The following is a 124,980-nucleotide window of genomic DNA, read 5'->3' on the forward strand; positions in this document are numbered from 1 at the left end:
GTTCCCATGGAGAACCAGAACTGGGCAGATAAGGGAAATCAATGGGGGTCTGGAAATGAAAAGGAAAAAGCAACTGAATGTATTACAGTATCGTGCTGATGTAGTCCATTCTTTCAGGACACATGTCTATCTTTCCTGTTTGTTGCTACTTCTCTCCTGAAGAGCAGAACACCTCTCTTTCAGGCAACTCACTCCAATTTAGATGATTTCTAAGGGCCTTTCGGCTCTAAAAAGCCCATGATCTGTGTATGACTCATTGGCACTGACACTTTTCCTTCAGGAGGAGGAGAAAAGAGATGCAGTTAAAAGCCCACAAAAATGTCAAAATGACTGAAGCTTTTGGATTCGGGTGGGAAATATGCGAGCCCCGGAGTTCTGGAAAGGTCTATCTCCACGAGACATTGTAGGAGATAAATGAAATAATGAAGATATTTATTGTTGAAAGACAAAAGCAAAACTGGGTAGCAAATAGACTGTCTAGCAGCATATGCCTCATTTGAAAAGTTTCAATGTTTTTTCAAGGTAGCTCCAGAAGCTGAAATTGGTGATTTCTTAATAACATGTTTTGAGTGTTTATCTTATTTGTTTGTGAGAAAGAGAGAAAGGCAAGCAGGGAAGGGGCCCTGAGAGGGAAAGAGAGAGAGAGAGAGAGAGAGAATCTTAAACAGGCTCTGTGCTGTCAGCACAGAGCCTGATGTGGGACTCAAACTCAGGAACCACGGGATCATGACCTGAACTGAAATCAAGAGTTGGAAGCTTAACTGAGCCACGCAGGCACCCTTCTTTATAACACATTTTGACCCTGCATTCAGTCCAGTTTAACCCAGTCGAGTGCTTTGTGAATACTTCTTACATGGCTGGTGATGGACGGAGTAGCAGTAAAGACCTATCAGCAATGATTTTCATTTTCTCTATTTTGATGCTTTGACATCTGGGCCCTTGCTGACCCAGGAGGACAGCCTCTCTCGGGGTTAGCTAATTCCCAGAGACAGCAAACAACCACAAGCACACCTTTCATATGCAAACTCACCAATCCATAGCCCACACCCCCAACTGCCTGTTTGATGTGCTCTCGCATTCCAGGCCATCCTCCACCTGCCCTAGTCACCAGGGCCAGGTACCAGGCAACTAGGGACACCCCCTATGCCCCAGAACTTGCTAGAATTATTCAAATTAAGCAATTCTAAACTTATTTCCATTTGCTTGCCCATTTATTCCCACAGAAACCACAAGAAAGCCATGTACCCCCATTTCCCACCACTTTCCTCTGCCTCCTCATTGGCCTTGGCATTTCCCCATGCGGCGTGGCACGCGTGCCCCCTCTTCTCGGACACCGGTGACCTTTCTTCATGAAAGTCATTGCCATGTCTGCATGTCTTGCCACACATGATTAGAACAAATCCCGGAGGCCAAAATCCAGGACACTGACCACCAGGCGGTGAAGGCAATGAGGAACAAGGAAGAGCTGGCTGAGAATAAAGGCATGGGCACTCCTGCGAGTGAAAAATACGGTAAATACCCTGCTGTTAAAGGACTCGGGTTGCAAAGCTCATCTCAAGAACCGTCTCAAAAATGACTGACCAAGCAAATTACCCAGCTCTTCTCATCCCAGACCTTCTCCGGGTTGCTGGAAGCTGTGGGAGTGCAAGGCTGGGCTCAACTTGGGGGTGGGGAGCCAGTCTCCACTGGGCTCACAGCGGGAGGGAAAGGGAAGGAGGCAAAGGGGTCCTCTGAGAACCCAGGAGCTCCCGCCCACAGCAGGACCCGGTTCTTTCCATTCCCACCCATGGGAAGCTAATTAGTGGGGAGCCGCGGAGACCTTCGCTGAGTCCCGCAGCTCTCTGCCCTGCAGTGGGCTCACTGGAGAAGGAGAGCATCCTACTTCCTCTGGAGGTGGTTCAGCTTTCTGCTCTCCAGACTACTGAGAATCCCTGCTAGATCTGCTCCTGGGCCGAATTCGCGTGAAGCAGAAGTCTGTGGCACAGGCCTTTGAAGCATTTTCTGTTTACTGGCGCCCTTTTGCTGGAATTTAAATTCTCCGGAGGAAATCAAGTTCCCATCTGAAGCAATTTGGTGACAGCGCGAGGTGTGTGTGTGATTCAGTGTAGTTCCTGAGGGTGTGGAGCTGTTCCCAGAGATGTGATAAATGTAGCATTCAGCCAGACAGGGCAGGTGCTCAATTTAGAACATGTAGGTGAATGGCTGATGTGACATCTTGCTGATACCTCTCAGATGCAAAGTTCCCCCAAGTAAGTAAAAGCCTTGGAAAATAACGTGAAATTGCCTTGACTGCACTCATACGCCAGGAGAATGTAAACGCTTTTTTTTTTTTTTTAACTAAAAAAAATACGTTTAAGGCTTTTGTTCCACCATAGAATGGAAACCGACAGGGCAGGGCAGGAGCACAGTGGTATCGGTGAAGCACGGCGTGCTATGCATTTGGTTATTGATGCAGTCAGAGACACAGAGGAAGTGAGAAAACGTATTCTTACATGATGTCTTAATGCAAAAGTAAAAAAAAATGAGTGATATTGAGCTGTCTGCTATGCAGCTGAGGGGAACTGAAATCAGAACTGCCATTATGAGCCTGGGTTGACTCAGATTCTCCCTTTCGATTTCTTCACAGTGAATAATTGTAGGCTGAATAGAAGGACATGTGGGAGTGCCTGGGTGGCTTAGTTGGTTAAGGGTCTGACTCTTGATCTCCGCTCAGGTCACGATCTCACGGTTTGTGAGATCGAGTCTTGCGTCAGGCTCTGCACTGATGGTGTGAAGACTGCTTGAGATCCTCTCTCTCTCCCTCTCTCTGCCCCTCTCCCACTCATGCTCACACTCTCGCGCTCGCTCTCAAAATAAATAAACTTAAAAAAAAAAAAAAAGACATCTGACTTTCCTGTGCTTTAGTTTTCCTGTCTCTGGAGAAGACTCAGAGGGACCTCTCCCACCAGCTCCAGGATGCTCATGTTTGTGAAGTGTTGACCTTTTTAGGGATAAGAGACTGTAATTACAGGATCATTCTCAGAGATGTTTGATGTATTATTATTAGCAGACGTGTTTAACGCGACCAGAAAAATACCACTCATTGGCGTCACTCATGCCAAGAATCTGGAAGTCAATTTCAAGGCAACGTCAGACAATTCAAAATATTTTTAAAACCACATTCCCGCTATGTGCCAGAGACTGGAAGGAGCTCAGAAGGCAGATATAAATTCTCTACCCTCAAGGAACCTCGAGGAGGAAATAGACATACAAACCAACAAATACTAAGTATCACAGGTAATGACTGTAGTAGCAGTAGGGTATGTCTCCAGAATGGGAACATAAAATTGTGACACCGGATTATTGTGATTCCTGAAAGGTGGAAGCTACCAATATGCAAATGAGTCACATGTGGACCAAGAGGCACTACTCCCCTGACGAAGCAAATCAGATTCCCTCAAAGTCCCTGGAATCCCCACATACCTGGCAGTTCTAAAAGCCTTCCCAAAGAGGGAAGGACAGGGAGATGCAAGTCGTATATAGAATTCACCAACTGTTGGATGTTGGATATGACTGAGACTGGCCAAGATGAAGTGAGCCCACAACAGCCTCTCTCTCACACAAACTGTAGCTAAAAACCAATGCAACATACCCCAACTCCTTAAGGAATCTGAAAAGTAAACAGGGGAAGGTAGGTTGGAGAGGAGAAACAAAAATTTAAGTAGTACCAGTAATGTGGTATCTGGGGTCGTTTTTCCTCTTTCATCACACGACTTTGACGGGATAGTGGCCCCTGTTATGGAATGTCACACAGGCAGACGTTAGAACCCTGAGAAAAAACTCCTTTCTTGACCATAGCAGGAAAAGCAGACCCCTGGGAGCTGGAAAGTATGGCACACATCAACTTTTTTCCTTTTTTCCCTCCTACCTCTAACACAAGAGTGGCCCCAGTCTGGAACTTCTTTGCAGTGCTATGGGCCTGAGCCTTAAAGCACTGAAGTAAAACTAGTTTCTCTTGTCAGAGGAATCTCGCAGAAGGGCTCCCAGTGCTCCAGAGTATAGTAGAAGTCCCCACTGTTGTTTTCTCTCTTTTTTTCCTCACCATTTTGCCCAGAATACGGCACCAGTCATATGGAATTGCGTGACAGCGTGGTTTGAATAAATTCTAAGAGGAACTCATTTTTACGGCCAGAAGAACCAGGAACAAGTGTTCCTGGGAGCCTGAGGGCATGAGGGAAATCTTGGAGAGGTCAGAACTAGAGAAGAGAAAGCTCCAATCCTGTGTACAAAACTAACACAAGGTCTGGGCTAGCGACGAGGCTGCATGTGCATGAAATAGACCCAAAAGCAACATGGCCACCACTTTGAGATCTGACCTGATGGTGAAATCACATTCCCACACGACTGGTGACCTGTGTTGTGTCTGACTAGGCTGATTAACTGCTAAAGCAAGCAAACAAAATCAACATTCTCTAGATTCATAACTGGAGAAAAAAAAATCCAATAATCGCCAGAGGATTTTGACAGGACCCAGAGTCTCACAACATCATATCAAATTGTTTAGAATATAATCTCAAGTTAGTTAGCAAAGAATCAGGAAAATGTGACCAGTTCTCAAGGGAAAACCTATCAACAGATGCCAATCCACTCCAAAATGGCAAAATGCATATTCTTTTAAAGTGCTTATATAGGCCACGTTCTGAGCCTTTAAATAAACCTTAGAATTTTTTAGATAATTGAAAGCATACCAAGTATGTTCACAATAACATGTATGATCATAACAAAACTAGAGAAAAAATAAAAACAGAAAGATATCTAGTATATATCCAAACATTTGGAAATTAAACAAGGCTGGTTATTTAGTGGAAAGAAGTTTCAAGGTAAATAAATTTTATTTTATTTTTTATTTTTTTTAACACATTTATTTTTGAGAGACAGAAAGAGACAGAGCACAGCGGGGCAGGGGCAGAAAGAGAGAGAGACACACACAGAATCTGAAGCAGGCTCTGAGCTGTCAGCACAGAGCTCGACGCGGGGCTCGAACTCACAAACCGTGAGATCATGACCTGAGCTGAAGTCAGACACTTAACCTACTGCACCATCCAGGCGCCCTGGTAAATAAAATATTTTAAAAGAATAACAATGAAAATGCAGCCATGACAAGGATAGGAAGCACTTAGAGGGAAAAAAAATAGCATGAAATGTCCGTATTAAAAAGAAAGTCTCAAATCAGTAACCTGAGCTTCCACATTAAGAAACTAGAAAGGAATCAACTAAACCCAAAATAAGTAGAATGGAGGAAATAATAAAGATAAGAGCAAAAATCAGTGAAAGAGAAACCAGAGAAGGGATAGAGAGAGGGAGAGAGGGACCAACAGCTAGCAGTATCAGGAATGAAAGAGTGGATGTCATTAGGAGGAGGAACACCAGGAGCCCCTTGTCCCTGGGGCACCTGGGACCCTGGGAGAAACTGGAGGTTCACTGGAGGAGATTATCAGGACCCCCGACCTCAGGTTGAAGAAACACACTCAAGGAGGGGCTACGGATAGTTACTGAGACCTAAAAACAGTGTCAGAATAATGAATGGGTAGAGCCAGGGTCTGGGGCCAGCTCAGAGGCCATGCAGGAGAAGCGTGGTGGCCAGAACTGTGTTGTAGCTAAACTCTCTGTCCTGTTCAGCCGAGCTCTTGAGGGAGTTCTAATATCTCTCATGACACCATGAGGTGTGACTGTTTACCAGCAAAGATTCCCTCAGGAGACGTGGAGACCGAGAGTCTCTGAGAAGCATGGCCTTCGGATTTGGCCGGAGCTGGGTTGGAGGCCAGGACAAAGTAAGCTTCTGTCACCCCTTTCTCTCAAAGGGGGGATCCTAGTGCAGCTAGGAGAGAAGGTGGCTGACACAATGCCCGGCAGATAGCGGGTGTTCACTGCACACCGGTTTCTTCTCACCTGCCTCGGAGGCCATGCTACCTGAGGCCGTTTGTCAGAATTGTCAGTTTGGGACAGAAAGCACCAAGTCCCAGCAGAACCCGGCAAAACCTGTGGCAGCCACTGTGGCCAGTCCCTTGAGGAGGATGAGATGCTGGAGTGGTGCTCCACAGAACAGCCTTGAAGTGGGGGGCCCTGAGCCTAAGAGACCATGGACTGGCGGGCGGCCCTGAATAGCCTGTTTGCAGGGGGAAGGGCCTCCCAGAGGAGGACACGGGCAGGGGTCCCTATGGGGCTGACTCTTTGTAGAGAGCTGACAGACCCCCAGGGGAGAAGACCTCCCAAGAGAAGGGGCCGGGAGGCAACAAGCTGAGCCTGATAACAGGGCCTTCCTTGCTGAAGGAAGTGGGGGTTCTGAGCTCAGGGTCCCAGACCCCTGTCCCAGCCCAGGCTCTGGGATGCACCTTTCCTACTGAGAGGAAAGACACTACTTTTTTTTGAATAGTAGTTTTGTCTTTAAATTCTAACATAGGGCATTCCCTGCTTGGCATTCTTCCAACAGCCAGTCACACAGAGCTGGTCCTTCAGTCCCCGCAGCCGATTGTCACAGGCCACAGCACAGCTTTGCTCTCTCGTCATCAGCGTGGGTGGCAGGCAGAGAGACTGTGCCTCCATCAGGAGTGGCTTCCCAAGCTGTGACAGCCCTGAAGACAGGGCACTCTGGTGACGGGCAGGGCATCTGCAGGCCTGCAGGGCACAGCAGCAGGCTGGTTCTTGCACACCAGTGACACACCTCCTGGAGAGTCCTAGAACTACCAGCGGGAGCTTATAGGTGGAGGAGGTGTGAAGGTCCTGCACGAGGTGGCCAGACAACCAGGGAGTGAAACTCAAATTGTCCTGGTAATTTGACCTCATTTTTCCCTGCCTGGTGGAGAAACCTTGGAAAGATAAGGCAAGAGTAGTAATGATCAGTAATTACCATCCGTTGAGCCACCGTCTTGGGCCAGAACTATGCTTAAATGTTCTAAACCTATTATTTACTCCTCATCACAACCCTGAAAGTCTCCCTCCTTCTTCCCCTCCTCCTCCTTCTTCCTTACTATGCAGAAATACCTTGATTAAAGGAAACTATGCAGAAATAAAAATTTGGAAATGAATCTTTTAACTGGGCTTTGATTTTACAGCAGGCAAAAAACCAAGCTGGTTCTCATTAAAAAAAAAAAAAAAAGATTTAATAAAGTCAATGCTCGATAAATATTTGTCGATTTAATTCATGAAACATATAAGTGTTAAATGAAAATACACATGCTCCCAAAATGAAAAAGATGACTTTCTTTTCTTTCTTTTTTTTTTTTTTTCCTAGCGCACAGTACCACAGCACTGCAGCTCCATTCTGGTGGAATTTTCTTTGATGTAAGTGGCGCCCCCTGCAGGACAGTCCCAGGACACTAGGTGAGGGCCGGCCACCCAGCAGCCCTGAGTTCATTACAAGTGAAAATGATTTTTGTATATCTTATGCTTTTTTTTTAACCAATCTCTTTGGAAGAAGCAGATGAAAATTTACAATTTTAACAGAGAATGTTTATTTTAGAACAGAGAAGCTAGATTAAAAGATCAGCTGGGGCCCAGAACACACATATTTTTCCTGTAGATCCAGCCAAATGTGAGACCAGGGACTGGGCGTAATTCATCTGAGCCAAGCAACTCTCTGCAGGCAGGTTGTATGGCACCCACCTACCTTTGCAACACTGCCTGCCTTCAAACGCAAACACAGCCAGCCAACTCCTCCGAGAAGGATGGGAGGGAAAGCCAAGCTTGGCAGCCGGCTTGGCACCTCTAAGTGCCAGAAGCCACCTGCACACAGCATGGTGTAGAGGAATAGCCATAGTGCCCTGGAGCCATTTCCTTCTAGAAACCAGTAGTGGTGGGGCTCACCTCCTGCAGGGAAGAGCTTTTGCAAGGGTGAGGTGGAAGGAGGAGGCCTAGACTGGGGAGGGCTTGGGCGGTACTTGGTTCTTCTCTGGTCCCCCAGGGCCCACTGCTGTCTGCTTAATACCGCACTGAATGGAATGCATGGATTCTAGCCCCAGCTCCACTGGGAGGTTTCTGAGTGATTCTGGGAAGTTACTTCTCTTGGAGCCTGCTGTACAACAAACCACTCCAAACTTAGTAGCAGGAAATGAAAATAAGCATTTATTATCTTTCGTTGTTTGGGTGTTGATAGGGCCCCACTAGGTAGTTTTGGGTCCTTCTGCAATTATCATTACACAGTGGCTGGGCTATAGTTCTCTCGAAGGCCTTTCCATTCACGTGTCTGCTGTCTGACCTGGGGAGACCTAAATGTCTGGGGCTTCTTGGACACCCCTCCCTGTCAGAGTGTGTTCCCTCCATGTGGACCCTCCAGCATGGTGGCTTCAGGGAAGGTGGACTTCTTACACAAAGGGATGAGTCCTAGGAGAGAGGCAAGTGGAAGTCAGTTGCCTTTCGTGACCCAGCCTCAGGTCACACAGTGACCTGTTCGCCACATTGTTTTTCTGAAGGCATTTGAAAGTCCTGCTCATGTTTCCAGGGGAGGGGACTATAAATCCCTCTTCTTGATGGGAAGAATGTCAAAGAATTTACAGAGGTGCTTTGAAACCTCCGCAGAGCCTCAGTTTCTCCATATGTTAAATGAAATAATAATATTTCTTGGGATAGATCTTTGGGTGGGGGAACGGGAGAATAAACGGGGCTAATGCAGATGAACTTGTGGCAAAAGTGAGAGCACTGTCCAAATGCAAGAGATGAACAATTAGAAAAAGCTGTGTGGTATTACTAATTTTCAAATTGGACTATATTATAATATTTCAAAGGCTAAAAAGCAAGCATAGTTTTCTCATTGACATTCTTCTCCTCAGTAAATAGATCATCTAAGCTGAAATAATTTCTCCCATAGGATCAACCACAAAGCCATTTTGAATGAAAGAGAAATATAGCCTGTAAGCATTTGTGCTTTCTCCTGAATTTGCCCTTGATCAAAATAAGGTTGCCCACCATTGCTATGCATCTTGTTAACCCCATTGCCAAGCTCAATGTCTTGCAAAAGCTGCTGCTGAGTGTGAATGTTTATAATGCAAAGAATTTAGGAGTGCCTGGGTGGCTCAGTCGGCTGAGCGTCCAACTTTGGTTCAGGTCATGATCACCTGGTTTGTGAGTTTGAGCCCTGCATCGGGCTCTGAGCTGTCAGCACAGCTGCTTTGGATTCTGTGTCTCCCTCTCTCTCTGCCCCTCTCCAACTTACGCTTGCTTTCTCTCTCTCTCTCTGTCAAAAATAAATAAACATGAAAAATATTTTAAAAAATGAATTGTCATTAGCCTATTTATCATGAAATACACTTATTATTTTTACTCTACCTATAGCAGTAAGATAAGAAAAAATTTTCCTTTGATGCAGGCAGGCTGGGTTCAAGGACCCAGGGGGTGTCCCACAGGACCAGCCAAGAGGGTCTTTGGCTTCCAGTAGGATAAAAATCCAACGCAAGCTGGAAAAAATGAAATCAGAGTTTATTGAATAGCATGAGTGACAAGACAGAGAACAGCAGACAGAGTGTCTGGGGGACTAGAAAGGAAAGGACATTTGAGTCTCACTTTTGCTTGGGGTTAGAGTTTTATACTGAAAAGGGGTCTCAGGTATGTGTTCCTCCAGGAATCCAGGGTAGGGTCCAATCAAAGGCAGATGTCAGGTGAACAATAGGTGTTACTCCGTAGGGTCACTGAGGCCAGCAGCAGCCCAGGTTTATTTGAAGAGCATGTCCTGGAACATGTTTGGGATCCAGCTCTTCTGAGATGTTATCAGGTGTTTGGGGCCCGGGACCAAAGTCAGAGAATGATTAACTTCCCTGCTTCCCCTTTGACGTGGGAACATAGCTTCTTTGGCTTATTCAGAAGCAAAATACAGAACGTGAGTAAACGGGGCCTGGCAGAAAAACAGCAGCAACGTGGCCATTCTAAAATGGAGTCTGTTCAGTTTTCCTACCTCACCTTCACCCATTTCAATTGTCATATGAATAACAATTCACTCACTTATTAGAACTCTTGGTTATAAGCATTTTTAAGAAATATGAGCAGGTTGGGGCGCCTGGGTGGCGCAGTCGGTTAAGCGTCCGACTTCAGCCAGGTCACGATCTCGCGGTCCGTGAGTTCGAGCCCCACGTCAGGCTCTGGGCTGATGGCTAGGAGCCTGGAGCCTGTTTCCGATTCTGTGTCTCCCTCTCTCTCTGCCCCTCCCCCGTTCATGCTCTGTCTCTCTCTGTCCCAAAAATAAATAAAAAACGTTGAAAAAAAAATTAAAAAAAAAATATATGAGCAGGCTTAACAGAAAAAGGAACTGGGTGCCTTAAGCGCTGTTCAGTGTTGTAATGTTAGAATATGACCGGCCCTCAGGCAGGGACAGCAAGCAGCTACTGGCAGGAAGCAGGGTTCTTCAGGATCCCTTCACTCATCCACTTTCACTCTCTCTGGCTCTCTCTCTCTCTGTGTGTCTCTCCCTGTCTTTCTCTCTCGTTCCCTCTCTCTCCCTCCCACCCCTGTTCTCATGCTGTCTGTTGCATTCCACTCTTTCCACAGATTGATTTTTTTCTACTTCTCAGCTGACATGACAAGCAGAAGGTGGCTGCTCCGTCATGTTCTATTTTGAGTCCTTCATTCAGCAGACTTGTCCAAACTAAATTAGACGAAATTCTCGGGAGAGATGATACGCTCGGCCCGGTGTGGGTCAGCGTCCGTTCATCTCGGGTGAAGGGACCAGTCCACAGTACAGCTGCAAGCTCCCAGGTGTTGGTGGGGGAGGGGAGGACTGGCGGGCAGGGACTAAGGGATGCACTTGGAAATGGAGGGACACTCCGGAGGGTAGCTACCGCCACTTATTTACTTACACATCTTCAGACGTAAGGGCAGGACTCTTTTATTCACTAGTTTCGTGTCTGTATCAAGCACGCTGCCCATCCCATAGTAAGTACTCAGTGCAGGCTGGATTTATGAATGACAGTTTTTACCATCACATTTAGTAAATAACAAAACCTTGGGTCATGGGGACAGCCTTTGAGAACCTTGTGATAATTAGCACATGAAATGGGACTGTCTCTTTTACGTCTACCTGGATCGTTTGAAATGTACCCAAAGGCGTGTGCTAATGTGTGAAAAGAAACTTTTCCAATATAATTTCTTCTTTTATTTATTTATTTATTTATTTAAAAAAAAATTTTTTTTTTCAACGTTTTTTATTTATTTTTGGGACAGAGAGAGACAGAGCATGACCGGGGGAGGGGCAGAGAGAGAGGGAGACACAGAATCGGAAACAGGCTCCAGGCTCCGGGCCATCGGCCCAGAGCCTGACGCGGGGCTCGAACTCACGGACCGCGAGATCGTGACCTGGCTGAAGTCGGACGCTTAACCGACTGCGCCACCCAGGCGCCCCCAATTTCTTCTTTTTAATGAAATGCATTTTTAGGTGGGATTCTTCCTGTTTGTAATTGGCATAATTACCATAAATTACCATAAATGGCATAAAGAAAAAGTGCATAGTGATCAAGGGGAGTCTTGAGGACGTAGTATTTGGATAGATAGATACTTTTTAGGCTTAGAGTCTAAATAATGCTAATATGGATTGAATACAAGCAATGGATGCGTTAGAGTCTGTGGGCTAGTGATCCACTAGGGCTTTACAAAATCTATTCATTTGAAATGAAAAAGAAAATGATCTGGAGGTGGATTACTGGGAAAAGATTGAAGGCGGGAAGAAAACATTGAGTGAAAATCTAGCATCCGAGCTAGCTCTTCTCGACGGGAATAAACATTATACACCAGTCTCATCTTAAAGCACCACAGGCTTTTGAGCAAAAAGGGACTTAGGGGAGCATATATTTTTTCCTTCTGCAGTAATATTAATTAACTTGACCAAAGTCACCTGGCTGACCTGAAGCGTCAAGGGACCCAAATGTCCAAGCATGCGGATGTCCTGGGAGAAGTGGCTCTTTCTTCCCCCCTGAGCCTGTCATTTGCTGTTTCAAGGGGGAGAATTCTCGGCCAGCAGTGATTTAATCTTATGCAATAAGTGCTGTGGCTTCTGGGACTTCTGTCCTGTAGTCTTGGCAGGCAGCAGGATGCCCTGAAGCTTATCTGTGCAGCTCAACTCCAACACTGTGATATTTGCTCTTTCTGCCAGCTGCTTTTCTTGCCCACTTTTCCAGAAAGGCACTAAGCTGGGAAGCCTGACACAAACTGCCGATGTCTAGTTTTATGCATCTTCCAGCTACCTTTTCCAACTCAGTCACATAAATATCTTTCCATTTAGGTCTATTCACCAGGCTGCTGCTTTCCAAAATGGTGGTGTTGCAACCCCCTGGGTGTTGCAATGGGTTGTCAGCAGTAGGGCAAATCATTGCTTACTAAAAATAGAGTCCCGAGGTCTGCAGAGGACTTGCTTTTCAATATATAAATTAAAGAGAACTCAAGTTAATCCCTGTGATGTGTCACACTCAGTCACCCTGAACATACTTTCTCATGAAAGCCCGTAATTGTTGGATGGGTATGCGTAGCCTTTATTTGCAAGGAAGCCATTTTTAGCTCACAACTCATGGTGTCTGTCTTTCATGAACGCTCCACCCACAAGATAGTACAGAGTTCAGGATCAGGCAGAGTGGCCCCATTACTCCTAACTATCTGTCTGACCTTGAGCCAGTCACAGCCTCTCTGTATTTTCCCTCTAGTAAGTTGGAGGGAATATGCACCTTGTTGGTTGCTGTGAGTATTAAATAGTGTGTATTAAAGACACAGAACAGTGCCCAGGACCTGGTAAAGGCTGGTTTTATAGCAGCTGTTACTATTTATTTCTGTGGGTATTTTCTGAGGGTTTTCCTTGATGTTTTACCAGTTGTTTTGGGCATAAAGAACAAATACATCATTACTGTGTTGAATAATGCCCACACATAAATATATAGGGTGCCTCCACCTGGATTTCTTTTGTTTTCAAGATACTTAAAATTCCATTGCCCTCTTCCTTGGCTAACACCAGAAATATGTCTTGGGCTTGGGTAGCTCCAGGAAAAACGAGATTTGGCACAAGTGCTGTTCTCCGAGATATTTCACGACTCTCTTCAGGGTCTCCTCATAATTGCACCTTGATTCATTTCTCCTTCCCTACAGCCATCCCTTTTCAGCTCTTCCTGTTTCTGCCTAGTCCGGGGAGCGTGGGAAGGAGGAGATTCCTGCTCAGGTTTTCCAAGCTGTGGCAAAGCTGGATCCGGGCCAGGGGGAGGAACAGGAGTCTAGGAGGCAAATCCCTGGCCTTCCAGGCTGAAGCTCCAAACTGTTTTCCAACCAATGCTGGGCACTTGTGCACTGTGGGTTAAGTTGGCATCTGTGACCTGACTGAAGTGTTGGAGAGGCCACAAGAGAGAGACTCAAATAGAGAGTGCTATGGACAAAGGTCTGTCTCTGATGTGTAAAAGCCACTTTTGAATTTGAAAGGAGTGACATCCTACATTCCTTGCTACCTCATTGTTTTTTCCTTTTACTGTATGGACCCTACATAAGATCAATTAATATACTGTATGCTAAAAGTCTATCATATAACCAAGGAATATGAACAAAGATCATTTCCTTTTCTCCTAAGGTTGTGGGTCTCTGCCTTACCGTTTTGCAGTCACCTGGGGAGCTTCTAAGAGGTACAGATGATTCCCTTCCTGACTTCATTGGTTTGGGTGAGGTCTGGACACTGGCATTTCTTAAAGGCTTCCGGGTAAGGTTAATGTTGCCAGAGCTCCCGAGACGAGACCTGGCAGACCTATGGTATTTGCTGAGCAGTTGTAGATTTCCCCAACCTTGTTCCCCCAACTTCAGGCTCCAAGAAAAGGGTCAGGTGACACCAAAGACATCTCCCTCAGTACTCAGAATCACACATCTGTGTAACCTTTTAAGTTTTATAAATAGTACGTGGTCTATTGTTATCTACCTTACTTTTTTCTTTTTTTCTTTTTTTTGGCAGTATTTTCAAGACCTGTTTCCAAGATCCTTCTTAAACTACTAAAGAAGAATTATTAGGGACACGCAAGAGCTATTTCTCCAAAATATGACTCAAAAAAAAAAAAAAAAGAATGAAGGATGAACTTTGTGAAAATGTATCTCTATTGCTTTTTTCACTTTTTTTCTACAGGCAAAATCTGCATACTTCTCCTGAATGTCTCCCTTACAAATGTACAGATTATTAAATACTAATAAGAAAGGAATTTGAGAAAAATGCTTATTCGTTTTAAAAAAAAAAATGCAAAATGGAAGCAAAATATTGAATAGGTGCTCGTGGTCTGTCAGGTCCCGAGACACCCCCCAGCGTTGGCCTGGGTGCTGGGCGTGTGCCGCCCAGACCCTCCCTTCAGGTCTGCAACCAGGGGTGTAGGTTGCTGAGGGCTTTGGGTCCCTCTTTAGGAACTGCTCTTGGGTGTGCACTTTCCATGGAGATGCCATGCTCAGATCTCTGCCCCTGCTCCTTGCAAGCAGCCAGCACCAACAATCAGTTGATGTGATATCAAAGGCTTGTGACCCTTGCCACAATTTGGGATGATTTTGAAGGGCCATCCTAGCTCCAGAGCTCCCTGTTGGATTGGCCAAAGCCTCTGTGGCAACCACATTGCGGCTCGATTTCTCTTCGCCCAATTGCACCTTCCTCACTCTCTTACAGGTTTTGTTCTTGAGAGCACCCCCCTCCTCCAACACACTGCCTGCATGCAGATTTTCATCTCAGAGTCTGCTTCCTGGGCCACGTGACCTACCACGCGGTTTCCTTCCAGGAACCCTATAGTCTGACGGAGAAGTTGGACAAATGAACAGGCAAATAGACTGTGTGGTAAGTAGTATGACAGAAGACAGTCTCGGTTACTGGCTGTAGAGCCCAGGGGAAGGGGGAGGAAAGTTCCTACAGGAACGGATTTCTAAGTGAGATATGAAGGATGAGTCAGCTGTCCTAGTGAAGTGTTAGGGGCAGGGTAGGCAGAAGTGGGGCAGTTCAAGAGAAGACCACACATGCAAGTCCAGGGGAATTGAGGGCACAGAGTATTGGGGCGATGTCAGAGACGAGGCTGGAGAAGAAAGAGCAGGGGGAGGGAACAGTATGTCACAGATCATGACGGCACATGACGGCAGCGTAGTAGATCATGTGGAGGAATTCGGGAGGGATGAATGATTTTTTTTTTTTTTTTTAAAGGAGCAACATTATCAAATTCTCATTTTGGAAACAGTTATCTGGAAGACGGATGGGCAAAAGAGAAGATGCAAAGTGACCGGTTAGGAGGTGCTGCCGAAGGCCATGGGAAAAATAATGGTGAGTCATGGCCATAAGGATGGAAAGAAAGGAGTTTATTTGGGAGACATTTATGAGACAGGATCAGTAGGTGTCTGTGATTGACAGGATGAAGAAAGTAAGAGAGAAGAAATAAGAATGACTCCCTGGAAAGGGGGATAGAGGGAGTCCTGGTGGATTTACTGAGATTAGGACACTAGAAGAGAAGCAGGTTTGGATTTGGGGGGTTAAGGTGCCAAAAAGACATGTCAGTGTGTCATCAACTGCTCAGTTGTGGATACGGGTCTGAGACTCAGAGAGGAGATCAAGGCTGGAGACAGAAATACCCATCAAAGAGACAGCAGTGAGAATGCCCAGGGAATGTATACAGAGTCAAAATGGGAGAAGCTCCTTTTTGAACCCGCGGGGACATCAACATTTAGTGAACAAGAGGAGCTTTCAAGGGAGATTGGAAAAGAACAGCCAAAGGGACACAACAACCAAGTGTGTGGGTCAGAGAAGTCAAAGGAAGGGTGTGGTCAGATGACAAGATGTGAACCTAGCAACAGGGAGGTTATTAGCAATCTCTGGGTGAGCAGTTCTGCAGAGGGTTGGAGGCAATGCCAGACTTCCGTGAGCTTGAGTGGGAAATGAAGAAGCAGAAATAGTAGGTCTAAGGAACTCTACCAGAATGTGTCTGAATGAGGCAAGGAGAGGGAAAGGGCCATTGCCTTAAAGAGTTGTTGGTTTGGAGGAAGGTTCTAATTAAAATAGGAGTCAATTGGGCAGGCTTAAGGCTATTTGAAGGCAGTCCAAACAGTGGAAAAGTGCCCAAGCGGTAGTTGGCAGAGGGAGGCACCAAGATGGTGGCATAAGATAGGAGAGGTTGGCTGTGTATGGAAAGCCCCATCCTCCTTAGGATGGAAGGAATGAGGATATTGGGTGAGTTTGTGGGTACATGGGAGAACAGGCAGACAACTCCTTCTGATAGTGGCCAGTTTCTCTGTAGTGTAGGAGGAAAGATCATTTTCTGGGAGTATGGGAATTGGTATGAGGGTAGCAGGTTTGAGAAACTAGTTGTCTTAGTTAACTCAGGCTGCTATGATAGAGCACCATAGCCTGGGGGTGGGGGGGGGGTTGCTGTAAACAACAGAAATTTCTATCTCACGGTTCAGAAGTGGGGAAGTCCAAGATCGAGGCATTGACAGATTTGGTGAGAATCTTTCCTGGTTCATAGATGCCCTTCTTTTTTTGCTGTGTCCTTATAAGAAGGAAGAGGTGGAGGAACTCTCTGAGTCTCTTTGATAAGGGCACTAATCCCATCCCGAGGGCCCTAATGATCTTCATGATCTAATCGACCCCGAAGACCCCGCCTTCAAACACCACCACCCTGGGGATTACATTTCAACACATGAATTTTGTAAAGACACAAATATTCAGTCCATACCACCAGCGAACATTTGCTACCGCTGCTCTGGAGAATGGGATCGGGGAACATGGAATGATTTCAGGCAGCACGTAGGGTTCAGCTGCTGATGGAAACTAAGGGTTCCCAGGGGTTACTTCCTTCCATGTTGTAGGATTTGTCCAGTGTTTCACAGCAGCACAGGTGCAGATCTGAAGTCGGACAGTGACGTTTTGCCAGGTTGGTGAGAGAGGAAGGCCATGCGGGGGAGAGGTGGGGATCTTGGCACAGAAAGCTGCAATAATGGGCCCTGACTGTCAGGATGGAATAACCAAGAGACTTAGAGGCATTGGAAGTGGGGTTGTTTGCATTATAAAATGCAGAGGCAAAGCCAGTTGGGGTGGTGACAAGGATCAGGGTGAGTCCATGAGAGTGGGTGGATGACACAGAGTGTGAGTGCAGGTCACCGGAGACAGGGATGTCAGGGAGCTGAGAGGCTGGGTGTTAGATGGGTGTGGAGGTCCCTCGGAGCACTGGGGAAGACTGAGCAGGCTGGGGCCAGGGCTTGAGGAAGTGCCCGTGCGGGACACAATGATGAAGGGCAAAGATGACTTGGAATTTTTGAGGAGCTCTCCAGGTGGCAGAAAGGAGCTCTGGGGAGAGACAGAGTGGCCTTGTGGGGGAATGAACCTATCACAGGAGAAGGGGGCCTCTGGAAAGAGCTGAGAGGTGGAGACTACTGAGAAGAACTGAGTGTGTCAGAGATGGATTGGTGGTCTCAGGGAGCACGAGGTAAGGTTGCATAGAGGCAACAGTTTAGGGGTGAGAGGAAAAATTGTGCAAGGCATCCAGGTGCTTACCCTGGAGAATGGAGACAGGAGACTGACTGTACAATGTGTAGGTTGGTCAGTTCCTTACCTGATCCATGTCTGGGGGCCTGGGAGCAGGTGAGGGGCTCAGGCTTCTGGCTGGGAGTCAGTAGAGGCCAGTCAGATGCAAGCGAGTCCTGGCCCAAATCTGAGCCTGGGGGTGGAATTCATTGCCTCCAAGTATTTCTTTTCTTTTCTTTCTTTTTTTAGTTTATTTTGAGAGAGAGAGGGAGAGAGAGAAAGAGAGAGAGAGAGAGACAGAGAGAGAGAGAGAGAGAGAGAACGAGTCAGGGAGGGCCAGAGGGAGAGGGAGAGAGAGAATCCCAAGCAGGCCCCGAGCTGTGCTGTCAGCGCAGAGCCTGTTGTGGGGCTCCATCTCACAAACCGTGAGATCGTGACCTGAGCGGACAAAATCAAGAGTTGGACGCTTAACCAACTGAGCCACCCAGGCGCCCCTGGCTCCCAGTATTTCTCAGGTCACGTGGGTGTGAGGGTCACTCGGCATCCCTCAAGCAGGAGCCTGCTCAGGTCTAGATAGATTTGTGGGGCTTTGAAGGCCAGGAGCCATGTTGAGACACCTTGGGCACGTGATGCTCCAATCATTACTTCATTGATTCATTCTTTAATCCATTTATTTATTCCTGAAACTTACATCAGCTGTTTCTTCCCTTCCTCGTTCCAAAAAGGATTTAAGATGTTCATACTAGCACCCACTGTATACCAGGCACATAGGGTTTCAGAAATACGCTGTTCCCCATCTGTAATGCCTTTTCCATGTTTCCTTCTGTTCAAAGTCCATTGTTCGAACAAGGCATAGACCAAGTTTCATCTCCTATCTGCAAACTCGTCCATCATGTCCTTCAGTACTTACACTCTGGATCACATTACTTTCCTGCATAACCATACTTTGTTCTAGCCTACCCTGCCTCTCTGACCAAGCTGCAAGCCCTTTGGGGATGAAGACTTAGTATCTGAATTTTTAATGTCCCTAACGTCTATTGAGGCACTAGGGACATAGTGAGCCCTCAGTGCGAGAGACTGCAGTTTGGAGAAACACGGACCTCTGCACTGGAGTGGCTCCTGGTGATGCACTATAACTAGGACTAATAATGCACTCCAGGCCTTTCTCAGGAACACCCATTTGAGCATGAACAGTTTAAATTACAAGGTCAGCTACCAGAGAGACGGAAGATAAAACTTAAAAAGCAATAAAGTAGCAATTTACATTTGTTCTCACCAGAGACTAAAGGAATACATTATAACACAGTGACAAGTTAATGTTGGAGCTTTGCTGGAAGTTGAATGTTACACAGATCTACTTTGTGGCACCCATTTTAAGTTTTTGGGAAGTGTTCTTGGATTTGCAGTTTCTTCTCTTGACAGGAGCTACTACTGAGAAATCTAGAACTTGCCAGAATCTAGAACTTGCCCCCAAGACACTTCTCCAATAAAGGGATCAAGTGACCTAGTCCAAGGAAATGAGAAATAGATGCCACAGTCAAGATTCTCCTTTTGCTTCATTCTGTGGGCAGGAGTGCGAGTGGGAGGAAATGCAGGAAATTTGGAAGTTTTAATGTTTTTATTTATTTATTTTTATTTTTGAGAGAGAGTGAGAGTGAGTACAAGTAGGGGTGGGGCAGAGAGAGAGAGAGAGAGAGAGAGAGACACAGAATCTGAAGCGGGCTCCAAGTCTGGAGCTGTCAGCACAGAGCCCAACTTGGGGCTTGAACCCACGATCTGTGAGATATGATCTGAGCCAAAGTTGGGCGCTCAGCCAACTGAGCCACCTAGACACCCGAAATTTGAAAGTGTTAAATGGGGTCTTTAAAATGCCAGTGTAGAGAAACAAGGAAATTGGTTCCTAACATAGTCTTCTCTTGACCAAATTTTGCTTTTCATCACCCATTTAACAATGTTTCCTTGGTTGCTTAACGTAGCTAAGCTTTATTTTGGTGCATTTACTTGCCTTCCTTTATGATTTTATGCTCACTTCCCCTCTTTAACCTCCTCTCTCTGTGCCCAAGGTTAAAAAAAATTTTTTTTTAATTAAAAGTTTATATTTCAAACGTCCAAAGCATAGCTTTTAGTGAGGGAAAGGATTGGGTTTGCACCCTGGGGACCAAACCCAATGAGTGGTTGTTCTGTTGGGTTTCTGTGTCTGTAATCTGTCTGCCTTGGCCCAGTATTTCTACAATGTCACATAAGGAAGTACCTTCCTGGTGCATCTGTAACTCTTGAAAAGCACATTAAAGGTGGCTACTAACTATAATGCTTAATCCATATTCATTATAATCTTGAATTGATTCACTGGATCATCTGTGCACAACACAGTTTTTAAAATGCAGCTTTCAGTTTGTCTTTTTTTTTTTTTTTTTTTAAAGCATCCACCACTGTGTGGCAGGCACTGGCCTAAAGATACAGATATGAATAAAATGCATTCCCGGCTCTTGTGAATGTCACAGCGATAAATGCACAATGAAATCTGGCATGTAACCTTCCATGACTGTTCTAGTTTGTTCCACCACCCATCTCGTGTGAAATATGCTTCTCGGGGTGGGGGGAGGTTGGGATGGGGGGAAGAGGGTCAAGAGGAGATGCCTATTATTTTATCCAGGCTTAATGACCCACCCATGGGCATCATTTGTAAAGCATGTGTGTGAAGCAGGAAAACTCAGGGGAGGTCAACTTCTCAGATAGTTGAGAAGCTTGAATCCCACCCAGTGTAGGACTGGTCCAGAGAGCACACAGCTGTCCTTGTTTTTCTGTGCTCTTCTCCCCTGCATCTTCATACCCATTGGAGACTGTCGGCCTTAGGCTCTGGGAGGACAGAGGACCTGCCATCCTCCTTACATACTGGCCACTGATTTGAACATTTATTGAGAAATTACTCTGATGGAAGTAAGTTATATACATTGTATTTAATTTTTACAAACTGAAGGGTAGATTTTTTATCACTCCCATTTTAGGGATGAGGAAACCAAAACTGAAGAAGGTCTAGTAAATTGGCCAAGGTCACAGGGCTGGCACACGTCAGAGCAAAGGCTGGTACCTGGGCCTAAAGTCACCATGTTTTTTTTGCCCAATACTCCATACTGCCCCTTGCTGGGATTCTTTACTTGGTCTCCAAACAAAGAAGAGCTCTCATCAGCACTGGTGGAGTTTATAAAAACCTACCGGGTGTGTCTTAAATATAGGTGTCTCTCTTTCGATTAAAAAAACTTCCACAGCCAGGTTCTGGGTTAGGCTCTGTGGGACAATATGAAATTGAATAGAAAAGATTGTCCTCTAGAAAGTTGAGACTGTGGGAGAGGGCTGCAACAAGGTGACTTTCAAGTGCACTACAGAACACAAGGTTTTGAATTATCATTTGATTATGTCATTTCCTGCATTCATTTACTCATTCATTCATTCAACAAGTATTTTCTCTGGTGAAATGGTACCAGTTAAAGGGATACAGTTCCTGAATCCAGCCTCCCATGTATAGGAGGAGACAGACAAGCAATCCAGTAGATGAAATACTGAACCTCGTTTTCCATGTGTTTTTCCAATCATTTAAACAAAAATCGGTCAATGAATTATTTGTATTACCTTTAACAGACATTGAGTTAGGTCCCCCTTTCTTTTCTTTTCTTTTCTTTTCTTTCTTTCGTTTATTTTTGAGAGAGTGCAAGGGAGGGGCAGAGAGAGGGGAGACAGAGGATCCAATGCAGGCTCTGCGCTGACAGCAGGGAGCCCAATGTGGGCCTTGAACTCACCAAACTCACCAACCATAAGATCATGACCTCAGCTGAAGTCAGATGCTCAATCAACTGAGCCACCCAGGCCCCCTGAGTTAGGTTTCTTTTAATCTAATCGGTAATGATTTAAAAATTAATCCAAGAGGGCAACACTGGATCCATCTGACACATTGTTTTAGAATTCAAGCATTCCCTGCTATCCTTTTGTTTTTTGAAAACTAGTGCCTAAAAATAGTTGTTCCCTGCGCCAATAAAAACAACAGCTGAAAATCCTAATTCACAAAATATAGAGTATGAGGGATTATCAATTAGCATGACTTTTTTTTCCCCTTACAAAAGAATTCATTGTCTCTTAAAAAGGCCTAACAGTGAATGTATGCATGTATTAACTTCCCTAATAAAGACATCGCTCAGTGGAGAAACTTCACGGTGAGGATCCATAGTCTATGAAGCCTCTGTAATTACAATACAGATAAATTATATGATTTACATGACTTACAAATGATATGATAACGATTTACAAAATTGGGACTTAAGGACAACTTTTTGGAACAAGCCCACTGGACACCGAAAGGAAGGGGACCTGCCAGTTAACCATACAGCTGTAGAGCTTTGTGCACAGAATTCAGGAGAGCGGTGGGGTGGAGGAGGAGGGATAACTGGGTTTTGCTTCGTTTTAATTCCTTTACTCCCGCATTCCGCTGCTACGTGAAAGAAAATACGTTCTTGACTAAAGTTTTGTCTTTTATCAGCAAATAAAGTTTCTCTAAGTCACAAGGTTGCAGCACTTGAAACTAACAGAACATACTTGTTGATAATCTTTCCTTCTCGGGCCGTTCAATTTTGTCACCTTCCAGCCTGGGCTCCCCCCCTGGTTTTCAGTTTACGGTTGTAACGTCAGGCACACACTTGTGCCTCGACGCTTATCACTCCCCCTGAGATACTTTGCTGCCATTTTAAGTCGAGTTGCACCGTTGGTCGCATCAGCGGAGGGAGGTGCACTGGGCAGCATTCCCAGATGCGAAGCCACACACTGTGGAGTCAGTGTGAAACCGCAGCTTGACTTTTATCCCCTAGCTTTCCAGCGGCGGGGCCACCGCGCCTGCAGAGCGCGTGCACAGCGCCCCCCTTGGTCGTTCCCGAGCGCTCCTCCCCCGCCCAGCCCACCCCCGCGACCAGCCGCCTGGGCCACGCGGGCTTCTTTGGGCTCCACGCGCACCCTTAATCGGGTCCGAAACTTCGCCAGAGGCTCCCGCCCCGAAAAGGCCCTTCCTTCTTCCCAACCACTCCCAGAGGGAGGGACAGCTGCTCCCGGAAGGAGAGCACCACCCTCGCCCCAACAGAGCCCGACGCGGGTCACCAGCAGGGCGGGGGTCCCGGGGCCGCGGCAGGGTCGGCTCCCCTTCCGCGCCGGAAGTCCGCGCGTGCGCGCGGGCCGGCCGGGAGCGCGCGTCCGGCGCGGAGAGGCGGAGGGGCGGCGGGGGCGGGGCCGCGGCCGCTCACAGGGTGTCCCCGCCCCCGCCCCCCGGCGTTCCGCGGTCGCCGTGACAACCGGAGCGGCAGCAACGGCGGCAGGAGCGCGAGTCCGGCGCCGCCTCCCGGCCGCACCGCCAAAGCAAGCAGCCGCCGCCCGGCCTTGCTGCTCTCCCCGCCTCCCGGCCCGCGGGGAGGGAACGGCCCGCCCTCCGCCCGCCTGCCCGCCGGAGAGTGAGCGGCGCCCGTGCCGCCCCGCCAGCCCGCCGTTCCCCGGCCGCCGTTCGGGCGCGCGCAGCGAGCGGGAGCGACTATGCCAAGATGGTCCTGCAGGCGCGGAACAAGCACCGGGAGGCGGCCCCCAAGCCGCCCCAGCCGCCCCGCGCTTCTCAGTCGCCGCTGAGGGGGGCGCCGGACCCCGGCGCCGGGGAGCCCGGGCCCGAGCGCGCGCCTCGGTCCCCCGGGCGCAAGGGCGCCGCGGGCAGGAAGGGGCCCCGCGCCGAGCCCGCCGCGCCGCCCGCCGGAGGCGGGCTCGGGGGGCGCCTGGCGGCCGGGCTGCGTGGGGCGCTGGGCCTGCGGCGCGCGGGGCGCGGCCGGACCTGGACCACGCTCCTGCTAGGTGAGCAGCCCCAAAGCGCGGGCGCCGCCGGGACGCGGAACTTTGAGGCGCGGGCCCCTCTCCCCCTCCCCTGTATTCCCCTCCCACTTCCGCGCCGCGGAGCCCCGCCGCCCTCTCCCCGTCAGTTTGCAGCCTTCTCCGACTTTTCCTGGGACGTCCTCACCTCCTCCTCCCCTCCCCCTCCTCCTTGCTCAGCCTTCCTCGCTCCCTTCCAGTCCGCACTCTGTCTCTGTTTAAAAAAAAAAAAAAAAAAAATGGCCCCGAGATCAACAGCTGCCCGGCCTGGCTGCGAACTGACAGGTCTGCGCTAACGAGACTTGGGCGCTGCTGATTGGCGCGGACCGGCCGCCTTCCCGTTATCTCGGCCCCTGCCCGGAGGATGGTTTGCTTTGGGTTGGAAGCGATTCCGTGCTGCTCAAAGTAGAAGCTCATTCCCTATCCTAGAAAGTTGCTAAACTTATAATTGAATTTTAGCCTGCTTTTTTTCTTCTTGGCCGCAGACACCGCCGGTGGCACTTTGTGATTCCCCGCAGCACGTCACTTTCCAGGTTGTGTTGTGTTTTGGGCACTGGAGCCTTAATCCTCTCTGCTGACCTGGGAACGTTTGGTGTGGAGGGCTCCCCTCCGTTCCCGCTACCATGCACCAAATGGGTGACATGCAGCGATGTGCTGAACAAATAAAGTTCAAACAGTCACAGGTTGTGGACAGACTTCAGGTTTTCTTTGTTTCCTGATTGACATTCTGATAAGGCAAATTATTAGCAGTTTGGATAATGGGCCTAATTTTTCCAAACCAGTGCTTGGAAAATGGAAAATGCTGTAACACCGCCTTTCCTATATAATACATTAATGGATTTTGGCTACTGCATTATTTAACTGTTGGTGATTTATTCTTTGTTATCCTTTCAAATTCCCTTAGTGACCCAAAAGAATTTGGATTTCAATATAGGTGAAGGAATAGGACACAACAATCAGCTTCCCCTGAGATAACATCCACCACCAGAAGAAGCCACTCAATCATAAAAAACCAGAGTCATCACCGTGTGTGTGTGTGTGTGTATGTGTGTGTGTGTGTGTTTGTGTGTGTGTTTTAATGGTCTCAGGTTGATATTGTTATTCGAGTACTTTTATATATTGTAGATTCAAGCCTCGAAAAAAATCAGTATTTTCAGTATATTCCTCCCCTTTTTAGTAGGGAGCTTGAAAAAAACCTTGCCAGTATGCAGGTTAGATAAGTTCACCTTGGGGAGGCAGCATGGTACAATGGATGAGAACAGGCTCCAAATCCTGTTCAGAGTGGTTAAGTTTGGTTTAAGTTTCAAGTTATTTCCTTTGTGAGCCCTTCCTGCTCTGTGACATGGGATTATCACCTGCCCTACTTACTCTGAAGAGTAGAACTAAAAGGGGTGGCTAATATGTGGGAAGGCACTTTGTGTCTAAAGCCTTTAACAAGTTTTAGTTGCTATTATAAAAGCACATGCATAATACTGACTTGAGATCTGGTGACAGAATGAAGTTGCGTTTTTGTCAAATGGCTAGTAGAAACATAAACCACTTTGTAGTGAAATATGGAATGACACCACTTCTTTTTTAGAGGTTACAGTAACAACCATAGAATAATATCTTGCCATTTTCTTTTCTTGTTATTGCATTTACTTTGAATCTCCTTTTATTGGATACCTTATATTTGGATTTCATGAGCATTGTATTTAATGTTTCTACCTAAATACAGTTTTGTATTAATAGAGCAGTGTGGCACTTTACCTGACTTACCCCTTTTGACATTGAAAAGAGGTACAGTGAAGGAGCTGTCCCTTATTTTTGGGTGTACTGGTCATCAGATGTATGGAGGTTGGATGATTTTCTGTCCCTGCTAACCACTTAAAAGAGGCCACGGGACAGCCTGAGAGGTGATTCTGGAGAATGGGATGTGGGTTGTTTGGTTCTTCCTCTGGCCCTGTTCCTTTGGATCCTGCAAGAAGGAGCAGAGTTTAGACATTTTTGAAAGCCTCCTCATTCCCTTCCTTCTTGCCCTTCACAGAATGAGTGAGAATTGAGCTGACACTGTACAGGTTTACAGTATGGGATTTTGCTATGACAAAAATGGTTCATTTATGTTTTGGGAAGAAATTTTACAACTTGAACCTCCCTGATAGAAGCATACATTTTTAAAAGTTAGAAACTGACTGGAGATTCTCAGTTCTGTTTCTTGCATCTCCTCCATGTATGCTAAGCACTGATGGACTCACTATGTACCATGGGGGCCCTTTCCACTGTTGGGCAGTGTTAATCACCGTTGCAAACATCTATTCAGCAAACATGTGTTTTTCTTTTTCTTTTTTGGATATAATTTACTATTTATTTAGTGGTAACAGTCATAAAAAGAAATATTTTTCAAATGTGTGTTTTTAGAAGTATCAGTCCAGTAGCTCCCTATATTAGCCAGGGGCACCAGTGGTATAGTAAGAAGAACCATGATGGTGTTTCTCCATCTTTTTTGACCATAACCCACAGTAGGCAATACAATTTACATTAAACCTGCTCACACTTCTGAAAGTGCAACCCAGTACATTTATGCACATTTCTGTCTGTTATTCTGTTTAGGTTTGTCAGTGTCCTGGCAGGAAACAGATTTAATAAATGGACTGTTTTCAAAAGTGAACAGTTTTGTGGAACCCACAGAGGGCATCGAAACACCCAGACTGTCAGGAGTGACAAAGTGCTACCATGTCTGGGCCTGATGGGGGAAGGGGAGCTTCATCAGGAGCTGAACCCAAGGAGAGCTGTGATGTGGGAGCAGGATCTCCCCCCAAGAGGAGTGACCCCATACTCTCCTCCAACCTACTTTCCCCACTCGTGCCTCTCACTGGCTTGCCAACTGGAACCCCTAGGGCAAGGGACCCAACTGTATCATTCTTTAGGGCTGGGAACTAGGCAGAGAAGGGAGGAGAATGGATTTAGATAGGCAAATGAAGTCTGACCAGCAAATATGTGCATATGCTTTAAAACAAGTGTCATGTTAACAATCTTACTTCTGTAATGTACTGTATACTCTGATTTTCTATTCTGTCCCTTTTAAAACAATGCCATTTATAAACTGTTGAGTTTTATGGTCTAGTGTATAACAGTAGAAAAACCTACAGTGAAAACATTGCCTTAGAAGAACTGTTTTCTGGTTTTTTTACCTATTTCAAACTAGTTGGGTACCTGAGCAAAGCACTTAGCTTCTCCGAGCCTCAGTTTGTAAGCACATGTAAAAATGGGAAGCCTGGACTAGACTGGTGGCTCTCAATCTTAGCAATACTGGACTAGAGTCATCTGGAAGCTTCAAGAAATCCTAATAGCCAGGCCACACATCTGACCAATTAAATCAAAATCTGGGGATGGGGTGAGGTAGAGGGAAATGTCAGTAATTTTTAAGTCCGATGTCCTGCCTCTCCATAGAAGCAGCTTGTCTAGCATCACGGGGCTGTTATTCCTACATGGCAGCAATCCCCTAGTACTAAGTGGTTCTCACCTCCCCTCTTTTAGGCGGGGACACAGACAGTCCAATTTGCCCACGTTTCTCCTAGTCTATTGTTTTCTCAAAACTGGGGCTGTGAGTTGCCATTCATCAACTGATATGGCTGTTATTTTAATTAGAGTTGAGAGAAGAGTGATGTGTTTCTTGTACCCATGTCTATTATCAGAAGAGGGAAGAAAAAAGCATAGTTGGAGAGGGCTGTGTGTTTCAAGGAGAAATGGAAGGGGTGCTATCCTTTGTGGAAGTGAATATACATGTTAAACATGCAAATACAGCATGCCTGTGGTGAAAGACTGCAAGGTAAGATGCCATTTACAAAACATAATAAATTTGTAACCTGAATATGGAAGAGAAAGATACTGAAAACTACTTTTTTCCCCCTTTCATCTGTCCTGCTTGGTTCGTTAACATACCTGCCTGGTTCCTAGGATCAGTGGCAACCGCACCCTTGCTGAAAGCTGGTTCTGTGTTGGCAAGGCCTCTCAACCACAACGTGATGACATGTTGGGTTGGATAATTCTTTGCTGGGGGGTGGGGAGGGGCTGCTGTCCTGTGGATGGTGGGATGTTCAGCAGCATCCCTGGCCTCTATTCGACGTCAGTAGCACGTCCCCCGTTGTGACAACCAAAATGTCTCCATATATTGGCAAATGTCCTTTGGGAAGCAAAAATGCTTTTGTTCTCCACAATTTATGGGAGTGTGAAAGCCCATATAATAGGAAAGAAATATGGCTTTTTAGGGGCAGAAGGGGTAAGAAAGTGGGTGGAGGCAGAAGATTGAGGCTAGGTGTTAGCCATAGGACTGGGTAGGAGGCAGTGTGGTGTGTTTGAAATAGCACAGGCATCTCAATACTGACCTGCATTTGAGTCTTGTTTCTACACTTAAAAGTTATAGATCCCTAAATATCTCTGACTCTTGCTTGGTTCATCTTTAAAATGGGGATTATATGAGGTGCCTGGGTGGCTTTGTCAGTTAAGCATCCAACTTCGGCTCAGGTCATGATCTCACAGTTCATGGGTTCCAGCCCTGTGTTGGGCTCCACACTGTCAGTGGGATTCTCTCTCTCTCTGCCCCTCCCCAACTCATGCTTTTTCAAAATGAATAAACTTAAAAATAAAAAATAAATAAAATGAGGATAAATGCCCCACACGGTTATGGTAAAGAATAAATAATATCTGTAATAGCAGCTCTATTCACATTTACCAATTACTGAATGCCTACTATAGCTGATGCTAGCTTTGGGGGATAAGAGGGAGGACAAGACAAGCTGGATGTAGCCCCTGTCTCCAAGGAACTCCATTCTAAAAGGGCCGGGAACAAATAAGAATAATAGTACATTGTAGTAAGTCCAGTGGAGGAAAGAAAAAGGGCTAAGATAGAAAAAACAGGAGAGACGCACTTTAGGGTCAGAAAAATTTTGGGGGAGTTGGCCTTAGAGGCAAGACCTGTGGGTGAGAAGATGCATACTGTCCGGATAAGAAGGGGCCTTGTGGATATGGCAGACGACATGTGCTGAGGTAGGCCAGAGCTTAGCCTGTTCAACATGAGAAGGCCACAAACCAGAGCTCCTTAAGGAGTTGGGGTTTTATTCCTAGCATGACGGGAAGCCACTGAGGAGTATTAAACAGGAGAGTAACGTGACTTAAATTTTATTTTGGGAAATCTACACTTGGGAAAATGGGCCGTGGAGCACAAGGGCAGAGCTGGGAGAAGCCAGTGGGGAGGCTCTGGCAGGACTCCGGCAAGAGAGTTGTTGGTCATGATGAAGGGGATAGATTTGAGATCTGCTTTGGAGAGAGAAATGTGAGGGTTTGCTGGTGAATTGGGCTTGGATTGAGGAAAAGGGAAGGGCTAGGAATAATTTCTCAGTTTTGGCTGCTGTAACTGGGGATATAGGGTGCATTCACTGAGATCGTGAAGACTAGGGGCATGGTGAGGGGCTGGGTTTGAGGGAAAAGATTGGAATTCTATCCTGGACGTGTTTCCATTGCAATATTTGTGAGATGTCCAAGTAGAAATGTCAAGCAGGCAGTGGGACATAAGAGAAGATGTCAGAATGGAAACAAAATAGGACATCACCTGCAAATGGGTGTTAATTCCCAAATTAATGGGAATTAATAGTAACACCTTTTACTGAAATGGGGTTTACTCTGTGCCAGACATAGTTCTCAGTGCTTTAGATAAACTCATTTATCTTAGACTCAATTCACTGCTAACTCAGGCCTGACCATGACACTGTGATTGCCATACCTGTTTTATCAGACAGGGGATCTGAGGCACACAGCTGTTAAATAACTTGCCCAAGACCATCTCTAGAATGTGGAAGGCTCAGGATTTGAATCCAGGCAATGTGGCTTCAGAGTTCAAGCTCTTAACTGCTCTGCTGTATTTCATCTTCTCCAGGGTGAGTATAGCAAAAGAAGAAATGAAGCCCCAGGACTCTGTTCAGAGAAATGGCAACATTTAATGCTCAATTAAGTGTTAGCTTTCTTGTTTCTTCCTTCAGGGGAAATAAATTAGAGAGGGATCATGCGTGGAGGTACGGGGACAGGAAGTGGAAAGAGAGCATATTAGGGTGGCATAAAGGGTGAGAAAAGCTGAGGAGCTGTGAGGCACAGGGACCACTGGCCATCTTAGTGGGATGGCTGTCAAGCAAACGCTTAGACACAACTGAGCATCAGCTCTAAGGATGTGTTAATACATAGATGTTGGGCCAGTACCTTTCCTTAGAAAGCCAGGGAATAAGATGGAAATTTGGGATTTAAAGGGTTTCTTCAATGTTTAAAACCAGTTTTTTCTTTCTGAAATAGACTCTGGTTAACTCTAAACAACATTCATAGTCACTTAAACATATTTTTTTTATTAAAATACACAATTGGAGGGGTTCTGAGTATGTTATATTTGTGTGTGCTCAAATTAACAAATGTGATGAGTTTAGATTGTGTAAGTATAAAGAGACATTACCAATATGTGATTGATTCTTGGCCCATAGTATGGCATCATTACTGAAAGCAGGTAAAATTTTATTATACACATATGCATATTTGCATGTTGATAAATTTGAACTGTGGCCATTTTTATAAGTTTTATATGCTTAGCCTGTTAGGCTGTATTAATGTGTCTTAAAATTTATGTTAATGAGATACTTACATTATCATAGAGACCTATAAGCCTATGTGCATGTTTCTAAGCAGGCCAGCTTTAGGCTGCGTACTTTGTATGTTTAGTTCTAAATTCTTGTGTCGTTAGTTTATCTTTTGCCATCGGATTGTACTTTACCCAAACCATCGGAACATTACTCTTCCAGGAAGGAGTCTGCTAGTTTTCTTTAGTTACCATTCTAATGAGTATTTGTCCTCAGAGTTAGTAAAAATTACATCTATTTCTAGGTCAGGACCTTTATGCTGCTGTTTAATTCTGTAAAAGGCAGTTTCATAGGAAAGATCAATTCTTCATGGATGATCTTTCACAATTCAAGAATCATTGAATAGGAATAAATTTAAAAGTGGAAGTATTGATTTGTAGAGTACATAAATCTACAACTGTTGTAACTTTTCTTTTTTGTTTTCATACTACTTTTTATTTTCTCAGCATTGTCCTTTTTCCTCCCTGAATACATTTAAATTAACAGCTCACATACACATCTTCACGTTTGTCTGGCATATTCCTTCATGTTTGACTTCCTTTCCAGAGTAACCGATTGTCAGGTATGTTTTTCACTACTGTCATTACACATGATCAACGCTTGAACAGCATTTTGTAATTTTAACCTCTTGCAGCAAATGTTAACATAATAACCTAGTCACCAAAATCACAGCAGTTCAGTGTGATTCATTGTACTAACTAAGGATGGGGTGATTTTATCTTCTAGTTTACAGTAGTACCAACTATATCTTAAACAAAGTTTATAAATTACTTGGCCAATTACTTTGACAAATTTTTAACTTGAGATTGTTGTAATTCAGAAGAGTGAGGCTTTAGTCATTATTTTTATACAACTCAACTCAAATTTGCCCAAAATGCTATTGCTCTGCGTTGAATTTGTCTATTAGTTCCTAACAGTAATCACTAGTTTTTTGTAATGCAGCTTTTCAGTGCTGCTATTGTCAAATCTCAGAATCTTTTCTCCACATTAAAAAATTTTTTTTTAATGTTTTATTTATTTTTGAGAGGGAGAGACAGTACAAGTGGGGGAGGGAGGGAGGGAGGGAGGGAGAGAGAGAGAGAGAGAGAGAGAGAGAGAGAGAGAGAGAGAGAGAATCCTAAGCAGGCTTCAGGCTCTCACCTGCCAGCACAGAGCCTGATGTGGAGCTCAAACTCGTGAACAGTGAGATCATGACCTGAGTCAAAGTCAGATACTTACCTGACTGAATCACCCAGGCGCCCCTCTCCACATTTTAATAATCATCATAAAGGACTTATATAACTGGCACAGTGCTACTGTTTTCCACCACATTTAAAGGTTTTTTTTTTAATAAGACCTCATTTCTCATTCTTTTGTCCTCTTTGATCTCCATGGAAATATCATAAGAAATCCAGACTGAAAGGTTGGTTACTGGAATTTTACATGTGAAGAAAGTAAAGTAGGCCAGGTGAATGGCCTGACATCATTAGTGAGTTCACAGGGGGAAGTTTGAGATTGAAGTTAAGGTTCCTTGGTTTGTTAAGCACATCTGTCAAATTGTAGGTTTCAGATCTATAGTTTAAGGCAGCTGTCAAAGATACATTAATGGGAAAATGACCTGATAACTCTTTTGGCAAGAACACTCCTTTGCTGGCTTCTGCTTATTTGGGGGAGTCACTCTATTCTATCCTTATGGTCAACCTGTTAGTTTCCATTTTGTTTGTGCTTAACTATTTTTGAAGATGATTAAATTGTGGATTATTTTTTATTGTGTTGGTTGGGTGTTTGGCATTAGTATAAAAACAGAGTAAAATAGTAATCAGTGGTATCGTGGTTTTCTTAACCATTTAAAGAATAAAGTACACTTTGTGATATCCAAGGGCAGTTTGCAGTTTGGGGGATGGAATCTATAATCTAAAGATTGGAATGGCTTATTGATTAATAAACTTGCTAAAATCTTTTGCTTCGTGTGATGGGTCTGGGTTTATATTGTGCACGTGTAGGTTTTCTTTCCCCCTCTAATGAAGAGATGCAGCATTTACACTTTTCACAGTAGGTTTACTAAAGTTTTAACAGTTTTTCTATGATTTCTCAGAAACATTAAATGGGCTAGCATATTATTTTGGGTCTGTATTTATTTAGCTACCTAAAACACTGAAATGCCTTTTTTCAATAAGGAGAAAGTTACTTTATGAAAATGATTAATGTAGGTAACTGTTTGAGTTAGAAATATTTCTATTCATATTATCTGAGAATAAGATTTTTAAAGGAAGTTAGAATTGATTGCTTTAAAAGCCCATATGCTGGGTAATTGTTCTATTAAGTATTCCCTACTTTAATATATGTATATATGTAAATATTTAAAGACGTGAACATTTATTTTGTATATTTCTCTGTTTAGAATAGCCTAATTATATTCTCTTTGAGGATGGTGATATATATTTTCTGTGCTCCGTTTTCATATATTCACCTTGAAATAAGCCTTTGTCCTTGATTTTTGTATTATTTCTAAAGCATCTCCTCCCACATTTGAATGCATTCTTTTGGTTAAATGTGCTTATTAAACATTTTCATGCCTGAGCTTCCAGTCACAAGGACATCAGTGGCCAGAGTCCCAAAATCCAGGCTTTTCCTCCAGGCCTTGGTGCATCCCAGTCATGTGACCTTGCACCTCATGGGAAAATAAGAGCCATATTTGACTCATAAGGACTCCTGGTTCTTTTCCCTTAATGTGTGAAAGTGTTTTGTAATCTGCAACTGATAAACAGATGTTAGACAGTGTCATTGTAATTAAGAGCCTTCTAATTTTTTCCTGTTGTAATGTACTGTTTTGCTCAATGCCAAATATATGCAGGAGACTCAAATGATCTAAAGTCAGCCTTGCAGCCATCATCACATAGATCACTGAATTCTAGATCTTACTAGTAGTGTCTTCAAATCATGCCTGAATTTTAAAGGGGTCCTGGTTCTTAAGACTGAGTATCTCTATTAATACATTGAGTGCATTCCTTTTTTTCTCCATTCAAAGAAGAAAACAATAAAAGGCCCAAACCTACAAAGACTTTTAGTTTGGGGAGCAGGAAGATGAAAACAAAAACAGAAAATAACCAGGGAAGCAACTTGGAGAATGTGAAGTCCGATGTATTAGTGGTAATTGTTGTGGCTATATGAGGTCATTAAGTGTGAGGAATAGAGATAACCAAGTAAAAACCACTTATTAACATCTGGGAAAAATGAGACTTAGACTAAATAACTTATAAGTCATATAAAATCCAGGGACTCTTTCTTTTTAGGAGTGACGTTCTTGCCAAGAGAGGTTAAAAAAAAGGATTTTATTTTCAATTTTAGTCTTTCCCTTTCTTAATCATTGTTTTCTGCTATCAGGATTTTGACAGTTTTTCTATCAGAGTATCATTTGAATTAATATTTGCCTTTTCCTAATAAAAATTGCTAGAAGTGTAGATTTCCAAGCCCCCCAAGTGAGAGAGATTGAATTAGGGTCTTTGAGAATGTAATCTTAACATGCCCCTCCTAGGTTAATGTTTTCAATCCTAGTTGCGTATTAGAATCAACCCCAGTGCCAAACCTAGCACATTCAAACCTCCCAGGTGACTCCACTGTGCTGTCAGTGTTGACACATGGTCCTTAAAAGTGTTTCCAAGTCATCTGAAGGATCTTGTTAAAATGTAGATTTGGAGCCGGGGTTCCGGGATGGGACCTGAGAGTCTGCATTTCTAGGGAGCTCTCACGTGATACAATTACTGCTGGAGGGCACTTGGAATACAGAGAACCATTTCTCAGGTTACATTTTGTGGACAACTACCTACACTCTGTTCCAGTCATTTTTGTGCCAGTGATAATTAGCCTTGACTATACATCAGAATCCCTTGTGAATTAAAAAAAAAAAGAATCCCTAGAGTTTCAGATTTAGGGGTTCTGGATTAATACTCAAGCATCTCCAGTTTTATTTAGTGCCAGGGATGATTCTAATGCAATCCCAGGGTTTAGACCACTGTGACTTTATATTACCGTATTAGGATAGATTCTCTGAAACTTTCTTTTATTTGGTGGCTCAGTGCTTTCCAACCTTTTTCATGTCATGGCACACGTAGAAAATGATAATATTTGTGTGGCGTGGGGTGGGTGAGTGCTCTCTTCAAAACCTGGAGGTTACGGGCCCCCCGGGACTCTGGTGCTGCCATCCTTAGCCGTCCAGGCCCCATTGGCTTTGTCAAACTCCTTTCCTGGTGTTCAGTGGAGCTCTGAGAGCCTGACACACTATACATATAGTGAGTGGGCCCTCAATGAATATTGTCTTGTTATTGCCATTATAATTTGTATTCTGTACTATGTATCAGTGATGGAACTTCTTTTTCATGTTCGAGCCCAGCCCACCTACAGCTTTACTGTAGCTGTCTTCTTTTCTGGCTGTCCACCAGAAATCCCTACCTAAGTTGTACTCATGTCCTGAGCCCTGTCCCTTCCTCCCACCCCCCTTTGATAGACCTTGCCCTGAGAAAGTCATTACTGATCTGCCTTCTCAGATTTTTTTACAGTTTGTAGACTTTGTGCCCTTTGCTTGAGTGCCTAATGTGTTCTCTCATTATTATATTGCGTGTGTACCTAAATCCTGTTTCTCAAAGATTTTATTTTTGATGTTGGATAATGTTTCTTTAAAAAAATTTTTTTATGTCTTTATTTTATTTTGAGAGAGAGACAGAGTGTGAGCAGGGAGAGGGGCAGAGAGAGAGGGAGACATAGAATCTGAAGCAGGCTCCAGGCTCTGAGCTGTCAGCACAGAGCCTGACATGGGGGCTCGAACTCACAGACTAAGATCATGACCTGAGCTGAAGTCAAATGCTTAACCCACTGAGCCACCCAGGTGCCCCTGATGTTAGATAATATTTCTTTAATGTTGTTGGTTTCTAGGAAAATGTGTTGTGCGTCTAGTAGGCATTTAGATACTTGTTGACTTTAAAGCACTTATAATTCTCAAAAATCTAGGTGCTAGAAAGAAGGCAGGAGCTGAGCTAATGGTATAACAACTGTTTTCTCTTTCTTAAACTGGATCCTACAAAATGTCTTTTCACTTGTTACTTGATTACACAGAAACTGGCCTCTGTTTCATTATAGGTACTATAGACTGAAAATACGATTTCTTCCAATATATTAATTTTATTGTAATATATAGACCTTCATGTAATGGGAACCCTTTGAACAGTTTGGAATGCTTAGATATTGTCTTTAGGTATTTAGGTTTTTATTTAATGGGGTGCATTCTTTAATTTCTCTTACATGGTGATCGTCATTTAACAGTTCAACACAGTGAGGTGCCAGGCGTCATGCTAGGACATGTAGATATTAAGAGGAATTAAACACAAGCTCAGCTTCAAGGCCTTTCCATTCTAGCAGAGGAAACTGGCGTGTGCATGACTAGCTATTTAGGTGCTGTAATAAAGGTATTTTAGCTAGGATGGCAGGACCAGCTTCACAAAATGCCACATTTGAATTCCTGTGATTTGAAGGATAAAGTAGGAGTTTACAGACAGAAGCAAAAGCATAGCATCATGAAACACTTGGTATTTTAGGGGACTGTTGCCCAGTGCAGCGCGCATGAAAGGCATGTGGTGGGAATCAAGTGAAAACAGACCAGAGTGTGGGCTCCATGGTTTGAGGTATTGGGAGTTATGAGACTTTTCAGACAAGGGGATGAGATGCTTAAACCTGTACATTTCGAAATTGACTTCATTCTCCAGGATGGATTGTTGATGTGGAACAAGGGGACAGACTATTTACTGGTGGCTTTACCTTCTGGAAAGAAACTTAAACTCTGAACAGACCCTTGAGAACAATAAGAATGATTAGTAAGGATTGAGTATAGAACTTGTCAAGGTTGATTTGGAAACCTTGTCCAATAGATTTAAGGGGAGCATCCTTAACCTTTTTTTATGTCATTTGTCACTTGAGGGTTAGGGAGGCTAAAACTCTTTAGAATGCTTTAAGTATGGATTAACCTCAATTTAGGAATAAATTGTATTAAATTTTGCAAGTCATTATGGTCTTAGAATACATTTTTCCATATAAATATTGTTACAAGATGAGGTCAGCAAATGCCCACAAATGGGAGAGGAGGCAGCTCCTTCCCAGTGGGAAGAAAGGGAGGTTTGGAATTAGAACCCCTGGCTCCAGGTGATTCTTGCCATTTATCAGCTATGTGCCTTTGGAGGAAATGGCCTCTTGAAGGCCTAGTTTTTCATTTGTAAAATAGGAATAAATACTCCCACTGCTGTGTGAGAATCAAATGAGACAGTTTGTGAAGGTAGCTCTGAGTTTTAAGTCAAATGCTAGTTACACGTAGTACACATGTAAGGGAAAATGTAACGTGGATGGGATAATATATTCATGATCAGAAATCTCTGTTGGCTGCAGGAGAGCCTCCTGCAGGTTAGCACAGGAGAGCAAAGGCAGAGGCAGCCCACCTTGGCTTCATGGTTCTTGCTCTCACACCTTGAGGAGGTGGAAAAGGAAAGGAAAGGACTGTGCATTAGAGTGCAAAAGACTCAGCTGAGTATCTTAAAGATGCAGATCACAGGGCTCTACTTCGCAGCAATCCTGATGGGGGTTGGTGGGTGTATTCATAAAGGGGTTCTGGACTTCTGAGTCATCTGCTGGAGCGAGGCAACTTGGGGGAAGGGAAGAGGCTGGGAGAGGAGGTGAGGGCGGGCAGGGGCCGGGTGCCGGGCAGAGAGGGATTAGGGTTTAGGAGCCATTGAGGGAGGATTGAGCTGAACCTATGGAAGAGCCCCTTCTCCCATTTCTTTTTCCTTTCCTTCTGCCCTCCCTGCTGCTGCTGACCACTGTGGGCCAGCCATTGGGATGGGGACAGGGAATGTCCCCTCCCCGTTTTCCCAAGACACTGGACTTGCCGGTGTGGAGCGATCCAGAGGAAAAGAGCAAAGGCCACCTTGGGGTGCTGTGGCTAGAAGGAGGGGGGTCAAAGGGAACTGAGCTGGGGTGGACTTCTGGGACCTTGCCTGCTCACCTGGGGGCACTCGTCCTCCCCTGCTGCCTGCTGCTGGGCTGCGGGTGAGAGGGGAACTAAAAGCTTAGGCACCTGACTGTTTGTAGAGGGAGGCTGGTGGGGGTGTCAAATTTGCACTAAGTAAGTGGGGACTCAATTTTTGGAAAAAAAAAATCTATTACTTACATACAAGTGTATGTGTGTGTATCCATCAACCAGAGTACATTCAACCTTATTATGTGGACATGATTTAGATGATTTCGTTTCCCCTTTAATTATATCAAGTTGTACCCATTAATTCAGCAAACATTTCATTTTAGCTGTGTGCTCCAGTATGTGCTCAGCTTCCTGTAAGTACTGTGGTATAAACCTCAGTAAAACATCGTTTCTGCCCTCAGGGAGTTACATTCTAGTTTGTGTAAAGAAGATTCTAATAACAGGAGAAGAACAATTTTCAGTGGCTAGGCCTCTCAAATCCCATGAAACTGAAAATTGATATAATGTGACATATAATCTGGTACAGAATTTCTTTAATCAGAAAGTGGAAGGAGTGTCTAGTTTAGCTTCAGAGTGTTGGTAATTTAAGTGCTTCCAGCAAAACATAAGAGCCTTTCAGAATTCTCAGCCATAGGATTGCAATCTTTTGAATTAGATTACAAAGCAAATCTTTCCTTGAACACTTTTCTTCTTATGGAATCGGCTTGGATTTTTGAAAGTTCAGGTTTTTTTCAATGTTCCGATTAAAAGAAAAAAAAAAACATGCTAAATTCACCACAGTACCTTAAAATGACAAAAAAAAAATAGCATGTGTATTAAAATGGAAAAAAGGGGATTATCAATTTTGTGACACTCCCAAAAGACTATATAGACAGGGTTGATGATCACTGGACTAAATTTAGAGAAAATCATTTATAATCTTTTCTGTAGGCAAGAATGCAAGAAAAGCTCTTTAGGGGTGCCTTCAGAAGTTTTTGTCATTTTATGTCTTTCTGCTTAAATTATATGCTCACAAGGCAGTATCTGCCTTACCGAGGCTTTCATTTTCAAATGAAAAAAATGTATATATATAAACATATGTATACACACACATAGCTTATTTCAATTTTGAATAAATTAAAGCATAACTCTACATTTTTATGTAAAAATTAGTAGTTTCTGTAAAGTATGCTGCATATATCAATAGATAAATTGCAACTTTCCACCCCTTTTATCTTAAGGAAAAAAAAAAAAAGAAAGAAGGGAGCAAGATAATTTAAGGTAAGGAAGCCCCGGCTTTTGTCTTACCCTTGCCCCCGCAGTCCTCAAGAGGCCAGGCAGTGTATGGCTTTCACGTTGAAGTTCTTGTCTTCAACTTCCCTTTCTCCGTTTATGCTTTGTTTCCTTGGTCAAGTTCCTCCAATTCTCTGAGCCTCAGTTTCTCACTATATAGTGGGGAAATACTGGTGTCTACCCCATGGGATAGTTGTGGGGATCTACTGGGTTGGTTTAGGTAAAGCACTTCAAAAGTACCTGGCATGTAATAAGAATGAAAATGTCAGCTGCTTTATTATTATTACTACTAAATTGAAAGGAGCAAAGGAATTGAAAACACTGAGCATATTATGAATCGACCCTGGGGGCTATGAAAGAGCTCCATTCAAATGCCCCAAATTCCAAGAACAGTTTAGCGCTTCAGGGATTGAATTAGAGGAAGGCACCAAAGGCCACTCGGTACCTTCCTTCCTTCCGTTCTTCTCCTGAAGAATTGTGGTATTCTGAGGAAGTAGAGAGGTGATTGCCTTGAGAAATCCTATTTATCACTCCAGAGTCCTGAAGGTTAGAGGCTAATTTAAAAGCAGGTGTGAAATGTATTGCCACTGAAGTCAGTAGAAGGCAGGATGCCCTCTTTTACCAGAATTACTTAGTATTGTTCTAGAAGTCTATTATTATTGTCAAGTGGGAAGAAGATACTAACAGCAAAATTATAAAATACGAGCAAAATTATTAAAAAAAATTTTTTAATGTTCATTTATTTTTGAGAGAGAGCACAAGTGGGGAGGGGCAGAGAGAAAGGGAGACACAGAATCTGAAGCAGACTCCAGGCTCTGAGCTGTCAGCACAGAGCTGGAAGTGGGAAGTGGGGCTCAAATCCACGAACCATGAGATCATGACCCAAATGGAAGTCAGACGCTTAATGGACTGAGCCACCCAGGTGCCCCGCAAAATTATTATTTTTAAATAATATTGTTCAAAATAGAGAATTGAGTATAAACCAAAAAAACGGTAATAAAATTAATAATTTAGTACGAGTCAAAAAATAAGTACATGGCAAAATAATTACACTTCAAAAATAAGTACATTAACAGTATTCAGTAAAGTGTAATAAAAAAGATTTCGTGGATATTAGCAGAAAAATGTTAAGCTCACAAAGGAGACTTAAGAAATATGAATTAACTATGTAACTACTATATTAATTCTACCGATAGGATTTTTGTCAAGGGCAATTGAAAAGCAAGTTGAATAATTGAAGGTATGTACTATGTTTATGGGTATATACATATGGACTCATGTCATCACCGTGTAGCTTCTTTCCAAATTAATTTATAAATGAAACTCCAATTACAATCTCAAAGGGATTCCCAAAGTAGAAGGGTGTAAGGTGTTCCATACATTAAAGATGGCATTTACATTCAGTGAGAGAACAATTTATTCAGAACATGATAGTTAGATTATTGAGAAACTAAAGCCCAAATTGTGTTATGTTTGGTGAGGTGAAGTCTTTGAAGGCAGAAACCAAAAAAGAAATGGATGGTAGATTTGTCAACAAGAAAAAATCAAAATTTTGAAAGATCCAAGTAATATATATAACAAATGTCAAATGACAAACCTAGTTAAATATTTGCAGTTTTAGTGATCCAGAAGGAGTAATCTGTCTTTTATAACCATTACTATCTCCTAGGTAACATGTATTTTTTAATATTTAAAAATGTAAATACTTGTTTAAGAAAAAGGCAATAAGATCTAGACTGTTTGGTTTTCATTTCTAAGAGTATTTTATAGTTCAGTTCCTTAGTAGTTATTTAATAAGAAGCCTGCAATAGGGTGAATCTTGTGGCATAAGAAAATTGGTATCGTTTGGATTCATCTTAATATGTTTTTTGTACTTGGACAGAAAGCAACTATTGATTCTCCTATGAGACTGATTTTATTATTAGCTTATTTTCTCTCCCTTACCTTTTCTTTCTTCCTTCTGCCCTGATGAGAGGAAAAACAAAAACAAAAAACCTCTAAAGGCCTGAGATATAAGGGAAGTTATTTTAGATTTCTTTCTAAGTCAGCATGACTGTACATAAACTTGGTTTAAAACAAACGCCTGATTTATGGCCCACCACTCCTACATTATACACCTGCTTTGTAAATGAGTAGCCTAAGGAAAACCATCTTGTCTTTAAGATATCGATCATTGCTCTTACTTGCATTCCTTGACATTAAACTTATGTTTGCTGCCTGTATGCTAATCTGTAATCTTTTGAGCTTTTACAAGATGTAAAAAAGTATATAACCTTGTAAAAACTGTTTACTCTCTGAAGCACTTCTCTGTGAAGAGCATGTTTCTTGGGCATGTGTCCTAACTTGGGCTCCCGTAAAACTCTCTTATTTTAGAGATTCTAAAATGTTTGCTTGTTTTGTGTCAACAGCCCTCCCTCTTCCTTCCTTCTTTACTATATTTCATGATAAATTTGTTTAAAAAATAGTAAAATTCATCATAAAAATCCAGATATTGCAGCAATATACAATAAGTGATAGTTTCTTATTTTATTCATCCTCAGTCCGGCGCCCTGAGGTCACCATATGCCTTTATTCTTGAGTTATTTCTCACTGTTGTTTCTATTCCTCTGGCAGTTCTGTTTGTGGAAGTTTCCATGTGAGGGTTCCTTGGATAGTTTTTGGGAAATAAAGGGCCCGCATTTTGTTGAGTGAGTGAATGAATGAAATTTATAGATACATGCCTAATTCTTTTGTAATCCAGGCTGTTGGATTTTAAGCATAGCCCTGGGGTTTCTTCCAAAGAGTCTCTCTTCTTTCCCCAATCGCTAAGAATCCAACATTTTATATCCCAAATTTTACCATGCTTATTTTTGCAATGCTTTTCTATAAGGTGAACACGTTTCTTTATGCTAACATAGTAATTTAAATTTCTTTTTTCTTCCAGCTGCCTTTGCAGCAGTGTTGCACTGGTAAGATTGTTTTCTTCTCATGTATTTTATGCAGATCATTACAACTTACCAAAGCTATTTCCCATATATATAAAGAAAAAAATTTCAGTATGATAAGGATGAATATATATATATTAATTACTACAGGCAACACAATAGCTTGAAAAAGTAGTTTAATTGATAAATCAAGGTCAGAATAATGTAACTTTTTAATAAAAAAAAAGAGATCCATTATTGAAGAGGTTATATTTGAAGCCCTATTTCACTTAACGTTAATATAGTGTTCATGTTGAGAGGAAGATTAATTTTTTTAATCTTCTGGATAGAGTGAAATATGAATTTCATTAATCAGATATTTCTGAAATGGGAACCCAATGACATTTATAGTTCATTTATAGTTTTATTGTACTTAGTTTAAAATATTGTTATTCTGGTTCATTCTAATTTTAAAATCTAATTTGAATGTGTTTTCTAATAGAAATTTTAGTAGAAATGTTAAGACATACAGAGTGAAAAAACAAATGTGGACACTGTTGTCTTTGACTTTCATTACAAAATGATGTGCAAATTTCTAGATTCTTTTATGTTTGCTCTTGGTTTCTTTTCAAAATAATACTTAGCGTAAGTTCAACGCTGCTGCTCTGTTAACTCTTGTTTTTGCAGGAGCCATATAACACACCTCTTTGAAAATGATCGCCACTTTTCTCACCTCTCAACGTTGGAAAGGGAGATGGCTTTTCGCACTGAAATGGTTAGTTTTCATGTGGTATTTTAGGCATCTAAAAACTTGAAGCTTTTTATCAGGGAAATTTTCAAAGATGTTCCAAAGTAGAAAGAGCAGACACCTCCCATGCCCCATCCTGCGGCTTCAACACCTGGAGACACAGCCATCTTTCTTTCATTCCCTCACCTCCACACAGCCATCTCTTTTTAAAGGAAGCCTCAGACATCGTATCATTTCATCTGTAAATACTTTCGTATGTATCTCGAAAGAGGAATTTTTTGTTACCCACATTACTTCTGGCGCACTTGAAAACGATAAACAGCAATTGCTTAATACTGTCAAATGTCAGTCAGTGTTTAAGTGACCTACTGGCTTTTTTTTTTTCTTCCTTTTTACAGTTGGTGTGTTGGTAGGCTTGAATTAGGATTCAGACAATGTCTACACATTGTGCTTAGTTGATGTATCTCTTGTCTTTTATTTATTTTTTTTTATTTAAAAAAAAAATTTTTTTTTTAATGTTCATTTATTTTTGAGACAGAGAGAGACAGAGCATGAACGGGGGAGGGTCAGAGAGAGGGAGACACAGAATCTGAAACAGGCTCCAGGCTCTAAGCTGTCAGCACAGAGCCCTACGCGGGGCTTGAACTCACGGACCGCGAGATCATGACCTGAGCCGAAGTCGGCCCCTTAACCGACTGAGCCACCCAGGCGCCCCTCTCTTGTCTTTTAATCTATAAATTCCACTTCTGATTTTTGTTGTTCTGCTCTTTATTTGTTGAAGAATCCAGGTTATTTATCTTACAGAATTATCCACAGTAATTCATGTCATTTATTATGTTCCACTGCCCCAAGTTTCCTGAATAATTGAGAGAGACCTGATAACTGAAGATTCAGTGGTGTTCTTTTTGTCTGTTTTTTTGTTTGTTTGTTTGTTTGTTTCAGTAGGGATATTTCATAAGCGGGTGTACATTTGCTGTATCATACAAAGAGGCACACCATAATTGGTTGTCTCACTTTCTGTGATGCCAAGATTGATCAGTGGGTTTAGATATTGTCATGTTGATCCTTCCATTATAGCCTAGCCATCAGCCTAGATCAGTTAATTCATTAAGATGACCAAATGTTGATGATCTATTCTAATTATTTTTTTCCTGCATTTGTTAACTGTAATTCTTTTATAAAGAAGAATTTTCCCATAATATTTATTTATTTATTATTTAATTATATATTCTCTGTGTACGCTTTGTACAGGTAAGACAAATAAATGCTTGAGTTTTTCTTTTTATTTACTACTTTCTAGAAAAATTAGTTGGTTTCCTAGCATTTTCTTCTGGTAACTGATGGAGTTCCATCTTTTGGAATAAATCATTATGAACTGATGAATTTTAACATGTTTTGTCAACTTGTAAAACTGTCTTTAACTAATGAGAGTCCTTGCATTGATTTTGTGTCCCTTTGATGTGACCTTGCTAATCTTCTATAGCTTTCATACTTTCTGGTACTATTAGGTGTATCCTTTCCAGACCTGGAGTCATCCAGTTTTCCAAGGAGCCCCAATTCCTTTCAGTAGCAAGTGGTAGTTAGAGACCACAGTTTTGGTGCTAGAGATGTTTATTGCTATTACAGTTGACCTTTGAACAACAAGGGGGTTAGAGGTCCTGACCCCCGTGCAGTCAAATATCCACGTATAACTTTTGACTCCTTCCAAATTTAATGATTAATAGCTTACTGTTTACCGGAAGCCTTACTAATAGCGTGAACAATTGATTAACACATATTTTGTATGTTACATGTATTATAAACTATATTCTTCCCATATAGTAAGCTAGAAAAAAGAAAATGTTATTAAGAAAATCATAAGGAAGAGAAAATATACTATATTTATTCAAAAAAATCCGAGTGGAACTGTGTAGTTCAAACCTGTGTTGTTCTGGGTTCAGATGTATTTGATACTAGATTGGCCATTGTGTCTAAGCCTTTTTAGTAAACAGAACTAAGAAACAATTTTTAAAAGAGAAATTATGATCTTATATTCGTATTTTAAAATGCAAATTTAGGATGAGATTTTTTTACTTTGTATTAAATTTATATCTTTATTGTTAGCTTAGGAATCTTGGTTTCAAGTTACTTGTTTTTGAGGAACAAAAGTACCAAAGGTATTATTAAACATATGATTATTGAAAACATTTTAAGATTTTCTTGCATTTCTTTTTGACTTCAGGATATATTCCATTAGGGATGTACAGTAGAATTACTGTATCTTACAGTTATTTGAAATCTTCCAACTTGATAATTAATTCCTTTATTTTGATGTTTGGGGTTTACAAAATTTTTGTTTTGTAATTCAGTAAGATATTTACATGATTCCAAAACAAACCTATAAAACAAGATAGGTTGTAGTAGGTTTCTACGGCTAACATAACAAGGGTACAATAAACCAGGTGGCTTAAAAGCAGAGATTTATTCTCTCAGAGTTTCAGAGGCTAGAAGTGTGAAGTCAAAGTGTGGGCAGGGCCGCGTTCTGTCAGAAGGCTCTGTGGGAAGTCCTTCCTTGCCTCTTCCTAGCTTCTCATGGTTTCCGGCAATCCTTGGCATTCCTTGGCCGGCTTTGGAATTGCCATCACTCCAGGCTCTGCCTCTGTCATCATGAGACATTTTCCCCTGTGTCTCTGTGTTTAAATTTCCCTCTCATTGTAAGGATATCACTTATTAGATGTCCTCATTTTAATTTGATTATGTCTTCAAGGAACCTATTCCAAATAGGTTCACATTCACAGGTGCCAGTGCGTATGAAATTTTGGGGGATATTATTCAACTCATTACAGTAGGAGATATTTTTAAAAAGTGATATGAAAGCTAAATACCATAGTAGGAAGAACCATTTTTTTGTTGTTTTCAATAAATATCCAGGTATGCAAATTGCTTTCATATTTATGAGCTTTAAATCCAGTATGGAATTTGACAGCTGATGTGTTCTGGCCACCAGGGCAGCTGTAGGCAAAATTGTATAGAAGATGCAGGATGTTTCCTGTCTTGCCCCGTACTGCCACTTATACTCCCTCACAAGGGGGCAAGTACTAGTACTTGCTTATTTTTTGTTCTTTGTATTATTCCAACCTCAATATGTCCTATTCGCTCATAATGGGAGTACCACGGCTGTCCTCCCCGACCCACGTGATCCCAGTCCTATGGGGTTCTTACCGTATTCTGAGCTGGAAGGAAAGAAAACAGCCTGGAAAACTGGTTGGCATCTGAATGTAATAATTGATATGCAACACATCAATATGTAGCTTTCCTAATATATTTTCATTCTTGCATGCAAATCTGGAGGAAAGATGACTGATGGCAGAATTTGGGGGAATCAGATAAGCAGGAAGGGGGAAACATTTTTGCTGAGGGAAGATTTCTTGGGTCATGGTAATTTATGTTCTGTATAAACCACTCACTCACCCTGTTCATAAGGTAGCCTTTTCTAACAATTAAATTAGTATGGGACCTGGGGTTTCTTAGATTATGTATGCTGTCTGAGTTATATTACTTTTTAAATGCTAAAACTATTTTTGAGTAAATTTTGTGTTCAATTATTTAATTTATTTTTTTTGAGTTCAATTATTTTAATTAAGGCAAGGTTATACTAACATATGTAGTTCTTTTTTGTAACCTAAGATTGTATTAGTGATCAGAAACTGAAAGCTATTATTTTCCCGATTGCTTTATTTTTCAAAAACAGTGTATTTTTTTTAAGCTGATAAGAGGCATAGTAATTATGTGCTTTTTATTATAACTATAACATGTTTGTTTCAGGGACTGTATTATTCCTACTTTAAGACTATTGTGGAAGCACCCTCATTTTTGAATGGAGTATGGATGATTATGAATGATAAGCTGACTGAATACCCCCTTGTTATAAATACATTAAAAAGGTTCAATCTTTATCCTGAGGTAAGTTACTTTTTCAATTGTGATTTTTTTTTTTTTTTTTACTTTTTAAAGTGTTACTTGCATTAAATGCCGATTCTAAATGTAAGGTATAGTTCAATATATTCTATTTCATCTTCTACTTAAAAAGAAATTATATATATTCTTTTGGAAAGAACTATGAAAAAAATTATTATTAATTTTGGTGGGCTTTAGCCAGTTTCATGGGAACTGTCATGATTTCATGGTTTAGAAAATTTGAAAACTATCTAGATTCGGTGATACAGAGATGATAGCAAGGGAGTGCCATTACATGTCATTTGCCAAATAATGTTTCTTCCCTGTCTGGGATTCTTCACTTAATTGAATGAATGCCCTTTTTGCGGGGAGGGGAAAGACGGATCCACCCAGGAGGTGATCTCAATGATATCAGTAACTTTTTTGGCCTCTCTTTTACTGTCCCTGGCTTCATTTGACACATCCCTAAGCATTTTCCAGGGCTAAATTGAGATGTGACTCAGTGACATCCTCCTTTACTTGATATGAGGTTCCCCTGTTAACACACTGCCCCTGTGACTCCCCCCTCTTAACTTGCCTGAGCTGCTAGACAGCATGTTCTAGGGCTAGGGCAGTGGCTGCCTTGGTCTCTGGGGATCTCAAGCTTCGGCTCTGTACCAGGACTTAGCAGGGCTCTCCGTTATTCCCATTCCATGAGAGAGGAGTCCCAAACTCCATCCAGATCAGTGAGTTAGCTGATTGATTAATGAGGAGATAGAGATAGAGGAGGCAGAGACAAATAACCGCCAAGTTCCAGTGTTTTGTTTTTGTTTCTGTTTTTTTAAGTTTATTTATTTTGAGAGAGAGAGAGATAATGGGAGGGGCAGAGAGAGAAAGAGAGAGAGAGAGAGAGAGAGAGAGAGAGAGAGAGAGAGAGAGACAACCCCAAGCAGGCTCCACACTGTCAGCACAAATCCCAGTGCAGGACTTGAACTCACGAATTGTGAGAACATGACCTGAGCAGAAATCAAGAGTTGGAAGCTTAACCTGCTGAGGCACCCAGGCACCCCTGTGTTGTTTTACTAATGTACTTCTTATGAGTACTTTCTATAACCGTGTATACATTTATTTTTACAGAAATGGGATCACATAGCAAATATTCTTTTATAAGTCCTTTTTGTCTTTTAGGATATTTGTAACAATCTTCCTGTGTCATCTTTTCTTCTGCAACATCATTTTTGGTGGCTGTATATCCAATGTCCCATTGTTTATTTAGTCCATCTTTTATGAAAATTTTGGCTGTTTTCAATTTTTAAAATATTCTAATACTGGCATGAGCATTCTTGAAGCTAAATTTCTATACATGTCCTTACGTTTTTTAGAGTATAAATTTGTTGATGTGGAACTATTTGGTTCAACAAAATATATACTTTAATGACTTTGGTATGTGTTGCTAAAATGTTTTCTAGATAGGTTATACTAATCGAAATTACCACTGGCAGTGTTTTTGAAAATGTTTATTTCCTTGAATCCCTGCCAATTTGGTAGACAAAAAAATTGAAATCACATGATATATTTTTCTCATTGCTATATATGTGTGTATATATGTATTTCGTTCGGTGCTATACATTAAAAATGCATTTTTACTTATAAAAGTAATGGTTTATGTCCTTTGTCTATATTTCTATTGCAATTTTGTAGGGGTACATTTATTATATTCTGGATGTTAATACCAGGCTATTTGGGTAAACCTTTTCCTCCGGTTTTTGTTTGCCTTTAACTTTGTGTATGATATGTATGTATTTTTTCTGTATAGAAGTAGCATACCTATTAATCTTTTAAATTTATGATTTTTCATATTTGTAAAAAAAATCTTCATTCTTTTAATTATTTTTTTGGCATTTATGTTTTGAATATTTCTGGAATTTATTTTATTGCACAGTATTGGAATAGGAATCTAACCTTATATTTTTTCAAAATGGTCTCATGTGTAACCTAACACTTTGATGAGTGGTCCATCTTCTTTCTCCCTACTGATTTGAAGTAGCTTTCTTTATTATATACAGAATTATTCTACGTATATGCTTGCATCTGTTTTGGGGCTTTGTATTCTGTATTGGGTTAGGTTGAGGTCCTGGAGAGCAGGCTTTCAGATGGAGATTTGCATATAGGAAGTATCTAGAGGAGTGCCCTTGGGGGCAACACCTAAAGGGGATGAAGGAAGTTGGCTGAGGCTGGAGGAGTTGGGCTCTGATGCAGTCACAACAGAGGCTGCAGGCAATCCCACCCAGAGCTCTGGAACTGAGATGGCCCTGCTGGGAGTTGTCCTTGGCCTTTACATCCCTCCCTATTGACTAGTCTAGTATTGAATGCCCAGTTACTCGTGGGTTGCCTTTGGGTCGCCTTTGGGTCAGGGTGTAACCTATAATGAATTTACTGTCCTCCAGTTGAGGGTAGTTCCCAGAGTGGGACTCTGGTAGGAGCTGTCAGCCACCAACCCTCCCAGCCCCTGAAGAAATGAGTGTCTCAGCCCTCGAGGAGGATATGGTAACACTCCTCGAGGCCTCTGCCATGATTACTTTGATCTGTCTGGCTCTTCTTCCCGCATCACACTGTTTTAATTTTTGTAAGTAGCAAGTTTTAGTATCTGTTAGATAGAATATTCCCTTTGGTTATTCTCCTTGTTATATTGCCACATAGCACTTCTAGATAGACACTTGGGATTTTGCTTAGCATTGTTTTATGTTTATGAGTTAAACATAAACATATGTGAGGGAGAAGTCACATCTTGAGAAATTAGATCTATTCAAGAGGACAAACTATCTTTCTATTTGTTCATCTCTTCTTTTATGTTCCTTAGTAGAATCTTATAGCTTTTGAAAAATATAAATCTTGCGTGTTTCATGTTATATTTTATTCTTATGTATGGGTGAACAGTTGAAGCCTGGCTAATGAAGAATCTATGCAGGGGATTGTAAAGCTTACTTGACTAAATTTAAAGGGAACCAAGTGGGTAAGTGTAGGAAAGGAAGGTTTAATAATCATCAAAATATCTCAAAAATATTCTAGTAATGAAACTGTTGATAATATCTTTTCTCTAAAAATCTAAAAAAATGCCTCTGTTTTCTTAAAAATAGGTAATCTTAGCCAGCTGGTACCGGATTTATACCAAAACAATGGACTTGATTGGTCTTCAAACCAAGATATGTTGGACGGTTACCAGAGGAGAAGGACTCAGTCCTATTGAAAGCTGTGAAGGCAAGGTTCTTTCTGTGATATTGTGTCAGAGGCTTCTGCTAGATTCAAATGGCTTGGGAACACTGGAATTAATTGGAGACTGCTTCACTTACATTCTGGCCTGCGAGGCTGGGCTCATTTGGGGCTGTCGGTTGGAACACCTACATATGCCTTTTCCATGCATCTTTGGCTTTTGAGCCGGATAGTACCTCAGGGTAATCAGGCTTTTCATGGACTCCAAGTTGGATACTGCTTGGCCTCTTCTAGTCTTAGAAGTCACATAGTATGACCTCTGCCATCGTCTGTTAAAGCAGTCACAAGCCCAGCCAGACTCAAAAGCATGAGCATAGATCCTCCCCTTCCCCAATACCTTGAAAGGAGGAGTATCTGAATTTGTAGCCCTGTTTTAAAACCACGGCAGTTGGAGCACCTGGGTAGCTCAGGGAGGTGTCTGACTCCTGACTTCAGCTTACATCATGATCTCAGGGTCCTGTGATCAAGCCCCGCCTTGGGCTGTATGCTGGGCTTGGAGCCTGCTTGAGATTCTCTGTCTCTCTCTGTCTCTGTCTCTGTCTCTCTGTCTGTCTCTCAATAAATAAACAAATAAGTAAATAAATAAGTAAATAAATAACTTTAAAAAATAAAAATAAAAAATAAAACCATCACAGCTACTGCCCTGTTCTCATCTCTGTTCTGCAGTAGTGTCATGTGTTCCTATGGGAACCAAGGCAACCATTGAAGATATCTGTGCCATTTTCAAAATAAGCACATTTTAATATAAATTGCCAGACACACAGAGTAATTTATAGTTAGAACATATGTTTTTTATTTTTTTTTATTTTTAAAGGATTGGGAGATCCTGCTTGCTTTTATGTGGCTGTAATTTTTATTTTAAATGGACTAATGATGGCATTATTCTTCATATATGGCACATATTTAAGGTAAGACTGTTCATCGAGAATATTTTGGTATGTATTATAACACTATATACTAAAATAATAAAAATGGTGAGATAAAGATTAACTTTTGGTTCAGTTTTATAATATTTCTAATAGATCTACTTGTAGATACAAAATTCTTTCCTATTTGAATGATTTCACCATTGGCATAGCCAGCCAAACTTAAAATAATTTTAGAGGCTTAAATAGAGAAGGGTGGGGATATTTGATTAATTTTAAATATTTATAGGCTTTTAAGCATAAATAATATATTGTTTACATAAAATATAAGGAAAGGACCACTCATTATCAAATGGTGTTAACAATTCTATTTTGCTGATGTTAAAATAGAAATATATTTTATACAGATATTTAATATCTGACCTGGTATACTTCACAGGTGAATAATAGTCCTTAAAGTAAAAGATTGACAAATTTTGTAAGCATCTTTATTTTTCTTCTTTTTTTGACAGTTTGTTACATTGTGTACTTGTTTGAACAATTTTACCTTGAGAATATGTTTAGAATTTTTTTATATTGCTTATAGATTCCTTGTAGTACAGAAGTATGAGTATATGACTTTCAATTTGGGTTAATGAGTTTGAATCTGCTGTTATACCATTATCTTTGCCTTGGAAGTACTGGTATTTTCAGTATAGTGCCTCAAAGATCTCTTTCATTCCTAGCTCAGTGTTTGAGCAGATAACAGTAACTTCATAAATATTTGTCAGATGAGGAAGTTATTAGAAGATCAATTTAAAGTATATTTGCATATAGATTTAAGATACTTTGATGCTAATATTTCTGATTTAGCTATAACAAAGTTTTTTTAATCATGTCACTGGAGGAGACTGAAATGAAAATGCATGATTAAAAGGTGATGTGGAAGATTTTGTTTTTGAAACAAGCCACACAGATATCTTAACCAGAAGTATATATTAATTGGTCAAGAGGAAGTCCACCTGAAGGAGAGCATGGCCAGTGTGCCTTGTATTATGATGAGCCTAAGGTCTCTGCTTTGGGAGGGGGTCCGTCATTTTGCTAAGTACTGCCTAGCTGTCTAATGGATGGGTAGCTTTATTGCGTTTGGGATATTTGATTTTGAGGAAAAGAAGTTAAAATGTGGAACATGGCATTGTTGCTAAATTGCCGACCTATAGTTATGCTACCTTTTTAATTGAAAGAAGAATTTCTAAATATTTAATAAGCATGCAGTATCATTTCCTTATAATGCATCGTTTTGAAGGCCAAGGGTATGACATCCGCTGCAGAGACTCCATTTTGTGGTTTTGACTGAGAGGTTCTCGGTGGTTTAGGCCCTGACCTGAGATTTCTCAGTCTTCAGCCCCCGCCGTCCCCAGACAGCAGTCTTCTCCCTACATAGGAGACACGTGTCCATTTGTCTAGTCCACATAAAGTACGTACCAAGTGGCTTCTTTGTGAGCTGGTGCGCTTGGGTTTTGACAGCATGTGGTGAGGAGAGTGGGAGATGAAAGTGGTGCTGAGCGCACGTAAATGGGAGACAGCCAACAAGGATAACGCGCTTCTAGTGCTGGTGGCAGAAGTTTGTTCTGGGTGGAGGGTTGCTTTAGCCGTCCCTTGGAGGGTCAGGGCATTTTGGATAGGTGGGGGAGGAAGGAATTCCAGGGAGAGGCAAAGGTGGAAAACGTTGGATGTAGAAAGCAGATGAGTTTTACTGGGATGCAGATTATTGAGGAACATGGTTGAAGATTAAGATTGGAGAAATGGTTTGGCTGGTTGGTGCATGACCTTGGCCGGTTTGAGACCTATTCCAAAGCAAGCGAAGACATTCAGAAATTGACCAACGGAGGGACAGGATTCAAACTAAACTATGGTCTCATGAGACCCTTGATTTTCACCTGTCACTACAGTTAGCCAGTAACTCCTTTAGCATAGCATCTGTCAAACTGCAGGGTATGGCCTAGTCAGTGATTTTAGAATCAATTTAATTGGTTTGGCGCAGCAGTATTTTTCACATGAAAAAGAAAAGGATACAAATGTACATCATAGATTATACAACACTTTGTAAGATAGGTAAGATTTAGAGAAACTTCTATTTGCTATTTATTGTATATACGTGTATACACGTGCATGTGCTGAGCTGTAATGTAAAGTCTCATTTCTCATACTTTGAGTGTAAAAAAAAAAAAAATCTGTAGACCACTGCTACTCAGTATGAGGGAGTGATTACCTTACTCATTTGAGTGTTTCCAAATAGCTGTTTTTGGTTTCGCTTCCTGGCTCCGAGGGCTGCAGCCTGTTTCAGCTTCACCCACTTGCCTTTTTGTGCCCCAGCCTTTCAGGTGTTGCTTGACTCTTGGACCCTGAGGGTGGTCTGCCTTATGCACCTGGGCTTGGATATAGACCCGCGGTGGTGCCACACGTTTTCACTTCTCTCCTTCTCCCTTTGCTCTGTTTGCGGGCATTTTTTTTTAACCCTACCTGAGTAATCACTTTAGCTTGAGCCAAATGCGTCCTAAACTCCTTTCTTTCCAGCCCCAAATGAGTATCTAGTTCTTGTACATTAACAGAGCCCCTTCTAGAGAGCCTTGACTATTGCACTGTGCCCTGAGGGCAGATGTGTAAATTAGAGTCCAGTGGTGATCCTGGTTTATATTGTGTTGAACAGAGTCTTCAGTCACGTCTTTTCTATCGGTTTTTTTCATCGTATTTTAGAATGTTCTTAACATGAGTATTTTTAGAGGTCTTAAATTGCTAGGTAGTTCTTATTGTTTTCTTTCTTGGTGGTTAGTTCTGTCAACCTTCTAACTTTATAAAGTGGGATAAAGCTGCAGACTTCTTAACATGTGGGTTAAGAATAAAGAGGAGGATATCTATAACTGTGGTTAGAATCTTTTTATAAATTGTATTATATAAATTTACAGGCAGATTGAGTATGACATTTTTACTCCAGAAGTATATTTCTTTTTAAATAGTACAGATATAAGTTTTCTGAAGTCAGATAAGTCAATCCATTTCACAAAAAAAAGAAAAAAATGGAAGTGGAAGGAGAAACAGAAAACACAGCCAAATGGTGAAATGGGGCTGGGCTGCCAAGCTCTGACTTGAGATGAAGTAAGATGTTTTGTCAATACAACCTATTCATGATGTATCTCTTTTTCTGGAATTCTCAGTGTTCTGTTTTTGTTTTTGTTTTTAATAAAACATATGTTGTTATTTTCTAAAAGCTGTTTTGTTAATTCATGATTACAGTTATCTATTTCATAAGATACCCTGACATGTTTCAGCTACAGACTAACAGTTTCTGGAGGCCAGTTTCATAAGACTTGGTATGTGCAAGTTTCCATTCTGCAGGAAGGAAGATTCTCTGAGGGAACCTTCAGGGACTGTTAGGAGCTCAGCTGAGCTAGGAGAGGGAGCTGAGCTGTCAAGTATTGGAGTCGTCCATTAAAGCAACAAGCCAAAAACAAAAGAGTTAAGCCTTCTGTCACTTACTGTGATACTGTAGCATGAGTCTAAAACTGGAGAAAACACAGACTACCCCTGGCCCACTTCCCCCCATGAAACAGTGCACTGGTTGAGAAGTGGGGGACCAGTGTAGACATGGGGGTCATCTCACTGTTGAGGAAGCCCTGAACAAAAGGCTACAGCAGTTTTATGGACCCTGAGGTAGGTGGGGGAAGGGCAAAGGGGAGATGGCTAGGAATGGAAAAGTACTGGGTACTGAGTCAGACTGGGGGAAAGTATCTTCAGAGCTCCCCCTCTCATCCCTCTATAAGGAGCCCTTGGCAGAGGCATCTGAAGAGGACTTCTGCCCAAAGTCTCAGATAAAGAGACCTAGGAATGAAGGCAGCTGGGGGTAGGAATGCAAAGATGTGAAGGCCATGACTGGCCAGGACATCCTGAGTCCTCAGAGACTGCCATGCACCAGGTGTGTGGGGGGAGGGTAGCTGTCTCAGTGAGGCCTGTCAGGTAAACCTTTGTAATTGTCTGTGGTTGGGCCTTAGAAATTATATATGGGTTTTTAACCAGGAGCCCAACTCTGTAGGGCATCTGTGGGCAAGGTCATGAGGACAAAGGGGCATCTGGAAGAACGGGCCTGGTCAGAATGTCCAGCCGAAATATTGTCAGGGGAAGAGCTGTCCCGTTTCCAAATTCATCACTGCATCCTGGCTCTCAAGGATATACCAAAACAGAACAATTTCTGTAGGTGAAATGAGCGTCTTTAGCTGATGCCAGTAGTAAGGCATGTGGAAGCCAAGACAAAATATGGACAACAACCTGATCTAGGCTCACCTGGGTATTAATCTCAAGTTAAATAAAACACGAAGGGCACCTGGGTGGCTCCGTGGATTGTGCATCCAACTTAAGCTCAGGTTGTGTTGCAGTTCATGAGTTCAAGCCCCACATTGGGCTTACTGCCTTCAGTGTGGAGCTGGTTTCAGATCCTCTGTCCTCCTCTCTCCACCCTTCCCCAACTTGCATTCTTTCTCTCTCAAAAATAAATAAACATTAAAAAGAAAAAAGAATCTTGGCATGAGTCAGTACTTGGTTCTGTACTGACTGCTTTCTATGGTTTGGTGTCCATCTGTCATCTTGGCGTTTTCCTTCACCACCCAGTGTTCCTTCATTGCTCTCTTATAATGGGATCTCTTGTGCCATATCCTATGTATTCTTCTTTCTTGGTTTATTTTTTCACTCTGGTACATCTTCTAGTGACTAGATGGGAGGTAAGGTTTTGCATATTTGAAAATGTATCTATTTTGTCCTTTTATTTGATTGATAGTTTTAGCCAGTATTGAACTCCAGATTAGAAATAATTTTCCTTCAGAAATTTGAAGGCATCACACTATTGTTGTCTTGGTTCACATGGTGCTGTTCAAGTGTAAGTTATTCAGATTCCTAAATTTTTGTATGTGACCTTTTCTCCCCTATCTTTCCTTCTGAATGATTGTGGAATTTTTTCTTTGTCACCGTGGTTCTCAGATTTCACAATCTGTCTTGCTGTAGATCTGTTCCCCTTTATTATCTTGTACGTGTGATGGGTTGTTTCAGTGTTGCAGTTTGTGCCCTTGATTTCAGGGAAATTTTCTTGGATTATTTCTTCACTTACATCATTCCTTCTCTTTTCTCTTTCAAAACTTCTGTTATTTGAGTATTGCATTTCCTGATCTTCTAATTTTCATATATTTTCCTATTTTTAATATTGCTATTCTACATTCTAGAATACTTTGTCCACTTTATTTTTCCAACTCTTCTCACTTTTTCATTTCTGTTATCTTGTTTTTAATTTTCAAGAATTTTCATTTGTTCTGTGAATGTTCCTTTTTTAAAAAGTAGTATTTTATTTTTGTTTCATGGATTCAATATCTTTCTCTCAGTGGATACTAATGATTTTTTTCTTCCCTAAACAACTTTGGTATCTTCTAGTTTGCTTTTTTTTAATCTTTTGTCTTCACCTACCGTGTTAGAGGTTGTCTTTAGCTGTCTGGCTATCCTAGGCTGTCATGATTGAGATAGGAGGACACAAAAGCAGTATGGAAGCTCCATATCGTGGGTGGAACCTGTTAACATTGAGTTTTTATATAATTTGAATAAATGACGTGGGAAGAACTTAGAGTGACTGCCAGTTCTTTGGTTTGCCTTTAGATGTAAAAGAAAATATAATGTAACAAAGGTTTTTCAGGGTTGTGATAGGGAGGTAAAGTGTTTCATCAAGTTAATTGGAATGAAAGATTATAGGAGAATTTTTAAGAAGTGACTGGGTAGGGGGGAAAACACCGAAATGAGTTAGGAGACACTGTCTTCTGTGTGAGACAGAAGATACAATAAGATAATGCTTGCAGGGCACCTAGAAGAAAGTTTGCTTTCAGAAAATAGTTTTTAATTGAATGAAGTGAATAAATAAATTATTGGGGGAAGAAAAACTTAGCTCTTGATTGCTATTTGCAAAAGGCACAAAAATGATATATTCTTATCTAGCATATAAGCTTTATTAGCATTTTACCAATTTAGGAAGTATTTTTTCAGTGGATTCATTTGAAGCTTTTCCTCTTCAGATTCCCATCTTAAGATTATTTGCTTACTGAATAAATATGTTTCTAGCACTTTCAGAGGTAACTGAGGAAACAGAGTAACAGGAAAGCCATGGGTCTTTCCTAGGGGTCAGACTTGGGTAGCAAATTTTGTTGGTTTGAAGTGTCATTTGCTGAGATAGTGACCTAAAAAGGGACAGGTTTTGGAGAAAAGATGCCAATATTTTCAACCAATAACTTTCATCAATTTATGTGTACTGAAGAGAAATACTTATCTTTTAAATATTCATATACAACTGTTAGACCAAATGACTAAAGATGTGCTAGCAGGCCAAGTTAATAGAACATTCCAAAAAATAAAAATAAAAAAGCAAAAAACAAACAAAAAAAACCCCCTCCACAACAAGAACATGAAGCTGAAGAAATTCGAGCTGGTGCAATTCATAGCTTATTTAAGACATATTTTAGTCAAAAATCCAGCCTGCATAAACAATAATGCTTGATTTTTTAATGAAGCATGAACAACAGAAAAATGTCAAATAAAACAATGGAAGCAAAGCAAAATTGGCATAAAGAATAAGAAGCCCAACTTTGCCTTGAAACAGGTAGTGGTATATTGATCTATAATAAAGAATTGATATGAAAAGCTACTCTATTCTGCCACAGAACCTAAAAGGACATTGAGTCACTTCATAGATAGCTTGGATTGGATCATGAGAAGAGACTAGAAAAACTGGTTATATTAACTGTGACTCTTCACTATCATTATTCAGGATAGAAAGGGGGGATGTTAAGCAAAATTAAAAGGAAGATTTGGATATAGACTAATCTTCCATGCTTTCAGGGCTTCTGGAATACCTTTAGAAATAAAGTAGTCAAAAATTCTTTCTGGTATCAAAGAAGCATGAACCTGTAGTGACCAAAGAAAATAATAGAGTAGAGCAGAAAATGAGATGATGAATGCATTATGCTCTGTGACTGGTTGGTTTCTCTTGTGGAAGAAAAGGCATTTTCTGATGACTAGCTATGTCTACAAAAGAATGGCCAGGATTTTCTGACAAGAGCTGAGAAGCAACGGAGGATAAAGTAGAAACAGAGAAAGGTAAATATTCAAGAAGAGAAGGAAGAGATCAGAGACAGATTAGAGTGGCCACAGTGATACAGAGCAGCAGACATTAAATGTAGGGAAGTTCATTAAAAAAGGTCGTTAAAAAGTTCTCCTCAAAAAGCCACCCCAGTGTAAGAGAGGAAGGGAAAAGAGGCACAGGGAACCCGGAACCCTGCCTCCTGTGAGTTAAGACTCTAGGTGTGCCTGTGATGAAGGAGAATAGCTGTGGATTATGGGGAACAAGCCGGAGTGTTGGGAGAGAACTGTTGTGAGAAGGGAAGTGAGAGAAATGAGCTCAGAGGGGCAGGCTTTCAGGAAGGTTCCAGGGTGGTGTCTGAAAGTAGCAACAGAGGAAGCTACTGGCCTCGCCCCCGGGCCTTGAGCCATTCAGGAGCATGGTGGTGTGGGGAGGGGAAACTTCTTCTCAGAGGAGGGTGAGGTTTCAAGACAGGAGAGGGAAGCATCTGGGTAGAGACTGAGGGTGCCGTGAAGGAAGTTGTTTACTGTGGAATGGAGGTTCTGAAGGGTGCAGTGAAAGGTCTGGATGGGAAGTCAAGTGGTGTGGTGGGTCACAGTAGAGGTTCCACTGAACACATGACACTGATGATGAGCAGGAGTCTGCATCTAGGCCAGTGACCAAGGACAGCAGTAGCATGAGGTGTGGGGTGTTTGAAAGTGCTCCCTTCCCTCCCCTGAAAGAAAAGAATGCCAGCCGCCTTTTAAGTGGATTGTCTTCATGTTTTTATTTACCCCTCAGATACCTTTTGACTCTGCCATAGACAACGCTCAGGCTGTGTGTTAGGCACTATGGCAGCCACCATGATGATTTGGGAAGTTCGCAATCTAGTAGATAAAAGATTATGTTTTTGGCCCTGGCAGACAAAGAGTTAAATTAAAGGCATTAATTAGTTGCCTCTAATAGACTGGGAGGGCTAAGCTGAGACCTTTCCTAGCCTTCCCGATTATCATTCTTTCTGTGGCTTTCCTTAATGCCCCAGAGGAGCCAAAGAATCCACGTGTAAGTTTAGGGGAAGGTGCTCAGTGGGCCTGCCAGGTGTTTCTTCATCTGGCCTGCCAGGTGTTTCTTCATCATAGGTGTCTAAGTCTTACGTCTCTAACTTGAGACTGAAATTCTCTTAATTCAGTTGTTTCTACATTATTCTCTCATTTTCTCTTTCTTAAGCATTTATACAAGAGTTACTTAACTTCAAGAGTTAGTTAATAACATTTTGAATTAACTGATTAGTTTTTCTTTTTCTCATTGTGTTGAACTTTGTATGTTTTACGATTTTTTCGTAAATGGAGGTACAAACATCAGTGATTAATGAAGCCCACAAAATATGATGATTGGTTTGAATTCATGTCACTTAAAGATGTGAGAAGAGAATTATAAGTTATTAAATGTCAGAACTGAAAAGTATTTTTAAGATCTTTCACATTCTTACCCCCTCATTTTACATCCAATGAAATTGAGGCTGAAGAGGTGAATGAGTAAATATGGTAAATGTTTAGCAAACTTAGAATATTATAAAACTGACACAATAGGAGCTTCAGAATTTTCTGATAGTTGGTGGTAATATTGCAGAAGAAGCTTTTTTTTTTTTAAAACCACTAGGGAATGCTGAAATATCAACTGATCAACTATAATGAGGAAAAAAAAAGTCAGTCTTAAGTTTTCTGATTATTATATCTTTTCTGTTTAGAAAAATAAAATGACCTATGTGGTCGTTTGTACGGATCATAGGGGAGGGAGTTAATGCTGGAGACACTATTTTAGATTTGTTGCAAGTCACATCATTTCAAAACGATTGTAACTCAGATATTCCTTGTAGGTAAGCAAATTTTGTTTTCCCTTCCAACTATACAGGACATGAAAGTGTAGGGGAAAATCTGCCCCCCTGGTTAGTTAAGCATAGCTGTTCGTGTTCATGGAAGAGGTTGGGCCATAACCTACTTTGTGGTAATTTGCTGAAAGGGGAGTTTTGTCACACCGCTTTGCCTTTGGGAAAATGTCCAGTTCTGGAGCCCCACAGGTCGTATGGCAATTGAGTAAGGGTGGAAGACTTCTTGAGCAGACCTCATCATGAGTTTTGGTTGCGAGATAAAATCGGACTTGTGATCCTTCTGTTCTTGTCCTCCACATCCCTGTCCTTGTCTTTACTCTGCCATTAAAAAAATTCAATTCATAAAATTTCAGTTTTGATTCTTTTTCTGTTCAGGGTATTTTTAAAAGGGAATTTTACATTAATTTCCCAAATTGGTGGTGTTGTTTTGAGTCTCTTTTGTGTTTTAGGTTGGTTTGGATTATAATCAGATAATGAGGTGTCTTTCGAGCCAGGTGCTCCAGGGACATAAAAAAATAATGCATATTCTCTGTATAGTTAAAGTACTATATATATTCATAAAATTGAGCTTATTGATTATCTCACTCAAATTGTTAGTATGTTTTCTTCAGCTTATATGATCTACCAAAATCTGAAAGTGCTAAAATACTTTACTATGATCAGATTTTATTATATCCCTGTATTTCTAGAAGTTTTAACTCTAGTTATCTGACTGCCGTGCTGCTTGTCCATAAAAGTTTTATTTAAAGAAATAGAATTGAATAAATGGAGAGACACATAATCTCCAGCTGAATGGGCAGACTTACATCACAAAAATGGCTGTTCTTTCCAACATTATCTCTAAATTTAATGACATTCTGATCAGAAACCCGACACTTTTTTGTGCATGGGAGGGGCATTGGTTAGAATTACCTTAAAAAATGTTAAAAAATAAGAGTACTTGAGGGTGGGGAACTTTCCTTATCATATGTTAAAGTTACCATAATGTGGGGTGCCTGGATGGCTCATTTGGTTAAGTGTCGGATTCTTGGTTTCGGCTCAGGTCATGATCTCACGTTTCATGAGTTTGAGCCCTGTTTCGGGCTCTGAGCTGACAGTGCAGAGCCTGCTTGGGTTTCTCTCTCTCCCTTTCTCTCTTCCCCTCCCCTGCTCACTTTCTCTGTCTTTCTCGAAATCAATAAATAAACTTAAAAATAAAATAAAATTACCATAATGCTACAGGAATAAAAACAGTGTGATATAGAAAATACAGAATTAAGTCAATTGGCTGGAAATAACAGATTCTAATATTGTAAGAAATTAAAGTAGATAAAGGCTGAATTTCATTACACTGGAAAAAGGAATGTTTATTTGATAAATGGTGTTAGCATAATTGGCTATCTGTGTCAAAAAGAACAAAATTAGGGCTTTACACTTACATTTCTGTGGATGAAAGATTTAAATGTAAATTACAATGATACTGGAAGATATTTTAGAACACTGTATCATTTTGAGGTAGGAAAGATCTTCACAGACAAGACAGGAAATGCAGAAGAAATAAAGGAAAATATTGACATTTAACTACGTAAAATTAACTGCGTAAACTTTTATATTTCTTTCTGGCAGAATACACCATAAATTATTAAAAGACGTAGTCACACATATGACAGTCAAAAAATTGATACCCTTAATCTTTGAATAGGGAAACAGACAATCCAATAGAAAAACAGACAAGAATGTAAACAGGCAATTCACAGAAGAGAAATGCATATTGTCTCCAAAACCCATTAAAATGATGCTCTGTATAAGCAGGAAGGAAGTAAAAATAACAGTGAGAAAAAAGTTACCACCTATCCAATGGGGAAAATACAAAAGGGTCTGGGCACATCGGGTTCTGTGTTATGGAGAAGCAGACCCCTCACATGCTGTGGTGGGGGTGTATGTGGACTGGTATGGCATTTTCTGGAAAGTTCTTTCTTTGACTGGGCAGTCTCACAGTAAGGTCTGTCCTAGAGAAATGAAAGCACCAGTATATGCATGTACAAGGATATTTATTTTAATGTGTTTTTAATTAATTTTTTTATTTTAGAAAGAGTGTGAGTGGGGGACAGGGTCAGATGAGGAGAGAGAGAGAGAGAGAGAGACAGAGACAGAGAGAGAATGAGAGAGAGAGAGAGAGAGAGAGAGAGAGAGAGAGAGAGAGAGAGAGAGAATCTAAGCAGGCTCTGTGCTGAGCATGGAGCTCGATCCCATGACCCTGGAATTATGACTTGAGCTGAAATCATGAGTAGGACGCTCAACCCACTCAGCCACCCAGGCATCTTTTTAACGTGTTTTTATTATAGTAAGAAATTTAAAAAATATTAGTATGTCCGATAATAGCGAAAAGACAGAACAAATTGTAATACATTTGTACTATGTAATATTTGACGTCCGTTAATAACGTCTTGAGTTACATGTATTGATTAGGAATCATCTTCATAATAGATTGTTTAGCAAAGGAACAAATTTCAGAGAGGTGTTAGTACTATGATCAAATTAAAATATATATTTGTATGGGTATAGAAAAAGATTTGGGAGAATGGACACACACAGATGTTATTATTTATCTTACGTGAATAGGATTTGGAGAAGGGTGGCAGGGAGGAGACCAATTTTTATTTTTTTTATTTATTTTTTTATTTTTTATTTTTTCATGAAATTTATTGTCAAATTGGTTTCCGTACAACACCCAGTGCTCATCCCAAAAGGTGCCCTCCTCAATACCCATCACCCACCCTCCACTCCCTCCCACCCCCCCATCAACCCTCAGTTTGTTCTCAGTTTTTAACAGTCTCTTATGCTTTGGCTCTCTCCCACTCTAACCTCTTTTTTTTTTTTTTTCTTCCCCTCCCCCATGGGTTTCTGTTACGTTTCTCAGGATCTACATAAGAGTGAAACCATATGGAATCTGTCTTTCTCTGTATGGCTTATTTCACTTAGCATCACACTCTCCAGTTCCATCCATGTTGCTACAAAAGGCCATATTTCATTTTTTCTTATTGCCACGTAGTATTCCATTGTGTATATAAACCACAATTTCTTTATCCATTCATCAGTTGATGCACATTTAGGCTCTTTCCATAATTTGGCTATTGTTGAGAGTGCTGCTATAAACATTGGGGTACAAGTGCCCCTATGCATCAGTACTCTTGTATCCCTTGGATAAATTCCTAGCAGTGCTACTGCTGGGTCATAGGCTAGGTCTATTTTTAATTTTCTGAGGAACCTCCACACTGCTTTCCAGAGCGGCTGCACCAATTTGCATTCCCACCAACAGTGCAAGAGGGTTCCCGTTTCTCCACATCCTCTCCAGCATCTATAGTCTCCTGATTTGTTCATTTTGGCCACTCTGACTGGCGTGAGGTGATATCTGAGTGTGGTTTTGATTTGTATTTCCCTGATGAGGAGCGACGTTGAACATCTTTTCATGTGCCTGTTGGCCATCCGGATGTCTTCTTTAGAGAAGTGTCTATTCATGTTTTCTGCCCATTTCTTCACTGGGTTATTTGTTTTTCGGGTGTGGAGTTTGGTGAGCTCTTTATAGATTTTGGATACTAGCCCTTTGTCCGATATGTCATTTGCAAATATCTTTTCCCATTCCGTTGGTTGCCTTTTAGTTTTGTTGGTTGTTTCCTTTGCTGTGCAGAAGCTTTTTATCTTCATGAGGTCCCAGTAATTCATTTTTGCTTTTAATTCCCTTGCCTTTGGGGATGTGCCGAGTAAGAGATTGCTATGGCTGAGGTCAGAGAGGTCTTTTCCTGCTTTCTCCTCTAGGGTTTTGATGGTTTCCTGTCTCACATTCAGGTCCTTTATCCATTTTGAGTTTATTTTTGTGAATGGTGTGAGAAAGTGGTCTAGTTTCAACCTTCTGCATGTTGCTGTCCAGTTCTCCCAGCACCATTTGTTAAAGAGACTGTCTTTTTTCCATTGGATGTTCTTTCCTGCTTTGTCAAAGATGAGTTGGCCATACGTTTGTGGGTCTATTTCTGCGGTTTCTATTCTATTCCATTGGTCTATGTGTCTGTTTTTGTGCCACACCAATTTTTAAACTATGTAGATCTTTGCACTTTCTGCTCTGGTGGATTAAGTTCAAAATATTAACATTTATTTATTTAAACCCGTAACTCTAGCTTACATTTTCTAAAGTCTCATGACTTTCAATGAAATTTGGGGTTGGCCTGTTTGCTGGTCTTTTTAAGAAGACGTGCTGGACCTCCAAGGGGAGAATCCTGGCTTTCGCTTCCTGGCCTGTACTACTTTCTGGCTCCTTTATTTGTCCCTCTTATTTCTGTGATTCTTCACTTCAGCCATTTTCTGGCCAGTATGCTGTTTCTTTGCCCCTTTATAGGTCATTTGTGCTAGTCCAGGTTGATAGTTGGTGGAGAAAAATTACACAGTTCTTCCATTAGTGTCCTATAAATGTGTGGTGTTCAGTGTCCGATGATCCCTTAAGATGGCTTAGCAGTCCATCTGTTTCCCCTCGTTAGCTCCATTCTTAAATGCATGTGGTATTTCAGACAAGCCTCTTTCTTCAAACTTTTAGCACTGCCACTTCTTCTCTAGAGCAGCAAGTGAGGGGCTCAAGACTCTGTAGGGAAAATGGCAATGCCAGAAACTACGTGCTGCTCTGAACACACAAACTTAACCTTCCTCTCGTACCAAGGCTGATTAGCCACTTATGCTGGGGAGGCCAGCCCTTCCTATCTCCTTCTGGGGGGATGTGGAGGGTATGTGTGCTTGTTCCTTGGATTGTCTCTGCCATCTCATGTATCTCCTCTGTTTCCTTATTCATTCATCTCCAAGAGTAAGTATCATGGCCTAGGATACCTGTGTCTGATTCTTCCTTACCTTCCTGACTTGTCTGTGTTATACATGTACTTGTTGGGTAGATAGAAAGAAGGAAGGCTATTTGGGCACAATAATGAGAAAACAACATGAGCTAAAGAGAGTAGAAGTCCTCAAGAGTAAAGATGAAAGAAAGGCAGCAAACCTAGAACAGCCTTTTTATCCCCTGTCCAGATGCTTCTGGCCAGAATGGGAGGAGAGTGGGGGGACGCGTATTACTCTTACCTAAGCAAATGAAGATTTAATTGTTTCAACTGCCAAACTATGGCATTATGATTTCTTAGCTAGAGTTAGAAGCCTGATGGCTGTATTTTGATTTTTGTGTTCTTTTATAAATTTTTGAAAACAGATGAAAGGTAAAAACTTCATCTGTAAACTGATGTTTGCCAAGCATGTTCTATAGGAAAGCTTGGGATGGGGTTTGGGAAATAATGAATTAATCAAATCTTTAATGGGCTGGCATGCTTTCTGAATTTCCAAGAGTAGGAGACCATATGGTGTTTTCTACCTTAATGACCACTAAACCTTTTTCTGCACTTCTCTCCTCCTCTTTCCTTAATCTATTATCCTGTGTCTTCAGAAAAATAGTTTGAGAACTGCTGGAGGACACAAATAAATATATGGTACGAAAGAGTGAAAAAAAAAAAAAAAAGAAAAATATCAGCTTATTTTATGCCCAGGAATGTGACTATTCACAACTTTTTATTCCCTGTCAGTTTGGGGTTTTTTTGGTACATTTGGAAGATGGAAAATGACTTTTTAAAAATGAAACTAATTTTGATTAATGTTACGGTAAAGGGAATAAACCATTTTGTAAATAAGCACAGTAGAGTGAGTTCTAGTGTGGCTAAAATTTGTGTAGTACTAGAAGTTTATCATATTATATTATTTCATGGTTTCATTAGGGTTGACCTGAATTTCGGTTATTTGAGTTATGTTTTCTTACCTTCTTTTCCAGTGGCAGCCGATTAGGAGGCCTGGTTACAGTGCTGTGCTTCTTTTTCAATCATGGAGAGGTAAGTAGTCAACAAACATTTTCAGAATTTTTAGAAGATTGTACTTCCAGAAATACAAGTTTCTTCTTTAGGTAGTCAATCAAATATTTTTTAAAAAATTTAGGAAATTTTGCTGATGGAAATACAGGTTTCTTTTTAAAATTTAATTTCCTTAAATTTAGTCTATAGTAGCATTCTTTAAATGCTTGATCTTATTTTCATACAAATTTTACACTAGCATTTATTTTAACTTTTTGTCAATATTATATCTTTTCTGCCATATATCTCTTAGTGATTTGAAGCAAGATGGGTCTGCATCAATTCTTTATATAATTTAAAAGTGCAGAAGTTCACGTGTAGTGATAATAGAAATAAGCCAGCCATGGATGTAGTTAACTTCCTTGTGTGGGGGTAACTTTTTTTTTTTAAGTTTATTTATTTTGATAGAAGGAGAAAGAGCCCAAGCAAGGGAGGGGCAGAGAGAGTGAGAGAGCGAGAGAGCGAGAGAGCGAGAGAGAGAGAGAGAGAGAGAGAGAGAGAAGCCCAGGCAGGCTCTGTGCTGTCAACGCAGCATCTATCTCACGAACTGGGGCTCTATCTCACGAACTGGGAGACCATGGTCTGAGGTGAAATCAGGAGTCAGATGGGTCGGATGCTTAACCAGCTGAGCCACCCAGGTGCCCCAGGGGATAACTTCGTGTTGTTGGAGCTATATAGTATGTTTCTGTCTTAATGCATCTATGTTAAACTTGGATGCATTTTTAAGTTTCCTTTGCAGAATATTATTCCTGTAAATTTGCACATATCCAAGGGTTTTCTAAAGAGAACACTATTATAAAAAAGTATCGACTCTGTCTCCAGGCTACCTGTGTTCAAATCCTGGCTCTGATGTTTAGGGGCTTCGTGACCTGAGCAAGTCATATGTCTCACCTGCCTTAGTTTCCTCTTTGTAAATGGGTGTAATGATGTTACTCATCTCATGAGATTATTGGGGAGATTAAATGAATTCATGAGTGTAAAGCATTTAGAACAATGTTTGGCACATAGTAACTGTTATGTAACTATTACCTTGTATTATTATTAATAACTTAGTTTAGATTAAATTCTAATATAAATTCAGGATGCCAGTGAAATCCTTCCACGAAATCAATTGTAGTTGTAAATGAATTTCTATTAATAGATCTCTATCTGGTTTTCTTTCATGGTAAATGTTGTACGAGGGAAAGGAAAAAAAACTCAGCTTGTTTTGTGTGAAGTAACTTAATCCTTTTATGCATTTATAAACTCAGTGTCTACAGTATTTGAATATGCACACGTTAAAAACCCCTAATTATACTGAAACGTAACTGTAGAGTCAAGGTTGAACTTTTTTTTTATTGTTATGTTAACTAACATAGGCTTAATATTTAGAATCACAGAAATTTAAAGCCAGAGCAGCCTTAGAGATTAGAGCATTTGAGATAAGTCATTGCAGCATGGTTTGTCTGACTTTTGAGCAAGAAAAAAAAATTTGGTTTTTTTTTTTGCCTCTTTTTGACTGTGGATGCCACTCAGTGTAATAGTGCGGACCATGGGACATGTGGAAGCACAGATCCTGGGAGAATGACCTAAGAACTAGGAAGTAACTACTTAACAGTGGAGGAAAGGAGCGCTGAGTGTTCACTATGAGATGTTGGAGGAAAGAGATTATAGAAAAATTTGAAGCCAAGGTGCAGTTTTATTTTATTTATTTTTTTTTTTAATTTTTTTTTTTTTTCAACGTTTTTTATTCATTTTTTGGGACAGAGAGAGACAGAGCATGAACGGGGGAGGGGCAGAGAGAGAGGGAGACACAGAATCGGAAACAGGCTCCAGGCTCCGAGCCATCAGCCCAGAGCCTGACGCGGGGCTCGAACTCACGGACCGCGAGATCGTGACCTGGCTGAAGTCGGACGCTTAACCGACTGCGCCACCCAGGCGCCCCCCAAGGTGCAGTTTTAAAGACGATGGTCTGTTAAGCAGAAAGGTCTATTGTGTTACCCTCAGTCTAAATTAGAGGTGGTCAATTCCCGATCTTATGTTTTTCTTACACGATTTTGATGCTCACATAGCATGAACATCATTCCTTACAAAGCTTTTCAGTTTATACCAATGAAATTTGGACTATTCTGTTCATTTTTCAGGTTGATAGACTTTCCCTTTGATACTTTTTGGCCATTTGGTGTGTTTAAACATGCTTAGACATCCCTTTCTACTTAGGAAAGGGTCGACTAAATGTGACAAGAATTAGAATTGCAGTTACACTGAAATAGTCAAGTAGATAATTGTACTTAATCAGTAACTTAGCTTTGGAGTAGAAACGTGACCATTCTGAGTAAAAACATTGAAATTTCGTAGAATAAACTGCGGTTTGGGGTAAAGTGAGGGTGAGAACTTAAGTAACTAAAACTGTTTATATTATAATTTAGTATTTATTTTGGTTTTCAGACTGTGATTGTCAGACCCTATTTTTTTCTGAATTTTAAAGATGTTGCTCAAAGTCTATTATTTTTATAGAAGGGAAGCATCTACTCTGGTCGTACCTATTCACATGTTTAGTGAACTGTTCTAGAGCATCTTGGTGTTTTGCTCACTGGAATTGCTGGCGGTTACTAATCTGAACCCCTCTTTCTTAGGAGAGTTATCTTAATCATGCGAGTGAATGGTTTGTATGCCAAAAAATAGTTATGGATTGTTACTTGCTTTTAAATTCTATTTCCATTGTTTAGTTTGCTCTCTACTTGAGTCTAAGATAGTATATTTTGAAAACAGTCTTTCACTGAGATGATTTCATAAGGGAACATTTTGGCCTTAACAAAAGAACTACACAATGTATAGTATACAAGAAGTAATCAAATGATTTAAAACAAATTTAAAACCTCCAAATCTGAAACCTGTGAAAATGTAACAAAGGACTTATTAATTGCTCATAGTAATAATAATATTGAGCTTGCACATTTCATAATAAAAATTATGTAGATGTTTTCACTTGTCAAGCTTTTTTTTTTTTTTTTTTTTATTAAATGTTGATTCTGTCCCAATTGGGAATTATTGCTAAGATGAAAGCTAACAATTTTGCTCTGCCTTTTAAATCCTTCCTAATTACAAGATCAGATGTATGCCACATGGTTTGATACTGTAGGATTTTTAGCATACTGATTGAAAAGCATTTAGAGGACTGTATCAAAAAAAACCTAAATACAATATTTCTCTTTAATTTTAGACTGTTAAAAATTCATTATATGTGAAATAGGTTTGTTTAGCTTTTTCATGATGAGATTTTTTAGAAGTTATTACTAAGATGACTAATGGTGTTTTATGTGAAACATGTTCACAGATAAAATGACAGGCACATGTGAGGAGGAAAATTCTTTTTTTTTTTTGAAACCAAAGTAATTCAAAGTAGTATATGAAAGGTTTGCTTTAGAGGCATATCTAATTAACCTTTCTTTATTACCCATAATATATTTCTGACCCATATTGGGTTCTTAAATATTTTTGAACTGAACTGAGATAATGTACATGTTCCTAATTAGTTATTGACACAGTTATGTTATTTAAGATTTGGAAAGCAGTTCTTAGAACACTTTGAAAACAGTCTCATTAATCCTTGGGATGTTCTTGTATGGTAGATAAATAGGAGATAATAATATTCCAGTTTGCCTAATAATTGGAAGCACTAAAAGGTTAAATGTTTGAGTCAAGGTTGCTAAGCAGGGACAGGATTCTAAGTTTTCTGATTAACCCGTAACCTCTCCAAACTTCTCTCAACACAGATAACTCTCAGAAAAGGGAGTAGGATATCAAAGATAACACAACAGTTTATCTTTCAGGAGTAAAAGTACAGAGATCTTTCCTTGATAATTTGCGGAACTTTTTCTCTTCCCTTTCTCTTCTCTCTTTCTTCCTTTTTTTTTTTTTTTTTCTTCTTCCCTCTCTCCCTTCTTCCCTTTTTTGTGATGGTAACATTTTGGCCAGGACATTTATTCTGGGTCTTCTGTTTATTCAACTCAATTAAAACAATGTATACAGAGGGCTCATTGTATGCCAGGTACTTGTAGATGCTGAGGATATGTCAATATGTCAGTAAAACAAGGACCCCTGTCCTTGTGGATAAGCGTCTGAAGGTCAGACCATCTTCTGTCTAAGGTGGGAGAATCCTGGCTTTTGGGGAAAGTAGCAAGGAGGCTATCGCAACAGGAGCAGCGAATAGAAGGGATGAGGCCAGTTAATAATGGGGAGTAGGATGTGGAAGAAGCCAATTGTGTAGTCCTTGTTGGTCACTGTAAGGTTCATTTGGAGTAAGTGGGAAGGCCATTGAGGAATTACATGCAGAAGAGTGATGCAGTTTAAATTACTTTTTACATTAATTTGGAAAATTGTATGAGTATAAAGATGTGTTATTTATTCAGGCTATTGAGAGGTGTGTTTATCAATTTGTGAATTTACATTAAAATTGCATTAACTCCAAAGTCAAAAAAAAGTGTGCTGATCTTAGATGGGAATGTACCTATTGATTAGATTTGAAAACCACCTATAATATAGTAGAAAACTAGCCTCTTGATGACCTGGGCCCTGCTGGGTTCTCAGCACTGTCCAGGCTCTTCTCTTTGCTTAGGTCCCACTGCCCTTCCCCCTCTACTTCCCAAAAGGACCACTCCTTTTCCTTCCTCAGAGCCTTTGTATGCGCTGTGCCTTTGCCCTGCAAACATCCCTCCCTTTTTATCTCCTAGCCATCCTTCACATCTGGACATTTGTGTTTGGGTGTCAGTGATATTTTTCATTCTACAGATCTGGGTTTCCATCTGGTAGAATTTCTCTTTGGTCTTAAGAACTTTATTTAGCGTTGCGGTGAAGATCTGCTGCCAACAGGGTCTCTTAGCTTCTGCCTGTCTAAAAATGTCCTTATTTTGCCTTCTTTTTTTTAAGCGTGTTTTTGCTGGATAAGAATTCTAGGTTGATAGCTTTACCTTTCGGCACTTTAAGTGTTATTCTATTGTCGTCTGCTTTCCGTTGTTTAATGAGAAGTCAGTTATCATTCTTCTTATTACTCTGAATGTAGTACATCTCTTCTGTGGTGGTTTGAAGACTTTCTTTTTATATTTGGTTTTCATTGGTTTGATGGTAATAAATTTAGATGTGGTCTTCTTTGTATGTGCCCTGCTTATGGCTCACTGAACATCTTTGTTCCCTGGGTTGATTCTTCTAAATCGGTTTTGGAAAATTTTTAGCCAGTATCTTCAAATATTTTGTCTTTTCCCGTCTTGGAGGATTCTGATTCCATGTATTTTTGATGGGTTTTTGATACTCTCTTCCTCTTGTTTTATTCATGTTTTGTTTTTTTTTTTCTATCTTTGTCTCTATTTAGATATTTTCTCTTGCCATGTCCTTGAGTTCACTGGTACTTTATTCTGATACATTCAATCTGCTACTCAGTCCGGTGAATTTTTCATTTAAGATATTATGAATTTCAGTGTTAGAATTTCGGGGTTTTTTTCGAGCTTCCATTTCTCTATTGAAAATTCACATCTGTTCACCCAGTCTATCTTATTCTATAAATTTTAAAACCTAATTATAGTTATTTTAAAGTCCTTGTCTGTTAATTCCAACATATGTTATTTATGGCTTTAATTCTGTTGACTAGAGTTTATCTCTTGATTGGGGGTTCTGTTTCTTTGCTATTTTGCATGTGTCATAGCTTTCTATCTTATGTAAGACATTTTGTATGAAAAAATGAGAAAGCCTGAACTAGATAATTGCTTTCATTTGTTTTTTTCTTTTTCCCAGAGAAGGACCATCTTTTCTCGGGTCAGGCATGTAAGGTGAGGCCCTGAGCATCTGGATCTCACTATGAGTCCTGCTTTAGTTGGGCAGGGCTATACTTTTCATTGTTTTAGTTTGCCTCCGGTTTGAATTAAGGAGATCTTTGCTCTTAGGCTCAATCTCCAACTTCCCAGCTGCTCAGCCCAGGGCATTAGCTCTTTGATCTTACCAGCCTTTGAATTGAGAGGAGGTTCATTTTCAGCCTTTTAGTTACTTTCAGTCCATCTCTGAATTCAACTTCCCGCAAGTTCCTGGAAGCTAAGCATTATATGAGATTGTGAGATCTCTGTCTGCTTTTTTACGCCTCCCCACTGCTGCCTACTCTGCCAAATTTGTGTGGTGTGTGTGTGTGTGTGTGTGTGTGTGTGTGTGTGTCTGTCTGTCTGTCTTCAGGGTTGGTGTGAGGGGGGGAAGTTGTCAAAAAGATTTATTTTTGTGTCGTGGCTTTTCCAGATTCCAGTTTTTGTTGTTAGAAGTCTATCTGTTTTATATCTGGCACCAGCAAAAACTGTGGAAGGTCCATACCTGAATTATGCAGTTGTTCCCAGGTGTAAAAGTAGAAGCCAACAGATGTTCTGTCTCTTCTTTTGGGCTCTATCCAATTCCATTGTACATTTTGTCCTAAAAAGGCAGTACCAAAAAACTACATGTTTCTTTACTTTTTCTCTCTAGCTTTTTATTTGGAAAAATTAATGTACACATTGTTCTAGATTCACTTCATTTGCCAATTGTAATATTTTCCCACATTTGCTTTCTCTGTCTTATACATGCTCCTACACATCACAGACGTTTTTCTAATCCATTTAAACTAAGTGCAAACATGATGACATGTATTTATGTTAAATTAATTCCTAAAGATTTTGTGGGGGATTTGGGTACTATTCTCTGCCTTTGATACGTCCCCATTTGTCTTTGAACATATCCTTTCTGGGAAAAAAAAAAAAAAAAAGGTGTTACAGGATCACCTTGCACTTTTCTTATCTCCAGATATGGAATCCACTGTTTTCTTTAATTTTTTTTTTATTTAAAACAAAATTTTTTTTAATGTTTATTTATTTTTGAGAGAGAGGGAGAGTGTGAGTGGGAGAGGGGCAGAGAGAGAGAAGGAGACACAGAGTCCGAAGCAGACTCCAGGCTCTGAGATGTCAGCACAGAGCCTGATGCGGGGCTCCAACACACGAATGGTGAGATCATGACCTGAGCTGAAGTCAGACACTTAACTGACTGAGCCATCCAGGTTCCCCCTTTTAAAATTTTTGTAATGTTTATTTGTGTGTGTGTGAGAGAGAGAGAGAGAGAGAGAGAGAGAGTGAGCCTGAGCACTGGAGGGGCAGAGAGAAAGAAAAATTCCCAACCAGGCTCCACACTGCCAGCACAGAGCCCAATGTGGGGCTCAAACTCATGAACTATGAGATCATGGCCTGAGCTGAAATCAAACTCCAGACATTTAACTGACTGAGCCACCCAGCTGCCCCACATCCACTGTTTTCTAAGGAACCTTGGACGCTTGTAGTGGAAAATGATATTTATTTATTTATTTTTAAATGTTTATTTATTTTGAGAGAGAGAGAACAGGGGAGGTGCAGATAGAGGGAGAGAGAGAGCATCCCAAGCAGGCTGTGCACCATCAACACAGAGCCCGATGCAGGGCTCGAACCCACAAACTGTGAGATCATGACCTGAACTGAAACCAAGAGTCAGTCACTTACGCGACTGAGCCACCCAGGCACCCCAAATGGTATTTAGAGACCACAAGCAGGGTCCTTGCTGCACTCACTGGTACTAGGGTGTAATTACTTTTAGCTCTTTTCAGCAGAAGGCTAGTAAATATGCTTTTAAAAAAATCATTAATTCCTACTGATTCCTCCAATAATTATTTAGGGTTCTTTACTTTCCCCCACTCCATATTTGTATCTTCCTCTTTACCCCTATTTAAATAAATTTACTTATTTGCTTTATTCTATAATATACAAGAAGTAGTTTCAGAATTAGTACACTAATCCTGTTACCAATAATGAATTTGCTAGTAAGACTCAAGATTTTTTTGCAGTTCTTTTTCTTGCAAGAGTATATTCTACTAACGTTATACAGTCAGTTCAAAAATTAAACATTCAGAAGTGACTTGAATTATTTTTCTCTATGTTATTATTTTGATAATACAATTAAAATCACTTATAGTTTATACTGCCTTTATATCTTGACTAATACTTTCATACTATAGACAGAATTCTGATTCTTGATCACTTTGAGAGGTATAGTTTACAACCACATGGTAAAGGAGATATATTGTTAGAATATTGTCAGACAATATTTTCTATTTTAAATGAGTAAGAAATGGTCAAGTTTGGGTCATTGCAGCAATAGATGGAGGCATGAAGATGTGATTCAATGCTTTTCCAACAAAGTTTACAGATTTCACAGATGTATACTGATATCCTGAAAGTTCAGAGACAAAAAAGATAATTTTCTTTTCATAGAATCAGCAGAAATTCTTTGTTAAGGTAGTAAAACTTAATACTAGCAATTATATATTACTGCCACATTAATTCTTGTGTGAGCCAAAATTGTGTTACAAATTCAAATTGATTTATATGACTGGTTAATTGGGCAGCATATCATTACGTGGTACAGAAAGAGACAAAAATTCCAAGAAAGGTACCTGGCTTATTATCAAGGTGCAACACCATCAGCCAGCCACACAAAGCCCACTCCGAGCTAAAGGTCTTCCTAAATAGTGGTACTGCCCTAAGTAACATCAAAGAGATGTTCAAATTGTGGCTGTTACTCCTAGCATTTTTTATGATTAGCATCTGAGGAATAGAATTTTTTTTTAAGTTTATTTTTTTGAGAGAGAGAGTGAGAGCATGTGAGTGAGGGAGAGGCAGAGAGAGAGAGAGGGAGAGAGAGAATCTCAAGCGGGTTCTGTGTTGTCAGCGCAGAGCCCAGACCCAAGCTGAAATCAAGAGTTGGATGCTTAAGCAACTGAGCCACCCAGGTGCCCCAGGAATAGTATTTTTAAACGTGTACCGTTCTCTGCAGGAAAGTAGCCAAACCCATGGGGGCCAGAAATCTTTTTTTGGAAGCAGTTTAAGTGCAGGGTTTAACACAATATTATAATGAACAGTAAGCAATATAAAGCAATGTTATAGCTAATATTGTGTGCAGCATTCAGAAGGGGGATAATTTATTGTAAACCTAGACATTATACCAACAACAATTTATGACTAACCCTACAAATATCAGCTCTGGCCAAAACTCTTAGAACAAGCCTTAAACACGATCTTTCTGATATTAACTAATTTATATTTCACGAGTTAGTTGTTCTCCTATTTAGTTTTGCATTATGAAGAGAAGTAGATTAGATTATGCTAGATCTCTAATAGTATAAGTAAGCCATTTGAAAATAGAGCTTGACAAATGAAGCTGCCTACTGCTGAAATTCCTGGGTTTTTGATTCTTGAGTAGATGATTTGAAATTCAGGCTTTCCTAAGCAGAAAATTGGAGCTGTTGTTGTCAATACCTGGGCCATATCATGCTGCAGCATTATTTAGTGCTTCAAAATGTGTGCCAGAAATTATATACTATAAGAGACAGTTTAAAGAAACAGATTTTCTTTGAGTTCATTTTCATAATTCAGGAGTTTCTTGTATTTTGTCTGAGTGTGCGTAACACAGTGTGTAATCCCATGTGAAGGAGCTCACACGTTTATTCCCTTCTGTAATTCCTAAATTTCACAGTGATGCCTTTAGAAGGCATTTTGAACTATCATCCTATGTAGAGAACTGTGTTATAATTAGAGGAAAATACTTACTTGTTAAGACTTAAGGTCTGATTAAAGCAAATCTGTTTACTATTTTCAAATTACTTGGGGTCATCTGGACCAGCAGTTATGTTTGTACCAGATCTAGGAAAGCACATGGTGTCATTGGAGAAGCAATAAGCACTTTCCCATACGTTTGCATTCATTCACTCTTAACTTTGTAGAGGCAGATGACCTTGCTCTTTGTTTCAGTTCTGTAATTTGGCCTTCTCATCCTACGTTTTACAAGGGATGTAATTGAGTTTTAGAGAATTGAGTGACTTCAGCTAGTAAAAGAAATGAATTTCTAAGAGATGGCACCATAGTTGAATTTGGGTAATAAAATAAACGTAGGTAAACAGTCTGAATGGAGAAAATTCTCAAATTGTGAATTACATAGTTTAAATATTTTCTTCTTGGTTTTTGCACAGAGATTGATAGCTTTATAAAGTATGGTTATATATCTCTACTATCAATCATACTGAAATTTCTAATTAATTTGGTAAACTAACAGATTTTTTAAATTGCCTTCCAGTAACAATAAATATGCATTTTAAAAAGACTTTTTCAATCTTTTCAGAATTCTCTTGTGTGTATAGTTCATTTATAAATAGGTATCTGCGTTCAGTTTCATAGAGGATGGTGAATTTTGCTTAAAAAGAGAAGTAAATTGGCTCAAATTTTCTATAGCAGTAGTGGAAATATCTAATAGTCTGAGGCAGAGCTAAAATAAAGGAAAGGTTTATTTCCTTTATTCACTGTGGTCTTTGTAATTCCATGTAGTCTTTAAAGTAACTCTGCTTGGAGTACCTGGCTGACTCCTTTGGTAGAGCATGTGACTCTTACTCTCAGGGTTGTGAGTTCAAGCCCCACTCTGAGTGTAGAGAGTACTTACAAAATAAAAAAAATAAAAAAATCTTAAAAAAATAAAATTAAGTAAATCTGCTTGACGTGAAAGATGTAATGATTTCATCTAGTGTGAGTAGCTTAATAGTAGTAAAATCAGATTGTTTATATGTCATTCAGTATAGTTTTCCTTTAATTGAAAGATAGACTTATTAATACATTTCGTATAGATGCAGAAAAATGATAAGAGTACTAAAACTGGGATGGAACGTTATTTATTTATGTCCAAAGTGAGTTCTTTAGTAGAGTTGGTACATTACATTTTAGGATTTGTTATTTTTTATTTGATCCCCTCTGCCACTTTTAAATATTTTGCAGCCAAGGGTAGCTTGGGCAAAGAAAAAGTAAAAACAGAAATGGAATGCTGCCCCCCCCACCCCCCCACTTTTTTGTAAAGCAGCATTGTGCATAAAAATACTGACATTGATAACTACAAAGAGTTTTGAAGTATTGGTTATGGATAGTTTTGCTGAAATTCAAGTGGAAGAAGACAAACTAAACAGGTTTCCACCACCAATTCAAAATGAAACGTTTTTCATTTTGGCGGAACATTTTCTTGCTCGTGCTTTCCCCACTTTCCTTTTAGGCTGTAGTTGAAGTCTGTTGGTATTTGTTGTTGACAATTCATGTTACTATTTCACAAGATCTTACGCCATGTGTGTCCCCCTCTCAATAATGTTTCGCTTCTCACTTTTCAGTTTTGCTGTTGGTGGAAAACCTAGCAGCTTGTTTTCCAACATACCATTTAAATTATGTGTGAAAAAGACTTTTTTTGTGTTCGTAAATAGCTGCTTTCGATTAGTATGTCTTACTTAACACATTCAACAGACAGACCATACACTATGAATTTTGTTTTTAGTGCACCCGTGTGATGTGGACACCACCTCTCCGCGAAAGCTTCTCCTATCCGTTCCTTGTACTTCAGATGTTGCTTGTGACTCACATTCTCAGGTAACTTTGACTTCTCCTTAGGTCTAATTTGTTTGTTTTGCATTGAATAACTTAAGCTAGAATTTTTTAAGCTTCCATAATAAAAACAGTCAATGGAATGAAATAATTAAGACGATGCCGTTGCTAGGTTGAATCCATGGTTATTTTAAGTGTATACCTTCAAAATATTCAGCACCAAAAACATTTTCTTCAGCTGCCTTCCAGTCTTCTCCCTTTTTCCTTAGTTGCTCGAGGAACAGCAAATCTGCTTTCACTCTTGCCATCTCCTCTTTCCGAAGTCACTTTCCGCTGCCACCACGGCTTCCCAAAAGTAGGCAGAGAGAAGGGGGAAGACTGATGGCAGTAGAGTGTAACCTGTAAGATACAGTCCTTCAGAGGAAAGAACAGTTCGTAGAATAATTGTGGCCAGGTACGTTCATGCGTGTAATTCTTCCTGTATGTGTTTAGCATCCCCTAGAATCAGACAGTAAGCATAAAAAGAAACCACTCAGTAGACCGGAGATACACTTACTAGGAGAATTCCTGCTGGAAGTTCAGGATTGGATTGGGCTTTCTCACGTTCATCTGGCCTTCAGCTAGAGGCCTCACAGAGATTCACGCACCGTATGAATGGAAGAGAGTAGGACCAAGAACACTTCTCTCTCCTTTGTGTCGATGTATATTGAGTTTGGATGGATGTTGCCTTGATTCAGAGGGTAAAAATTAAACAAAATGGGGACTGCGAAAAAAATAGAACAAAGCCTGACGAAACTCTGAAGATGACTCAGACTAAGAACTCCCTTCGACAATCGGCAGAATGTAGGTGAAGCTGGTTGAAATCTGTTACACCAAAACCGTTTGGACGATCCATTTCCACCTGTGACAACCTCAGCAGGACTAGAGCCATTATGTGGCCTTGTCCCTTAGGTAGACAGGCCCCTCTCCGAATGTGGGATGTATTCACTCCATTAAAAATTACGGGTTTGTAGCTAATAAATTGATTTCATAGCTCACAAAAAGGTTACCTGGATTTTAAAAGTACTTGATATAGGGATATGATATAAAGAGTTGGATTAGAAGAGCAGAGAGAGATGTCCTCAGAAACGGGATGCTTAAGGAAGTAAAGAAAGGCGTTTTGTGGTGGCGCTCAGTGCCCCAGGTAGGTTTATCCTGAGGAGGATCTCTTTAAGGTGTATACTGCATTGTGTTAGCATATACACTTCACTTTGCGCAGATGTTAGACATGTTGGGGGCTTCTCGTTGGCTCACTGATTTAGGAGAAAAGTACTTCTCAAAACTAGCACGAAAGATAAAATTGCCTCACCTTCCTGAAGTTCCCCTAAATTACAAGTCAGGAAAGTGAAGCCTCTAAGGGTGCTCCACAGTGGCCCCTTGCCTTTGCTGCCTCTTCTCTTCTCTTCTCTCCTCTGGGTCCTCCCTGGGCAGGACCCAACATTTATCCCACACTCTCCACAGATTTTCCCTCTACTCAGCCCGTATTCGGAATTCAATTTATCTGCAGAATACTTAGCACTTAGAATATGCTACTTTTTTATACACATCTTCTGACTCTCCAAATGAAGCTATTGGGATGGAGCATTAAATATGTTTGGTTATAAATTTGCCGAAATACAGTTTGAAAAAATTCAACGGATATACTGACCCAACTGCCCTTTCTCTCTGGCAAGCTTTGTTTTGTTCATGGAAAGGTGTTGGAATTGAGTGTCAGGGAGTATAATTTCTAACCCATATGTTCATTTCATGTCTGGTTTATGTTATAACCATATTATGTTTAAGGATACTAATTGTCAGCATTTCGGGGCCGTGCTAGAATATCTCGTGGTTAAACTTACTCATATTTATTTTATCTTCCCAAGGGCTACAAAACTTTATAGAGGAAGCCTGATTGCACTCTGCATTTCCAATGTATTTTTCATGCTTCCATGGCAGTTTGCTCAGTTTGTGCTTCTTACTCAGGTACGGTGCTTACAGTTTTAAATGGAATTAAGCTGAGTGTTTGATTATGTGTACTCACTTGTGTAAAATTATAGAACTGAGATATTACATGATTCTAAGTCCTAAAATGTTTTTTAGTTAATACTTTTAAAGAAAGTTCAAGATAGGGAAATATGTAACATTTATGTATTAGTGAGTGCTCCTTATTGGCTTACTAGTGGAGTGCCTTTATTGAACTCAAACTGATGAGCCTACTCATATTTGTTATTCGGTGTTGCTAGTGTGCTTAAAAGAGGACCAGCGCTGAAACTTTAAGTATTTCTCTTAAATAAATGCACTTCTTTTATGAATAACGCTGTACATTCTTACCCAGAGCATAAATGCACGCAGGATAACATAGGACAGGGAGCTAAACAGTTCTTATTTATAGAGCTCCCCCACCAATCTATAATTTATCATTTTTCTGTGCATTCTTGCCCCCTTCTCCCTTCAAATAGAAGTATATGAAGCAAGGTGAAGGTGCTTGCTGAGAGAGGGAGTGAATTGTGGGTGGTCTCTCCCTATGCTGCTCCCCGCCCCCAGCTACTTCTGCTCCCTCATTGTGCTTGCCATCTTCCTATTCATATAAAGCAGATTAAGAGTTGCTTTGTAATCTTGGAAATGTCTTGCTTGAGATATGAAGTAAGACCTGGGTTTGATTCCTAACTCTGTCCACTAGCCGCTTGACTTAGACAAACTGCTTAACTTTGCTTAGTTTCATTTTTCTCCGTTGTGAGATAGAGAAAATGAAAGAACCTACTTTATTGGGTTAGGATCAGATGAGGGAATGCATATTAGACTTAACACATTGCTGGTACTTAGCAAGATGCCAGTAAGGTCAGGTGCTTTTATCATTATTTTTTAAAAAGAGGCTCTATTTGTACTTCATTCTTTCTTTGATCTTACCTTTTAGGCTCCCTTGTTTCCTTTAGCTTGGTGACATTTTAAATGTGTCTGCTTAAATATGGCCCTGAGAGACACTCCTTAAGAGTCTACCCTTGTAGGCCTGCTGTGTATTGCTTGGCTCTGGGGTGGAAAGGGAGAGTTGCCGTTGCTTCCAGCTAGGGGTGCTAACCTGCGTTGTTGTTGTTTTTTTTAGGGGGGTGGTGAGTGGGGGAAGGCGTTGCACGGAGTGAGGGGCTTATGTTGAATAACGAGGCACACTTCCTCCCAGTTACCATGTCATATTAGTCTCATCCTTAGGCAATGCAGTGTTTCCCTTGGGTAAATCCCTGGTAAAGGGAAATCTTGTTTTTCTTGCTAATGAGAAAATTTGTTGTAGATCATTTTGGAGATAAATAACTTGATGAATGAAATTTTAAGTTCTGTGTTTAAGCATTCAGCCACTTTACAGCTCATTTGTACCATGTTTGTGTGGTAGGGGAAGCATGGAATTTAATCTGAGTTGCTTTCTCCATGAAGAAGGGTGGAGAGTCATTGTTTGACCGAGTAACTATATTTTATGAAGAGGTACATTGTTATCATTTAATCAATTAATTCATCTAAATAACTCCAGTACTCCTTGAATTCTTGGTAAATATATATGCAGGTTTCTTCAAAACTGTGAAGAAAGTTAAAAGTAGTGAAAATTATCCTTCTAATTTGAAATTTGATAAATTTGATTATAACAAGTACTTGAATATTTATATGAAAGAGAACACTAATGGAGATTCTTGTAAAGAGTGACTAATAAGCAGAACTTAATGCATTTTTACACACACACTCATTACATGATTACTTTTGAGTTCAATGTACCTTTCCCAATTATGTATTAATTATCATACATTATAATTAAATTTTTATATTTTTTGATTGGGCAAGGCACTTTGTAATTGTACATGTTGACAGTAGAGTCACCCTGACATTATAATGAGTATTGTGTTGAATAATCCACAAAGTAGAAAATTTACATGGTTATGTAAGACAGCTGTGTATGGAAGGAAAAACATCAATTTTGCTATATTTATATATTGACCATATTCAATAGTAAATTGGCAGGTAAGAGAGAAACTAAAGAATTTCCTTTTAATATAAATACAAATCAAAGTGAGAAAAAACAAAAAATAATCTTTTTTCATTCTTATAGGTATTCATTATGTATGTAATTTTTATTTATAATTTAACTTCTTCTTAAATTTCAGATTGCATCATTATTTGCTGTATATGTTGTGGGATACATTGATGTATGCAAATTACGGAAGATCATTTATATACACATGGTAATGGTTTAAATTTTTTGTTTTTCGATTTACTTTGACCTTAAACTCCTCGTTACTATTTGTTATACACATGGTTGAAACTCATAATAGGATTCCATAACTAAAAAAAGTGTCATTCAAATATTGTGATATAATTAACAGACCATGTTTTAAAATAGGCCACCCAGAAAATTTTAATTTGGGTCATGTTATCTGGTTTGAGATTGTGCCTGACTTGCTACAAGTAAAAGAGAGAATTCGTGAGAGAGAAACATAGAATGGTGTATTATCCAGTAGCCTTCTGTTAAAATGAAGTGGAATGTTCATTTCTGAGCACCAACCATCCAGGCACGTGGGTTGTACCTGAGACTAGAACTACACAGATCCCAGCATCCATGTTAATCACATTCTGGGAGAATGGGGAATGCGAGAGCACAGAGGGTAAATAATGAACACAGTAAATGGGCAAAGTATATAGTATTAGAAGGTGACATAGGGGGCGCCTGGGTGGCTTGGTCGCTTAAGCGTCCGACTTCGGCTCAGGTCATGATCTCACGGTCCATGAGTTCGAGCCCCGCTTCGGGCTCTGTGCTGACAGCTCAGAGCCTGTAGCCTGTTTCAGATTCTGTGTCTCCCTCTCTCTCTGCTCCTCCCCTGTACATGCTCTGTCTCTCTCTGTCTCAAAAATGAAAATAAACCTTAAAAAAAATTAAAAAAAAAAATAGAAGGTGACACAGGACTGTAGAAAAAAAGAAAAGAACAAATCAAGGTACCTCAGGGCGATCAGGAGTGCCAGTCTTTTTTTTTTTTTAATTTAATTTAATTTTTAATATAATTTATTGTCAAATTGGCTTACATACAATACCCGGTGCTCATCCCAACAAGTGCCCTCCTCGATGCCCATCACCCATTTCCTCCTCTCCCCTACCCACCTCCCCCCATCCACCCTCAGTTTGTTCTCTGTATTTAAGAGTCTCTTATGGTTTGCCTCCCTCCCTCTCTGTAAATTTTTTTTTTTCCCTTCCCTTCCCTCATGGTATTCTGTTAAGTTTCTCAAGATCCACATATGAGTAAAAACATATGATATCTGTCCTTCTCTGACTGACTTATTTCACTCAGCATAATACCTTCCAGTTCCATCCACATTGCTGCAAATGGCCAGATTTCATTCTTTCTCATTGCCAAGTAGTATTCCATTGTATATATAAACCACATCTTCTTTAGCCATTCATCAGTTGATGGACATTTAGGCTCTTTCCGTAATTTGGCTATTGTTGAAAGTGCTGCTATAAACATTGGGGTACAAGTGCCCCTATGCATCAGCACTCCTGTATCCCTTGGGTAAATTCCTAGTAGTGCTATTGCTGGGTCATAGGGTAGTTCTCTATTTTTAATTTTTTTAGGAGTGCCAGTCTTAGGTGGTGGGAGATTAAGATATCAAGTAAGTAGTTAGGGCAGGTCTTTAGGGAGAAGAGGAGAGGAAAGCAAAGATTGGAAGGAGAGGGAGTTAGCTAAGTAGATGTCATGGAACAGTTAGAACAAAGGTCCTAAGGCGCTGGATGGTTTATTTTGATGAATGTTTATTCTTCAAGAGTATCTGTCATTGTCACTAATTTTTAAAATTTAATGTTTTCTTTTCCCTATAATTTTGATGTTATTATAATATGCCATTATTGTTTTTTATTCTCTATAAAAGGACATTATAATATATAGGGAAGTTTTGAGTACAGTTGTAAAATTAACAAGCATGAGCCCACCCTCTAACTGAAAAATAGAACCGTCATTACTTGGAAATCCTTGTGTGCCCTAGATACATCCCCCTCACTTCTCCTAGGGATAATCAGTCTCCTGACTTGTTAAATTATAACTAACTTGCTTTTCTTGGTGACTTTACCTTTTATGTATTCCTGAATAATATACCCTTTTTATTATAGGTTAGTATTGTTTTTAAGGTTTGTAAAAATGGTATCTGTTTATGAGACTTACATTTTTACTTAGGTTTCTGAGATTTTGATGTTACTGGAGTTCAGACATTTTCTTTGCTTTGCACTTTCCATTGTATAAACAAAGCACAATTTATTTACCCATTTTCTTGTTGAAAGACATTTAGGTTTTTTCCTCTTCTTTTTTCTTTTATGAATAATGCTGTATATTGTCACATGTACCTCCTGAGGCATATATATTAAGAATTTCTCTAGGGTATTTACCTAACAGTAGAACTCCTGGGTCGTAAATTATATACATGTTCAGCTTTTTAATTTAATCCTGTATTGTTTTTCAAAAATGATTAGACTACCTCAAACAGTAATGGATAATATATAGCTCATATTATTGTACATCCTTTTTTTATTTTGTCTTTCGGGTGAGTATAAAATGGTATCTTATGGCCTTAATTTGCATTTTCTCTGATTGTCAATAAAGCCAAAGATCTTTTCGTGTGTTTGTGGGCCCTTTGTGCTTCCTTTTTTGTGACGTTCCTATTCAAATCTCTTACCACTTTCTCTCTTATGTCCAAGAGAAAATGGCATCTGTTTTATTCACTGCAGTATAATCCACCATTTTCATTATTTATTTTTATGCTTTTATGCTTAACTTGTTCCTGATTTGGCCAGCTACATAAAGCTGGCTTCTTTGTCTTTCTAACGTGTCCTCAAGCTTTGAGCACCTCTTAAAAGAAATTAATAAAAGCTAAGTTTCATCAAATGCTTTTCTAAAGTGTCTGTCTAGATGATCCTGTGTATATTTCCCTTTAATATGTTACTGTGGTAAATTATATTAATTGATATTATACAGCAAGAAACCTTGCTTTTATGGACTAAATACAATTTTTATATATTACTGGATTCATTTTGCTCTTCATGAATTTTTTAAATCTCTTTTTTTTATCTCTTTTTAAATCTCTTCATGAATGGGATTAGACAGTAATTATCCTTTTGTTACACTTGCCTTTTTCCCCCCCCCAAACTGTTTAATATCGTTTTTTGTGGGTTTTTTTGTTTTTTGTTTTTTGTTTTTACATTGCAGCAAAAATCAGAATAATTGTGTAGGGGCACATGGGTGGCTCAGTCGGTTACATGTCCAACTCTTGATTTCCATTCAGGTCATGATCTCAAGTTCGTGTGATCGAGCCCTATGTCTGTCTCTGCTCTGAAAGGGTGGAGCCTGCTTGGGATTCTTTCTCTGACCCTCCCCTGCTCGCTTTGTCTCTCTCTCTCTCAAAATAAATAAACATTTAAAAAAAATAATTAGCATTTAGAGTTGGTCAGTCACAAGGTCACACAGGTGACTATGGGTAAGGTGTTTGACTCAATTACAGTTAAAAAAATACTAACATTACTCAGGTTTATTTGTAGTAGAACCTGTCTTGGGTGAATGGTATATGGTTTATGATGTGACTTACTAACTACGGAACTAGTTTCTTACTGTGAAATACCTTCTTTCGTTATCACTTTACAAGTTCCTAAATCCCTATAGTTATATAAAGGAAAATAAATAATTATTTCCAAACAGAAATTTTTTCCATTTTTTTATTGTGGTAAAATATACATAATGTAACATTCACTATCTTAATCTTTTTAAGTGTACCCATCAGTGGTATTAAGTATATTCACATTGTTATGCACCCATTACCACCATCTCTCAAACTCTTTTCATCTTTCGAGATAGAATCTCTATACCCATTAAACAATAATTACCTATTCCCCTCCTTCCCCTCCAGCTCCTGGAAACCCCCATTCTGCTTTCTATGTCTATGATTTTAACTGTGCCAGTTATTTTTTTCTTAATGTGTTATTTTACTTAGCATGATGTGTTCAAGATCCATCCATGTTGATGCAAATGGAAGGATTTCTTTTTTTTATGGGTGAATAATTTTTGCATTGCGTATATGTGTGTGTGTGTGTGTGTACGCACACACACACATCACAATTTCAATATCTATTTATTCATTGATGCAAACTTAGTTTATTTCCATGTCTTGGCTCTTATGAATAAGGCTGCAGTGAATATGGGAGTACAGATACCTCTTTGAGATCCCGTTTTCATTTTCTTTCTTTGGGATTGCTGGATCATATGGTAGTTCTGCTTTTAATTTCCTAAGAAACCTCCATAGTATCTTCCATAGTGGCTGTACCAATTTACATTCCCACCAACAGAAAACAAGGGTTCCTTTTTTCCACATCCTCTTCAACACTTATCTCTTGTCTTTTTTATAATAGTCATTCTAACAGGTGTAAGGTGATGTTCATTGTGGTTTTGTTTTGCATTTACCTAATGATTAGTGATGTTGAGCAACTTCTATATCTGTGGGCCATTTGTATGTTTTCCTTAGAAAAATGTCTGTTCAGGTCTTCTGCCCATATTTAATCAGATTATGTGGGCTTTTGGGTTTCTTTGACTATTGAGTTGTAAAAGCTTACATATTTTGAATATTAACTCTGCTAGATGGTTTGCAAATATTTTCTCTCATTCTGTAAGTTGCTTCTTCATATTGTTGATCATTTCTTTTGCTATGCAGAAGCTTTTTAGGTTGATATAGTTTCGCTTGTTTATTTTGCTTTTGTTGCCTATGCTTTTGAACTTGTGCAGGACTGTTTGTGTCTCGATGGGTAGCTGCTGTTGAGGTAAGAGCTGAAATGGACTCAAATTAACTCAATTTCCCATTGAAGAGTTCTCCTGGAAGTTGTAACTCTTAATAGACTCCCGAGTTCCAGAACAGTTCCATCAGACAGATTTGGCCAGTGCAGTTGTTATTTAGGTGAGCAGACCTGCTATTCTCCCAGAATGCTCCAGCCACACTTGATGGTTTTTTATATCAGATTTATTCTAGCCCCATAGAATTTAATTGTAAGTTGTCTCTACCTTTTCTTTCTGTGGTAGATTTTATTTAAGATTGGAAGGAATATTCCCTGAAAGTTTGGTGATATTGCCTATTAAACTATATGGACCTATTGTTTTCTTTGTGGACAGATTTTAAATTACTGATCTAACTTGTTTCATGATAATAAGACAGTTTAGATTTCTTTCTTGAATAGTTTTTTATAACTCTTGCATTGCTAGGAATTGTCCCATATCATCTAAGTTTTACAGTTCACTAACATAATGGGGCACCTGGGTAGCTCAGTCCGTTAAGCGTCCTACTCTTGGTTTCAGCTCAGGTCATGATCTCATGGTTCGTGGGGGCTCCTGCGTCAGCACGGAGCCTGCTTGGAATTCTTTCTGTCCCTCTCTCACTACTCCTCCCCTGCTTGCACTCGCTTGTGTGCTTTCTCTCTCTCAAAATAAATAAACTTAAAAAAAAAGTTCACTAACATAAGTCATTCACAGTGTTGTCTTATTTTTTTTTAACCTACTAAAAATACAGATACTCAAAAAAAGACAAATACTAAATAATTCGTAATCTCTATTCTGCACCTTTTAAGTTCTTAATTTTCTTGTTTTTTCAAATTTTCAAATTTTCAAATTTTTTCCCTCAAATTTGAATTCACTGATGTTTTTGAGCAATGAGTTGTTTGTCAAACATTTCCTGGGTTCTAAGGATAGAGCAGTGAAAAAAACAATAAAAAGAAAGAAACCCTTCCCTTCTAGAGCTGGTATTCTAATTTTTTTTTTTTTTAATTTTTATTTATTTTTGAGAGAGAGAGACAGAGCATGAACAGGGGAGGGGCAGAGAAAGGGAGACACAGAATCCGAAACAGGTTCCAGGCTCTGAGCTGTCAGCCCAGAGCCCGATGCGGGGCTCGAACTCATAAGCCATGAGATCATGACCTGAGCCAAAGTCGGATGCTTAACCGATGGAGCCACCCAGGTGCCCCTGGACCTTGTGTTCTAGAGTACAAAGAAAGCAAATATGTAAGATAAACAGTATGTTAATTCCAAAGGTATTAGGAAAAGAAAGCAGACAAAAAATGTGCTGAGTGTGTACTGGAGGTCAGAATTGAAAAGGGTGCAAAGATAAGGCCTCACTGAGAAGGTTACATAGAGATAGCTGAGGGAGTGGAGGTAGCGTCTGTTAGGTTAAGAGAGAGAGCGGGTACGAAAGCTCTGAGATGGGGGTGTCCCCGGTATGTTCCTGCATGTCCAAGATGTGGCTGGATTGGAGTGAGATGGGAAAGGTAATGTGAAATGAGGTTCCAGGTGTTAGTGGGGAAGGCCCTAGAAGTTCCGTAGGTGTTTGTAAGGCCTTTGGCTTTCCCTTAAAGTGACAATCAAAGCTTTTGGAGGGTTTGAGCAGGGAAGTGACCAGACTGGCTGCTGAGGTGGGAATGGATCGCAAATGTCTCTGCAGACCTTCAGGACCTCCTTTTTTAATACTGCCTTAATTTTTTTCTTGAATACCCTTGACATGGCTTTACCTGATTGTTGGTTGTGAATCTGTTTATTCTGCTAATGTGATGTTATTCTGCTAATTTTTGCCAGAATTGATTGGGAAAGTTTAGAATTAGTCTTAAATTTTAGCACTTATGGGAAAAAGGTATTGTCATAAAATTTTGAGAATTTGGCTCCTTACCCATTTAGTAAGTGTATGGTGAATAATGTACCATGAAAAGTTAAGTTTGTTCCAGGAATGTGAGAAAGGTTTGACATTAGAAATTATATTAATATAATTTGTCACATCAATATATTTTTAGAAGATCAACAATATGATCATTTCCTGTGATGCTATAAAGGTATTTAATAAAAGTCAATATCTATTTCTTATTTTAAGATCGTAATCAAATGAAAATAGATGGAAATTTCATTGAAATTAAAAAAATTTTTTTAATGTTTATTTATTTTTGACAGAGAGAGACAGAGCATGAGCGGGGGAGGGGCGGAGAGAGAGGGAGACACAGAATCCGAAGCAGGTTCCAGGCTCTGAGCTGTCAGCACAGAGCCCGACACGGGGCTCGAACTCACAAACCGCAAGATCATGACCTGAGCCAAAGTCGGTCGCTCAACCGACTGAGCCACCCAGGCGCCCCTTCGTTGAAATTTTAAATATATACATATACTTCAAAAGCTAGTAGCATCACACAAAATGATACATCAATAGAACTATTCCCATTAATGCCAGAAGCTTGACAGATAATGCCTATTGTCACTTTTATTACTTAATTTTGTTGAAAGAATATCAAACAATACAATTGATTAAAAAATAAGACTTTCAAAAATAAAGGGAAGACAAAGAAATATTATTTGCAGGTGATATGATTTTGAATACCTAAAAAAACCAAAGTTAATAAACTACTACTAGAAATAATAAAAGATTATATTCATTTCTGTATATTTACCATAATTTTTTTATGCAGTCAGAAAACATGATGAAAAAATATTCCTGATAGAATAGCAACAGAAATAATATACTTTGAAGTAAACTTAATATGCTGGATCTATATGAAGAAAATTTTATACTCTGCTAATGAATAAGTATAGGAACACTTAGAGAAATGGAAGCAATGTGGTATTTTTGGATCTAAAGATTCAACAGTTGACAGATTATAGCTATAAATATGTGATATATATTATTGAATAAAACAGTTCTAATAAAAATGTCAGTTTTGAAACTTAAGCTGATTCTAAAATTCAGAAGAAATTCATATATATGGCTCAAAAAGAAAACTTCTAGAAGAAAACATGGATTATTTTATTTTTAAAGCTTTTCTGATAATGGAAGACCTAAAGGAAATGAATGATAAATTTGATGATCATAAAAATTTGGAAAACAATCATAATACAGAAATGCCACAAAGATAAAAATGAACTGGGAAAAATATTTACAGTATGTTTGTTTGATAAGGAGAGATTTTTTTCATAATATATAAAGAGAGCTCTTAAAGAAAATAGCTGAAACCCAGTAGAAAAATGGGCAGTAGGAATAAGCAATTCAGACACACAGTAACAAAAACAACAAATAGAAGAAAAGATAGTGCATCTACCCAGTATTAAAAGAATGGAAAAGTGAAATAATGAGGCAACATTCTTATATTAGCTTGTCAAATAGGGGCATCTGGGTGGCTCCATCGGTTGACCGTCTGACTCTTGATTTCGGCTCAGGTCATGATCTCCTGGTTCGTGAGTTTGAGCCCCGAGTTGGGCTCTGCACTGACAGCACGGAGACTGCTTGGGATTCTCTGTCTCCGTCTCTGCCTTTCCCCAGCTTGCATGCACACTCTCTGTCTCTGTCTCTGAATAAATAAACTTAAAAAAAAAAAAAAAAAAAGATCATTCTCTCTGAATAACTTAAAAACTTAAAAAAAAAAGATTGTCAAACATTTAAAAGAATTGGCAGGAGTGTGTATCAGCAGGAGCTCTCATATCCCATTGATGGAGGGTAAATTGGTACAATATTTTTTATGGCGATAAAAATAAAATAATTTATCTCATGAGTGTTGGACATGTATATAAGATATACACCTAAGGATGCTTATCATAACGGTGTTTGCAACAGGAAAAGCAAAATAGCAGCAAAATAAAGCTGGAAGGTACTTACCTGTTCAGCAGTAGTCCTAGGACTGTTCAGTAAATTATGGAACCACTTTAGAGTGGTGTACTTTTTTCAGTTATTCAATGGAATGAATTAGATTGGTTTGGATTCCTGGAAAGCTCTCGGAAACAAAGTCAGAGTAAAGCAATCAGTAGCATAGCTTATGGGCCAAGTTTCCATTTGTGGTTTTTAAAAAATACAAACTGGAATTTGTACATGTGACTATGTGGGAGGATGCACAGGAAACTGTTGATGGTGGCGATCTTTTGGGTTTTGAAGTGTGGGATAGAACATGAGCTGCTTTCATTGTCTGTTCTCTTGTGAATGGTTTGAATTTCATCATGGGCATGTGCAATTTTAAGAATAAAAATCAGTGTTTTTATGTGCATTAATTATATTTTTCTTGGATTTTTCCAGATTTCTCTTGCACTTTGTTTTGTTTTGATGTTTGGAAACTCAATGTTATTAACTTCTTATTATGCTTCCTCTTTGGTAATTATTTGGGTAAGTGCCTCTTAAGTATATGGCTGTTTTTGAAACTAATGACTGACCAGTTTTTTTAACCACTGGCTTGGGATTCATGAGTTATTTTCTATAAGAATCACCTGAGGTGTTTTAATGAATTCACCTATATGTGATAGAGTATTCCAGTACTCACTTTTCAAACAGGAAAGAAACAAAAGAGTTAATACTGGAAAACATAGCCCCTTGCCTCATACCTCTACTTTGCCCTTTCTCTTTCCTTGTCTTTTCTGTCACCTAAGTTTTGGTCCCAGGTTTCACTTGAGAAAGGTTTCACGCTTTCTTCTTGTTCTTGTTTCCTCCCCTCTTTGCAGTTTTTATCCTATTCCTACTCCACTTGCTGACCCCCCTTGCCTCCCTGTGGCAGTTCGCAGTAGTCTCTCCTGGTTTTGCTGTGATCAGAGGTGTGGGGCCCTGGGTTCTCTTAGTTTTGTTTTTTTTTTTTCCTGTTCTATTGGTGTGAAATATTTAGATAGTTTCAGTCAGGTGATGATTCAGTTGTATTTTGCTAAATCACTACTGAGAGCAGGTTTAGATTATTGGGAGACTGTCTGCTAGAATTGGAACAAATGGTGAAAGGTCGTCTAACTCCTTCTGCCACTTTTGGCAGGATGACCTTCTAAATATAAATCTTCCTAAATTTAAGGACTTCCAGAGGTGGGTATGCCTTTTTTATTCATGGATCTCACCATTATAATGTTTAGTGTACCTAAGAGGAAAAATATTATTCCTGTGTTTAAAAGTGCATGTGCTTTAGCATTAGGCTGCTTTCCTGAAGACAAAAGTGTATTGTACTCTCTTAATTGAAATATATTCTCTTTGAATAATTGTTTAAGTTACTCAGATTATTTTGGCTTTCTTGATTTCTAGAACTCATGAACAAATTGGGAACTTCCTATTTCTTTGCCCCATTTCACAAATAACACTTAAGATCCTTTTCCCCCAGAAATATGCCTCTTCCCACTCTGGACCACGCTACCCTTTTTCAGGTTGTGTGGCTCGAGTATACTTAGTTGCAGGTATAAGTAATTAGCATATGGTGATGCTGTGTTTTCAACAATGACAAAAAAAATCATTAAGTGAGTTGCTGTAGTTTGAGATTAATGATAGTTCTTACAGTCAGTGAACTCTGTTTCTAATCAGGAAATGTTAACAGTGTACTCAGTTCTATATTTTACATGTGTGTGCAGGCAAGTCCTGCTATCACTTATATTAAAGCACATGACTCTTGGTACTTGTATTCAGGTACCAATAAAATCTAACCTAAGTACATTTTACAGGAAACTTCAGTTCAGTCCAGGACCCACAGTGTGTCAGGTTTCCTTTTAGCTGCTTGACACTGAGGTGTGTCTTAGGTATGAATTAAGTGTATTTATGTATTTTTCCTATTTGGGTGTGTATAAAAATAAATGATGCCCACAGTTACAGAATATAGCATATTTATGCATATTCAACTATAAACACTCATTTGCCTATTTTTATTTGTAGTTATCACTTTGAAACCTGAATCCTATCACCTGTTGTGTTCTCAGATATTCAGAAACTTCTGAAAAGATTTAATTTGGGTTCATGTATTTATTTATGTTTTGATCTGTAGCCGTACTTTTGCCAAGTTACAAGTGCATTTAGCCCCCTATAGGTAATATACTTTGGGAGTCTATTCATGTCCAAGAGAGAGCAAAGATTTGATAGAGGAGAAGTATTTGGTTGGTCCACTAAAAACTCATTTGTAGTTTATTCTAAGAGTTGATAATATTTAACTTAAGTAAAATTTTATGACTATAAGATACTGTCTAAAATTCTGAAATTATTATATACTTTATATATGGTATTATACTCTATTATATATTATATTGATTCTTAGGTAAATCAGAGATGTAAAATCAGTTGTAGAAATGTATGGTAATTTGTTTTCAATTTTACAAAGTCACTAACTAACCTAATCTACTTTGGATAAAATAGGACTGTTGCTTAAAGTCATTGAACTTGTGGTAATGCTATATGGAACATTGACAATGTGCTGAGTTTTAGATTCTAGAGAGTCTTATTATAAGTGGTTTTTGGTGCTTGAATTTATGTATATAAGTATTAACTGCATGCTATGTTATTTTCTCCATGAAGGGTATACTGGAAATGAAACCACATTTCCTGAAAATGAATGTATCTGAACTTAGTTTATGGGTAAGAATCAATCTATTTGAATGTGTAAATTTTTCCTTCTCTAAAATGTATCTTTGATTTTATGTTTTACTTTTAAGGAAATTATCTATTTTTATGTAATGCAAGATATCTAACAGCTTTATGACATAATTAGGGCTCAATTTTAATGTGCCAACTTGCCGTTTTCATGTGGCAAGTTAAAGTTAATATTGGATAAGTGAAGAATTCTAGTTTTACTTATTTTATCACCCATGTTTGTTTCAGGGGAGCAGTGCGTGTGTAGAAACTGTTAGTACAAAGGGAATTTAACTGTAATTCCGTATAAATCTCCTATAATTATTATAATGTTGATAATATTGTATGTATATATTCTTATTTTTGGTGATTTTGGAGTAGCATTCTTTAAGCTGCATTGTTTAGCATATTTTTTCTTGGGTATGGAGCTAGTTATTTCACAGTTGATTAAAGCATTTGTATTTTTCTTCCTCCATTATATGCAAGGAATGGCTATCAGAAGCATCAATTTATTTTTGCTTTATTATGTTTTTCTTTTGTAGGTTATCCAAGGATGTTTTTGGTTATTTGGAACTGTCATACTCAAGTATTTGACATCGAAAATCTTTGGCATTGCAGACGATGTAAGTGCATTTTTGCTTAAACTTGAAAGACTTTAAAAGAATCAGACAGGCTAAGAATGAATTACCTGAGTTATTAAAGTACCACTATTTAAGCCAGATTCTAATGTGAAGTCTATTTACTTATTTTTTTTAATCTATTTACTATAATAGAAAGTAAATGTGACTCTGTGTATAGTCTCTTCTCCATTATTAATTTCTTGACACAATTCTGTTATTTTATCCTTCTGTATCATAAAGATTTTAAAATTTTAAAGCAAGAAAGCTCTAGAGTCCTAAGCTCAAATGTTAAGGTCCATATAGTCATTTTTCTCTGGTTTCTTCATAATTCCCCTTGGTAACACATCAGTATGCCATCTTCAGAGCCTCTGAATCTATAGACTGTATTATAGCCTCATTCCTCCCATCCCAGGTTTCCCAGTCAGTGCTTGTGAAAGGTTTATTTATAATTTATACCTAATTTATACCTAAATTATAGGTAATTTATAATTTATACCTAAATTATAGATAATTTAATCCAAGTGAGCCTTATTGAGAAGAGAAGGGTTTTTCTTGTCTGTTCTGTTTTGGTATCTGGGTAGGATGGAAATCTGCTTTATAACTTTAAGGATTCCTCCTTGCATAATTTTGCTTTGCCTATTTTATTTTGGTGTTTTAGTAAACACATTAATTAAAAAAGAAGCAACACAGCAACCAGCAAAAGTAAACCATGTATTTTTTTCTGTAATTTATTTTAACAGGCTGTCTTTCCTCTATCCATAATAGATTAAAGCTGTAGTTTTGACACTGGGTCTTGTGAAGTCCTGAGACTTCTAAGGCGTCTTCCGTGGGCTCCACCTACTTCCCAATCATCCTGGAAGTCCCCCCGCTCCACCCAGTGCAGTTTAGCTTTAATTTCTTACACATTGGATAATTATATAGGTTTTCATTAGAACAAGGGAATTTTTTGCTTAAAAAAGATTGAACAATTGGGTTGTTCAGTGGATGATCTGCAAGCTGTGGAAAGACTTTTTAAAGTATAAAACTGGAGTCTAAAATTATCATTCAGTACGTATTCATTCATTCAATATGTGCCTGCTTGGTGCCTGGCAGTAGAATGCATCCTAGAGACACAAAACTGAGTAAGACACGGTCTAGTGTGAGGTGGAAACGATTTCTAGCAACTGTGATACAATGTGAGGAAGGCTGTGTTAAAAAAAACAAGTACAGAAAGCTGCAGAAACATAGAGGAGGAGAGGGGAAGTCTCCTGCCTGAAGTCACCTGCGAAGAGGAGAGCTAAAAGGTGATCGAGTCAGTGAGGATGCAGAGAATGAGCAGGAAAGGAAAGAGCCCAAGTCCTGGGTGAACGGAATCTGTTTCCTCCCTGGGAGAAGACAAACCAGTTAAGGTATTGATTCAGGTTAAAGTGATGTCGTCATTGCTGTCACAGCCTGATGTTGTAGCAGGACCAAACCACAGTTATTTCCAAATCAGAAGTAATTTAATTGCAACTTTAATATTTCTAGGAATCTGTAACACCGATCAAGGACATCAGCTCATAAATTCTGAATTTTGACATTGGTCAGAGGAAGAGAATGGCAAGGTCCCATAGCTCTCAAGAAGCACTTTCATTCACCCCTTTCTATTAAGATAATTAGACACTCGCCTGTTCTTTAGGAGCCAAGTGAGCCAATTTCTCAGTACATCCTGCTTCTGTCACACTCTTCTTGGTAGAAGCTTGAGCTTGTCTACCAGGGAAGCTCAGTACTCAGTGACACAGTTTTCACTGGGAGCTGGTAACATAGGCATCCTCGGCCTGACACAATTCAAAGTTCCAGACTCCCAGAAGGAATGTAGGTACTAAGGATAGGCCTGGGTTTGTACAATTTGGGCACAGTGAGCCACTGTTCATTCTCGCTTAGGGTGGAAGGAGCCATCTGAAATCTAAGTTCTCTGATGCCAGCCAGGTGCCAGCTTTGCAAGCAGGGTTTTCAAAAGATAGCAGTCAGGCCTACTATGTTAACTGTCACCTGAACATCAGGTCTGCCCCATCTTTTCCTATCTTCCATGACTTATTGGATCTTCTGTGAATCTGCATACCACTTCCCAGTTGGTGATAGGTTTGTGGAGAGCTTGGGCTCGAGGATCCCTGCCCGTGTGTGCAGCTTTCTAGTCCACCAGGGATGTGAGAACTTTTTTACCTCCTTGCTGGTTTTCTCATTTCCAGAATCTTTTTAAAATTTCTAGGTAGTCTTCCAGTCCACTGTTCACTGCACAAGTAATGAAATACTAGGCTGGCAAAGCTGTGAGCTTTCACCTTTCATTTCCTGCCATTCCATACTTTTATTAATAGTGTCTCTGGGCATAGGCATTTTGCTGTCTGCCCCCAAACAAGTCAGGACCCTCCAGTAGCAAAGGTTCTGCTTTTCATGCTCAGCCCCAGCCTCGGGGACTATTGGTCCCACCAAGCGTGGTGCTGATCTGATGGCAGATGGGCCAGCCCAGGCAAGAATGCCGCAGACGCCTTCTACGTCCACTCAGAGTTCATCAGCTCTTGTATGAATGAGTGCTTCTCAGTTTGCTTGCCTTGTGGTCAGTTTCTAGAACCTGATATGGTTGTTTTTGGCAGTTTTGTCCAGTTTTATAGTTGTTATTGGGGAAAAGGATTTGTCAACTTCTCTGACATAGGAAGTACTCATTTCCATCGATTCTTAATTGTTCATTCAGTCTTGTGTTTCTCAGATAACCTCACTTGCTCACAATGTAGTATTCTTTCTGTATATTGGATTTGGATTTGGTTGTTAATATTTTTAAGGATTTTTGTCTATATTTATGAGAGAGATTAGTCTGTGGTTTTATTTTCTTACAATGTTTTTTTGTCTGGCTTTGGTTTCAAGGTAATGATAGCTTCTCTATTTCAAAGAGAATTTATGTAGAATTGATATTATTTCTTTGCCTACAGTGTATGGTAGAATTTGACAGTGAAGCCTGCAGGGCCTGGACTTTTCTTCATGAGAGAATTTTCTACTACAAATCCACTTTTTTGAGGAAGTTATTGGTGGTTTATGTCTTTAGAGGAATCTTACCCATTTCATATGTGTCATCAAATGGATTGTATTTAAAAAAAAGTTTTTTTATGTTTATTTAATTTTTGAGAGAGAGAGAGAGAGAGACAACAGAATGTGAGTGGGGAGAGGGGCAAAGAGAGAGACACAGAATCTGAAGCAGGCCCCAGGCTCTGAGCTGTCTGCACAGAGCCTGACTCCAGGCTCGAACCCATGAACCATGTGATCATGACCTGAGCTGAAGTCAGACGCTTAACTGACCGAGCCATCCAGGTGCCCCACGATTGTATTTTTTAGAAAAATTATTATAGCCTGGGGCACCTGAGTGGCTCAGTCGGTTAAGCATCCGACTTCAGCTCAGGTCATGACCTCACTGTGAGTTTGAGCCCCGCATCAGGCTCTGTGCTGACAGCTCAGAGCCTGGAGCCTGCTTCAGATTCTGTGTGTGTGTCTGTCTCTCTGCCCCTTTCCCACTCGTGCTCTGTTTCTCTCTCCCTCTCTCTCTCTCTCTCTCTCTCTCAAAAATAATAAATAAAAAAGTTTAAAAAATTAAAAATTTATTACAGGATTCAATTAGTGAAAATTCTAATTAATATTTTTGCATGTATGTGAAATGGCTTTACATTCTTTTATTTATTCTTATTTGGATTCAGAGTCAATATTGTATTAGTCTCCTATAAAGAGCTGTTTTTTGAGGGGTTTTTTTGGGTGTGCTATTTTTCCTGTTTTCTATTTACTGTATTAATATTTTCAAAGTACCACCTTTTTTGAGTCCTCTGGTTTTGTTGAATTTCTCTTTGTCAACAAATTCCGTCATCCTCATTTCTTATTTCTTTGTGCTGTTCTGTAGCTTTTTCTAATGCTCGAGGGAAAGTGCTTGGCTCTTTTGTTTTCAACCTCTCTTTCTGATAAATGCATTTAAAGCTATACATTTCCCTGTAAGTAGTACTTTTTGTGTATCTTACAAATTAACTATTTAGTGTTCTTTTTAGCCTGAAGGTTATTAAGTTTTATGCTATTTATGTTAGCTTCTAGCCAAAAGGATTTTTAAAGCCATTTCTAGTTAGCTGTTTTCCAGTTTTATTGCATTTACGATTAGAAAAAAATAATTTGTATTATATCAGTTCTTTAAAATATATTGTGGTATGGTATGTGAACATTTAAAAAAATTTTTACCATGTTCAAGGGTAGCATGTAGTCTCTCTTGTGAAGTTTGTATTCTCTGTGAGCATATTATTATTCAGGTGTTATGTTAACATTTGTTAACCTTCTATTTTAGTGAGAAATATTATTTTAGTGAGAAATATTTCTATTTTAGTGAGAAATATTTAACATTTCCAATGAACACTGTCAACTTACCTATTTCTTTATCAATTTACCTATTCTTACCTATTTCTTCTTACCTATTTCTACATTCTTTTCAGCTCTTGATACACTTTGAATCTATACTGTTAACTGCACATATGTTCATGATACATATGACCTTGCTTTGCTGTTCATTTTACCAGCATATAAGGTCATTCTGTCTCTTTTCATGTATTTTTTGCTTGAATTCAGTTTTGTGAGATGTTACTATTGCTAACCTAGATTTCTTTGGTCCAGTTTATCTAATATATCTTGTTCTCCTCTTTTATTTTCAACCTTTCTATGTACTTTTGTGTTAAACATGTCTTTTGTAGACAATATATATTTGAATTTTCTTCCTAAAACCTAATTTGAGCATCTATCCTTTAATTTGTGAATTTAAGTTCTTTAAATATATGGCACTTACCATTATATTGGGACATTTCTTCCATTGTATTTCAGTTTCCAACTATTTTACATGCTTTTTAGATTTTTCTCCTTTTCATTGGATAGACAGATTTCTTATGCTGTTTAAGGCACTGTATGTTCTTCCTGTTGATGTCTTAAACTTCTCAGCATGCATTTCCTCCCCAACAAAATAGAGTATTTTGGAATTTTTCAACACATTCCCACCACCCCTTATTTAGTTCCCCTCTCCTCCAATCTTCCTACTTCATTCATGTAGGTATCATTTAGGATTTTAGCTATTGTTTGTTTTACATAATTTCCCCCTTTTCTTTGGTCCTTACTCTTTTAGACAATAATGAATTGAAAATTTAGCCAACGTTTCCTCATTTGTTAAATGCAAATAATCCCACTTTCCTCACATGACTTTGTTGGGAAGCAGATGAGAGGAGGTACGTAAGAGCACTTGGTAACATGTAAAGAATTACACGGATAAATTGATCGTCATGCAGAAGGTGGATTTTATTGCAAGGCCTGGCCATTTTTTTAAAGTTTATTTATTTATTTTGAGAGAGAGAGAGAGAAAGAGAGCAAAGAGAGAGACAGAATCTCAAGCAGGCTCCAAGCCATCAGCACAGAGCCCCACACGGGGCTTTAACTTACAAATTGTGAGATCATGACCGGAGCTGAAATCAACAGTCTAACCAACCAAGCCACCCAGGCACCCCTTTCAAAGAGTCTTTTCAATCCCCTTTTCAAAAATCAGAATGAATGTTTCCTCCTTTTCTTTCACTCCATTGCACTTTGTTCCTTATGATTGACAGATGTCTGTATGTGTTACCAAGCCTGCCCTCCCTAGAAGGCTCCAGAAAAGGAGATGGGTAGTGTATTTCATCAGGCTTAGCACACTGAGCAGGGAAGACCTAAGGTGAAAGCTCTGGTATGTTGATGGATCGTGGAAGGCAGGGTGTTGTTGGAGTTACCATTTGTCAGCAAAAGAAGGGAGAACCACGAAGTTGCAGCTCTTTAGCAGAAGCAAGCCTGGCATGGGGACAGCGAGCTCGCCAATGTAGTGAAAGCTATTTCTCAATGCTATTAAGATGAAAATGCACTATTACACCATATGGCGTAATCTAATGGTGCCTCCCTTTATTCCTTCCTAGGCTCATATTGGCAACTTATTAACATCAAAATTCTTCAGTTACAAGGATTTTGATACTTTATTGTATACCTGTGCAGCAGAGTTTGACTTTATGGAAAAGGAGGTAAGATGTGATTTCTAGTTTTCCTTCCCCAGGTTCTGGTCCACTCATTTTTCATAAAGGGCGCTCCTGTTATCTCAGACTCTCCTCTGTGCTGTTACCTCACTTGGAAGGAAAAGGAAAGTGATGGTTTACAGGAAGATGTTCCTACTTACATTAGTACAGCACCCTGAAATGTATGGTCTTTTCTCACTTTGATAATTTGGAAGCATGCATTCAGACTAGCAATAGTTTTTTGAATGAGTAAACACAGAGGCATTTCAAGATGCCTCTTTTCAGGGACAACATTAATTCAGTGACGCTCCCGAGCTCTTACATTTCCATTCATTCAGTGGTTGTTTGTTGGAATAATCTCATTGCTTTGAAATATCGTTGAGTTTGAGTTTGTTCATTCCAGCAGCATTTTTCTTTCTAAAACTGTATTCAGACGTTTAAAAGGAAATCAGACAGTAGTGTGGTGGATTGGGAGATGGAAGTCTGCAGTAGTATTCGATGTTGCTGAACACGTGACTCTCATTTTGTTCTCTCTCATAGCTTACTAGTTTCTAGTAGTGTGCTGCAAAAAGATATTGTGAGGACCAAATGAGACACAGAGGACAGTACTTTGATATTTTAATGATATTTTTTATAAAATATTATTTTGCAGTAATCAGTGAGCTGGTTTGGTTCAACAAACACATATATATGTGTCTTTTTTAACACCACCCATGCGGCCCCAATTTATTATGATAGTTTACTATCTGTGAAACATTTTCCTTCAGAGCTGTGTGTGTGTATATATTACACTGGTCAACGGTACTTTGTTGACACTTTCATTTTCCTCTTGCTCCCCACTGGGTTCCCTCTGTGTCCTGAGTTACACAGACCAGTGGATGATAGTGCCCCACACTGCAAAGTCCTTTCAACCAGACTTTCTGAATTGGGCATGTCCTGAAGATGTCCTCTTTACTCCAGTACCTACCAGTCTTCATTCCCAGGTTCTGGCAAGTTTTGACATATAATGGCTAATAAAAACTGTATGAGTGAATGTATTGAGCCCACTGAAAGAAAGGAAGGAAAGAGTATCTGCAAGACATTAAAATACGTATTCACAGCAGCTCAAGACTCCTTCAAGCAAGCGGTAAAGGAAGTAGAAGGTAAACACCAGAAGGCATTAGGACTTGGTGGAAGTCCTCTGACATTAGTTAGATACACATGCCGCTGTCACCTGAGAGTAAGAACCATCGGGTAGGTGATAGAAGAAATTGCTTATTGAGGCATAGCCTGGCTTCAGTTAATTTGAAGACAGTAGCAAAGCTGTTTCCAGCCTGCCATTCCTCATCTCCATGGGTATCTTCACAGGGACCGTGCTGTAGAGACAGAGTACTGTGCCAGCTCGGAGAGTGCATCCATTGTTTGATACATCCATACGGTGGGGAAAAGGGCACAGTTTAACATAATGCATATGAGAATGATTAATAGATTTGTCTGCATGTAACTTAAAACATCTGACATTAAATATTGCAAAAACTAAAAGGCAAATGACTAAGTGGGATGATTTTTGCCATAAATATGACAAGTGAAACTAGGGATTAAGGTAGTGAGTATAGGAGATTGTCCAAATCAAGAAAAAATTTCAGAGGACTTGGGGTGCCTGAGTGGCTCAGTCGGTTAAGCATCTACCTCTTGATTCCAGCTCAGGTCGTGATCTCACGGTTGGTGAGATCGATCCTGCATCAGGCTCTGTGCTGGAGCGTTGAGCACAGAACCTGCTTGGAATTCTCTCTCACCTCTCTCTCTGCCCCTCCACCCGCTCTCAAAATAAATAAATAAACATTTAAAAAAAATTTACCGAGGACTCTTACCCTTCCCCATCACAAAGAATACATCCCTACTCCCACACACCTATGCAGAAATAGGTGAAAGGTGGGAACAGACAACCCATTGGGGAGGAAATTGCAATATATTCACATTGACCCAAAATGTGAAATTGGTTGTTTCCTTATTATTTGTTTGTTTGCTTGTTTATTTTGAGCGAGGGGGAGAGGCAATGAGAGAGGGAGAGAGAGGATCCCAAGCAGACTCCACACTGCCAGCACAAAGCCCGATCGATGCAGGGCTCAAACTTATAAATCCTGAGATCATGACCTGAGCCAAGATCAAGAGTCAGACACTTAACTGACTGAGCCGCCCAGGCTTTCTTTAAATTGGTTCTTTATTTTCTCTGCATTTTTTAGTTTTTACAATGAGCGTGTATAACTTTTATGCTTAGACTAAATCCAACAATTCATAGAAGTATTAAAAGAACTTGTAATTCTGATATTGCACACACATGTTCACCTCTCTCCCTGTGTGGTTGTTTCCCTTGCATTTGTTCTTCTGCATACACTCTGGTGGATCTTTTGGTATTGAGGAAATTGTATGATTTTGTTTCCTTTGTATTAATACTTTCATATATCCACTCCAGTCCCTTCTGTTGGTTTCCTACTGAGAAGTATATTGAACTTAGTTTCTTCTTGCCTGGCCACTACTCCCCCCCATTTCTATTGTAATACTATAATCAGTGACGTTATTTTACTTCCCATGTACTCTCCCCTCTGACCCCTGTTTTAAGAGATCCATTGTATCTGAATTGTCTACACATGTAACCACTCATGCTACTCTGTCACAGTTATATCTGTTATATCTGTTACATCCTCGTCATAGTTCTGTAGGTTGGTGTTTTTAACACTGTGTGTTCTGGCATTGAAGCCTCTCCTGCCATTTCTCTATTGTGTGAAGCTTGCTCTCCAACGGATTCCTCAGGAAGGGCCATAGGAACAGTAATCCCTGAGTTTTTACGTGGTCGAATATTCTATCAGTGGCTTATTTTATAAGTGAAATTCTGGCTAGATTCAAAATCTTTGGCTCATGTATTTTTCCTTGAGTGTCTTTTTAAAAATATTTATTTATTTTGAGAAAGAGAGAGAGAGAGAGAGAGAGAGAGAGAGAGAGAGAGAGAGAGAGATACACCCAAACAGGCTCCATGCTGTCAGTGGGGAGCCTGACTTGGGGTCTGAACTCATGAACTGTGAGATCATGACCTGACCCAAAATGAAGAGTCAGACGCTTAACTGACTGAACCACCCAAGTGCCCCTAAAAAATACTTTTAAAACAAAGTTTTTGAATGTATTTTTAAAATTGTTTGAATTCTTCATTAAATTGTTCAATACTTTTAACACAGTTTTGACACATTGCCTTTTTAAGGTAAACACCTGTATTTCACACCTTTTCTTATATTTATCGTTAGTTGTTGATAGCAAATGTCTAAATTTTAAATGATAAAATAGTTTTGGTTATATGATTTTTGCCTAGACATAGGTCTAGACAAAGACATAATGTAAAATTTACAAATTAGAAATAAGTATATTTTAAAATATTAAGTACTATGCAAATGCTTGTAAATAGTAAAATAAAACCATAAAAAATCTTTTAATGGGACTTCTAACTGAAGTATGCATTTTGGGTTAATAAATTATCAAAATTACTTTCTAATACAGAATAACAAGTGAGAAAATTGGACTAATGAGAGGGAAAATCAGAAAATACTACTTTGTAAAATTAAAATGTATCAGTGTTTTTAATATGATTAAAGCTAGATATCTCTTGATAAACATATTTAGGAAAATGTACATTATTTAACTCAATAATATAGTATTATTTTTGTGAAGGTAAATGTTGGTGGTAAGCAAATCAATTGCAATTTAGAAATTTCAAGCCCAGAATTGTTTAAAAGTGTGACTTCAAATGATTGAAATATATATAGGATTGCAGTGTGTAAGGCTTTGGTATTAAATGTTTCTGTAGCTTTTTCTCTGTTATTAAGAAAATGCAAAAATGTTTTTATTTCTCCTGTAAACATTGGTCATTACTGTGTGTGTGTGTGTGTGTGTGTGTGTGTGTGTGTGTGTGTGTGTGTGTGTGTCTTAGTGTGTCTTAGTGTGTCTTAGGATCATGGTTACGATTTTTATCCCCCACCAAATGTACAGGAAATGCTCATGCTGTTTAAAGTTAGAGTCCTGCTGACCTTGGGCAAATGTTAAGTTGAGCTCTGTAGTTGGAAAAGCTGTGTACAAAAAGTGAACAGTAATCTTCCTAGTCACATTTTATACTTACCAGTGTTCGTGTTTTCAACTCAGCATTTTAGGGATGTTTGTTTCTATGGAAATGCATCTTCATTTTTACGATGGGAGTCAATGGGTATATTGGACTGATGCTCATGTTTCTCTGCTTATACTTTTTGAAATGAAATTTTGTCTGAAAATAGTTTCCTCTCACAAAACCTCTCTTTGAATTGCAGACTCCTCTGAGGTATACAAAGACACTGCTGCTTCCAGTTGTTCTGGTTGTGTTTATTGCAATCGTTAGAAAGGTATGTTGATTTGATTACTTAAGAGCTCTTTTTTATAATAAAACACTTTGTTGTTTCTATCCTAGTAGTTAAGTAAACTAGGTTACACGTTAATATGACACAATACATCATATGGATTTGTTGAAATGTTTTCTGTATTTTCTTAATTACAGCCCTTGATGAACATTATAAACCTTAAAAATATTCTATCTGCCAGCATAAAATAGACATAGGAAAAGGATGGCTCGGGTTTTGATGGTCATGCATTTTGAAAGACATGATCAGAGAGACCATATTGACCCAGATACAGTTATTTTTGTCTTTGTAAGTTACTACTGACTGACTTTTGACTTTATGTAATATTTTCTAAAATATTTAATGTATGCCTTTCTAAGTCATTTGTGCAGTTCTCACTAACTCCTGGATTGAGTTTATTATTATTGATCAAAAGGAAAAAATAGAATACTAACAGTGTATTACCAACATCGATAAAATTGTTAGACTTCCAACTTGGCTTTGATAATGAAATTCTAAGCCCAGATTTAAATCAGGTCATGGAAGTTCCAATCTTTAGCAAAGAGCAGGTGTGATACTCTCTTTTTTCTTGTAAGAGTTGATGAATTCTGTAATTGCAAGTGTTTTAAGAGAATAAATAAAGATTAATCTATTATCAAAAAACAGATGATAGATCCTAAAAGTTTTCTGATTTATAGTTAGTGATTTCTGGGTTAACAGAATATCGTGTATTTATAGAATATTCTGTACTATGGTTATTGTTCACATTATATATTTGTACTCTCCCCAGCCATATCACGTGTGTTATTTCACCTGCTTATTTGACAGCTCTGTACGGTACACAGATATTGCCCCCATTTTGACAGATGCAGAATTAGAAGATCATAGAAGTTGTTACCAGCCTCACATCATGTCCATAAAAAAGCAAGGAAGGAATAAGAATCAGACTCTGCACCTTTCCCTCCTTCTTGGGTGTAGTGTAGCATTCAGCTTTGTAGTTGCACAAGCTTTTCAAATCTAATGAGTTTGTGGTCAGTTTCTGCTATATGCCAGGCTCTGTGCTTCCTTTGCACTTTTGCATACTTCGTGTAGGTGTGCACCTAGTAGGTAAATCAGAAAGTACCAATGTTGGCAATCCAGAATCCATTAAAAAGGCAGTAACCTGGATGGCTAGAGATGACAAAAGCAATTATATCAGGTTAAAAAAGCTGAGATGTTTGATTTAAAGAAGAAGGATTCATTTGGACAAAAGATAATTATTTTCAAATATTTAAAGCCTACCCCTTGGAAATACGATTACACTCATTCTGGCTCCTTAGAATTATGGCCAATTCTACGAGGTTGGACTTTGGACCAGAATTGATCTGGACTGACAAAGTGTTGTAGATTCAAGCAGCAGTTGGGTGGTTCTTCCAAGGGCTAGATTAAAACGTGTGAGCAGTGTCCAAGAGGGCATCCATACTGGGGATAGGATTTCAGATTAGATGACCTTCCCTGGCTGCTAACTGTGCAAACCCAGTGTTTAGTTAGTTGTGCTTATCAGTGTCTGAGGCAGTTGTCCGGGTATATGGGGTATATGTGCATGATTAAGAAGAGGCATTGCTAGTGACCTTGGCATGGTGGAGTTCACTGAATGTGGACTGGAAGCCAGAAGGTCAGGTTTCACGACCTATTAATGCTTCCTAGTTGTTGTCCACCTTCCAGGAGATCATCTAATCCATCTGAGCCCATTGCTCATGTACGAAATGAAGATAAGAAAATCTATTTGAACAGGGTTGTTGGGTATTAGGTATATGATCAAGTACTGTACAAATGTAAGATTAGGTTGTTGTAGTTATTATTTCCCGAGTCATCTCTTATCCCTATACTTATATTTTTAAGTAGAGTTTGAAAATTTAGAAGATACTTTAGTTACAATTTTGTTTTTCCCAAAACAACTCTTCCTCAGTGTTAAAAAATCTATTTGCAGATTATTAGTGACATGTGGGGTGTCTTAACTAAACAACAGACACAAATGAGGTAAGTATGCTATTAATCATTTTGTTACATTATCTATTAAATAGATATCTACAAGGTATTAATTTTATAATTCATGTGGTATGGTACACTCAACATTTGATCATGGATGTTTTCGATTGTTGTCATTCCCCTTCTTTGCTTTTCTCATGATCCCCTGTCCATGCAGAGCTCAGTACATTACTTATTCATACCTCAGATTCCATCCATACAATCTGATATTAGGCCTACACATAATCTGTACTTGAAGGACACAGCTTTGTGCTTCAGTTTATCAGGGAAAATAAATTATTCTGTTGTTGGTTTTAGGACCAATGGACTGGACTGCCTTTTGAGAGAAGAGCAGGGAAATAGAAAACTGATTCCCTACTTTACTTTTTACACAAAATAAATTCCAGATGGAGCAGAGATTTAAATGTAGGAAAAAACCCAAAACCCCAATATTAAGCAAGAGATTATTTTAGGACTCTTAGGATGAGAGAGGCCTTGTTAAGTATGACATAAAACCTGTACGCTAAAAGGAAAGTCTTGTAAGCATTGTTCAGAGAAAAAGACAAATTGGGTACAATAGTCACAATATATGACAAAGGACAAATGACTCATGTATAAAGGACTTCTGTGAATTAACAGGAAAAATGCTAAAACCCTGTTGGAAAATGAGTGAAGTACACAAAAGAGGCAATTGAGAGAAAAATAAATTCTCACTTTCCCTTTTCCCACCACACTCATGTCCCCTGAACCTCCTTGCTGCTCTGTAACCTTGGCCATTGCTTCCTGCCCGGCAGTTTTGCACTGTTTGTACCCCAAGGCTGTAATTGTGCCTCTGCTCCCCACAGCTTGGCTCTGCATGTGCCCAATTCCTTTAATTCTTGTTTAAATGTTACCTCCTTCAAGAAGCCTTTCCTGACCATCACTTCCCTGTAGATTCCTTGTCTCCTGGCTTGTTATTCTTCATCATGTGCCCTTATCTTCCTCTCTCCGCGTTTATCACCATTTATACTTGAACATCTCCTATGGCACTGCCATTCTCCCCCACATCTCTCTTCTCTGATCACGGTGTCTTTGTACTTAGCCCATTAAGGACTACTTCCTACTATAGGGTTATGCACTATCTTTCTCTTTGCCTCAAGTGCTCTTCCTGAGGGTTGCTCAACCTCAAACTCTCTGCTTCTTCAGACCTTGCTCAAATGTCACTCAGTGACCCCATTGATTGCTATACGCCTTCCCCATCACCCCCTGCATCTTTTGCCCTGTTTTCACTCTCTCCACGGTACTTCTCACTGTTTGACAAATGTTTACTTACTTGCATTTTGTTTCTCCCTTTACTATATGTAAGTTCTATGAGGGCAAAGATTTTTTTCCCCATCTTATCTACTGCTGTGTCTCCAGTGTCATCGGTGCTCAGTGGGATTGAGGATGGATAGGTTTGTACCTTGTAGTCCTGAGGGGTTCATTTTAGTACGGAGAGACAGATGATAATAAGAAACCAATAAATGAACATCTTTTAGGAGATAAAGCAGGGAAATGGAGTAGGAGTGATTATGGAGAGGGGTGGCACGAGACCAGAGGGAGATGCAGGGACCTCTAAGTGTACATCTTTTCTCAGGAAAATTAAAGCTGTCAAGTAGAACTAAAGAGGGAATTTTGTGGCTATTTGTATATTCCAGAACCACTGATGAAAAAATCTTTTATGTGGTTTCCTAAATTATCTCTATAGCAGCCCCAGCTTGGGGGGGGGGGGAGCTCAGGTACCCCTGGGGATGAGAAGCAGGGGAACAGAACTATGAAGTCTTCAGGGTTCCCTTCACTTCCCTCCCTGCTTTGGCAGGACATCACAGGGAGGTACCTGCTACACCACGGTGTCCCTTTTGTTGGCCCAGGAATTGTCCCTGTAGTCAAATGTGCAAGGTATGCTCCAAGGTCAATTTTTTAAAAATAAACTGTCTTTTAAAAGATTATGGCACCAGTTTGGGTTCATAACTTTGTAATTTTTCTTTACATATATATGTCTTTGGAATATTACAGAAATTGTAAAACTTGTATTTGTAAGATAAAAATGCAAATAATTGAAGTGCTTCAACAATGATTCAATAGTAATATTTCTTATTCCATTTCAGAAAACACCAATTTGATCATGGAGAGGTAAAGACTTAATATTACTAAAACATACTTTATTTCAATGTGTGTGTGTATGTATGTATATATATGTATATATATACATATATGTATATGTGTGTGTGTGTGTGTGTGTATATATATATATATATATATATATATATATATATATATATATACATACTTTCATTTCCAGTTTCTAAGTATTGGTATTTGTCACTAATCATCTTCAAAATAGGCCTGTATGTGTTTTTATGAGACTGTTACAAACATGACCATTCATTTGTTAAAACCATTAAGTAGGAAACCCATTTGGTCTGCTCTGATCATCCTCAGAAGATCCAGTTTATTGCTAAATGCATGTGGAGTGTCTTTTGCTTGACTGGAGATGGCTTTCCTCTCTACTCACCTTGCCCTGAGGCTTTGGAGGTGTGACTGGTTGCTCCTGCCATTTCCTGGTGGTTTCACTTGTTTATCTTTTTTTCTTTCTTGTTTTGTTTTGTTTTTACTTGAGATCTAATTGACATGTAACCTGATATTGATTTCAGGTGTATGGCATAAGTAATCAGATTTGTAGACATTGTGAGATGATCATCACAATAAGTCTAGCTAACATCCATCACCATACGTAGTTACAAAATAATTTTTTTTCCCCTGCGATGACCTTTAAGATCTACTCTCTTAGCAACAGCGTGGTGACTATAGCTAATAATACTGTATTGCATTTTTCTGCCTGGTTTTGATGGCTCTTCCAAGGCAGACTCTGGGATCTTAAATAGTACTTACTTTTGTTTACCGCTTTCCTGTGTTAATCTGATGGTATCATCAAGGTAGATTCAGAGATGTGGGCTTTGGTAACTATGGACTTAACCCTGAGCAGAATTCTAGAACAACTTGCTTTAGTGACTTTATCATTTTAGGCTTTTAATAAAATGGAAAGGTTTGAAAGCGAACTTGTAGACTCGTTTATTTCAGAAGTCAAAGTATTGTTGCGAAGCAAAAGTACTCTTCTGGATATTCATCTATTTCACAATATATTAAACTGTAGGAGTAAAAAATATTTTCTCTTTCTTTCAGCTAGTTTATCATGCATTGCAACTGTTAGCATATACAGCCCTCGGTATTTTAATTATGAGACTAAAACTCTTCTTGACCCCACATATGTGTGTTATGGCTTCTTTGATCTGTTCAAGACAGGTAAGATCGTTATGTTGGTGTTGTAGTTGCTATGATCACTTTACCCCAGCCTATGTCATTGAATGACCCTGAAATAATATTGAATAACTCAAAATTCTTTAAATTGTCATAAAGTTCTTCATGGACTTCTATTAATTGTTCATAAAGGGTAAGGGCCAAAACAGGTCATTTATCCTTCTAACTTCTAAGACATTCCTTGGCATACAACAGACGCTCAAATAGTACAGGCTGAATTCATGAATGATCCCTACAGATGTTGATAGAAACCAGAGCGTCATTGTAGAAATATTTTTTTGTTGTTTTGACATTCCTATCACAAAGAATTCTAGCCAGTGATTTCAAGTTACAGTTGCTTTCAAATAGATGTTCTTTTTCAGTATCAAGCTTAAAAACATATTTTTCTCATTTGAGTATACATTTGTATGCACATCCCTGCCTTTTTAAAATTTAGTGTAAGCCATTTTGGTTATTTGCTGCTTATTTTCCCTGGATAACTGTGTCCTTGCTCTGTATTCACAGATTGATGCTTCTGCATCGTGTCACCTTTTCATCAACCAATTAGCCAAGGTCCAGCAGCAGTACCTCTTTTAAATTTAACAAATATTTACTAAGCATCTATACCATACTCTAAGGATGAGGGTAGAATGGTAGATAGAAAAATCAAAAAGCAATAATATATATCTGCCCTCAAGAGGCTTGAAATCTAACTCTAAAGACATATAGAGAAATTAAGGAGAGAATAATAGAGGTAAAGTGTTATTATTGAGTGTGGACTACTAGAATGGAAAAATCAGCTAGCCTCAAGTTTCCCAATCAGAATGTTGGTGTTGTGTTAAAGAGGGACAGCTTTCTAGAGACCTACCTGTCTTGGTATGAAGCTGCTGTTCTTGATTCCTCTGGGCTGGGACAGGAAAGGAGGCTGGCAGGAAGCCTGCACCATGACTGAAGATAGAGAGCATGGCCCCGGGATGGCTTCACAGGTGTGGGACCTTTGCAAACGCACGAGGGCCCACACTCAGAAGGACCCTACATCTAGTTGGGTGCTCTTCTGTTGGTCTTTGGAACTTCTAAATACTTTTTAAATTTTTTTTTTCAACATTTTTTATTTATTTTTGGGACAGAGAGAGACAGAGCATGAACGGGGGAGGGGCAGAGAGAGAGGGAGACACAGAATCGGAAACAGGCTCCAGGCTCCGAGCCATCAGCCCAGAGCCTGACGCGGGGCTCGAACTCACGGACCGCGAGATTGTGACCTGGCTGAAGTCGGACACTTAACCGACTGCGCCACCCAGGCGCCCCTCTAAATACTTTTTAAACGAGAGACCCTACCTTTTCTTTTTGCATTGGGCCTGACAAATTATGTAGGTGGTCCTGGCCTTACCTGAAGCTAGAATTAGCACAAATTGAGAGAAGAACTTCTTAAATTATGTCCCACCTATGTAAGGCTTATGGTAAAATTCTTTTAATCCCCCTGGTCATTGTTGCTGGAACTTTTTCGTAGGATAATTCATCATTTATCTGTGACTCTACCAGAGACTGTGTTCTTCTCTGGGAAGAACTTATGTTTATTTGATACAGGCTGCTTTGTACTAATTATCAACATATTCTTAATTTGGTTTCAGCTATTTGGATGGCTCTTTTGCAAAGTACATCCTGGTGCTGTTGTTTTTGCTGTCTTAGCAGCAATGTCAATACAGGGTTCAGCAAATCTACAAACCCAATGGAATATTGTAGGGGAATTCAGCAATTTGCCACAAGAAGAACTTATAGAATGGATCAAATACAGTACTAAACCAGGTAAGTTTCCCTCACGGTTTCATATGCCCCTGCAAAATCTTAAACCCAACTTACTTCCAGTGGCCTTACTCTAAGTAGTATTGCTTCTAGATTATTCAGAAAAAGAGAGATGTCAATCTTACTTAAATGGTTTGCCAAGGAAATGTTATATATATTTTCTTAGTAATCTGTTTTGCTATTTTCCTTAAATACCAATGTTTTTTCAAAATTTATCCAAGATTTTACATTGCGAGATTTAAAATAATTTTTGTTGTGCTTATTTTCCTAATGAGTTTTTAATCTTAGTCCTGCACATTCCTCCTTGAAATGAACTCATGGAGTATGGCATTTTATCCAAGGGAGATTTTGTTGTCTGAGTATCAAATGACTGAATTTTAAATCATTTTCCAGGATCCCTTGGTGCTATAAAACTTTCCTAGCCAATTTGATACTTCTTTCCCAGGGGCAGGAAAGATTTCTAAGACATTACAAAAACAAACAAACAAAGAAAACCCCAGAAATCCTCAGTGATGAAATGAGGAGGCTCTAACTTCCCAAGAAAATTGTTTACCCAGGCCAGGTTGCTGATAGCCATTTTTCCAACTTCAGTCTGGTTCTTCCATTGAATCTTTAAGTCGTGAACCTCTCTGGGCCTCCGTTTTTTCACCTGGGAAGTGATTGAGTTGACCCAGAAGGAGACCCTTGTGACACTCACTGAGTCTCCTGAGACGTTCTTTCCTGCTTTGCAGACGCGGTGTTTGCGGGTGCCATGCCCACAATGGCGAGTGTTAAACTCTCTGCACTTCGGCCCATTGTGAATCATCCACATTATGAAGATGCAGGTTTAAGGTTAGTACACAGTTCTCATGTTGCCCAAAACAAATTTCCCACACAAATAGTGAGTGAGGGAACCAGCAAGATAACGAGGCTGTGGTGAATGGGGATTTATAGAGTTAGGGGAGAAAACAAGGCTGAAATAAGAGGGCTGAGTTCGATACAAACTGGTAAGGCTCCACAGGGCAATAAATCTACAACCTTTTCTGCCTTTTGTACGAGGCAGTAAAATGAAATCATAGTGTGTCCTTTTTCTCCAGGTGAGCAGGGCTGCAAGCCACCTAGGTTCTTGTTAGTCATCACCGTCCTTGTGCTCCCCAGAAGATTCATTAGCCTCTAGCTTTTATTAAGGTGCCCTTTGGCTATTTTTTCTTGAATTCTCAAGAGTCAGTTGAAATGGAATCTCATTCAAAGAAGATTTTATTCTGATTTTCACCTGTGTAGCCTACTAGAATGATCTTGGTTTTTGTTTTTTACTACTTTTCATAAGTTAGAGTATTGTGTTCTCTTTTAAAAAGGACATAGATTTAATTTTCATACAGTTTCTGGGGCTAGGTCAAGCTATCCCTGTCACTGGGTGACTCCTCTTAATGTATTGTTTGTGTAACGGTGAGACATACATTTTATAAATAAAAAAACTTTTTCATTAAAAAACCAATTTCCGCAAGCTTATTTCCAGAGCAGTTGTGTGGAATTGGTTTAGTTTTTTTTTTTTTTTTTTTTTTTTTTTTGTGTGTGTGTGTTTTAATCTAGGACCAAAATGGAGAGCCATTTATGCCAGTTATTGTTGCTATTGAAGTCGGGACTGTGTTGCAGCTCTAGTGTGGTGGCCGTGTATCTGTGGCCCACCCTGCCCACACACAGCACGCCTCACTCTAATGTATGATAGAGTTATGGAGAATACGAGACAAAAACAAACGAGCCAATGAACAAAGAGACTAAGTTTGGAAAGGAAGGGGTTCATCAAAGTGCATCTCTTCTCCCAGGACTCTTGTGCAGCTTCTAAATGTACTTTTGACCTCCCTGGGGCCCCTGAGCAGCAACTCTGAGAAGAAAGTTCTCTTGACCTGACTCTTCTGTAGACTCTTCCTTCCTGTTCCGTTCAGTGCTTTTTTCCAAGTGCGTTGACTGCATCCTTTTAATCTTGAAACTCTTTTGCCCAATTATTTTTCTTTAAAGAGCCAGAACGAAAATAGTTTACTCAATGTATAGTCGAAAAGCAGCTGAAGAAGTGAAGCGAGAATTGATAAAATTACAAGTGAATTATTACATTCTGGAAGAGTCCTGGTGTATAAGAAGATCCAAGTGAGTATTCAACACAGTTAATATTTTATATGCATAAGACATGAAAAATTAATTCAGTCTTATGGAAGTGCTTTACTAGTCGTATGTGTGAGATATATATAACATTTAGCAAAGTATAAGTGGAAAGAACTTTTTAGATCATTTTTTGAATTGCAAGTTTTTCTTTTCTGGTCATTACGGATATGTTTCTTTTATAATGATTTGCATGTGTATCCAACCATAAAGGTATTATATTGGTACTGATTGATAATTTCCCAAATCGCTCATATTTGCCTGCGATGTTTTTAAAAACTTTTATTTAAAGTTGGATGTATTCTCTTTTAAAAAGACTTGCAGAGTCTGAAACCAAATAATGGAGAGTCTCATTGTAATGAAGTCAGACAGACAGCTAAGAGTCAGAGCCTCCTTTGTGCACACCACGTCTCTGCACGTCACGCCGTGCCCCGTGAGAGACGGGCCCCCTCCCGGCGTCCCCTTACAGTGACACTTCTTTTGTGCTGTTTCACATCTTATTTGAGTGGGAAAACAATTAACTTTACTGTGACCCACATTTTCCTGGCTTTATAGTTTTTAAAACTATTTCCACAGAGAAGTTCACTAAGCAGAGTATAGCAGAGGTTAGTAAGATCATAAAAGCAAATATGACTTGTAAAGGTGACTGTTTAGAGATGTTGTACCTCGGTGACTACACACAGATGACTGTAGCTTCTTGCTGTTAAAATACCAAAGTGCTGGATCCATGAGGAGCACAGACATGAGCAGTTTCATTAGAAAATAAGAGTATTTATGGAGAACGATTATTTTTAAAATTCTCACTACTCTTTAAACAGAAGCCTTCAGGAGGCTGCTCTATTTGTGGCTTGATCATTTGTGGCTTATTCGCCATGTATTTCAGTGATACAAAAGGGTGTTAAGACAAAATAATTAAATATTGATTCAGGAGTGAAAATAGTTCTGTGACATAGCCCACAAGGAAACTCAAACAACTGTTGATTACTGAATGATTTTCCAATGCATATGTCCCAAGTGACTTGAATTTAATCAAGATCTATATAAAATGTTTATGTTCTTAGAGTCATAATTTAGAAAATGTTTTATGTCCTTATAAACAGAAGAGAATACATATGAAATTCATATACCCACTTTTAATTAACTTTGTTACATAAATTTAGAATAAAGAAGTCATAAGCATCTCTCATAACAATTTTATGAGGATATTGTAATAAAGGAATGGTAGGCTGACATTTGCGATTAGAAGAACTTGCAAGAAAAACTTCTTGTCAGAGATTTCCACCAGCATTGTGATCTTTATTGCCAAGGGCTTTGCTCCCCAGTTCGATTATCATCCTGAGGCACTTATAGGTTACTGGAACATAAAAATAATGTTTTATGACCTTTTTGTTCCCATGCTGATGATGAGCCTTGATTCAAGATTCTTCATTTCTTCCCCCAGATCTTGCATAGTATTTTAAATATGTGTAAATCGCAGAGATTGGGGCGCTTTATATTCTTTTTTTTTATTTAGTTTTTCTTTTACGCTTATTTATTTTTTGAGAGACACAGAGAGACAGAGCACAAGTTGGGTAGGGGCAGAGAGAGAGAATCCGAAGCAGGCTCCAGGCTCCGAGCTGTCAGCACAGAGCCTGACGTGGGCCTCGAACTCACAAACCGTGAGATCACGACCCGAACCGAAGTTGGACACTTAACCAACTGAGCCACCCAGGCGCACCAAAGGCATTTTATATTCTAAGATGTTGATGGAACTCCTTGGATGTGCATTGCTGTAGTAGTCTCATGTTCTGATGGGCAGATTACTGTTTTATACACAAGAAGGGAAGAAAGACAAATTTAGGAAGTATGGCAACAAATCTTGCTCACTAAACAAGGTCAGCAGTAAATTCACTGGCTTTGGATCCTCTCCATTTAGCGCCCACTTCTGGGCACCAAGACTGAGAGTTTGGGGTGGGAGTGCGTGCTCGATCTTCCTGTCTGGATCTTGACTTGCCCCTGTTGTGTTTTTCCGGCAGGAGTGGAGAGAAGGAGGCTAAAGAAGTGACTTTCTCTAATCTGTTTTCCTCACTCAGTAACTAAAACAGCACTCTCCTTTTACTACAGGATTTAAGCCAGACTGATACTAAATCTCAGGAAACCTTAGACAGGTGCACTCTGCTTAAACCTTGAAACAAAACACAAGCTGTGCTTTCTGTTTTGCCAGGGAAGCAAATGGGGAACTCAGAAGAGGAAAGGGAATAAGGACTAATATTTAGTGCAGTCGGAAGACTGCATTTCTTGACAGAACTTTCTACCAGAACTAGGTAGAAATGCCTTTAATGCCTTGGCCCCCACTGTCCATTTCAGTTATGCCTGAGACATTTGTAGGTTACTGGAAGAGAAAAATTTGTCAGAACAGGGGGAGTAAATGGAGAACTCAAAGAAAAGGAAGAAGAAAAGGAAGAGGGACCTAATATTTATCTAGCACTTAATCTGTGTCCAGCATGTTGGTGAGCCCTACATTTATGTGGTCTCATTACCAGTGGCTTTATTTTTAATTTTTGTTTTATAAAGTTTCTTTATTTTTGAGAGAGAGAGAGGTGGAGAGAGGGGGACAGAGGATCCAACGTGGGCTCTACGCTGGCAGCAGAGAGCCCAGTGCAGGGCTCATACTTACTAACCATGAGATCATGACCTGAACCAAAGTCAGATGCTCAGCTGGCTGAGCTACCCAGGCGCCCCACCAGTGGCTTTAATTGTGTGGCTTGATTATTCCTTAAATACTTGACACCCCATGTTCAAATACAAGTACGAAAATATACTCAAATGCAAGTTGTAGATGAGTTTTTAATTAACTATTTTCTTCTCAGTTCTCTGCTTTCTATCTCATTAATTCCGATAATAGAGTTGACATAAAATTAAAACACATGAATTCAGAAGAAAATTATTCCCATTTTCAATAATGCTATTTAAAGACCTCGCTGGCTGACTTGGGGGAGCTCCAGTACACGCAGATAAGTACTAAAGGATGTTACACTCAGGCAGACAGAGCTCACAAAGGCAGCTCTTACCTTCTCTTTTTCCTGCAAACAGTTGAGCTCAGGAACTGGGTAGTTTTCTACTGCCTGTATGTTTCGCTCTCTACTACCCATGGCCTGCAGTGTGGCAACAGTTTGTCCTTGGCATGTGTCAGAAAATTAAATGGCTTAGAAAACCTAACCGCTCTCATTTTATCATATATGCTCGGTGTTGGTAGAATCTAGTGAACAGCCTTCGTGGGAACACTCACTGGGAGATAATGTGATAGAGGCAAAGTGAAAATTGTGTAGCCCTGTGATGTGATAATAGTGCTGCTTCTAGAAGTTTAACTTGCAGTTGGGGCACCTGGGGGGCTCAGTCAGTTAAGTGTCCGACTTTGGCTAAGGTCATGATCTCATGGTTTGTGGGTTTGAGCCCCGCATCGGGCTCTGTGCTCACAGCTCAGATCCTGGAGCCTGCTTCAGATTCTGCGTCTCCCTCTCTCTCTACTCTTCCCCTGCTTGCACTCTGTCTTCTCTCTCTCAAAAATAGATAAACATTAAAAATAATTTTTAATATAGCTTGCAGAAAGATATAGGCACAAGAATGTTTATATCAATGTCATTTTATAATGGCAAAATGAGAAACAAAATATCTACCCATAAAAGAGTGGCTAATTAATAGGTGTACTAGCAACTATTAAAAAGAATGAAGTAGGTCTTTAGGTACTGAGGTAGGAAAATGGCCACATTTTATTGTTAAGTGAAGAGTTCCAGAATAATCTCTTGTTTGTAAAAGCAGCCCAGGAGCATCTGTATACATAAATCTGTCCATTCCTATATTTGTATGTGTGTGTCTGAAGTTGGATTAAAAAGGTCTAGCTGAGGGTTGCCTGGGTGGCTCAGTCGGTTAAGCGTCCAATTCCTGGTTTCAGCTCAGGTCATGATCTTGCGGTTCATGAGTTCAAGCCCCACATCAGGCTCTGTGCTGATAGTATGGAACCTGCTTGGGATTCTCTCTCCCTCTCTCTCCCTGCCCCTGCCCCACTCACTCTCTCTGTTTCTCTCTCCCTGTCTGTCTCTCTCTCTCTCAAAAATAAATAAATGCACTTAAAAAAATTTAAATGGGTGTAGCAGAATGTATGCTGGATTGTTTACACAGGTCACCTCTGAGAAATGGCTTTGGAAGTGACAGTGACTTTCATTTTTTTATTTTTGATAGGCCTATATTTTGACACTTTTTGGATGATTAGTCAGTTTCAAATTAAAGATGTTATTGAGAAGAAAAAGGCATGTGCTTCTTGCCCCATAGTAGAGGTAGGGAAGCGGGGCTGCACTTGGGGATTAAAAAGACATGTTGGAAATGTTTCTTTCTCTTAAAGTGAAGCAGCTATGACAAAACATAAGCTGTTGTCAGTTCTCTATAATTATTCTGTATTGTGTATTTTTCTGTTTTTGTTTGTTTGTTTGTTTGTTTTAATTTCTCAAATAGCACATAGGAGATTGTGAACTCCCTTTTGCCCTTTTTGTTTTTGTTGATATTTTCCCAGAGTCCAAGCCAGTTGTCTTAGAGGAAACGTCCCATGTCTGGATTTGTCTAATTCCTTCCTTGTGATTAGATTCAGTTTGGCAAATTGTGGCAAGATTATGGACATCAGAGGGGTTGTATACTTTGTATTGTGTCACATCAGGAGGTAGAGATCACTTTGTTCTATCATTGGTCATGCTAAGTTTGATCACCTGATCTCTCTATATTAAGGAGGCACATCTCCTATAGAATTAATAGGAAATCTGTAAAGATACTTAGAGGCCATTTGTTTATCCTCTTTCTCAACAACCTTTCACCAGATAGTTCTTGCATCCAGTTTTGACTCTTGCCTGAATCCATTATTACATTGGTGATTGTAAAACAGGTAATATAGATTTGAAAGTAGTATGCCAGGTACTGATCAATAGGGGTAAGGATGGATTTGACAAATAATAAATCATATGGGACACCTGGGTGGCTCAGTCGGTTGAGTGTAGACTTTGGCTCAGGTCATGATCTTATGGTTTGTGGGTTCGAGCCCCTCATCGGGCTTTGTACTGATGGCTCAGAGCCTTCTTCAGATTCTCTGTCTCCCTCTCTCCCTGCCCTCTCTTGCTCACTCTCTCAAAAATCAATAAACATTAAAAAAAAATTGCTTTAAATAAGAATGTCCCTAGAGTTGCTGGGCTATCTATATGGAAAAAATTAAAATTAAATCTGCCTCACACCATACAGAAAGATTAATTCCAGATGAGTTATAAGTCTAGCTGTGAAAAGCAGACTCTAAAAGTTTCACAGAAGAACACAATGCATACTCTCATGATATGTTATAGGGAAGGATTCCTTAAACAAGACATAGAAATCATAAGTCCTAAAGAAAACACTGACATTTTGGAATATAATAACATAAAAATCTCAATGTAACAAAAGCCAAAAAGAAAAAAGAAATCTGTGAACCCTAGTGAAAGCCAGCAGTTATATCTATAACACTGCTTTAGATTTAAAATAAATGTTAAAGCCATCTGCAGAAGTTATTGGGACTGATACCACATAATATCAATTTCACTTCTGTTCTTCATAAACTATATTGCTTTTAAAATTTAATTGTGCATTTAGCTAAAGACTTGAACTGAACACCACTGGGTTTTCTTTAAGTTGACTCATTCTAAGAGACAATAGTGGGAAGTTGCATAAATGTGAACTAAGCATATCTGCCAATTATAATTTTTAAGTCAATATAACATATTACCTCTGTCTGTGTTCTGGGCACGGTGCTAACTAGGTACAGTCTTTCTCTCTGAGTCCTCATAACCCATACCCACATCATGGTTATTCCCCATTTGACAAATCTGGAGAGAGACTGTGAGCTCTCCAACACCACATCCTTGCTAAGCCAACTGTTGCAGAATTGAAGCAAGATCTGTCTTACCCCACCACCTGCATTCATGTATTTTGTACATCTGTTTCCTTCTTTATAGTCCACTTGCTGCGTTCACCTTGTTCTAAAGAGAATTTATGGCAGCTTAAATAAATATAGATAACTATAACAGGATTTTTTAAACTAAGTGAATTTACATAGAAAAAATGAAACGAGGGCAGGAATAGAAAAAGTGTGCTCTGCTTCATCTGCCGTGTATCATGTACTTTGATTTTTAATCGGTACGTTAATTTTTCTAGGCCTGGGTGCAGTATGCCTGAAATTTGGGATGTGGAAGACCCTGCTAATGCTGGGAAACCGCCCTTATGTAACCTCCTGGTGAAGGATTCCAAGCCACACTTCACCACTGTATTCCAGAACAGTGTTTACAAGGTCTTAGAAGTTATAGAAGAGTGACTGCTGCCTACAGAGAAGTACATCAGTAATGGTTTTAATGTTTTGCTAATAATTCATGCCTTGTTTTTAATTCAGATCCCAAAAACTTTTATAGGTAACTGTTTTCAAATAGAAAACATTTCGTGTGGTCAATTTGAATGTCGTTCTGATTGTAAAGATACTTAACACCTTAATCAGTTGGTTACTATTTCAATGCACCCCTTAAAATTTGCTATGCAAATGAGTATATGTTTGTACCTGACTTAAATATTTGTTCTAAAGTGAGCGAGCAAAGCTACTTGTGTAAAAAACATGATGGCTCATGGCAAGGATGATATGAAAGTATCATGAGCTCTGAACTATGTAGGGGCTGATTTTAGTTTATGGACTATTGATGCCCCTTGCTTCTTTTTCTGCCTCTTGCTCTCGTCTTTTGGACATTTCAGTGATTGTCATAAGCTCCTCAGTCGTGTCGGCCCCTGTCATCAGCTTCCGTGAGAGCACATGGGGCAGACATGGGTATTTGCAATGTGGAATTATCTGTTGATTTCACTTCTTCACATTCTGCTGTGTCTTGTTGCTCTTGTTAATGAAGCATTTTCTGCCCATTACTAATCCAGATTCTTGGACCTAGTGGTCAGGACCAAATTCTTCTAACCACCAACCATGTGACAGCGTGTCTGCTCTCTCTCCTTCTCTCCCGCTTTCTCTCCCAGCATTCTTTGTCAAATAAGTGTTATTTACTCCTTTAGTTGCTTAGAAAGTACTTATTCTTGGTTAAAAAAATTTAACAGTTGTGTATGTTTCTCATTTTTAGTATTATTCAGATGTTTATACTTTAATACCTTTAAACCATTGACAGAATTTTTCATGTTTAATTGTAGTTTTAAGAACCACTATTTTGAATGACTCAAATGTAGTGCATTTGAGTAGGCATAGTTTACAGTGGAATAGTAGATGTAGTATGTGTAGTTTTTCTTTTACTATTAAGATACAATAAAACGTGACTAATTTTTCTGTCGGAAAAGTAAATGAATAACGAGAAGTGAATGGAGTTTTTATATTTTACTTTTTAAATTGCCTGTCTTTAGTAAGACAAAGCCTTAAGCCTTATGTTATAATTTTGATCCCCAAAACTATCATTTCAGTACAAAGGAATGAATATATTCAGCCTTGCTCTTTATTTTTTTTCCCTTCCTATTTATTTTTATTTTGAAAGAGTCCCCAACCTGCTCTGAATTCCTACTATGAATTTTTGTTTCTTAGAAGTTAATTTGTGTGAAATGAGATTCTTCAAAACAGCGAATCCTCATAGTTCTGAGAAACGGTTTTAAGATTTTAAATTCTAAGCAAACCATGACTCTGACGGACTACACATTTAATTATACAGTGTTCTCTTTATTAACCGCAGGCAGATTAACCTCACTGTGGACTGTCCTTGAGACCTGAGTCCTCAGGGATGGCTTCCGGTGCCCACTGCTGGGAGCCACTGAAGAGCTGTTCCCTTTCTGCCTTCTCACCAGAGCCCAAGGACGAGCCTGGTCTGGGGGAAGCACTAGCTTGCTTAGAGCAGACAGCTGCAAGGACAGCCTGGGCTGGCGAGCGTGCAGCCCCCGGCCTGCCTCAGAGCCCGCCTTCCCGGGGAGCCTCCTTCCGGCCGGAGCTTCTGTGCCAGTGTCTTCAGGTGCCCGCCCCCTCCTCCTCGCTTGCTGGGTGACTTTTATTTCTTGGGCTTTTTGCCAGTTTCAGAAAATAGGGAAGCAGCTGGGGAGTTGTGGACTGGGAGTAGAATTTGAGCAATGATGCAGCAATCCAGAAAAATGGCAAGAGGGCACCTGAGGCCGAGGTGGCTGAGGGTCGCGGTGGGAGGGAGGAGGGAAGCGTGCTCCGCTCTGTGACTGTTCTGCACCAAATATGGCTGTTTTGTACCTCCAGCGGTTACAGGTTTTTAAAAATTGTACTTTCAAAGCCATTCTTTATCCTCCCCACCCTCCGATAATTCCCTTCCCAATAAGTTCCCGTGTAATGATTGGAGATTCTGTACAGGAAAAACATGAAAGTACTGTTTTGATTGTTTCGTATGCTGGGAAAAGTTAAAAGTGGTCAAGTTAGTTTTTTTTTTCTTCCCCACCCCCAAAGAATCCTTTTGTAATGGCATTTATTAACGTGACTCCACCAGCAAGCTATGATTATATTTTAAGCCCGTGAGTTTCGAACAGAGGCCTTGGGCTGCCCTGCACACTCAGCCTTGGTCACATCTGGTAGCAGCCGGTGCTGTAGATTATAAATATCTTTTATGGCAAAGTAGAATAGTAGTAGTTTCGATATACATGACAAAACAGTATTAAAGCTCAGTATTTTACTCATTTTTAGCATTAAAAATATTTTTGCTTTAGTGTGAGGAAGGTAAGGATGGGCAGAGAGGCGATAAAAATAGCTGTTGCCGTGACAAAAAAGAAACAAACAAAGTTGGGGCAGGATTTCTGTGAGATAAGCCTCTAAAACTGCTTAGCAGAAGAAGGATTGTATTAAACTAGAACAATGATACTAAGGAGAACATGAAAGGATGTATCAGGAATAAAGTGATATTGCATAGAAGCATTGTATTTTTATGAATTTTATGCCAGTCGTTTTACATGTACTATGTATGTTAAATAAAAAAGATCATGAAAAGTATAGAAGGTGGGTTTTTTTAATTATTATTTTCATCTCTGCCTTGACTGTTGTTGACATGTTCAGCCTCATTCTCTATAGTCAGATAACCATGAACTCGTTTGTGGGAGACTGCAGTCCTGAATAATGGGGAAGGGACATAACACTGGGGTCCGTGAAGCCACCAACAAAGAGGAGTAAGCAGCTTCACGGACCCCAGTGTTATATAACTGGGGTTACCCATACTCTTCTTCTATTTATGCTGTTACAGGTTCACATTACTTTATCATTTACATCAAGGGACACAATAATTCTTTAAAACGATCGTTTGGGGATAACTTTAGAGCTGCTGAAAGCATTTTCTCATACATTAAACAATAGTTTGGTCTCATGATATTTCCTAAACTATAGCTCCATGTTCTTGCTTGATACAAGCATCAGCTTTGTCTGTTTATTTATTTATTTAGTTGGCTGGAGGAAAGGCAGTTTAGTTCACATTCTCTGACATCCTGGGGGAGTGTTCACTGGAATGCGGCGTTCTCAAATGGAGTGGGCATCAGAATCACCTGGAGGGTTTGTTAAAACGATTGCTGCACCCTGCCTCAGGTTTCTGATTCAGTTGACCTGAGGACCCGAGGTGGTTGTACGGTCTGAATGTTTGTTTCCCCCCCAAAACTCATATGTTGAAATCCTGACACCCGAGGTGATGGCATTAGGAGGTGGGACACTTGGGAGGTGATGAGATCATGAGGGTGGAGCCCTCATGAATGGGATTAGTGCCACTGTAAAAGAATTCCAAGAAAGCTCCCTTGGATCTTTTCACGTTGTGAGGGTATAGCTACAAGGTGCCATCTGTGAACCAGGAAATGGGCTCTCATCAGACACTGGATTAGCTGGAGACTTGATCTTGGACTTTCAGCCTCTAGAACTATGAGGAATGAATTTCTGTTCTTTATAAGATAACTCAAGGGGGATTAAACAGGTGAGTCCCCAGAATTTATATTTCTAACCATTTCTCAAGTAATGCTGATGCTGTTGGTCCAAGGACCGTACTTGAGAACTGCTGCTCTAATGGATTGCAAAAGACTATTTGGATGACTGGCCTCTAGAGGGCGCTCCGTTCTTGACAGCATTTATCCCACCCTGACAGGCTAGAGGGTCCCTATATTGGAAACTGAATTGTGTAGAGCCTCTTCTTTGTCTTTTAGGGGGCATTGCTTTCAACAGAACTTGCAAGGAGCAAAGAACAGATAAGGTAGTTTTTAACCAGAACATCAATACACATTGTGTTTGCTGAGCAGGTGGCTTATGATCGTTTAAATATTTTGAAGCCATAAACTGTTTCTTTTCAGTTCAGAGATGGAAAAAGTGAAATCCTTTAAAATCGAACTTCTTTTTGTAAAATTACTTTGTCTAGAAGAAAATGGATAAATTCAGTGATGTGTGTGGATTTTAAAACTTCATTTTTCACTTTATTACCTTTGGCCCCAGAAATCTTCACTCTTCTCCCTCTATTAGAGAGCAGTTAAGAACTAGCTTTGAGTCACGGATCACCTGTTTCTCTCTTCTGCCTTCCCTTTCTCCTTCCCCCCAACTAGAAGCTTCTAATTGAAATCAGTAAAATTGTTCCCTATGCAGAAAAAGAGAAGCTGCTTTTAAACTTCATTACATTCTTGAATTGGTCTTTATTTCACAGTACTATATCAGTACAAATACAGTTCTACATTTGGAGTCGAAAAGGACATTAAGGTATAGAAAGGTCTTGAAAGCTCTTTCCTTTTACCTTTCCTCTCATGAGAGAGATTTTAAAATTCTGAGCGAATGTTCAAGTTGAAGACTTTTTCCTGTTAGATTTTGAGTCATTGTAGTGTAATTAAAAGGTAGATTTTTCTTTCTTTTCTTTTCTTTCTTTTCTTTTCTTTTTTTTTTTTTTTGCAAAGAGATTAGGATGGAATTGATATTGGGTCTGCTTTCAAAGGAGCGTTCTCTGTGCTCAATTATCTCTAGCTCAAAATTTTAATTACTTTGAGCAATGTGTTGTCAAAATGACTTTCAAATAAATGGTAGTGCTACCAAGTATTATGTTTACGCAGGCATGTACTTTTTAATTCAACATAATATCATTTCATTGATTTTTAAGTACCTGGGCTTTTTCTGTATGCAAATTTAATACCTTGAAAGAAAGTTCAATGTAGCGAAATTAAGCTCATTCAGTTGTTATGCTGATTGCCCTAAAGCTTTAGTACTCAGCCATTTCTAGAAAGAAATGAAAACAAGAGATGGCCATTTTTAAGTAGATTTGGCATTAGGCCATTAAAAGGGATTTAAAAAAAGAAAAGGTGCCTGAAGTCCAGCCCTTCAGCTCAGTTTTGTGGGCACAGTTCACATCTCTGTCTCTGTCCTGGGTGACGATGCCCTGCACACTGGCCACGCCCCTCGGGTCTTCGCTCTTGGTATCTGCTCCTTGACAAGGCCAGATTCTGAGGCCTCCCTCTTGCCCTAAAACATCCTCCCTAGGAAGTGCAGTTTGGTCATTCTTCAACCCTTTAGATCTGACTTTAAATCCAAATTAGACTTTTTCTAACAAAGCCCCCTTATGGCAGTCATTCCCAAACTTGTGTGCACATTGGAAATTACTTGGGGAGCTTCAGAACTACTGAATCCTTTCTCCCACCCCCAGAGTTTGGGATTTGATCAGTCTACGGTGTGGCCTACGATTTGGAACTTTAAAAAATGCCCAAGTGACATTTTAGAACCTGGCCTCCTTGCCTCACCTCCGGATCCACCCTTTCCGTGTCTCCTCCACTCCACGAAATTAGAAACGGTCAGCAAGTTTCTCTCATATCCACTCTCTTTTATTAATGATGAGGGCCTACTTCTACTTTATTAATCGTGTTGAGTCGACTCCATAAGGAAAAGATTCTGTGTTCAGGTAGAGATAGCTGCCATGGGGTAGGTGGGAGTGGGGCAGCCTATGTGCCACATATTCATAAACCTGGATTAGAGTGTCAGTGAGAAATGAGAATAGAAGAGCAAGAAAATAAGTGAAAAGAAATTCCTTTCCGAATCACTGACAGTGTAATATTAGTGTGGAGAATCATGCTTTCTTCTCTTTCCCTGGACTGTACTTTCTTGATCAGTTTAACTGAAAGATGCAACTCACGTGTCCCCTCCTCTGCGAAGCCTTCCCTGAGGGCCTGCTGCTGAGTGAACTGCCCCCACTGCCCGTGCTCCTGTAACTCAGTGTGTTTATTCCACATATTTAACATGACTTTCTCTACTACACCGTGGCCCTATAGACTGGACTTCTGTCTTACTCCATTCGGAATCTGCAGTGCCTCCTAATACAGTTCCTGGCATGTAGAAATGCTTAATGATTTTTTAAATCGTGCTTTGTCCAACAATGCAGCAAATTCCATATGGCACTAAAAGTTATTTTTTGAACTGTAAGAAATGGAAGAGTATGTACTATAGCTGTGGAGATGAAAAATAAGGACATTCAGAACATCTTCAGATGAGATTAATATCATATATAGGAGAAGAATGTCCTTGACAAACAGCAAAACAAAAATTAACCACAAGACATATTCTCACTAGGTACCTTGATACACTCAGACGCGGCTAGTAACTGAGCTATTCGATAGCAATATGGCAAAGACAGATATGTCTGTCTCCAGAGAGAAGCCTCTTATTGGCCTGGTTTAGGTTGTGTGGCTTAAGATACTATAATGGCTGGTCCTGGGCATATTCACTGCTGGCCGGGAAGCAGAGAACTCTGATTAAGAATTTGGTTAAAGTATGGGAGAGGAAATTTCTAAAAATGGGGAGAGATTGATATGTTGCTGCTGGATGAGGATATTAGACAAGACAAATGACAGTAATACAATATTGTCCTAATTGAGACAGCTAAATTAGAATCCTGGCTCCATCTTTACAAACTTCATGAGATAAGACATGTTTCTTATTTTGAAAATCAGTTTTCTTGTCTTCTAAAAGGATAGGCCTCCTATGGTGGT

The 124,980-nt window shown here is 39.6% G+C and overlaps 1 protein-coding gene and 2 long non-coding RNA genes across 7 annotated transcripts; 2 read left to right on the forward strand and 1 right to left on the reverse strand.

The window, feature by feature from the left end:
• Positions 1-15,192: 15,192 nt before the first annotated feature.
• DPY19L1 (dpy-19 like C-mannosyltransferase 1) lies at positions 15,193-120,993 on the forward strand. 5 transcript variants are annotated; one of them, XM_058724613.1, is made up of 23 exons: positions 22,903-23,320; positions 41,181-41,205; positions 41,848-41,935; positions 45,713-45,850; positions 48,961-49,081; positions 49,908-50,001; positions 64,792-64,849; positions 76,235-76,326; positions 78,183-78,282; positions 80,442-80,519; positions 89,380-89,466; positions 91,606-91,665; positions 92,202-92,282; positions 98,237-98,338; positions 102,655-102,726; positions 104,690-104,739; positions 106,854-106,878; positions 107,929-108,048; positions 109,671-109,845; positions 110,574-110,673; positions 111,838-111,963; positions 118,177-118,358; positions 119,724-120,993. In XM_058724613.1, the coding sequence occupies exons 1-22, from the start codon at positions 23,023-23,025 to the stop codon at positions 118,331-118,333; spliced, it is 2,247 nt and encodes a 748-aa protein (XP_058580596.1). In that variant the 5' UTR covers positions 22,903-23,022; the 3' UTR covers positions 118,334-118,358; positions 119,724-120,993. The 5 variants fall into 5 exon arrangements, with proteins under 5 accessions (XP_058580599.1, XP_058580596.1, XP_058580597.1 ...); XM_058724614.1 differs by having other exon boundaries at positions 118,177-118,350; XM_058724616.1 differs by lacking the exon at positions 22,903-23,320 and adding an exon at positions 15,193-15,259 and having other exon boundaries at positions 118,177-120,993.
• On the forward strand, positions 80,527-82,937 carry LOC131509149 (uncharacterized). The gene is made up of 2 exons (XR_009260317.1): positions 80,527-80,985; positions 81,227-82,937. It is a non-coding gene; the product is annotated as an uncharacterized LOC131509149 (long non-coding RNA).
• On the reverse strand, positions 98,644-100,907 carry LOC131509150 (uncharacterized). The gene is made up of 2 exons (XR_009260318.1): positions 100,655-100,907; positions 98,644-98,891 (listed from the first exon to the last, which is right to left on the reverse strand). It is a non-coding gene; the product is annotated as an uncharacterized LOC131509150 (long non-coding RNA).
• Positions 120,994-124,980: the final 3,987 nt, after the last annotated feature.

The sequence above is a fragment of the Neofelis nebulosa genome, chromosome 4 (assembly GCF_028018385.1).
Source record: "Neofelis nebulosa isolate mNeoNeb1 chromosome 4, mNeoNeb1.pri, whole genome shotgun sequence".
NCBI lineage: Eukaryota > Metazoa > Chordata > Mammalia > Carnivora > Felidae > Neofelis > Neofelis nebulosa.

Excerpts from the sequence above, each read along its gene's own strand:
- DPY19L1 (XM_058724612.1), top strand. The coding sequence starts at position 23,023 with ATGGTCCTGCAGGCGCGGAACAAGCACCGGGAGGCGGCCCCCAAGCCG. Across the intron at positions 45,851-48,960 it reads GGTTCAATCTTTATCCTGAG|GTAATCTTAGCCAGCTGGTA; the intron begins GTAAGTTACTTT and ends TCTTAAAAATAG. Across the intron at positions 92,283-98,236 it reads TCTTTGGCATTGCAGACGAT|GCTCATATTGGCAACTTATT; the intron begins GTAAGTGCATTT and ends ATTCCTTCCTAG.